This window comes from Hyla sarda, chromosome 8 (assembly GCF_029499605.1).
Source record: "Hyla sarda isolate aHylSar1 chromosome 8, aHylSar1.hap1, whole genome shotgun sequence".
NCBI lineage: Eukaryota > Metazoa > Chordata > Amphibia > Anura > Hylidae > Hyla > Hyla sarda.
In genome coordinates, this window is record NC_079196.1 from 202,285,499 (window position 1) to 202,407,394 (window position 121,896).

At 44.9% G+C, this 121,896-nt stretch overlaps 6 protein-coding genes across 12 annotated transcripts; 4 read left to right on the forward strand and 2 right to left on the reverse strand.

Annotated features, from left to right (window-relative positions):
• Positions 1-12,728: 12,728 nt before the first annotated feature.
• LOC130284843 (E3 ubiquitin-protein ligase RNF126-like) lies at positions 12,729-14,014 on the forward strand. The gene is made up of 2 exons (XM_056535691.1): positions 12,729-13,507; positions 13,609-14,014. The coding sequence occupies exons 1-2, from the start codon at positions 13,438-13,440 to the stop codon at positions 13,908-13,910; spliced, it is 372 nt and encodes a 123-aa protein (XP_056391666.1). The 5' UTR covers positions 12,729-13,437; the 3' UTR covers positions 13,911-14,014.
• A 23,265-nt stretch (positions 14,015-37,279) lies between these two features.
• LOC130284913 (E3 ubiquitin-protein ligase RNF126-like) lies at positions 37,280-38,868 on the forward strand. The gene is made up of 2 exons (XM_056535859.1): positions 37,280-38,398; positions 38,500-38,868. The coding sequence occupies exons 1-2, from the start codon at positions 38,329-38,331 to the stop codon at positions 38,799-38,801; spliced, it is 372 nt and encodes a 123-aa protein (XP_056391834.1). The 5' UTR covers positions 37,280-38,328; the 3' UTR covers positions 38,802-38,868.
• Positions 38,869-45,346: 6,478 nt separating this feature from the next.
• Positions 45,347-55,226, reverse strand: MRPS34 (mitochondrial ribosomal protein S34). 2 transcript variants are annotated; one of them, XR_008847125.1, is made up of 5 exons: positions 55,023-55,226; positions 53,109-53,312; positions 52,049-52,091; positions 48,484-48,926; positions 45,347-48,337 (listed from the first exon to the last, which is right to left on the reverse strand). XR_008847125.1 is itself a non-coding variant. In XM_056535370.1 (4 exons), the coding sequence occupies exons 1-4, from the start codon at positions 55,134-55,136 to the stop codon at positions 48,640-48,642; spliced, it is 648 nt and encodes a 215-aa protein (XP_056391345.1). In that variant the 5' UTR covers positions 55,137-55,226; the 3' UTR covers positions 48,416-48,639. The 2 variants fall into 2 exon arrangements, 1 of the variants encoding a protein (XP_056391345.1); XM_056535370.1 differs by lacking the exon at positions 45,347-48,337 and having other exon boundaries at positions 48,416-48,926.
• Positions 55,227-55,577: 351 nt separating this feature from the next.
• On the forward strand, positions 55,578-74,317 carry EME2 (essential meiotic structure-specific endonuclease subunit 2). Of its 4 annotated transcripts, none has more exons than XM_056533930.1 (10): positions 55,623-55,712; positions 57,842-57,930; positions 61,224-61,800; positions 63,209-63,345; positions 63,462-63,554; positions 67,845-67,957; positions 69,463-69,562; positions 70,412-70,527; positions 72,228-72,417; positions 74,060-74,317. In XM_056533930.1, the coding sequence occupies exons 3-10, from the start codon at positions 61,308-61,310 to the stop codon at positions 74,294-74,296; spliced, it is 1,479 nt and encodes a 492-aa protein (XP_056389905.1). In that variant the 5' UTR covers positions 55,623-55,712; positions 57,842-57,930; positions 61,224-61,307; the 3' UTR covers positions 74,297-74,317. The 4 variants fall into 4 exon arrangements, with proteins under 4 accessions (XP_056389903.1, XP_056389906.1, XP_056389905.1 ...); XM_056533929.1 differs by having other exon boundaries at positions 57,842-57,923; XM_056533928.1 differs by lacking the exon at positions 57,842-57,930 and having other exon boundaries at positions 55,578-55,712.
• An 8,543-nt stretch (positions 74,318-82,860) lies between these two features.
• On the reverse strand, positions 82,861-109,432 carry SPSB3 (splA/ryanodine receptor domain and SOCS box containing 3). Of its 3 annotated transcripts, none has more exons than XM_056535099.1 (7): positions 109,397-109,432; positions 100,638-100,781; positions 88,655-88,829; positions 88,378-88,565; positions 86,680-86,782; positions 85,603-85,728; positions 82,861-84,143 (listed from the first exon to the last, which is right to left on the reverse strand). In XM_056535099.1, the coding sequence occupies exons 2-7, from the start codon at positions 100,773-100,775 to the stop codon at positions 83,782-83,784; spliced, it is 1,092 nt and encodes a 363-aa protein (XP_056391074.1). In that variant the 5' UTR covers positions 100,776-100,781; positions 109,397-109,432; the 3' UTR covers positions 82,861-83,781. The 3 variants fall into 3 exon arrangements, with proteins under 3 accessions (XP_056391074.1, XP_056391073.1, XP_056391071.1); XM_056535098.1 differs by lacking the exon at positions 109,397-109,432 and adding an exon at positions 108,943-109,078; XM_056535096.1 differs by lacking the exon at positions 109,397-109,432 and adding an exon at positions 101,376-101,621.
• On the forward strand, positions 101,736-113,152 carry NUBP2 (NUBP iron-sulfur cluster assembly factor 2, cytosolic). Its single transcript, XM_056535100.1, has 7 exons — positions 101,736-101,822; positions 103,721-103,839; positions 104,551-104,749; positions 109,086-109,240; positions 109,836-109,946; positions 110,242-110,311; positions 112,758-113,152. The coding sequence occupies exons 1-7, from the start codon at positions 101,807-101,809 to the stop codon at positions 112,898-112,900; spliced, it is 813 nt and encodes a 270-aa protein (XP_056391075.1). The 5' UTR covers positions 101,736-101,806; the 3' UTR covers positions 112,901-113,152.
• Positions 113,153-121,896: the final 8,744 nt, after the last annotated feature.

Sequence of the window (121,896 nt, forward strand, 5' to 3'; positions counted from 1 at the left end):
TATATATATATATATATATATATATCATATCTATCTATCTCATATCTATCTATCTCTTATCTATCTATCTATCTCATATCTATCTATCTCATATCTATCTCATATCTATCTATCTATCTATCTCATATCTATCTATCTATCTATCTATCTCATATCTATCTATCTCATATCTATCTATCTCATATCTATCTCACATCTATCTATCTCATATCTATCTATCTCATATCTATCTATCTCATATCTATCTAAATCATATCTATCTATCTATCCATCCATCTCATATCTATCTATCTATTGTATATATATATATATATATCCATCTCATATCTATCTATCTCATATCTATCTATCTATCTATCTATCTATCTCTTATCTATCTATCTATCTCATATCTATCTATCTATCTATCTATCTCATATCTATCTATCTATCTATTTCATATCTATCTATCTATCTATCTCCTATCTATCTATCTCCTATCTATCTATCTATCTATCTATCTATCTATCTAGTAGTCAAGTTTCCAACATTCTCAGGAAACATTGGCATGTCCTGCGTAACGGTACAGACAACATCCCAGAACTACACAATCCCCCTATTATGGCCTATAGACGTCCACCCAATCTGCAGGACAAACTCGTCAAAGCAGACATTGCCCTTTCTAAGAACACACAAAGCTACTTCAGGGGTGCTAACCCAGGCTCCTTCCCATGCAGAACCTGTGTCAACTGCTCATACATGGTAAAAGGCAACCAATTTACACACCCAACCACAGGCAAAACATATGACATAAAACAATATCTAACCTGCACCACCCCCTATGTCGTCTACGTCCTACAATGCCCTTGCCGCCTTCTGTATGTGGGGGAAACTTCGTTGGAAGCAAAAGTAAGAATCACCCAACACAGATACACCATCAGAAAGGGGAAACTTGACTTACCAGTGCCAAAGCACTTTACTGAACACAAACATCATGAAAAAGACTTGAAATTTACCCTGTTAGACCATGTACCCCTTCCTAAACGTGGGGGTAACAGATCCGCCAAACTTAAACGTAGAGAGCTCTGGTGGATTTACGAGCTGAATTCACTGAAACCTGCAGGGCTTAACGTTGAATTCACTGTTACTCACGATATTTGCAATGCATAATTAGCTCTGCTCATCTCCTTTTGTCCTCCCTCTCATTATATGTTTGGTCCTTACATCATTTTACTTTATTTTATTGTATATAAACTTCTTTTATTCACTTTAACTTTTCTTTCTCTTTGCAGAAGTGGACTCGAGGCCCCTCACTCACCCATGACAACCCTCCAGGCAGACCAGGCAGCTTGTCCACACACAACACACCACTAGCACTTGGACCTGAGGCCACCCCCTCCTTCGACAGCCCACCCATTTGTGACTCCAACCAGGTGCTGTCACTTCTCCAGTGACGGGTGGCACACAGGCACTCTGTGCTGACTGCCTATGGTGGCCACCGGAGTTGCCCCACAGGACAACTAGAGAGCTGCGGTTCCCGTGACACTCTGGTCTTTACCTTGTGCAGAAATCACCCACCAGGAGATTGCCGTGAAACACCGGAGCCCACACATACCACTTTCAAGATGGCGCTGTCCTCGCTCCTTCCCAGTGTGCGCATGCGCCGCACAGGACGCTCCGGTCTCCAGGATCCAGTGCACAGAACAGCCCACATGGTGTTTGTTGACATTCGTCACTTCCGCACGCCGCATGAAGCTCCCGTACATGCCGGAAATGCCTTGGTCTTTGCCTTCACGTCATGCTGCCTCGCCGGGTGAGTGACCGCGGCCCCCCGCCCACTTGTGCATCTAGATTGTAGAACTGCCACAGCATTTCATTGTCACATTGTTTGTTCTATGGACTATCTGTGCGTCTTCTCCACGTACACCACGTACACATGTATAATGCACTGTTATTTGATTTTGATCGCTGTTATTGCATACCACATGGATTTGTTTACATGCCAACTCTAATTATGAGGGCGGTCCTGCGTGACCTATAAGTACCCTCCTACTCCACCATTTTGTTGCTTGACAAAGGCAGCGGGAGGCTGCCGAAACGTAGCTCACTTTGGAGTAAATAAAGACATCACTTTATTTCACCAGCTTGGAGTGCCACTGCTTCTACTTGACTACTTCACTTTGGATCTCTGACCCAGATCAACAGCAGTCAGGCACCCGTTCACTTTTATCGCAGAAGTGCTGCTTCCCTCCTCTACTACTATCTATCTATCTATCTATCTATCTATCTCATATCTATCTATCTATCTATCTATCTATCTCATATCTATCTATCTATCTATCTATCTCATATCTATCTATCTATCTCATATCTATCTATCTCATATCTATCTATCTGTCTCATATCTATCTATCTCATATCTATCTTTCTATCTATCTATTGAGCTATATGCCTCTGTATCTATCTATATGTCTCTATATTTATCTATCTTATATTCAGGGGCAGACTGACAGGTTGTGCAGCCGGGCACCCGGGGGACTGTGCCTGAGAGGGGGAAAAGCCTTTTTTTTCTTTTAAAGGGAACCAATCAGCAAATTTTAGCATATATAATGTGTTATATATGCTAAAATCATTATCCTCACCATCCCCGGAAGATGTTTGTGCCCCCAAGGATGGTGAAGATGTTAAGCTATAAAGTCCCCCCCAGCCACCCAGCAAGTTGTCCCCGGGGCGGGAACTTTCACTTACCCGCTCCGTCCGCTGCGGCCATGCCCCGCCCCACAGCTTGAATGACGGCTCACGTCACCGCTCCGTCCGCTTAGGGAGCAGAGCTGTGACACAAGTCGTCATTCAAGCTGTGGGGCGGAGCCACGGCCGCAGCGAACGGAGCTGGTAAGGGGCACAAACGTCCCCCGGGGATGGTGAGGATAACGATTTTATCATATATAATGCATTGACAAGCTTTATATATGCTAAAATCTGCTGATTGGTTACATTTAAATTAAATTTACCTTCAGCCTACTTGAACGGCAGAAAAGTGGCCTGTCGCCAGCCCCTAACCCCAACCTGGGGACACTACCTACTGGGGGCATTACCTACCTAGGGAAACTACCTTTTATGGGCTTTACCTACCTGGGGGCACTACCTACAGAAGGCACTACCTACTAGGGGAATTAACTACCTGGGTGCACTACCTACTGGTTACCTTACCTATTTTGTGCCTTGCCTACTACCTCCTGGGGGCATAACCTACCTGGGGGCACTACCTACTGGGGAAATTACCTACTACCTACCTTTTGGGGACATAAGCTACAACCTACCTGGAGGCATTACCTGATACCTATGGGGGGCATAACCTACCTGGGGGCATTACTAACTGGGGGCATTACCTACAACCTACCTACTGGGGGCATTACCACCCTACTAGGGGCTTCTACCTTATTGGGTAGATTCTCTACCCTGTCTACTGGGGGCATTACCTAGGGCATTGAGGGTAGGGAACCGGTGGGGAATGATCTTAAAAAGTGCAAGCCTAATATGTTTGTTGTCTGGCAGATTCTGCAGTGACGACTCATTGAAAGGTTGGAAGAAGACTTCATGACGGTCTGAGCAAGACAGAGAAGAAAAGAGAAGAGAGCGACTCCAAGAAGACGCCTCCTGTGAGTCAGTAGATGTAACTGCACTGTAATCACTTGTACGGTTTGCAGAGCCTGTATAGAGCAGGGGTCACTACTATGTGGGCTATGTATGGGGGATATTGGTCAATGTTCTGTGGTCTTTATACACTGAACATATGTGGTGGTAATGGTAGTAGTCATGATGTGACAGTGTTATTCTCACTTGTATACTGGTATCGGTGATATTGGTCTCAGTACACAGGATTTGGTTAGTAACAGTATGATGGTAATATGTATGGTGATAATATTCCTCCTTGTATACTGGTATTATTGATAATATTGATCTCAGTATATTGGATTTGGTCAGTAGCAGTATGATGGTAATATGTATGGTTATGATATATCTCCTTGTATACTGGTATTATTGGTAATATTGCTCTCAATTTACAGGATATGGTCAGTAACAGTATCATGGTAATATGTATGGTGATAATATACCTCCTTGTATACTGGTATTATTGGTAATATTGCTCTCACTATACAGGATATGGTCAGTAACAGTATGATGGTAATATGTATGGTGATAATAATCCTCCTTGTATACTGATATTATTGGTAATATTGATCTCAGTATATTGGATTTGGTCAGTAACAGTATGATGGTAATATATATGGTTATGATATATCTCCTTGTATACTGGTATTATTGGTAATATTGCTCTCAATTTACAGGATATGGTCAGTAACAGTATGATGGTAATATGTATGGAGATAATATACGTACTTGTATACTGGTATTATTGGTAATATTGATCTCAGTATATTGGATTTGGTCAGTAACAGTATGGTGGTAATACATATGGTGATATTTTTCCTCCTTATATACCAGTGTTATTTGGTAACTGTGTGATTTGTTTAGAGACATGTGTTTCTATCATGGGAAATTGTCTTATCTTAACAGGCTAGATTCATAAAGTGTATTTCAGGCATATTTCATAAAAAAAAATGTGTCCACAAAATCACAGAAAGGTTGCGTCAGTATTTTTAACATTAATATGCTCTATGTAAGTCTATGAAAAAGTGGTTGTTTTGCACACAATATATTTTTTAAAAAGGACATAATTTTACGATCCGCGACATCACTTTCTCACACGGCTCTAAAAAATTTCCTTTTTTTTTTTTTTTTTTTTTTTACATATCGTGTGCACAGACTACTACTTACGCATACACTTACGGTACATCCCCCCCCCGTCCCCCGTTATGTTCCCTATTATACCTAACTATGATTAACAGATGTCCCTTCCCATTTGTGGCTCAACCTCCACATAGCCACACCCACGGATAAAATGGGCTGCTTATTGTAAAATGCCCGGGCCTATTTTTGGTCCCAGTCCGGCCCTGAATAGTAGTCACAAGGATTTAGTAAACAGAGCTTTAAAACTCATGGTTTAAGTGGCTGCTGGTTCTTTATGCTTTGGCCTAGTCGAGATGAATTGAGATATGCTGAATGTGCTTGCTTTGATAGTCCGGAACTTAGAGCAGGAACGAGAGAGTGAATTTACAGACTACAGCCCCTTATATACTAAGGGGGCGACTAATCCCATTGGCTGCAAAGCCTGTAGGTCCTGAACCCAGAGAACCCAGAGTTCTCTGGGTACATCACATGACCTTATCACATAACCCCGGAAGGTCCTAAATATCTATACAATCATTATAATATATCATGTGACCTAGGTAGGTCCTATACATTTGTACACTATACAGAAATACATTTATAAGAGGCGACCAAGGGGCAAGCCCTGCAGGAGAGCCCTGTGGAATGGAGGGACTCTAGCTGAGGGGACTTTAGACAGGGACAGGACCAGGTCCTGTACCGGGACACCGCACATCCATCCATCTGAGGGCCCAGTTCTTCCAAGCAATTAACAAGGACTCCCGCTAAAATTTAAGGGTATAGTGGGGCCACACTTCCTCATTCAAAATTCCAAATAAGCAGACCAACGGATCTAAGAGAGGTGCCGGATTCGCTATTGTAGCTAGGAGAGCCAAAACCTCCTTCCAATAGGACAACACATATGAGCAAGCCAAGATCAAATGTGGCAGGTGTCAGGGGGCGATCATCTCATTATATGGAGAAGGACAGGCATTATATAACTATAGTGGACAATATATAATTATATCAATTCATTGTTAGCCCCTGGAGAGACAAACAGTGGAGAGGACAACATTTCCTCCCAAGTCTCAGCGGATGTATCAGGGATGTGTGCCCTCCAATGTCTCTCAGTAGAGAGGGGATTTAGAAATTTTGGGCTGGATGAGGTGTGTATAAAGAGTAGAAACAAGACTCCAAGGACCCTGTGAACGTAGCACTCCTATCAATGGATACCCAGAAATGTGCGGGTTATTACTGGAGAATTGGCTATTCTAGGGACACCAAACTCAGACTGTATTTGTGAGAAGGAATGGAGTACACCATTATCGGATACATGGTCAAGTATAATAATCCCAGCTGTAGTCCAGAACCAGAATCGGGAGCCCAACAACGGCGTAAAATGTGAGTTATGCCACAAAGGGAGATCAGACAGCACCGTTGTGAATGCGTGGACCTGTTTGGCGGCCTTCCACACCTGTGTAGCCAATTTATGCAAAGGAAGGAGTCCTCCAGCAGAGTATCCCTCCAGAAGAGTTCTAAGGGAAGGGATATTGTCAAATCTAGCCAAGACTTGCTCAGCTCTTGGCAACGGGTCTGAGCAAAATATAGTTTAATAACTATTTCCTGATATATACAGTATCAGCAGGGCCAACTCTAGCCTAAGGCAGCTGCCTTAGGTTGCTGATGGTGGGAGGGTGGAAAAATCCAAATCCCCAGCCACTAGCAGTGGATTTGGATCACAGATGGCGCTCCCATCCCCTCCAAGAAGATTAAGATGAGTGGCGATGCGTACAATGTACACATCAACACTCATGAACATGAATCCCTGCTTTTCTACTGTACCAGAGCGGCACTCTGCATACCTAGCATGCCGCACGCAAGGTGATGACGTCATCAAAGTGCGGTGTGTAGAGGGGAAGCAGAACGCAAGAGAAGTCCTTCACTGGAAGAAGAGGTGACTGGTGTAAGCTTGGATAAGGTGAGTAGGATATATATATATATATATATATATATATATATACAGTATGTTAGCAATGCACCGGAATTTTGGCTGCCGGTAATTATCTGCCAAAATGCCCCTTTTAGTATTTTTTGGCTGATTGAATTTCCTGCCAAAAATTTCGGGGGGAGTAGGTTAACCCCTTCCCGACCAATGAAATACATGCACGTCATGGGTCAGGTGAGGACATGACGCGGACCCATACACAGGAGATGCTTGCTGCTATCAGCAGTTGACATCTGCCTGTAATGATGGACATTGGAGATTACTCCAATGTCCGTCATCTACCATACCCTGCTGCCCCCTGCTAATTCTTGTAGCGGGGCTGCCGCTAATAGCCCGGAGTGTGGTGATTTCCGCGACCGGCTAATAATCCTTTAAGTCAGCTTTGACAGCCTTGTCTTAAGGGACATGTAAATGCTCCCTGGTGGTCCAGTGGGGCCAATCCACTGTGGAGATAGCCGGAGGGTACCCCCCTCGAGCAGTAGCAGGAGGCACCCACCTGCTAGCCGGGACAGCAGCGGGGGCCGCAACCGCTGGAGGCACAGACGCTAGACATGAAGACCGCCTATAGCCTGGCTAGGAAGGATGGATCAGCCAGCACCCGCTCCCGGTGTGCTTCAAAGAACTGCTGGTTGGCCATGAGGGAAGAGCTCCTGCACGCCGATATGCCAGACCGGCATGAGCAGGGAAAAGAAGGGAGGTTCAATCTAACAGGTGGCATATGCAAGTGTAAAGGGGCCTAACTCTCCCCCTAGCCCTGCCACCAGAACCACCAACCCTTCTAAGGAAAAGGGGAAAGGGAGGTACTCACATTAACCCTATCCTCTCCCTCAGGCCTTTTAATCCCTTATTCCCCTAAAGTCTCCTCCTCTGAGTCTTCCCAGTCAAAGTTACCTAAGCCTAGTCGGCTCCCTGGTGGTCCAGTGGGGCCAATCCACTGTGGAGGTAGACAGATGGCTTACCTCTGCATCATTGGTGTCAGTAGCTCTTTATTTGATTGAGCCTGACTTAGCAGGCTTAACCACATGATCGCAGAGCACTAAGATCAATGGAGTTCTATGGAACTCCTTTGATCTTTATGAGGAATCTAATGATTCCTCCTAAAAGTCCCCTAAGGGGACTAATAAAGTGTAAAGAAAAAGGTAAATAAAAGTGTAAAAATCACCCATTAACTCCCTTCATATTAAAAGTTTAAATCCACCCAATTCATCCCAAATAACATTCCTGAATAATATCTTTTGCAGACTGGAAACATTACTTCCAACAACATTGATAATTGGAGGGGACTTTAACATCCCATTCTCGAGTACAACCGATAGACATTCAGTACTACATAACACACCTTCCTCAGCAGTAATACGACTTTCCACTGCCTTCCAGAAACTTGCGAGAAAATACAATTTTTTGGCCTCTGAAGGATAAGTAACCCCAATAACAGAGAGTTTACTTTCTTCTCACATCCTCATTCCACCCACTCTAGAATAGACACCTTCTTTGGGAATCTTTTAGGCCTTAAATTTGTTGACAATGTTAAAATATTCCCTATAACATGGTCAGACCATGCTCCGGTGATAATGGAGTTAAAATCAACTACAACACCTAGAAAAACCTGCCATTGGAGACTGAATGAATTGTTAATAAAGAAATCAGAATATAGAGATTCCATTGGAGGATGTCTTAAAGATTACTCTGAAAGGAATGAGGGTAGTGTTACAACTAGTCATACCCTATGGGGAGGCACATAAGGCGGTCATAAGGGGACACTGTATTTCACTGTCTTCTCAGCTGAAAAATAATTCTACATCTCTTACGAATGAGCTAAAAAATAAACTAAAAAGACTGGAGGATGGAATGGTCTTATACCCCTCCTTGAGAAGGTTAAAACAGATTGTGCTCATATGAAATCAGTTGAAGGACGGTGAAATCGCCCAGGTGGAGAAAATGCTAACTTACACTAGACACACATATTACAGTAAAGTGAATAAACCTCATACCCTATTAGCCTCACAGCTAAACTCACAAAAACCACAATCAAATCCTTTTGCTATAAAAAATTCCCAGGGACAATTGCACTATGATCCAACACAAATTGCCAATATTTTTCAGGAATATTATTCTAACTTATACAATTTACCTTCCCAACTACTCTCAGATCACACCACCAGAGATTCCATATTAAAAAAGTACCTCCCTAAAATGACTATATCGGATTTGACCAGTCTAAATAGAGAATTTTCTCAGGAAGAAATAATGGATACTATTAAAGAACTACCAAATGGCAAGTCTCCTGGCCCAGATGGCCTTCCATACTCTTATTATAAAACCTTTTCTGAGATCTTACTTCCACATATGATCTCCCTTTTTAACTCCTTCTTAGGTGAAACTCCTATTCCGTCAAGTATATTAGAATCCTACATCACAGTCATTCCAAAATCCGGTAAGGATCCTTCGGAATGTGCTAGTTATAGACCAATTTCACTATTGAATTCGGACTTGAAGTTATTTACAAAAATACTTGCCAACAAACTTAGCCTAATTCTTCCTAAATTAATAGATAAAGACCAAGTAGTTTTCACCTTAAATAGACAAGCTGGAGACAACACAAGACGCACGGTCGATCTCATTGAGGTAATACATAGGACTAAGTCCTCCGGACTTGTGTTAAGTTTAGATGCGGAAAAAGCGTTCGATCGCTTAAGTTGGACTTTTATGGAATCTACCTTGCGAGCTTTTGGAGTCTCGGGACCGTTTATGAAGACTCTCTCACACCTATACTCATCCACAACGGCACAAGTTAGACTCCCTCATGCCACATCTCAAAAAATAAAAATCCACAATGGGACGAGACAGGAATGTCCTCTGTCCCCATTATTATTTGTGCTATGTATAGAACCATTAGGCCCTTGTCCACGCAAATCCTGATATTAAGGGGATAGTGGTAAAACATAGGGAATATAAGATAGCGCTATTTGCTGATGACATATTGCTAACCATCTCTAATCCCCTGACCTCACTACCTTCCCTCCACTCCATTATCCACACTTATAGCCGTATGTCAGGATATAAGATAAATGAAGGTAAAACAGAAGCCTTTCCCATTAACATACCTGAAACCCAACTTTCTCTTCTTAAACTAAATTATCCTTATAGATGGCAAGATAACGCTATTACCTATTTAGGTGTACGCATTACCTCTAAATACTCTACTCTTTACAAACATAATTTTCCCCAATTCTTTAAAGACATCAAATCCCAGATGGAAAAATGGTCTGGTCTCCCGATTTCCCTTATTGGCAGGATTACAGCAGTCAAAATGTCAGTGTTGCCCAGATTCCTTTATTTATTGGAAACTTTGTCAGTATTAATACCTAAGGGAGCATTAAGGGGTTTTAAATCAACCATCCTCAGGTTTGTTTGGAGGAGGGGTCGCCACAGGTTAGTGTTGTCTGTCTTGACGGCCAAAAAGAACTATGGAGAACTAGCACTGCCAGACGTCTTTGACTTATTATTCAGTCCACCTTAAAAATATTCCATCATGGTCACAATTTCGTGCATATAATAAATGGACGGACATAGAGAAGCTGTGGTTGGCCCCGGTCCATTTATGTGCCTTGATTTGGGACTCAAACTATCAGGTCAATCCAAAACACAGGGTTAGGCTCACCTGAAGCTGCTTTCCCTAAACCAACATCCTTTGAGTTGTTGTGTAGGGGTGAGACCACCACGAGAGGTTTGATATCCTCCATTTACAATATTTTACATTCTTTCATATATCAAGATAATTGGAAACACCCCTACATGACAAAATGGGAAGAATATTTAGGCTATGAAATTCCAAGAGCCACATGGCAAACTATATGGGATAGAGCAGCGAAGTCTTCTTCCTGCGTAATACATAAAGAAAATCAATACAAAATTCTCTTTCAGTGGTATCACACACCGGAAGTATTAAACAAACTTTATCCACAAAATAATTCTAGTTGCTGGAGGTGTAATATGGAGTTAGGTACACTACCGCACATATTTTGGGATTGTCCCTCCCTGCGTCATTTCTGGTTGGAAGTACAGTCTTTGGTAGGGAAGATACTGAAACTGAAGATACATATGAAGCCAATCAATTATTATGTGCCTCCCCCTGGTATTAAAAAAAATAAACTCAGATTATTCCATTCCATACTCACGGCCGCAAAGTGTTTGATAGCCAAAGAATGGAAAAAACCTACCCCTCCATCCGTACAAGCCCTAACCAATAGGATTCTGGAAGTTAGGCGGATGGAATATCTATCCGCAATGACAGATAACAGGCTTTCTCATTTCTACGAAACTTGGAAGGATTGGAATGATTATATAGAAGACGATAACCAACACTGAAGGGAGGAGAGTCGGAAGAGGTCGCATAGGCATGGATTTATTCTATATTTCACATCTTGATCAAACAGGTACTTTATTTTAATCATTTTTATCTTTTATTTCTTTTTTTCTTTCTTTTCCTTCTTTTCATTTTCTTTATTCCGTTTCTGGAATCTAACAGAAATAATATAGATTGCTATGTTCCTACCTAATACACACTCACGGATTTAAAGGTATTGTAGACAATCTATAAATCTGCAACTCAATTCCTATAGAAACATGGCAATTGCTTCAAGCTACTTAGATGTAAGCTTCCTGTTACGATATTGTATATACGCTTTGACAATGAACTCTATGCTCTATTCTTGCTGCTGCAAGATTTTTCTTTCTTTGTTGTTTTTATTTTTTCTATTTTACTGAATTGAAAATTGTATTGATAAAATAATAAATAAACAGTTAAAGGGGTACTCTGCCCCTAGACATCTTATCCAAAGGATAGGGTATAAGATGTCAGATCGCTGCTGCAGCACCGCGCTATCATTACTGCGCAGAGCGAGATCGCTCTGCACGTAATCACGGGCCATACAGGGGCCGGAGCATCGTTATGTCACGGCTCCGCCCCTCGTGATGTCACGGCCCGCCCCGTCAATACAAGTCTATGGGAGGGGGCGTGGTGGTCGTCACGCCCCCTGCCATAGACTTGCATTAAGGGGACGGGCCGTGATGTCATGAGGGGTGGAGCCATGACGTCACGCTGCTCTGGCCCCTGTATCGCCTATCATTACGCACAGAGCGAACTCTCTCTGTGCAGTAATGATGGCGGGGTGCCGCAGCGGCGATAGCCGAGGTCCCCAGCTGCGCGACCGCGGCGATCTAACATCTTATCCCCTATCGTTTGGATAGGGGATAAGATGCCAGGGGCGGAGTACCCCTTTAAATAAAAAATAAAAAAGTTTAAATCACCCTCCTTTTCCCATTTTCCATATAAAAACATAGGAAAAAACTATAAAAATGTACATATTTGGCATCGCCACGTGCATAATTGTCCCAACTATTAAATTATTATGTTTCTGATCCTGCACTGTGAATGCAAAAGAATCCCAAACGCAAAAATTGCTGATTTTGGTCACATCTTAACCCCCCAAAAAAGAAACAAAATTTAACAAAAACTATATAAAAAGGGGGGGGCAATGCATTTTCAGTTTTGGTTTCGGTTTTCGGCCAAGCCAAGCCTAAATGAGCAAACCCAAAGACCGAAGCCCAGGGTAAATAAAACCCTAATAATTCTTTCCAGCTCTGGCTCCAGCCCTGCCATAGAGTTGTATTGGGGGGCGTGTCAACTGCCACTTTGTGCGGCAGTCACCATGCCCCCTTCCCACGGGCTGCCGGGGCCCCGTACAGGAGATCGCGGAGGCCCCAGCGGTCGGACCCCCCATGATCTGAAACGTATCCTTAGGATAGGGGATACGTTTTTCAGCACTGGATATCTCCTTTAATCTTAGCAGTGCCCTACATTTAAGGCACGTGTCCTTAAGGGGTTAAAAATGTCCAGAGAGAACCAAGACTGACAAGCCTGATATTCACTTTAATCAGCCTGCTGTTAATAAACATAAAAAAAAAAACAAGAAAATCAATATCAAGAATATTAGAAATCAAGATTTTTTGTGATTATGGGATGTCCTTTACCCAGCGCTTCTCAAACTGTGAGGCGCCCCCTAGCTGTTGGTGAGGTGCAGCTGGGGAGGCAGTTTTCATAAAGGTGACTATACACTGAACAGTTCTTGTGTAACTTTATTGGCTCATTTTACACTTCATTTAATGTCAGACTTTAGGAGGTAAATGAGAGGTGGGCTGAGTAATATTCTTCATTTCTTCATGGACGTCCACCACCGATGCTGCGGCTCAGGTATAAGATATATAGATCTCTGCTCTGTTGGGTGAAGCCCCAGTAGAAAAGACTGAGAACTCTAGAACACTATTCTGACTGATATTACTGAGCACAACTTTCCCCTCCACATTATATTTCTGTCCAATCTGGAAAAGTCCTCTGTCCATTCATGGTATTGGAGATATTGTGCAGCTGGAAGGAAGCAACATGGCCGCCAGGCTGTGGTGATGTCACATTCTATATGACATCACAATGTATCAGAGTCTATGACACCCCTGCGCACAGACATCTCAGCACCATTTCTTTGCTGCGGTGAAGAAGTGACCGGAAGTGTGAGCTAGTTTCTAACAGAATTAGCGATTTCTTCCAGTTTTCTTGATTTATTTTATTGTTAATTGAGGCCAACACCACCAGAGCCTAGAGAGGACACAAGTCTGCCCGAGAACCCATGGGTTCTCGGGAGCTGCGGCTCCTGACCGCCGATAATGAGGCGTGGCTTCGTCGACCTGAGAATGCGGGTAAGTAACAATATTAGGAAGAGACCATTTTTGCTTTGAGACAATAATATACTGGAAATCAATAGTTTAATTTATTCTTCAAATACATTTTTCTCATTTAGGTCAGACTATTCTACGTGAGCGACTGAGATTGCGCACAAGAGGAGCTCCATACCAAACTGGACCACCCCCGAGCAGGCCACGGGACCGGAGGAGGCAGGCCATAGAGGCGCTACCTAGGAGGAAAATACCCCCTGGAGAGACCCAGACCTGCCCCATCTGCCTGGCTGACTATGACAGCGGTGAGGAAGTGACAGTACTCCCATGCAGCCACATGTTCCATCACCTGTGTATCGGCCAATGGCTTCGAACAAACGACAGATGTCCGATGTGCCGGGGGCGTTGTATTCATCTGAGGACTTAAATATCTAAAAGCCTCTGCTCCTCCCCCTCCCCCTTTCCCCACCCCTCCCCCATCTTCCTTCCCAACCCTACCTTTCCTCCTTATCATTATAATAAAATAATGATATTTACCATCATTTTGTCTAGACTGATTACATTTTTTTCTCTAAGGCTCAGTTCACATTACCGTTTGTGCCCATTCCATACAGGCCCTGAAACAGGTCGGAGCACAACGGGCACTACCGGGTCACCATGGAGCCCTTCTCCTTCTGCCATTCAGATAAGGCATTGGACGGGGGAGAAGCGCTCAGCCGCACACTTCCCCCAGCTTGTTGTAGCGATCAGTGGGGGTCTGAACACTAAGGGGGGATTTATCAAAACCTGTCCAGAGGTAAAGTTGCTGAGTTGCCCATAGCAACCAATCAGATGGCTTCTTTTATTTTTGAAAATGCCTCTAGAAAATGAAAGCATAGATCTGATTGGTTGCTATGTGCAACTGGTCAACTTTTCCTCTGCACAGGTTTTAATAAATCTCAATGTAAGAGGGAGATTCACGAAGACCTGTGCTGAGGAAAAGTCCCCCAGTTGCCCATAGCAACCAATCAGATCGCTTCTTTCATTTTGCAGAGGCCTTGTTAAAAATGAAAGACGCAAGCTGATTGGTTGCTATGGGCAACTGGGCAACTTGTCCTCTAAAAATTCTCCCCAATGTGTGTATTTATGTCAAAGAGCAGTGTTTCCCAACCGGTGTGTCTCCAGCTGTTGCAAAACTACAACTTGCAGCATGCCGGGAGGAATGCTGGGAGTTATAGTTTTGCAACAGGGGAAAAGCCCCAACAGGATTTCTCTGTGGCTTCTTGATGTAGAAACATTATCTGCAGCAATTCGGCTACATTTTAATAGACTCCAAGTGCTGGCTCCATGTCTTGTCCACTAGTAGCCTAGAACTGGCCATACCCTATATTAACCCCTTAAAGGGGTACTCCCACCCTAGACATCTTATTTGGATAGGGGATAAGATGTCTAATCGCAGGGGTCCCGACGCTGGGGACCCCCTCATTATTGCATGCGGTACCCACCTGTGTTCTAACCGGAACCGCTGGAGGGTCTGTGTCGCGACTCCGGGAACGGAAGCCCGTGACGTCATGACTCTGCCCCGTGTGACGTCACGCCCGTCCCCTCAATGCACGTCTATGGGGACGGGCAAGTCTATGGGCACGCCCCCTCCCATAGACTTGCATTGAGGGGACGGGCGTGACGTCACACGGGGGCGGAGTCCTGATGTCACGGACTTCCGTTCCCGGAGTCGCAACTCAGACCCTCCAGCAGTTCCGGTTAGAACACAGGTGGCTGCCGCATGCAATAATGAGGGGGTCCCCAGCGGCGGACCCCCGCGATCAGACATCTTATCCCCTATCCTTTGGAAAGAGGATAAGATGTCTAGGGTGGGTGTATCCCAATGGTCATTGCGCGCTGATGTCAGCCATTAACCCCTCAGATGCCGGGATCAATACAGATCACGGCATCTGCAGCAATGTAGCACTTTAAATGGATGATCTGATTGCCCTCGGCACTACCGTGGGGATCCGAAAATCTAAGATGGTGGATGGAGGTCCCCTCACATGCTGCTATCCGTCCTCCCAGCGTCTTCTTCTGTGGTCTAACATCGAGCAGACGAGAGAAGAAGATTGCCTATAATACTGATCAGTGCTATGCCTGTGGGTAGCACTGATCAGTATCTGCAATCTAAAGATTGCAAAAAAAAAAGTCCCCTATGGAGACATAAAAAGTGTAAAAAATAAATAAAAAATATTGTAAAAAAATAAAAAACTATTAACCCCTTAACGATAATGGACGTAAATGTACGTCATGGTGCCGTGGTACTTAACGCACCATGACATACATTTACGCTGTGCCGTGAGCGCGAGCACCAGACCGATGTTTACGTCATGCGCGGCAGGTCCTGACCTGCCGGTAATGGCGGACATCCTCAATCATGTGGATGGCTGCCATTAACCCCTCAGATGCCGTGATCAATACAGATCATGGCATCTGCAGCAGTGTCGTACTTTAAATGGATGATCGATTCACCCCCATTGCTGCCGCAGAGATCCGATCATCCATAATGGCGGACAGAGGTCCCCTCACCTTCCTCCGTCTGTCTCCAGGGGTCTTCTGCTCTGGTCTGAGATCAAGCAGACCAGAAGATAGTCGATAACACTGATCAGTGCTATGCCCTATGCATAGGACTGAACAGTATTAGCAATCAACTGATTGCTATAAATAGTCCCCTAGGGGGACTATTAAAGTAAAAAAAAAAAAGTTTAAAAATGTAAAAAATTTATAGTAAAAAAAATTGAAAAATCCCGTCCCCCAATAAAAACGTGAATACGTTTTTCCCATTTTACCCCCAAAAAGAGTAATAAAAATAATAAACATATTTGGTATCGCCGCGTGCGTAAAAGTCTGAACTATCAGAATTAAATGCACTTTTTACATTGCACGAATCCCTCAACATATGATGGATTCGACAAACGACGGGTCGTTTGGAACGAATTACCGTCGTATGTTGAGGGACCACTGTACTAATTTTGTTAAAATAGTTTGAGATGTTTTTTTTTAAGCGGTTCAATTATAGAAAAGCATATAACACAGGTATCATTTTAAACGTATTAATCCACAGAATAAAGAAAACAAGTCCAAAATTGCTGCTTTTTTGTCCCATCATATTCCCAAAAAATTTTTATAAAAATGAGGTGGCCCAGTACAGAACTGGCCCTTCTGTACGCTATATGGTCCTTTTCAGGTGTATTCAGTCCCAGACCCCTGGCCCCCACACTCCTCAGGACTCTTGTTATATTATTGTTCATACAAATGGTTAATGAATTGTATTTAACCCCTTAAGGACCGGAGGTTTTTCCGTTTTTGCATTTTCGTTTTTTGCTCCTTGCCTTTAAAAAATCATAACTCTTTCAAATTTACACCTAAAAATCCATATGATGGCTTATTTTTTGCGCCACCAATTCTACTTTGTAATGACGTCAGTCATTTTGCCCAAAAATCTATGGTGAAGCGGGAAAAAAAATCATTGTGCGACAAAATTGAAAAAAAAACGCTGTTTTGTAACTTTTGGGGGCTTCCGTTTCTACGTAGTACATTTTTCGGTAAAAATGACACCTGATATGTATTCTGTAGGTCCATACGATTAAAATGATACCCTACTTATATAGGTTTGATTTTGTCGGACTTTTGGAAAAAATCATAACTACATGCAGGAAAATTAATACGTTTAAAATTGTCATCTTCTGACCCCTATAACTTTTTTATTTTTCCGTGTATGGGGCGGTATGAGGGCTCATTTTTTGCGCCGTGATCTGAAGTTTTTAACGGTACCATTTTTGCATTGATAGGACTTATTGATCACTTTTTATTCATTTTTAAATGATATAAAAAGTGACCAAAAATGCACTATTTTGGACTTTGGAATTTTTTTGCGCGCACGCCATTGACCGAGCGGTTTAATTAATGATATATTTTTATAATTCGGACATTTCCGCACGCGGTGATACCACATATGTTTATTTTTATTTTTATTTACACTGTGTTTTTTTTTTTATTGGAAAAGGGGGGTGATTCAAACTTTTAATAGGGGAGGAGTTAAATGATCTTTATTCACTTTTTTTTTTCACTTTTTTTTTGCAGTGTTATAGGTCCCATAGGGACCTATAACACTGCACACACTGATCTTCTATGTTGATCACTGGTTTCTCATAAGAAACCAGTGATCAACGATTCTGCCGCATGACTGCTCATGCCTGGATCTCAGGCACTGAGCAGTCATTCGGCGATCGGACAGCGAGGAGGCAGGAAGGGGCCCTCCCGCTGTCCTGTCAGCTGTTCGGGATGCCGCGATTAGCCGCGGCTATCCCGAACAGCCCGACTGAGCTAGCCGGGAACTTTCACTTTCACTTTTAGCCGCGCGGCTCAGCTTTGAGCGCGCGGCTAAAGGGTTAATAGCGCGCGGCGCCGCGATCGGCGCTGCGCGCTATTAGAGGCGGGTCCCGGCTTCACTATGACGCCGGGCCCGCCATGATATGACGCGGGGTTACTGTGTAACCCCGCGTTATATCAGAAGAGCAGGACCAATGACGTACCGGTACGTCATTGGTCCTTAAGGGGTTAAGTGCCTATGCCTTTAAGTCCTGTTCTTAAGTCATGTAACCAGGGCAGGTGTCAGTGACCAGGTGACTTGTGGGTGACCTATAGGACCCCTCTAAATCACTCCCATATAAACCAAGAGAGGAGCTAGCCTAGTGAGTTGTGAGTTTAGTGCTGAGTACAGAACAGTCTAGTCCTGAGAGTGTCTGGTGTCCTGAAGAGACCCAAGGCCTAGTCACACAGCCACGCTTCCATCACCAAGTGCCCCTTCAGGTAAAAGTCAAAACCTGGTAAGCAACCACAGGGGTGAAGTCTAGTCAGTCATAATCAAGTTTGTCCAGTCTGCTAAAAGTCAGCGCGGGTCTGCAGCATTCAGTCCAAGTCCACTACAAGTCCCAGCGAGTCCTCAAGTCTTCTTGAGTCACTGGTCACCTCCTTGGGCCTAACTGAGCTGTAAAGACTATAACACGTGTCTACCTAAGTAAAGCTGCCATTGTTCAGTAACTTGGCATCAGTCATTATTTACCCGCACCTGGCCCAGGAACCAGCGGCCATACCTCGGGTGGTGTAGAGGATAACCACGCCCTGTCGTCACAAACACAAGGGGTTAATGCCATATGTCCCTAGCGTTAATACCATCTGCCCTTTCCATCACACCCTCACCACACTAATATTATATCACATATTGTGCTACCAATAAGACTACAGATCACGGCACAAAATGAGCCCTCATACAGCCCTGTATAAAAAAAACTAGAACGTTATAGCTGGTCAATATAGGAAAATTTTAAACATACTGATTTTGGAAAAAAAACAAGTAAAACCATGGGTATCATTTTGAATGTATTGACCCACCGAAAAAAGAAAACTTGTCGTTTTTACCGTAAAATGGAAACCCTCCAAAATCTGCAATGTTGCGTTTTTTCTTTTTAATTTTACCACACAACAATGTTTTTTTTTTTGGTTCTGCTATACATTTTATGGTAAAATAAAAGGTGTCATTACAAAGTAGAATTGGTCATGCAGAAAATAAGCCCTCATATGGGTCTGTGGATGAAAATATAAAAGAGTTGTAGTTTTTAGAATGCGAGGAGGAAAAAATGAAAATGCAAAAAAAAAAGTTTTCTGTGTCCTTAAGGCCAAAATGGGCTGTGTCCTTAAGGGGTTAAAGTCTCCTGAACCCACCAAGTTTAGTGAGAGCCTCGTACCATCTAACCTGTATGGATGGCGCCTGACTATTCCCTGATGGCAGACGTCAGAGGAGAGAATGGTCACGTATGTTGGATTGCAACATGGCCATTTCTTATGTTTTCAGGGCGGTAAGCCGATGCACGACTCTGGCAGCGCCTTGTTATCCCTATCACTCTCTTTAAAACACATGCATGCTTCCTTGAGCCAAATGTGCATGTGTGTGTAGGGATTTGGAGGAACTGATGTTGGAAAATAAATGTTCGGCTAGCAGCTATTACAGATGTGACTCTAGCTCAGGTCTGTATCATAAAGAAATGAGAGATGGGCACTTCTACATGAAATCAAACAGGGGTGCACCGACAGTTGCAGGCTAGGAGTGCTTCCTGCGCAGGGCATATCTGCTTCCAAAAGCCTCTGCAACTGCCCAATCTCATGGGACTTGGGGGCGGGTGTAATGGCCCAGAGGCAGTGGCGTCTCCAGCATTCAAATTTAGGGGGGGCACATGGGGGGCCAGTGACAAAAGTGGGGGGGCAATTTTAAAACGTATGTGCGTGTATATATATATATAAACACACAATGATTTTTTTTCCGGTTTTGCCATAGATTTTTGGGTAAATGACTGATGTAATTATAAAGTAGAATTGGTGGCGCAAAAATAAGCATCATATGGACTTTTAGGTGCAAAATTGAAAGGGTTATGATTTTTAAAAGGTGAGGAGGAAAAAACAAAAGTGCAAAAATGGAAAAACGCTCAGACCTTAAGGCGTTAAAACTTTTGGACACTACCATCAACTTTGATAGCGGCATCTAAAGTGTTAATGTCGGACATCAGCCTGATTGGTGATATCTGGCATTAGCTGAGGGTTCTAGCTAATGATTTATACAACACAGTGGGAGCAGGCACTGGACGTACACATACGCCTTGTGTCCTTAGGTCTCATTTACACGGATGGATCTCCAGCATATTTTATGCTGCGGATCCCCGACAATGGACACATAGCGGCTCCTCTCGGCCTAGTTCAGAGAGAAGGAGGAGTGGCCATGATGTGCGCGAGTATACACATCAAAGGATTGCCGTTATGAGCAGGCACAGATGGAGGCAGCACTGTAGGGTCCATTGGCGGTGGATCCGCAGCATAAAATACACTGTGGATCCACCCCTGAATGAGCCCTTAGGATACGCTCACACGTACAGGATCTGCTGCATATTTTCTGCAGCTGATTTTGCTACCTATTGAAGCTAATGGGTTGCAAAATCAGCTGCACAAAATATGCAGCAAAAATATGCAGCAGATCCTGTACATGTGAATGTACCCTTAAGGGGTTAATGAGGGGTTAATGTGTTCACATGTTGTCCTTCCAGAGGGGTCACTTTCCCTCCTCCAGTGTCCACAGGTCACCAACAGGTCACATTACCAGAACAATTTACGAAAAATCGCGGTAAAAGCGCGCAATTTTTGCCGCGATTTTTGCCGCGATTTTTTCCAAAAATTGTTGTGATAATGTGGCCTGTTGGCGACCTGTGGACACTGGAGGAGGGAAAGTGACCCCTCTGGATTGCTACCATACACATTACTCAGCCCCGGGATATACTGCTGATCAGGGGGAGAGAGGGAGGACAGGACATCACTCACCTCACATGAAGCGGCCGCTCTGCTGTGTGACCTGTCAGCTATTTTTCGTCCTATAGGACGCACCGGCGTATAAGACGCACCCAATTTATAGGTGCAAAATCTAAAAAAATAAGGATTTTGAATCCAATAGTGGTCTTCAACCTGCGGACCTCCAGATGTTGCAAAACTACAACTCCCAGCATGCCCGGACAGCCGTTGGCTGTCCGGGCATGCTGGGAGTTGTAGTTTTGCAACATCTGGAGGTCCGCAGATTGAAGACCACTGCATAGGAGGTAATACTCACGTGTCCCCGCCGCTCCGGACCCGTCACCGCTGCCCTGGATGTCGCTCCATCGCTGTCGCCGTGTCCCCGTGGCTCCGGAACGTCTCTGCTGCTGGCCGGGTATCCTCGCTCTCCGTCGCCGCCATCACGTCGTTACGCACGCCGACGCACGTACGCAACGACGTGATGACGAGGAAGGAGAGCGCCGGCCATACAGGGGATCACTGAACAGAGAAGACACCGAGGAGGCAGGTAAGGTCCCTCCCGGTGTCCTGTAAGCACTAACCCGGCTATTCAGTCGGGCTGTTCGGGACCGCCGCGGTGAAATCGCGGCGGTCCCGAACAGCCCGACTGAACAGCCGGGTTAGTGTCACTTTCCCTTCAGATGCGGCGGTCAGCTTTGATCGCCACGTCTGAAGGGTTAATACAGGGCATCACCGCGATCGGTGATGTCCTGTATTAGCCGTGGGTCCCGGCCGTTGATGGCCGCAGGGACCACCGCGATAGGGGTGTATTCGCCGTATAAGACGCACCGACTTTTTCCCCCCAGTTTTGGGGAAGAAAAAGTGCGTCTTATACGGCGAAAAATACGGTATATTGTGATATATTGTGAGCGATAAGTTTATGTATTTTCCTACACTCCAGTGTTTCACAGGTTTGAAGTGTTTTTGTCTGTGTATTAAGTAAAATTGATATTTTCGTTTATTTGTTTGTAGTGCGCCGGGTTTTGTCTTTTTCTTATATTGTATTGTTTATTATTGTGCAATTCCCTGCCCCCTGTTGGGTTTCATGTAGAAGTGCCCATCTCTCATTTCTTTATGATACAGACCTGAGCCACAGTCACATCTGTAATAGCTGCTAGCCGAACATTTATTTTCCGACATCGGTTCCTCCAAATCCCTACATACACATGCACATTTAGCTCAAGGAAGCATGCATGTGTTTTAGAGAGTGATAGGGATAACAAGGCGCTGCCAGACTCTTTTATCGGCTTACCGCCCTGAAACATAAGAAATGGCCATGTTGAAATCCAACATACGTGACCATTCTCTCCTCTGATGTCTCCTATCAGCAAAGGGTCAGACGGCATCCGTACAGGTTAGATGGTACGAGGCTCTCAGTAACCTTGGTGGGTTCAGGAGACTTTAATATAGGGTATGGCCAGTTCTAGGCTACTGGTGGACAAGACATGGAGCCAGCACTCGAAGTCTATTCAAATGTAGCCGAATTGCTGCAGATAATTTCCACAGCAAGAAGCCACAGAGAAATTGGTACCAGGGGTGGACAACACTTAAGGCCCCCGGACCAAATAAAGCAAGGGCCCACTGCGAGACTCTGACCCTGGCCACACCTCTGCCATGCCCCTACCCCACCAAATTCCTCCTCGTACACCACCCCTACACACAAAATAAAATAAACAATTTTCCATGACTAATAATACCAGTGTACAAGGGGGAAATTTATACCACCACACAACAAGCAGTCACCAGTAGTGCAGCAGGGTGGAGCTGCTGCTCCTCCCAGTCTTGTCTCCTCCCCCTACTGCCGCTGCACCACCATTTTGTGGAGCCCATACTCAGCCTGCCCTGGAGGATTGTCTGTAGTGTATCTTAGATGATCCTGAAAAAATCATCTTCTGCCACCAGGCCTGGTAAGTCAGAGCGGGCTGGTGGGACGGGCACACAAACCAATGTTACTCGCTCATTCACACACACAGTGCGCTGTGCTGCGGCCTCGGCCGGGTATGTAAGTGAACTGACTGCACCCATTGGTGATCCTCCCAGCTAAGGCCTCTGTTTGCACTGCTATTCACATTGGGGTAAGTGCACTGCAGAGCATTGCACCCTAGTGTCGTCTACAGACATTGGGGTGCAATGCTCTGCAGTCTGCATATACCACCAATTTTTTTATCAATCCCGCCATCCCGCAGGGTGTTTGCTTCACTCCTGCCCACTCCCAGAACATTTGTGTCCAATCCCGCCCACTCCCTCTAAAATATGTTTGTCCAATCCTGCGAGCTCCCGCTAACATAGTACTACAGACTAGGGTGCAATGCTCTGCACATACCCCCACCTGTACAGAAATGTACACACACACTGCTCTACAATTGGGGAGTATGTGCAGACTGCAGAGCATTGCACACTAGGGTCTGTACATTCCTATGTTAGCGGGAGCTGGCAGGATTGGACAAACATATTAGAGGGAGTGGGTGGGATTGGACGCAAATGTTCTGGGACCAGGCAGGAGTGGAGCAAACACCCTGCAGGATAGGCGGGATTGATCAAAAAATCATTGGGAGCAGACAGGAGCAGGATTGGAAAAACAGTCCCACGCAGAGCTCTAGTGCCGTGCCCTCCTCTACACAATCTACCGAATCATGGGCTCCGAACTGTTATAAGGCCGCTGTGAGGGATTGTTATGCGCCTGGATGATTTTGTGTAAACTTTTTCTTGGCTTTGCCTCCACCCAAAATCGTCTGGGGTACATTGCCTCTGCCTCCCCGCTATGTACTGCATTCTGGACTGTATAAGGGTTTACAAAACAGTATATAGCCAAAGACTGCCCGAGCATGCTGCAAACTGTCGTTTTTCAAAAAGCATGCCTTTGGCTGTCCTTGCATGCTGGGGGTTGTAAATATGCAATAGCTGGTGGTACTTTTTGCCCCTAGCTGTGGCATAACTACAACTCCCAGCATGTAAGGACAACCAAAGGGAATGCTTGGAGTTGTAGTAGTGTGCCCTACAGCTGTTGTATATGTGCAACGTCTTTGTTTGTAAACTGTAGTAATATTTCAGTATAATAGTAACAGCATCAAGATCCCTGTAATAATAAAAATGGGCACTGTCAGAATCAGGAAGTTGTACATCTTGGCCAAACATTAACCTTTTTCATATACTAAATAAAACAAATGTTATCCTACCATCCATTACATAATCCTGTCCGGCTGCAGCATCATCTTTGTCCCAGCTGAAGCACAGAGTGAGACAAGGTCCAGGAAGTGAGGGCAGGACTAGCACTCCTCTGTGCTCTCTTCTGTCCTATCAGATTGCTGCATGAAAACAGAGAGGAGGGGGATAGAGAGCAGACTGCAGTGATTGGATGAAGAGACCCAGTACAGAACAGTAGACTCAGGGAAGAAGTGAATGGATTGCGAGTGAGGGCGGACTCAGTGCCTGCCTCAGACACACCCCTTCATGAGCAGTGGATGTCAGAATGAGTGAGCAGCAGAACAGAGGAATTTTTGAGCTAAATACAGAAGCTTAGACACATAAAAAAATGTAAAGAATCTGCACAACCTAGTGGATAACATATAGAAGCAGTATTCTTTTTTTTACTGTGATATGACAGAAGTAGACTGCATGTTATGTCAAACTGCCCACCGGAAGTTAAGTGAGAGGCGCCACACCCCTTTTTGGGCAAAATATGTTGTGGCCACGCCCTTTTCTGCATAGCCACTCCCCTTTTCACTCACATTTCCTCTCACGTTTCCTAAATGGAAGTGAATGAGTTTAGTGTAGAGCCCTGTGTAATATGTGGCCATGCCCCCACAAGTCTGACCAGCAGATTGTCTTATAGTAAATCAGACCAGTAATGTGTCATTTTCTAAAGCTTTATTAATAGAAGTCATCATAGATTCAAACACATTTCATAGAATAAGTTGTTTTCTTTTGTACCTTTGTAGGGTTAAATACATCTTATACAGTTATTGAAACATATATTGAATCATAGTCATAAAGATTTGAGTACATTTGTAAGGTAAAATATAATAATACCATATATTTATTTACAGGGATAACCAAGAAGCCTGTAATAAAGGCTCAGTCCTATTTTTAGGAAGTAAACTTCCCGTTGTTCTACCAGTCGGAGTAGTCGTTATCGGAAGGATTCTACATTTAGGGGTTACGGTTCCAGAGGTGCCATTCAACTTCATTTCTAAGCCGTCCAGCACTTCTCTAGTAGACAAATTACCAACCCCAGTGGAGGGTGGAGGTCCATCATGGAGCTCAGCCATGACTGGCATAATGTATCCCATCCATGCGGTATTTTGTTTTTTAGCCGACTATGACTTTGCGTTGTCCACCATGTTAGACCCAGGCACGACATTGTCCTTCACCTCTTTCATTCTATCTTGTAATGTCTCTGTTCTGTTGCAGCCTAAATGTCAGCATTATTCTTAAAACGGTGTTGACATGACAATTTCACTGACAGCCTCACCTTTATTAGAGGGAGTATTTAAATTTTGTGATTGACTTGATGGTGTAGATCCCACTCTAAATGGTAGGTTCTGCACGTATTCAGCTGATCATGTGATTGATTGCAAAAAAAGATACATATATTTTTTAATTCGTTTTTTTTGAAGAGTAAAAAGGGAACAATCACATTCACTAGTTTCTTCCACTTGGAACAGGTTAGCTGAAGATATTAAAGGCACACACCCGTAACCTGTTCGGAGGATGCCAAAAGCTATGTGGTGTGCTGGGTGAGGCAATGATGTAGTAGAGACCCTACTACATCATTGCCTCACCCAGCACACCACATAGCTTTTGTTATTAACCCATGATTTGTCGTGACGCCAGGGTGTGGTTGTTTTGTATAGCAGGCCCTGCCGACAACCGGTCCACAAACGGCAGGATAGTAAACAGAATGTCCACAGCAGATTTTATGAGATAACTGGAACTTTACTGAACTTCTTATGCAAACAGTCTTTATAAACATATAATTTCTCTTGAGGTAACCGGGATGCAGGTTCCTCACAGGCTTTATTGGGACTAGTAGTCTTTAGCTTTAAGCAGGCCACTGTGCTACTAATTGTATGAGTTGAGTTGAAGAGTAGGTACAAGAATTTAGTAAACAGAAGAGCTTTATAACTCACGGTTTTAGTGGCTGCTGGTTCTTTAGGCTTTGGCCTAGTCGAGATGAATTGAGATATGCTGAATGTGCTTGTGTCAGGATCCGGACTGGTATGCGGAGAGGACAGGGGTGAATCCTTTGTGTCAGTGAGGTGATGGCGTGGGTCGTACCAGGGGAACGGAATCTAAGGGGTTCCTCCTTTTCACCAGAGCCCGCCGCAAAGTGGGATGGACTTGCAGCGGCAGGTAAGCCCCAGGTCGTTCCACCCGATGACGACTCAACCTCACTGACAGCTGAGACAGGCGCGGTACACAAGGACAAGGCAAGAGTAAGGTCGGACGTAGCAGAAGGTCAGGGCAGGCAGCGAGGTTCGTAGTCAGGGGCAACAGCAGAAGGTCTGGGTGCACAGGCTAGGGAACACACTATAACGCTTTCACAGGGCACAAGGCAACAAGATCCGGCAGGGACAGGAAGGGGAAGCGGGTTTATATAGTGTAGGGAGTGCTTGGAACTAATTGGGCTAGGCACCAATTAATGGTGCACTGGCTCTTTAAATCTGAGAGACCCGGCGCGCACACGCCCTAGATAGCGGGGCCACGCGTGCCGGGATTGAGCAGGAGGACGTGGCAGGTGAGAGACACAGGGCGCAATCCGAGAGCGGGCACGTCCCGTGCCTCGGATGGCGTCCCCTCCGGTGACATGGAAGCAGCACTCGCGGTCAGCGGTGCTGACCGGAGTGCTGCATACAGAGGCACGCCGCGAGCGCTCCGGGGAAGCAGTGGGACCCGGAGTGCTCGGCGTGACAGCTTGCTTTAATAGTCCGGAACTAAGAGCAGGAACGAGAGAGTGAATTTACAGACTACAGCCCCTTATATACTAGGGGGCTGGACTAATCCCATTGGCTGCAAAGCCTGTAGGTCCTGAACCCAGAGAACTCTGGGTACGTCACATGACATTATCACATGACCCCGGAAGATCCTAAATATCTATACAACCATTATAAAATATCATGTGACCTAGGTAGGTCCTATACATTTGTACACTATACAGAAATACATTTATATGAGGCGACCAAGGGGCAAGCCCTGCAGGAGAGCCCTTTGGAATGGAGGGACTCTAGCTGAGGGGACTTTAGCCAGGGACAGGACAAGGTCCTGTACCGGGACACCACACATCAGTCCATCTGAGGGCCCCCATCTTCCTAGCAATAAACAAGGACTCCCGCAAAAATGTACGGGTATAGTGGGGCCACACTTCCTCATTCAAAATTCCAAATAAGCAGACCAATGGATCTAAGGGAGGTGTCGGATTCGCTATTGTAGCTAGGAGAGCCAACACCTCCTTCCAATCATGGGCGGATCCAGAGTCGAGTCTCGGGAGGGGCACTATTAGAGTATTTTGTGTTGGCGGACAGAAAAAAAGACTACAGAACTTACAATATTATTAAATGTATCATACAGTCCTAACCTTGTTTAAGACTTGGCCATGCTCATATGTCAGAATAATAATCAAATATACCAATTGCCACAGAATGGGAAAGTGCTAAAGAAATTTTTGCCATATAAAACTACAGCTCCCAGTATGACCTAAGCAGTGGTAAGGTTATGCTGGGAGTTGTTGTTTCACCCATCATAACTGCAGAACTTACAAGTAACTCCAGCTCTGATGGGACATAGTGAGGAGAATACACAATGATATCAGTGATTACAGATGACCTCTTCTCTATAGTGAGGAGAATACACAATGATATCAGTGATTACAGATGACCTCTTCTCTATAGTGAGGAGAATACACAATGATATCAGTGACTACAGGTGACGTCTTCTCTATAGTGAGGAGAATACACAATGATATCAGTGACTACAGGTGACGTCTTCTCTATAGTGAGGGGAATACACAATTATATCAGTGACTACAGGTGACGTCTTCTCTATAGTGAGGAGAATACACAATGATATCAGTGATTACAGATGACCTCTTCTCTATAGTGAGGAGAATACACAATGATATCAGTGACTACAGGTGACGTCTTCTCTATAGTGAGGAGAATACACAGTGATATCAGTGACTACAGGTGACGTCTTATCATTGTGTATTCTCCTCACTATAGAGAAGACGTCACCTGTAATCACTGATATCATTATGTATTCTCACTATAGAGAAGACGTCACCTGTAGTCACTGATATCATTGTGTATTCTCCTCACTATAGAGAAGACGTCACCTGTAGTCACTGATATCATTGTGTATTCTCACTATAGAGAAGACGTCACCTGTAATCACTGATATCATTGTGTATTCTCCTCACTATAGAGATCAGTGATTACAGGTAACGTCTTCTCTATAGTGAGGAGAATACACAATGATATCAGTGATTACAGATGACCTCTTCTCTATAGTGAGGAGAATACACAATGATATCAGTGATTACAGGTGACGTCTTCTCTATAGTCTTTCCTTATCTAATTCAGATGGTACATACCGCCAGGATTTGTTCCAGCTAAATCTTCTCTCTGCAGAACTTGATGCCCAGACGTCTCCTCACTATGTCAGCACATTCTGATCCTCTATATGAAAACAATAATTATTATAATACTGCCAAACACTGTATTCTTTGAATATAATACTGGCACACACCCCCTGAATATAATTCTGACACACTGTACCCCCTGAATATACAACACACTGTACCCTCTGAATTTAATACCGCCATACACTGTACCCTCTGAATATAATACTATCACACACTGCACCCTCTTAATATAATATTATCACAAACTGTGCCCTCTAAATATACTACCACACACTGCACTCTCTGAATATAATACTACCACACACTGCACCCTCTGAATATAATACTACCACACACTGTGCCCTCTAAATTTAATACTACCAAACACTGCACCCTCTGAATATAATACTATCACACACTGCACCCTCTAAATATAATACTATCACACACTGCACCCTCTAAATATAATACTATCACACACTGTACCCACTGAATATAATACTAACACATACTGTGCCCTCTAAATCTAATACTACCACACACACTGCACTCTCTGAATATAACTTGCTGTGCAGTGCACCCTCTGAGTAAAATACCGTAATGTATTGTGGCCCCTAAAAAATGTACCACCCCAGAAATTCCTCATAATATACACTATACTTCTGAAAGGCAAAACACTCTGTGCCTTCACATATAGTAATAATGCCCCATCTTGTACCGCTACATATAATAATTATGACCCGTCCTGTTCCCCCCACATAATAATGCCCTCTGTGCTGTGCCCCTCACATATAATGCTCCTGTCATGTGCCCCACACATTTAATGCCCCCTGTGCCCTTCACATATAATGCCCCCATTCTTTGCCCCTTACATATAATGCCTCCATCATGTGCCCCTCATACATAAACCCCCCATCATGCGTCCCGCACATATAATGCCCCCATCATGCGTCCCGCACATATAATGCCCCCTGTGCTGTGCCCCTCACATATAATGCCCCCATCATGCGCCCCTCACATATAATGCCCCCTGTGCTGTGCCCTTCACATATAAAGCCCCATGTCCTGTCCCCTCAGGGGGCATTATATGTGAGGGGAACAGCACAGGGGGCATTATATGTTTGGAGCACATGACAGGAACATTATATGTGAGGGGCACAGCACAGGGGGCATTATATGTGAGGGGCGCATGATGGGGGCATTATATGTGAAGGGCACAGCACAGGGGGCATTCTATATGAGGGGCGCATGATGGGGGCATTATATGTGAGGGGCAAAGAATGGGGGCATTATATGTGAGGGGCACAGCACAGGGAGCATTATATGTGAGGGGCGCATGATGGGGGCATTATATATGAGGGGCGCATGATGGAGAATTATATGTGAGGGGCACAGCACAGGGGACATTATATGTGTGGGACACAGCACAGGGGGCAATATATGTGAGGGGAACAGCACAGGGGGCAATATATGTGTGGGGCACAGAACAGGGGCATTATATGATATAATGCCCCCTGTCCTGTGCCCCACACATATAATGCCCCCTGTGCTGTGCCCCACACATATAATGCCCCCTGTGCCCCACACATATAATATATGTGTGGCACAGCACAGGGGGCATTATATGTGAGGGGCACAGCACAGGGGGCATTATATGTGAGGGGCACAGGACAGGGGGGCATTATATCATATAATGCCCCCCTGTGCTGTGCCCCACACATATAATGCCCACTGTGCTGTGCCCCACACATATAATGCCCCCTGTGCCCCACACATATAATATATGTGTGGCACAGCACAGGGGGCATTATGTGAGGGGCACAGCCCAGGGGACATTATATGTGAAGGGCACAGGACAGGGGGGCATTATAAGTGTGGGGCACAGAACAGGGGGCATTATATGATATAATGCCCCCCTGTCCTGTGCCCCACACATATAATGCCCCCTGTGCTGTGCCCCATACATATAATGCCCCCTGTGCTGTGCCCCACACATATAATATATATGTGTGTGGCACAGCACAGGATGCATTATATGTGAGGGGAACAGCACAGGGGGAATTATATGTGAGGGGCACAGGACAGGGGGGCATTATAAGTGTGGGGCACAGAACAGGGGGCATTATATGATATAATGCCCCCCTGTCCTGTGCCCCACACATATAATGCCCCCTGTGCTGTGCCCCACACATATAATGCCCCCTGTGCTGTGCCCCACACATATAATATATATGTATGGCACAGGACAGGGGGAATTATATGTGAGGGGAACAGCACAGGGGGCATTATATGTGAGGGGCACAGGACAGGGGGGCATTATATCATATAATGCCCCCCTGTCCTGTGCCCCACACATATAATGCCCTCTGTGCTGTGTGCCCCACATATATAATTTATATGTGTGGCACAGCACAGGGGGCATTATGTGAGGGGCACAGCACAGGGGGCATTATGTGAAGGGCACAGGACAGGGGGGCATTATAAGTGTGGGGCACAGAACAGGGGGCATTATATGATATAATGCCCCCCTGTCCTGTGCCCCACACATATAATGCCCCCTGTCCTGTGCCCCACACATATAATGCCCCCTGTGCTGTGCCCCACACATATAATATATATGTGTGGCACAGCACAGGGGGCATTATATGTGAGGGAAACAGCACAGGGGGCATTATATGTGAGGGGCACAGGACAGGGGGGCATTATATCATATAATGCCCCCCTGTGTTGTGCCCCACACATATAATGCCCCCTGTGCTGTGTGCTCCACACATATAATTTATATGTGTGGCACAGCACAGGGGGCATTATGTGAGGGGCACAGCACAGGGGGCATTATGTGAGGGGCACAGCACAGGGGACATTATATGTGTAGGGCACAGGACAGGGGGCCCCCCTGTCATGTGCTCTTCACATATAATGCCCCCTATGCTTTGCCCTGCAGACCGTCATGAAATATTCCCTTTTCTCTGACCCCCCCCCCCTCCTAACAATGGCGCATATCCCTAATCCCTGAGCATACCTTTACTTCCAGTATGCAGGCCGCGGGGACGGGTCCTCCAGGCGCCGGCGCGATGATGTGACGTCATCGCGCCGGCCTTTAGTGGATCTCGTCCCCGCAACTCACACGCTGTGTACGCACAGCGTGTGTGTAAGGTTAGTGAATGGTGGAGCCGGAGCTTACAGCTTCGGCTCCACCATGCTAGGGAGCGGGGGGGGGGGGGGCAGCAATCTCGGGGGGGGGCAATTGCCCCGTTGCCCCCCCCTGGATCCGCCACTGCTTCCAATAGGACGACACATATGAGCAAGCCAAGATCAAATGCCAAAAAATCCGCTCGGAGTGCATAGCACCTGTGGCAGGTGTCAGAGGGCAATAGTCTCATTATATGGAGAAGGACAGGCATTATATAACTATAGTGGACAATATATAATTATATCAATTTATTGTTAGCCCCTGGAGAGACAAACAATGGAGAGGACAACATTTCCTCCCAAGTCTCAGCGGATGCATCAGGGATGTGTGCCCTCCAACGTCTCTCAGCAGAGAGGGGATTTAGAAATTTTGGCCTGGATGAGGTGTGTATAAAGAATAGAAGCAAGACTCCAAGGACCCTGTGAACGTAGTACTCCTATAAATGGATACTCAGAAATGTGCGGGTTATTACTGGAGAATTGGTTATTCTAGGGACACCAAACTCAGACTGTATTTGTGAGAAGGAATGGAGTACACCATTATCGGATACATGGTCAAGTATAATAATCCCAGCTGTAGTCCAGAACCAGAATCGGGAGCCCAACAACGGCGTAAAATGTGAGTTATGCCACAAAGGGAGATCAGACAGCAACGAAGTGAATGCGTGGACATGTTTGGCCTGTGTAGCCAATTTGTGCAAAGGAAGGAGTCCTCCAGCAGAGTATCCCTCCAGAAGAGGTCTAAGGGAAGGGATATTGTCAAATCTTGCCAAGACTTGCTCAGCTCTTGGCAACGGGTCGGAGCAAAAAGGAGATTTTTTAACACTTACCGTAAAATCTCTTTCTCGAAGGATCTATTGGGGGACACAGACCGTGGGTATATCTTGCTGTCTCTAGGAGGTGTGACACTATGGTGATAAAAAAAAGTCAGCTCCTCCCAGCAGGATATACCCACCTTCAGGCTCTGAGCTAGTCAATTTAAGTTCTAGAGCAATAGGAGGAGACCAATAGGTCAAGGAAAACCCCAAAACTGTCCGAGAACCAGAAGGAAAAACATAACTGAACACACCCTCGGACAGAGAACCAATGGGAAACAAACCCAAACAAAGGGCAGGAGCTGTGTCTGTCCCCCAATGGATCCTTCGAGAAAGAGATTTCACGGTAAGTGTTAAAAAATCTCCTTTTCTCTATCGGCTCCATTGGGGGACACAGACCGTGGGACATACCAAAGCCGTCCCTTGGGTGGGCAGATAAGTAATCAGGCAGACAGCCGATCCACTGCCGCCTGCAACACTTTACGCCCCAGACTAGCATCAGCCGATGCGAAAGTATGAACTCGGTAGAACCTCGAGAAAGTGTGCAAAGACGACCAGGTAGCCTCCTTGCAAATCTGCGAGGCCGAGGCTCTACTCTGGAGAGCCCAGGATGCCCCGACAGAACGAGTGGAATGAGCCACAACCCTGAAAGGAGGAATCTTCCCCTTGCAGCGATAGGCTTCCGAAATGGCGGACCTAATCCACCTAGAAATGGTGGCCTTGGAAGCATGATGTCCCTTGCGACGACCTTCCGTAAGGACAAAAAAGGAATCACACTGACGAAACGAAGAAGTGATGGAGAGATAAGTCCGAACAGCCCGGACTACATCCAGCTTGTGTAGTAAGCGCTCCCTAGGATGAGAGGGAGTAGGACAAAAGGACGGGAGGACAATGTCCTCATTGAGATGAAAGGCCGAGACCACCTTGGGCAAAAAGGAAGGATCTGGCCGGAAAACGACCTTGTCCTGATGGATCACCAGAAACGGAGAACGGCAGGAAAGAGCTGCCAATTCAGAAACCCTCCGGATGGAGGTGATAGCCACAAGAAACGCCACTTTCCGAGAAAGGAGGCGGAGAGACACCTCTCTAAGGGGTTCAAAGGGTGCACCCTGGAAGGCACTCAGAACCAAATTTAAGTCCCAAGGGGGAGAAGGAGACCGATAAGGAGGAACAGCGTGCGCCACTCCTTGCAGGAAAGTCCGGACATGAGAATAAGAAGCCAGGGGCCGCTGGAAAAGAACAGTAAGGGCCGAAACCTGACCTTTAAGGGAACTGAGAGACAATCCCAGTTCCAGCCCCACTGTAAAAAGGAGAGAAGACGGGGAACTGAGAAGATCACCGGGGAGAAGTCCTGAGCTTCACACCAACTAAAATAAGACCTCCAAGTACGGTGGTAAATTCTTGCAAAAGAGGGCTTACGAGCCTTGAGCATGGTGTGAATGACTTGGGAAGAGAACCCGCGGGCCCTCAAAACCGCAGTCTCAACCGCCACGCCGTCAAATGCAGCAACTGTACACTGGGGTGGCAAAGAGGACCCTAAGAGAGCAGGTCCAGGCGGAGCGGAAGGCGCAGAGGAACGTTGTCCAGGAGCCTGACTACGTCGGCGTACCACGACCTTCGGGGCCAATCTGGAGCTACCAGAATGGCGGGAACGACCTCTGCCTTGAGCTTCCTCAGCACCCTGGGAAGGAGCGGAAGAAGAGGGAACAGATAAGGCAGGGCGAACCCCGTCCAAGGAATCACTAGGCCGTCCACGGCCATGGCCTGAGGGTCCCGGGACTTGGACACAAACGGAAGAATTTTCCGATTGTGTCGGGACACGAAGAGGTCCACGTCCGGAACGCCCCAGAGGTCGCAGAGCTGCGTGAAGACCTCCGGATGAAGAGACCACTCACCGGGGTCGGGAGAGGACCGACTGAGGAAGTCCGCTTCCCAGTTGAGCACTCCCGGAATGTGGATCGCCGAGATGGCCGGAACCTGGCTCTCCGCCCAGGAAAGAATTTTGGTCACCTCGGCCATGGCTGCAGAGCTGCGGATGCCGCCCTGTCGATTTATGTACGTCACGGCCGTGGCGTTGTCTGCCTGAACGCGGACAGGACGGGGCTGAAGACGGGGCTCCCAATGAAGAAGACAAAGAAGAATCGCCCGTAATTCCAAAATGTTTATCGGAAGAAGGGTCTCCTGGGGAGACCAGAGACCCTGAACCGTCCAATCCCTGAACACGCCGCCCCAGCCTGACAGGCTGTCATCCGCAGTAACCACTTGCCAATAAAGGGGAAGGAAGGACCGCCCCTGGATAAGAAGGGGCAACTGGAGTCACCAGAGCAGAGACTGTCGGACCCTGGGACAGGGGCGACCTGTTCCATCGAGAGAGAATCGCCAGTTGGAGAGGGCGGTAATGGAACTGAGCAAAGGGCACGGCCTCCATATCTGCCACCATCCGGACTTCCATACAATTGCGGATGGAGACTGATACCTGAGTCCGCAGGGAGTGGACCCCCTCCCGGAGCGCCAGACGTTTGTCTGGCGGAAGATAAATTCGGGCAGAGGCCATGTCGAATCGAAACCCCAGAAAGGTTAGAGACTGGGTAGGACGGAGGACTGACTTGTCCCGATTGACCAGCCAGCCGAAATGAGTCAGAGTGTGGAGAGTGACGTCCAGATTCTACTGAGTCTGGGCTCTGGTTGGAGCCTTGATGAGAAGGTCGTCCAAATAGGGTATCACCGAGATGCCTCTCGACCGTAACAGGCCCATCAATGGCGCAAGGACCTTCATAAAGACCCGAGGAGCCGTGACTAGACCGAAGGGGAGAGCTACAAATTGAAAGTGCCCCTCCGGAACCGCAAAGCGGAGGTACCGATGATGGCCCGGAAATATTGGCACATGGAGGTAGGCATCCTTGATGTCCACTGAGGAGAGGAACTCCCCCTGTTCTCTGAGCGGAGAGATTCCATCCGGAAGCGGTGGATGAGAAGATGACGGTTGAGATGCTTGAGGTCTAGGATTGCTCTTCAGTGAAGTCTTCAGTCAGCTTATGGTCCCTCCATCACGCCTGGCTGCTATGCGCGAGCGAGGGGAGCAGAGACATAGGGGGACCTGGACCCATGAGGTACCACCCAGGCGCTGACCATTGGCGAGAGGGGGTTAACAGCGCATATACACAATGTCTGTGCCCCCTTACTCGCAATGGGGAAACAGTGAACTGCAGTTCCTGAGTCCCCACCTGAAAACAGAAAAGAAAAAGGAATAAAATACGAACACGTCCCTATACTAGGAAAATAAAAAACAGAAGACCAGGTCTGGGCAACCCAGACCAGTCCACCTCCTTCACACACTAAGCTTAAACTGACTAGCTCATAGCCTGAAAGGCAGGTATATCGTGCTGGGAGGAGCTGACTTTTTTATTACCACAGTGTCACACCTCCTAGAGACAGCAAGATACACCCACGGTCTGTGTCCCCCAATGGAGCCGATAGAGAAATATAGTTTAATAACTATTTCCTGATATATACAGAATCAGCAGGGCCAGCTCTAGCCTAAGGCATCTGCCTTTGGGCGCTGGTGGAGGGAGGGCGGAAAAATTCGAATCCCCAGCCACTAGCAGTGGATTTGGATCACAGACTGCGCTCCCACCCACTCCAAGTAGATTAAGATGAGTGGTGATGCGTACAATGTACACATCAACACTCATGAACATGAATCCCTGCTTCTCTACTGTACCAGAGCGGCACTCTGCATACCTAGCATGCCGTACGCAAGGTAATGACTTCATCAAAGTGTGGTGTGTAGGTGGGAAGCAGAGCACAAGAGAAGTCCTTCACTGAAAGAAGAGGTGATTGGTGTAAGCTTGGATAAGATGAGTGGGATATATATATACAGTATGTTAGGGATGCACCGGAATTTTGGCTGCCGGTAATTATCTGCCAAAATGCCCCTTTAAGTATTTTTTGGCTGATTGAATTTCCTGCCAAAAATTTCGGGGGTCGTGGGTTAACCCCTTACCAACCCATGAAATTCATGCACGTCATGGGTCGGGTGAGGACATGACGCGGACTCATACACAGGAGATGCTTGCTGCTATCAGCAGTTTTCATCTGCCTGTAATGATGGACATTGGAGATTGCTCCAATGTCAGTCATCGACCATACCCTGCTGTCCCCTGCTAATTCTTGTACTTACCTCTGCAACATTGGTGTCAGTGGCTCTTCATTTGATTGAGCCTGGCTAAGCAGGCTCAACCACATGATCGCAGACCACTCAGATCAATGGAGTTCTATGGAACTCCTTTGATCTTTATGAGGAATCTAATGATTCCTCCTAAAAGTCCCCTAAGGGGACTAATAAAGTGTAAATAAAAAGGTAAATAAAAGTGTAAAAATCACCAATTAACTCCCTCCATATTAAAAGTTGAAATCACCCTCCTTTTCCCATTATCCATATGAAAAAATAGGAAAAAATTATAAAAAATATACATATTTGGCATTGTCACATGTATAATTGTCCTAACTATTAAATTATTATGTTTCTGATCCTGCACTGTGAATGGTGTGAATGCAAAAGAATCCCAAACGCAAAAATTGCTGATTTCGGTCACATCTTAACCCCCAAAAAAAGAAATAAAATGTAACAAAGACTATATGAAAAGGGGGGGGGGGGGGGCGCAATGCATTTTTGGTTTTGGTTTCTGTTTTCGGCCAAGCCAAGCCTAAGTGAGCAAACCCAAAGGCCGAAGCCCAGGGAAAAAAAAAACCCTAATAATTCTTTCCAGCTCTGGCTCCGGCTCTGCCATAGAGTTGTATTGAGGGGGCGTGTCAGCTGCCACTTTGTGCGGTAGTCACCATGCCCCCTTCCCAAGGGCTGCCAAGGCCCCGTACAGGAGATCACTGAGGCCCCAGCGGTCGGACCCCCCGCGATCTGAAACTTATCCTTAGGATAGGGGATACGTTTTTCAGCACTGGATATCTCCTTTAATCTTAGCAGTGCCCTACATTTAAGGCATATGTCCTTAAGGGGTTAAAAATGCACTAAAAATGTCCAGAAAACCAAGACTGACAAGCCTGATATTCACCTTTATCAGCCTGCTGTTAATAAACATAAAAAAACAAGAAAATCAATATGAAGAATATTAGAATATTAGAATATAAGATTTTTTGTGATTCTGGGATGTCCTTTACCCAGCGCTTCTCAAACTGTGAGGCGCCCCCTAGCTGTTGGTGAGGTGCAGCTGGGGAGGCAGTTTTCATAAAGGTGACTATACACTGAACAGTTCTTGTGTAACTTTATTGGCTCATTTTACACTTCATTTAATGTCAGACTTTAGGAGGTAAATGAGAGGTGGGCTGAGTAATATTCTTCATTTCTTCATGGACGTCCACCACCGATGCTGCGGCTCAGGTATAAGATATATAGATCTCTGCTCTGTTGGGTGAAACCCCAGTAGAAAAGACTGAGAACTCTAGAACACTATTCTGGCTGATATTACTGAGCACAACTTTCCACTCCACATTATATTTCTGTCCAATGTGGAAAAGTCCTCTGTCCATTCATGGTATTGGAGATATTGTGCAGCTGGAAGGAAGCAACATGGCCGCCAGGCTGTGGTGATGTCACATTCTATATGACATCACAATGTATCAGAGTCTATGACACCCCTGCGCACAGACATCTCAGCACCATTTCTTTGCTGCGGTGAAGAAGTGACCGGAAGTGTGAGCTAGTTTCTAACAGAATTAGCGATTTCTTCCAGTTTTCTTGATTTATTTTATTGTTAATTGAGGCCAACACCACCAGAGCCTAGAGAGGACACAAGTCTGCCCGAGAACCCATGGGTTCTCGGGAGCTGCGGCTCCTGACCGCCGATAATGAGGCGTGGCTTCGTCGACCTGAGAATGCGGGTAAGTAACAATATTAGGAAGAGACCATTTTTGCTTTGAGACAATAATATACTGGAAATCAATAGTTTAATTTATTCTTCAAATACATTTTTCTCATTTAGGTCAGACTATTCTTCGTGAGCGACTGAGATTGCGCACAAGAGGAGCTCCATACCAAACTGGACCACCCCCGAGCAGGCCACGGGACCGGAGGAGGCAGGCCATAGAGGCGCTACCTAGGAGGAAAATACCCCCTGGAGAGACCCAGACCTGCCCCATCTGCCTGGCTGACTATGACAGCGGTGAGGAAGTGACAGTACTCCCATGCAGCCATATGTTCCATCACCTGTGTATCGGCCAATGGCTTCGAACAAACGACAGATGTCCGATGTGCCGGGGGCGTTGTATTCATCTGAGGACTTAAATATCTAAAAGCCTCTGCTCCTCCCCCTCCCCCTTTCCCCACCCCTCCCCCATCTTCCTTCCCAACCCTACCTTTCCTCCTTATCATTATAATAAAATAATGATATTTACCATCATTTTGTCTAGACTGATTACATTTTTTCTCTAAGACTCAGTTCACATTGCCGTTTGCGCCCATCCCATACAGGTCCTTAAACAGGTCGGAGCACAACGGGTCACCATGGAGCCCTTCTCCTTCTGCCATTCAGAGAAGGCATTGGACAGGGGAGAAGCGCTCAGCCGCACACTTCCCCCAGCTTGTTGTAGCGATCAGTGGGGGTCTGAACACTAAGGGGGAGATTTATCAAAACGGTAACTAAAAGGTAAAGTTGCTGAGTTGCCCATAGCAACCAATCAGATGGCTTCTTTTATTTTTGAAAATGCCTCTAGAAAATGAAAGCAGAGATCTGATTGGTTGCTAAGGGCAACTGGCCAACTTTTCCTCTGCACAGGTTTTAATAAATCTCAATGTAAGAGGGAGATTCACGAAGACCTGTGCTGAGGAAAAGTCACCCAGTTGCCCATAGCAACCAATCAGATTGCTTCTTTCATTTTGCAGAGGCCTTGTTAAAAATGAAGGAAGCAAGCTGATTGGTTGCTATGGGCAACTGGGTAACTTGTCCTCTGAACAGGTTTTACAAAATCTCCCCAAAGTGTGTATTTATGTCATAGAGCAGTGTTTCCCAACCAGTGTGTCTCCAGCTGTTGCAAAACTACAACTTGCAGCATGCCGGGAGATATGCTGGGAGTTATAGTTTTGCAACAGGGGAAAAGCACCAACAGGATTTCTCTGTGGCTTCTTGATGTAGAAACATTATCTGCAGAAATTCGGCTACATTTTAATAGACTCCAAGTGCTGGCTCCATGTCTTGTCCACTCGTAGCCTAGAACTGGCCATACCCTATATTAACCCCTTAACCAACACTGCTGCTGAGCGGTGCCTGGTTAAGTCTTTGTGCACTATCCTGTATATACAGCTGTCTATAGATGACTGTATATACAGGATACAGTATGCTGACGTCAACAATTGGAGGCTCCCTATTTAGTAACACTGCATTATGTACCAACCCTTTTTTTTCTTCTCACTTCAGAATCGTGAATGCGGAGGCCTAAGTTTGTTTTGGTGGACTGCAAGAATGACCTTTTTTTTCTTACAATAAAGGGTTAACAAGGGTTGCGGGGGAGTGTTTTTTTTTTTAAATACATTTTTTTCCCAAATGTGTTGTGTTTTTTAATAATTGAGTTTTCAGGCTTAGTAGTGAAAGCCATCTTATAGATGGAGAAGGATATTTATCAAGCTCTGTAGTGGATTATTTATTTATTTATTTTTTTGCATAAAAAAGTTGCATTTACCTGCGCACATGCGAAAAGGCCCGGAGCGTCAAATATGGCGCTCCTGGGCCTAGGCGATAACAGGCCGGCATTATTTATGCTGGGGAGGATCAGTAACAATGGTCCTTGCCCACCCTGGTAATGTCAGGCTGTTGCTGTTTGTTTATTTATTTTTTTCTAAAATAAATAAAATGCATAGGGTTCCCCGTATTTTCAGTATCAGCCAGATAAAAAAAATGTATTAAAAAAAAACACTCCCGCATAGCCCTCATTAACCCTCATAGTCGCAGTCCACCAAATCAAACGTAGGCCTCCGCATTCATGTATCTGAAATGAAAATAAAAATGGGTAAGTATATAATGCAGTGGGTTCCTAAACAGGGAGCCTCCAATTGTTGCTAAACTACAACTCCCATCACGGCAATTCAAAACTATGGGGCGGGCGGGCGCTTTGATTTCAAAATGCATTGGCAATGTGACTCCTACTTATCTGTTAGAATTGGCTGCGCAGACCCGTCCCCCGGACCTCCCTCCCACCTTCATCCTTATCCGCAAGGTCTGGATGAAGTTTAAGACTCTTATGCACTATCCTGTCTTTATAACCTACTCTCCGTTATGGTATAACCCTAATCTTTCTGAATTGTGCTCCTTGCCAGATGTTGGCCTTTGGGTCTCTCATGGGATTCTGTATCTTTCCCAGGTATATGATGGGCCGACATTGAAGTCATTCGCTCAACTACAAGATAACTTTAATTTGCCCCATTCTTTCTTTTATCCTTTTCTACAGCTGCGACATGCTCTGGATGCGCAGTGTAGGGCGTGTGACTTGACTGTCGGCTCATCTGGGGGGGGTAGACGATTTGTTCACTATGGTCTCCACTAAGGGAGTGATATCGGCTCTGTATAAAGATTTGCTGTCCTCGTATCATGAAGCTTATCCTCTGATGGCTAAAGCTAAATGGGAAGTGGACGTGGGTCCCATATCGGATGAGCAATGGACACGGATTTTAGCCATGACCCCGCAGCTTGCCGTATCGGGGTCCCAAATTTTTCCACTGCATCGGGTGTATCGTACTCCTGCTTTCCTACACAAAATCGGGGTGCGGACGGATTCCTGCTGTCCCCGATGCTCTTTACACGATGCCCATTTGCTCCATGTGATGTGGGAGTGCGCTCTACTTGCACGGTTTTGAGTTGATGGCTGCCCGATTGAATTGTCCGCCTTGACATGCATTTTGGGTTACTTAGAGGGGTTAGATGAAGATAGTGGGTTATATCTAGGTATCAGTAGGATTTTGTACCAGGCTCGTAAACTGATTGGCTGAGAGCCTCCCCTCCCACTATTTCTCAGCTGATCCCTAAATTGAATCATATCATTAGATTAGAGAAGGGTGAATATTCTAAATGTAAGACCTTGCGTAAATTTGATCTTATTTGGGGTCCATGGATTGATACTCCTGGTCTGCCGTCCGAGTATTTATGCAGGACTCCTATGGACGTACTGTTGGGGGGTCTGGGAGGGTCTCCACAATAATATAGTCTGCTTTTTCTGTTTCATGTCATTTTTTTGTCAGGGTAAAGGTGTACTGTGGTGAGATTGTTGATCTTTTGTGCTGGATGTCTATGTGGCTAATGCCTGCCTGCCCTATCCATCTGGCTATGTCTCTTCTCTGTTTGTCTCTGTTCATATGTACCTCGACTTCAGAATATGGTGCCTGTCTTTGGCGAGGTTGTATGTTTTGTGCTACATGCGTTCCATATATGTGGGTAGAGGTATGCCGCTGTATTACCGTTTTCTACCTGTTATATTGTTGGAATTGTTCAGGGGCAAAGACACGGGACGGGGGAGGGAGGAGGGAGGGTGGGTGGTTCTGTTTTTGTGTGGGAGGGAAGGGTGGGGGAATGGAGGTCGTTGTTAATTTTTTATGTATGTTTAATTTTATTTTTTTTGCTAAAAAACGTTTAATAAAAACTTTCTGATTTAAAAAAACAACTCCCATCACGGGGGGCTGTAGTTAAGCAACAGTTGGCATCTCCCTGTTTGGGAACACACTACCAGAAAGGTTCTGTTCCCCATATGCAAAACACATGATGAGAACAGGAGCCATACTTATCACGCTGGCTTCAGGCCTGAACATTGTAGCTCCGCCCCCTAATGACATCATTACTAGGGGGCGGAGCAGTGAAGGTCGCAGGGGTCTCAGGAGTGAGACCGCGTGCAATCTGTCCCTCTGCCCTTGGAATACTACTCCCATCATGAGACAGAGTCTGTCACATGATAGAAGTAGTTGTAGTACCGCAGCGCTGAAGGACCTTGCACATCCCCCTGGCTGTGGGACTCTTTTGGGACTTTTAGGACTACTACTCCCATCATGGGCAGACTCTGTCCATGATGGGAGTTGTAGTCCAGGGACTGAGGGGCAGATCGCAGTGGGACATTCTCCTGAGACCCGTATTTATTAACTTAACAAGTGGGTGGCACAGCTGTTCCACTGCGCTCCCTGCCAGCTCCACCGCCGGGAGCTCTGATTGGTGAAAAGCTACCCACCAATCAAAGCTCCCATCTCCCAACGGCAGGGATTATGAAATGTGAGCCATATACAGTATTCCCCGCCTGGAGCCGGCGGGGAGCGTGGTGGAGCGGCTGTGCCACCCGCTTGTTAATTTAATAAATGCGGGTCTCAGGAGAATGACCTGCTGTGATCTGCCCCTCAGCCCCTGGACTACTCCCATCATGGACAGAGTCTGTCTATAATGGGAGTACTAAAAAACTAAAACCAGAAAGAGGAAATATATGGTCCTTCAGCCAATGATATACATGCCCTTGGAGACAATTTTACTAAATAATAACTCAACTGAAATCTACCAATGAGGCCACAGATAAACACATTAAGCTAAAATATATAATTTTTATTAAAGATGATAAGAAAAACAATGCCTCACAATACAGTGCTCAGAAAGGTATCAAATCAGATATAGCACTAAATAATAAACACAAAACCAGGGAAGGGGGTTTAGGGTACAGGTGAATAACCTGACCTGACCAACCCTACCTAGTCTAACCCCTTGCCCTCACTACAATAAGTGTGGACAGGGAATAGGGATACAAATGATATTCATAGTAGAAGTCACATATACATTAAGAATAAACAATGCAATGACTCAATATGTATATACTCTTACTCCTAATGACTCCTAATGGGAGTACTAGTCCTAAAAGTCCCCAAAGAGTCCCGCAACTGGGGCATGTGCAAGTGCTGTCCCTCACCAGCAGAATAGTGAGTACAGCTCTGGAGTATAATACCATATATATATATATATATATATATATATATAAAACTCAATGGGGGAGATTTATCAAAACCTGTGGAAAGGAAAGTTGCCCAGTTGCCCATAGCAACCAATCAGATCGCTTCTTTCATTTTTCAGAGGCCTTGTTAAGAATGTAAGAAGTAAGCTGATTGGTTGCTATGGGCAACTGGGCAACTTTGCCTCTGCACCGGTTTTGAAAAATCTCCCCCAATGTGTGTATATATGTATGTGTATGTGTATGTATGTGTGTATGTATATGTGTATGTATGTGTGTGTATATATGTATGTGTATGTGTGTGTGTGTATGTATGTGTGTATGTTCCAGCATCACATCCAAACGGCTAAAGATATTAACATGTAACTTGGCCACATGTTACTTATATGTCAACAACAAACATAGGATAGGTGATTTAACCCTTACTCGCCCCCATTTGCCAGGGGCGGGGTTTATGTTTAAAGTCCCATACAAGTCAATGGGAAATATATGTTACTGCATAACTTTCAAACGGCTGGAGATATTTCAATACCTGGTACACATATTACTGGTTGGGATAGGAGGACGGGATAGGAGGTCGGGATAGGAGGACGGGATAGGAGGTCGGGATAGGAGGTCGGGATAGGAGGTCGGGATAGGAGGTCGGGATAGGAGGTCGGGATAGGAGGTCGGGATAGGAGGACGGGATAGGAGGTCGGGATAGGAGGTCGGGATAGGAGGTCGGGATAGGAGGTCGGGATAGGAGGTCGGGATAGGAGGTCGGGATAGGAGGTCGGGATAGGAGGTCGGGATAGGAGGTCGGGATAGGAGGTCGGGATAGGAGGTCGGGATAGGAGGTCGGGATAGGAGGTCGGGATAGGAGGTCGGGATAGGAGGACGGGATAGGAGGACGGGATAGGAGGACGGGATAGGAGGACGGGATAGGAGGACGGGATAGGAGGACGGGATATGAAGTCAAAAGCTTCCTCCTTTGTTTATTTTCCTTCCCAACAAGGATTAGGAAGGAAAAATCGGGCAACGCTGGGTACTTAGCTAGTACCCGATATAACTCAGGATCAGTAGACTTATGTAAATAATACATTACAATTAATCCCATAGAGATACATGGAGGGGCTGCCGCGTAATGCGGGGACGGAATGTCCCCTTTCCTATACATTGCCGTAGCCCCGAACAGGAGATCGGGGGGGGCCCCAGCACTCAGAACCCCCGTGATCTAAAACTTATCCCCTATCCTTCGAATAGGGGATAAAGTTCAGAGCGCTACATATCTCCTTTAATAATTCTGATTGTTACCCTTAAAGCAACAGCTCACAGTTTAGCAGAGTAATTCTTTTTATTGGACTTGCCTGGTAAATTGTAATGTAAATCTATAGACCGGCCTCTGTGCAGACACTGAATAAGCAGGAGGTGTCAAGAGACAGAAGCAGATTTTCAGATCAGTCACTTGTTAATGTAGCTCTATTAAAAAAAGGAGTGGTCCAGGCAAAAAAAATATAAAAAAATGTAAGATTGGATAACTTCTTTAACCCCTTAAGGACCAAGCCCATTTTGACCTTAAAGGGGTACTCCGTTACCTTTCTGTCAGAGCTCCGCTTTCCAGCATCCGGAAGTTATTGTTCCGCACGATGTTCGTGCGGGCTCCCGTGTTCAGGGCCGCCCCTCGTGACGTCACAGTCGCCCCCTCGTGACGTCACGACCGCCCCCTCAACGAAAGTCTATGGGAAGAGGGCCTTACGGCCATCGCGTCCCCTTCCCATAGACTTTCATTGAGGGGGCGGTCGTGACGTCACGAGGGGGCGACTGTGACGTCACGAGGGGCGGCCCTGAACACGGAAGCCCGCACACACATCGTTTGGAACATTAACTTCTGGACATTGGAAAGCGGAGCTCCGTCAGCAAGGTAACGGAGTACCCCTTTAAGGCCTGGGCCAATTTTATTTTTGTATTTTCCTCCTCTAAAAATCGTAACTTTTATATTTTCATCCACAGACTAGTATGAGGGCTTGTTTTTTGCACGACCAATTGTCCTGCGTAATGACATCACTCATTTCACCATAAAATGTATGGCGCAACCAAAAAAATACTATTTGTGTGGGGAAATTAAAAAGAAAACTGCAATTTAGCAAATTTTGGAAGGTTTTGTGTTCACGCCGTACAATTTACGGTAAAAATGACGTGTGTTCTTTATTCTGAGGGTCAATACGATTAGAATGATACCCATGGTTATATACTTTTCTATAATTGTTGTACTAAAAAAAAAAAAAAAAAAAAAAAAAAAAAAAACACTTTTTAACCAAATGAGTATGTTTAAAATCCTTCTATTTTGACAACCTATAACTTTTTCATTTTTCCGCATAATTGGCAGTATGAGGGCTCATTTTTTGCGTCATGATCTGTGCTTTTTATTGATACCACATTTTTGTATATAAAAAAACTTTTAGAAATAGTTTTTTTAATAAAATGTGACACGCCGTATCAATAACATTATATTTTAATAGTTCAGACATTCACGGACGAGGTGATAGCAAATAAAATGGGGAAAAAAAAGGACATTTTACTTTTTTATTGGGGGAGGGGATTTTTCAAATTATTTTTATTTTCATTTTTACACTTTTTATGTCCCCATAGGGGACTATCTATAGCAATCCTCTGATTGCTAATACTGTTCAGCACTATGTATAGGACATAGCACTGATCAGTGTTATCGGTGATCTTTTGCTCTGGTCTGCTCAATCTCAGACCAGAGCATAAGACCCCGGGAGATGGCCGGAGCAAGGTGGGGGGACCTCCGGCAGCCATGCTGAATGATCGGATCGCCGCAGCAGCGACGCGGGCGATCCGAACATCCACTTAAAGTACCGCACTGCAGCAGATGCCGTGATCTGTATTGATCATGGCATATGAGGGGTTAATGGTGGACATCTGCGCAATCGCGGATGTCTGCCATTACCGGCGGGTCCCTGGCTGCTGATAGCAGCCGGGACCTACCGCGTATGACACAAGCACCGGTCCGGTGTCCGCGGTCATGGCGGAGCGTAAATGTACGCCATGGTGTGTTAAGTACCACATCACCATGACGTACATTTACATTAATTGTCATTAAGGGGTTAAGGACCAGGGGTTTTTCTGTTTTTGCACTTTGGTTTTTTCCTCATCACCTTCTAAAAATCATAACACTTTCAATTTTGCACCTACAGACTCATATGAAGGCTTATTTTTTGCGCCACCAATTGTACTTTGTAATGACATCAATCATTTCACCACTTTACGGCAAATTCAGAAAAAAAAACACAATATTTGTGGGGCAAAATTGGGGGAAAAAAAGTTGTTTTGTAAATTTTGGGGTCTTCCGAATCTATGCAGTGAACTTCTCAGTAAAAATGGCACCATATATTTATTCTGTAGGTCCATACTGTTCCAATGATACCCAATTTATATAGGTTTTTCTTTATTTCACTACTTAAAATTATAACTACATGCACCAAAATAAATACGTTTATTTAATTGGCCTCTTCTGACCCCTATAACTTTTTTTTTTTCCGTATACAAGGTGGTAAGAGGGCTAATTTTTTGCGCTATGGTCTGAAGTTTTCATTGGTACCATTTTTGTTTTGATGGGACTTTGATCGTTTTCATACATTTTTTTTTTAGAGTATACAAAGTGACCAAAAATACGCAATTTTGGACTTTGGTATTTTTTTTATGTATACCCCATTGACTGTGCGGTTTAATTAATTATTAATTATATTTTTATAGTTCGGACATTTACGCACACGGCGATACCACATATGTTTATTTTTTATTATGTTTTTATATGGAATTTGGAAAAAGGGGGGTGATTTGAACCTTTAATAAGGAAGGGGTTAATGTGTGTTTTTTATTTTTATTTTTTTTACACTTTTAGTCCCCTTAGGAGGAATCATTACATTCCTCATACAGATCAATGTGGTTCATAGAACCACATTGATCTGTGTGATCTGCACTCCATTGATAAAGCCTTGTCCTGCCAGGCTTTATCAGTGGGAGAGCTGGGACAGCCGCAGAAGCAGAGGTAAGCCCTCCGGCTACCTCCATAGTGGATTGACCCCCTGCGATCGTGCTGCTTGGGGACGATCCACCCCACTGGACCACCAGGGAGTGTTCACAGCTTCCTTTAGACGCCGCTGTCATGTTTGCTGGCAGCGGCATGACGGCTATTAACGCTGGGCCCCAGCTACAACAAGAATCAGCTGAGGGCTGGCCGGTATGACGCGGGCTCGAGTTGGGAGCCCGTGTCATACAACGGATAACAGCACATAGACAAGTATAAACGTCCATGGTCGTTAACTAGTTAAGTACATTTTAATGATGACTTACCCTTAGGATAAGTCATCAAATCGGAGGGGTGCAGACTACCAGCACCCCAGCTGATCAGATATTTGTCAGGGATGTGGTACCTACATTACAGGGCACACAGCGTAAATAAAAGCAGATAGCGCCATACATTGTGTAGTGGCCGTGCTTGGATACTGCAGCTCAGCTCCCATTCACTTCAATCAGAGCTGAGCGACAATATACAGAGCTCTCTGCTTACTGTGCTGATCCATGTTGTGTTGGACTCCACATGAACAGATATTGATGATCCTGAGCAGTGTTTCCCAAACAGTCTGCACCCAGCTATTGCAAAACTACAACTCCCAGCATGCCTGGACCTGATCCTAAGAATAGGTCCAGTGCACAGAACATACTGGAGTGAAACAATTGATAAACATTGATTCCTGTATATGATATAAATGAAGTTTATTACAGGTCAGTGAATTTAGAATAGTCCTGGGGTGAGAAGCGCCTAGGATTCATTTACCTAGGACAGTGGTCTTCAACCTGCGGACCTCCAGATGTTGGAAAACTACAACTCCCAGCATGCCCGGACAGCCGTTGGCTGTCCGGGCATGCTGGGAATTGTAGTTTTGCAACATCTGGAGGTCCGCAGGTAGAAGACCACTGTCCTAGGGCATAGTAGCCCCAACCAGTACACATGAAGATAAGGGGTACAGGATCATATCCTGTGGGGGTATTTCCGCTTGCGATCCAGACATACGATGCCAGGCATCTGCCACGGTGCTAGGCCCAGGGCACCATGAATGTTCAATGCTATAGGCCAAGGTCACATGACCAAGTCCTCATCATACAGGTGTCCCCAGCTTGGCCTTTCTCTCCTCTTCAAACTTCACCCTGGAGTAGATGCGTTTCCTCTGAAGATCCAGCAGAGGTTCACTTATGGGTTTCCCTTCCTTCTGCATCTGTGCCAAAATCATAGCTCTTAACAGAGGTGGGTACGGCACACAGGGCAGGGCTTCTGGCTCTGGCAGGGGCGTAAACATCTTAAAGTTTTCCTCTTGGTGCCGGGGTACGAGACGCCAGTCGTGGTACATGGTTTTGCTTATCTCGGTCTCCTCAGACTCTTGTTTACCTGGTTGTAGAAATGAAGAGTGAAGTCAGCGCCAGTGATAGTGATCCTTCAAACCTGTGGCCCTCCAGCTGGTAACAGACCAGAACTCTGCAGTCTGCAGGTAGCAGGGCATTCTGGGACTTGTAGTTCTGTAAAAGCCGGTGGTTCACAGGTTGGAGGTGGGGTAGAATCACCAATTTAACCAATTTTTGTGTTACGTGCTTCCTTTTGTTTTTTTTTATTCCGCTATTTGTACCAAAATTGACGAATTTTGCGCTTTTTTTTTTTATGCCGTTCACCGTGCGGGATAATTTACATTATAGTTTTATAGTAGACGTCATCACGGACGTGGCAATACCTATTATGTATATGATTTGTGTTTTTGATCTTTTTGGTGATAATACAGAGCTTTTTTTGGGAAAGGGGCATTTAAATTTTTTTTTATTTTTTTACACACTTCATACTTTTATTGAAGAACTTTTTATTTTATTTTTTCGACTTTTCACAGGTTATACTATGCGGCAATACATGTGTACTCCAGCACAGTATGACCTGATCAGCTGCACACACTACAGCCTGTGCGATCAAGCCCCTGGCTGGATCTCACAGGCTTCCATAGCAGGTATACAGGAGGTCATGATCTGACCTCCTGCCGATATAGCAACCAACGGCGACCCGTGATCGTATCGCAGTGCCGCTGTCTGTGAACAGGGGAAGAGCGCTCCCCCTGTCAACACCATAGATGCCGGGATCAGGATTGTATACCACAAAATGAGTCCCCTAGGGATCTCTGGGCCAAATTAATGTAACACAAAACCTACTTGGGGAAATAAATCCCCTCAGGATAAACCCTGACTAAAGATCCCCTAAAATATAACTTTTATTAGATTTCTTTAAAATTGGTGAATTTTTTGTGCATTTTCCATTTATTGCCACTAGATGGCAGTGGTGTTTAAAACTTTCAACACTGCTCAGCTAATTCCTCTCTATTAGGATCGTGGAATGTTTGTTATACAGACCATCAATCATTCATATCTATCTAGTGTACTCTAGTGCCCTGCTGCAGCTCGGACACACGAGGTACTGACTAGAAAAGGTCACTGGCACAGTGTGCTATTAAAACATTAAACCTCTCCTCCAGCACAGTATGACCCGATCAGCTGCACACACTACAGCCTGTGCGATCAAGCCCCTGGCTGGATCTCACAGGCTTCCGTAGCAGGTATACGGGAGGTCATGATCTGACCTCCTGCCGCCATAGCAACCAACGGCGACCCGTGATCGTATCGCTGCCATCGGTGAACAGGGGAAGAGCGATCCCCCTGTCAACACCATAGATGCCGTGATCAGAATTGATCACAGCATCTAGGGGGTTAATGCTGCAGGGATCGGCGCGATCGCGGCTCTGGCAGCTGCGGCGGGACTCCGGGTGCGATTAGCAGCCGGGTCCCGTCGCTGATCTCCTGCACTGCCCGCGGCAGTGCCGGAGATCACTAGTATGTATGCATGCATATGTCCCATAGCGGGAAGGGGTTAAAGAGAAATTGTAACATGAAATTGGCATATATAACAGTCCACACTGATGAGAACCTGTTTCCATGTACAGTGTTCCCTCAAGTTACAATATTAATTAATTCCAGGACGACCGTTGTATGTTGGGACCATTGTATGTTGAGACCATAACTCTATGAGAACCTGGTAATTTGTTCCGAAGCCCAAAATGTCATCCAAAAATAGGAAAATAAGTAGATAACTAATATAGATAAAGCAAATCCTTACATATAAAAGTAATAAAGATCTGCTGGGAGCTGTAATCACTGTCTATGTAGAGGACAGGAGCTTCTTCGGGGTCCTGTACAGAACAAAGTGTCCTAAAAAAGTAACATGGAGTCGCCTTCACCTGGTGTCCAAAGGAGCAGCTAACCCTGGTACAGGTAAAGAGTACAGAACATGTAATACCTCCCTGTACTGTAGGGGGTGCTACCAGACACCAGTCAGTGCATGCACTTCAGTAATACAGGGGTTTTACCAGTGAATGTCCATTCTGATTGGTCGGTTCTTCCAGCCATTGACAGGTATCACAGATCTGGACTGTCTGTACATTGTATGTTGAGTCTGGTTTATAGTTACAATGGTCCAGAAAAGACCATTATATGTTGAAACTATTGTATGTTGAGGCCATTGTATGTTGAGGGATCACTGTATAATGCGTCTATACCTTTGGCTGTTTATTCCGTGGCATTATCTCCATATAAAAGACTTTCTTCAGCAGGCATGAACAGTGGTGCGCACTGCCCTGGGGCCCCCATGCCTCCCCCCCCCTTATTTCACTTCATTGCCACTATGTGATTGACACACAGGTCAGTCGCACATGCGCCATCACTCAATATACCTGGCTCCCTGCCTCTAGTGTCGGGACTTGTCTACCCAGCAGACCTGTGCACCTCCAGGGGGAATACATTAGCTAGCGGCATGGAGAAAAGTCCAACTCCAGAGGCAGAGGTGGAGCATCATAATTCTGAGCAACAATCATAAACAGCATTGGGAACCCCAATTACACAACGGCAATGAAGCAAAATAGGGGGACCTTTGGCTGTTTATTCCATGGCTTTATCACACAGGGACAATGGAGTGACATTGGGGCATGGTGACTAGAGATGAGCAAACTTACAGTAAACTTCGATTTGTCACGAACTTCTCGGCTCGGCAGTTGATGACTTTTCCTGCATAAATTAGTTCAGCTTTCCGGTGCTCCCGTGGGCTGGAAAAGGTGGATACAGTCCTAGGAGATTCTTTCCTAGGACTGTATCCACCTTTTCCAGCCCACCGGAGCACCGGAAAGCTGAAGTAATTTATGCAGGAAAAGTCAGCAACCGCCGAGCCGAAAAGTTCGCGACGAATCAAATTTACTGTAAGTTCGCTCATCTCAAATGGCGACCCCTGGACATTGCCAACCCCTGTTTATGACTGCAAAATAAAGTTTATGGAGATAAAGCCACTGAATAAAGCACCAAATGTAAGGCTGCATTATATATGGAAGCAGCTTTTAAGCAATGTGGACTGTTATTTATGCCGGATTTATGAGACGGGTGAACTTTAACCTTGTACTGTGTAATTGTAATGTGTTATGTGCATAGACTTACCCCTGAAGGTCAAGTAACCCCAAGCTTGACCATAGTCCATATTCTATAGGAAAATAAAAAGAATTATATTCTATAAGAAAAAAATTTGACATAAGCGTAATTACATTTTAACTTTAAAACTTTAATGCAAAAATGTGCAGGTGCATGCAAAATACAAAAAATAAAATAAAAAAAACACATGAAATTTTAAGCAATTGATGAAAAGTAAGATAAGCCGGAAATAATGACTGAAATTTAAAGTACGGCCACTAAAAAAGAAAAAACATTCGTAAAACGGGCGTGATCTCTGACGTCCAGCATTAGCATTAAAGGGGTACTCCGTTTTTTTTTTTTTCTATGAACTAATGCCAGAAAGTTAAACAGATTTGTAAACTACTTCTATTAAAAAATCTTTACCCTTTCAGTACTTTTTAGCAGCTGTATGCTACAGAGGAAATTATTTTTTGTCTTGACCACAGTGCTCTCTGCTGACACCTCTGTCCATGTCAGGAACTGTCCATAGCAACATAGGTTTGCTATAGGGATCTTTTCCTGCTCTAGACAGTTCCTGATACGGGCATCAGGTGTCAGCTGAGAGCACTGTGGACAAGACAAAAAAGAAATTCAAAAATAATTTCCTCTGTAGCATACAGCTTCTAAAAAGTACTGGAAGGGTAAAGATTTTTTAATAGAAGTAATTTACAAATCTGTTTAACTTTCTGGCACCAGTTGATTTAAAAAAAAAAAAAATATATATATATATATATATATATATATATATATATAAAAAAAAAAACAGTAGAAGAGGTTTGCTGTGGGGATTTGCTTCTACTCTGGACAGTTCCCGAGACAGGTGTCATCAGAGAGCACTTAGACAGAAAAGAACAACTCAACTTCAGCAGCTCATAAGTACTGAAAGGATTAAGATTTTTTTATAGAAGTAATTTACAAATCTGTTTAACTTTCTGGAGCCAATTGATATATATATATATATATATATATATATATATATATATATATATATATAAAAAAGTTTTTTCCTGGATAACCCCTTTAAGATGTTAAATGCCACAGTCCTCACCTCGGCCGTGTAGTCCACTTTGACCTTTGTTATAGTCCAGTAACAGGGCTCACTATATTCCTCCAGCCACGATTTCCTCGTCACTACTCGTCCCACTCCAAACGCTCTCAAGCCAGAAAGCAGAGTGAAAAGCCTTTTCTCGTACTTTACATCCTCCCAGGCGAGAACTGGCAGACGTTTGCCAGTGAAGGGTCGAGTCATGGTCTGTTATAAGAAAAGGTGAAGTACAAGTGTAAGACTATGGAGCAAATCAGAACACAAATTACTAATACACAGATATAGGAAGGAGCTAATATACAGGGACAGTCTCAGCTTTTAGGCTACATACAGGTGGGCATACAAATTAGATGAATGGTGCTGGTAGGGGGGGGGGGGGGGTGCAATCCAGTGCTCCTCAACTTGTGGCTCTCCAGCTGCTGCAAAACTGCAACTTCCAACATGCCCTGTCAGAACACGATGGGAGGTGTGGAGTGCCACTGATTTAAAGGAAATATATATATATATATATATATCTCAACTGGCTCCGGAAAGTTAAACAGATTTGTAAATTACTTCTATTAAAAAAATCTTAATCTTTCAGTACTTACGAGCTTCTGAAGTTAAGTTGTTCTTTTCTGTCTAAGTGTTCTCTGATGACACGTGTCTCGGGAACCGCCCAGTTTAGAAGCAAATCTCCATAGCAAACCTCTTCTAAACTGGGCGGGTTCCCGAGACACGTGTCGTCAGAGAGGATTTAGACAGAAAAGAACAACTCAACTTCAGAAGCTCATAAGTACTGAAAGGATTAAGATTTTTTTTAATAGAAGTAATTTACAAATCTGTTTAACTTTCTGGAGCCAGTTGATATTTAAAAATAATTTTTTCCTGGATAACCCCTTTAAGACCACTGACACCCATGCAGCTGTCAGGGTATGCTGGAAGTTGTAGTACTGCAACAGTTGGAGAGCCACAGATTGGACAACAATGATCTAATGTGTATGGCAGTGTTTCCCAACCAGAGTGTCTCCAGTTGCTGCAAAACTACAACTCCCAGCATGTCCAGACAGCCAAAGGCTGTCTGGACATGCTGGGAGTTGTAGTTTTGGAACAGCTGGAGACACTCTGGTTGGAAAATAGGGTCTTCTTTCATTCCATGCCTGCTTTTACACCTGTTGACGGGTATTGTGCCATTTTCGGAATCCTGTACAACCTCCATCTCCATAGCAATGTTGTGGCTAGCCTAGCGGGGCAGTGTTTCCCAACCAGTGTGCCAACAGCTGTCCTGGTATGCTGGAAGTTGTAGTTTTGCAACAGCTGGAGGCACACTGGTTGGGAACCACTAGTGGTTTATAGGGGTATCCCAACTCTCCTATGACAACTGATGCTCACACTTGTTCATGTCCATGACTGGTCTGTCAGTCACACAGGCAATAGGCTAAGAGAGAAGTCTGGAAAAAGACAGGTGTCTGCCAGCAGCTCCCCATTAACAATACATGCACGCATGCCCAAACTGAGCATACATATATTTGACGTGAATGCAAGTTAGCTGCAATTCAAAGCATGGCCTTTGGACAATTGCAGCACCGGTTCAGGAAAAAAAACCTTATGTAGCTATACGAGAATCAATGCAATGCAATGTGTCAGTGGTCTCCACACTGTGGACCTACAGCTGTTGCAAACTATAACTCCCAGCATGCCCGAACAGCTGTTGGCTGTGCAGACATGCTGGAAGTTTAAGTTTTGAAACATCTGGAAGGCCACAGTTTGGGGACCACTGCCCTATAGGCATAACTCTCTATATAGGCCCGTGTTCTCCAGCAGCTGCAAAACTACAACTCCCAGCATTCCCTGACACCCTCCCATGATGGGTGTTGTAGTTTAGCAACAGCTACAGGTTGAAGGGTGACAACCGTAGGGCAAGGGAGATGCAGCCACCTCATAGTTCAGCGCATAACGCTGGGAGTCCCGCGGCCGGTTCTTCAATTCCCGGTAAGCCCGGACCTTCCGGGCCATCTCAGCGATGAGCCCCAGCTTCTTCTTCCTCGCCATGATCACAACAACACAAAACACGTGAGGGTGACCCCCAAGAATCTCCGGCCAAATGTCGCGGCCTGATGACGTAAGCGAGCTGTCAATTGAGTCACGTGATTCGCAGCGTCGCGCATACTAATCTTTTTTTTTTTTTTTTTTTTGTAAATTGACCGAGCTTTATTTAAAATCATGCCAAAAAAAAACAGCAGCAATGTTCATTTGGAATTTTCGCGATAGACGCCCATACATTTTGTCTGTTTATTCCATTGTGTCACGACAATGTGATTTGGTAACAATTCTAGTGCGAAAAAACTGGAAAAAAAAAGGGATATCCGAACAAGCACGTGACGTGTTAGGACTTGTCACGTGATACAGCTGGCTGGTCATGTGATACACACAAGTCTAATTAAACTTTTTTTTTGTAGGAGGAGAATGATTGAAGGTGTCTTTTGTGAAGGAGCCATCTTTATGGAGCCCTTCAGGGCTTTGGGCTAAAAGGAGCCTTTCCTCGCACATTGGAAGGTTTACATGAGGATGATGGGGGTTGTGCATGAAGAAGTGTGTCTGGTGCTTGGTTGTAGCCGGTGACGTGGTGTAAGTTTCTGCTAATTCTATTTATTTATTTTTTCCCTCTGGATTGTGTTTTGGTTAAAAAGTGGGTTATGGTGAGTCACAATTGCATGCTGGGTGGTTGGGTTACCGAGGTAACCATCTGACGCCAGACAGCCGACACTATAAACAGATAATGTTATTACGTATGCTCCTACTTAGCGGGTGTACGTGTACATATATAGGGTTTAGACCCATGCTCATTCATACGAAAATACTGGGCCTGTCAGATCACGCGCTAAATGCCAGCAGCACCCGATGGACTCCATTGATGTCAACGGACTCCGTCAGGTCTATGGCATTTTACCAGAGAAAACATTGTTGTTTTGTTCACAATTTTTTGGCGGAATTAACGGTGGAGGTTTCCTATATGTAGGGACTAAACAGTGGTTTCCAAACTGTGGCCCTCCAGATGTTGCAAAACTTCAACTCCCAGCATGCCCGGACAGCCGTTGGCTGTCCGGGCATGCTGGGAGTTGTAGTTTTGCAACAACGGTCAGGGTCCCAGCACTGAGACCCCCATCGATTGTTCGTAATAGCCACAGGGTTCGTTCACACTGAGGGAATTTGGCAAGGAATCTGAATTACTGAGAGGATTTACGATTTTGGTGTCCCAGTACCGTATTGCATACCGTACCTTGTATGGTGGTCCCCAAAGTCAGAGTAACTACGCTCTGGGTACGTTCACCCATGCATATTTTCTGCTGCAGATCTGCTTTTGCAGATTTTGCATCCCACTGAAGTCAATGGGTAGCAAAATCTGCAGCAGCTAATCTGCTGCAGATCTGCAGCAAAAATACGGACGTGTGAACGCACCCTCTGGTAGGGTTCCCAAGGTGGGACAGCCCCTAGTCACCTCTCCTCTATTCTAATTCTGTAGTGTTTACATGTACATATTTAATAATAATGATTATTTAATATAATGTATAGTATGCTTACCTTGTTAGCGTCGCAGGACCTTCGGTCATGTGGCCATATTAAATCCTCTATGGCATGTTGGAGGACCTTTGGAGGTCCTTGGGTCACATGCTACCCATAATGCTATGTAAAGGTGATTGACAGCAGTATTGGACCAATTAGCTCTAGTCCAGCCCCTGCCCATATAAGGGAGCTGTAGCCAATTATCTCTCTCTTGGGTTGCTGCTCTTGTGGATGCCGGACTAGCAGGACTGATCTGCGCAACTTTCAAAGACAAGCTAGGCCAGAAAACCTACCGGCCTCAGCTGGAGTTCTAAACCAATCCCCGCTAGCGTAACTACTGGACCGCAACTAATTCCCCTAAATCCAGTGGAACAGCGCATATCTGTTTAAAGACTCAAAATTGCTTAAGGTCCCAACCTTTGTTAATCTCCAAGAGAATTTGCATTTGTAGAGACTGTTCCTGTTGTGAAGTTTGCATAAAATCTTCAGTAAAAGTTCCAACTGTTTTCAGCAAACTCTCCGGTTGTGGACATTCAATTATTCTATACATCCCTATCGCTCTTGGGAAGAGTGGCGGTAGGACAAGCATTACAGAGGAGCCCTCACCCTGGCGTCACGAATAGCAAAGGTTAACCAAACACCCTTTAGTCACTGCACAGCTACACCCCATATACCCTACTCTCCCAGGCTATCACACAATGTTCTGCATGGTGCAGAAATGATCCAGAATCTGCGCCTGTGTGTACGGAAATTTGCCGCAGACATGAGAGCCATTTCATTGACAAACTGGATTTCTGGCGGATTTCGGCGGGAGATGGAACACGTTCAGTCTTCCGCTGGAATCCAAATGCTCGTCAGAAATTCCGTCGTGGAACCTCTGATGTGTGAACTGAGCAGTGGGATTCCCATTGAGCTCAATGAGCGTGCGATGCAAGACGGAATCCATGTGCAATATACTAATGTACTAATCAGTTCAAATGAGTGCCAAACTGGAGTGAAGTGTGCTGCAGTGCGCTTCACCCGGCTATAACTGACGAGTATTGAGACCCCAAAATGCTTCAAACTTGCAACATTTCAAAAGTTTGAATCAAGGGAAATAATTGTTTGTGATATTTTCTCTAATTCTCAAGAAATTTTTTAATCTATATTCTAAATTAATCCGTAAATCTTGCAGTTTTCATTCTCACCACTAGGCCTGAAACTAAGCCAAGACTTCCTGTTCTGTCTGTGATCATAAGGAGGAGGCTTCTGGAAAGTGATCTGTACAGCATTACAGTAAGAGGTGATAGATAGATAGGACCAATAGATGAAGCTCCCAGATCAGCCTCCCCTTCCCTTTGGAATGACCTCTGTAACGGTCACAGAGCATGTCCAGAAGCCTTTCCAAATGGATAAATGGGACAGGTCATGTCTATTGTTGCCTATGTCCCTAGGACCTGCTGTAAAGACAGGTCCGGGCCCAGTCACCAGGAAGAAGGCCATCCCGGGCTCAATACATCACACTGGTGCTCAGCCTATTACTGGCGAGACAGCAATAAGCTGAGTGCTGTGTGATGTGTCAGGCCCCAAAAGCAAGAGGAAGACTAGTGCCAGAGCACAGAAATGAGCGTAAAGATATGAGTTATTCCCGCATGCGTAAATGTCCTAACTATTTAAATAAAACCTCAGTCAATGGCGTAAACATAAAAAAAATAAAAAAAATAAAAAAATACTTAAATCCAGGATTGCATATATACTAGAAAAAAAATTAATAAAGTGATCGATACAAAAATTGTACTGATAAAAACTACAGGTCACGGCGCAAAAAAATAATCTTTGAGCCATGATCTGTAGTTTTTATCAGTGCCATTTTTGTGCCGTAAATAAACCCTATATAAATCGGTTATGGTTGTGATGGTATGGCCCTCATTTACTATTGCAAGCCTGACATGTTTTGTCGGGTTGTGCGCCAGATTCTGTCGCATTGATCTGTCTGCGCCAGATTTTGTGCCAGAATTGAAAAAACCCTGACTAACTCTCCATTTTGATAAGAAAACCCAAAAAAGGGGCGTGGCCATCGGGGAAAGGAGCATGGTCTCTAAAAAGGGGCGTGTTCTCGACATTTTCACAAAAAAACTACATATTTACTAAGGTTTAAAACCCACAAAGAAACCTACACAACACTCTTAGTAAATAAGGGCCAATGTGTCATGTTTACCAAAAATGGCACTGCGTAGAAACGGAAGCCCCCAACATTTACAAGAATGGCTTTTAAAAAAAGAAAATATTTCGCACCACAAATAATTTTTTTGGTTTCACTGTAGATTTGGTGGTAAAAGAAGTAATGTCATTACAAAGTACAATTGGTGGCGCAAAAAAAGATCCCCTCGTATCAGTCAGTAGGTGGAAAATTGAAAGGTGAAGAGGAAATAATAAAAGTGAAAAAAAGAAAAATCCCTGCAGGGTTATAGTCTCTTCCTCAAGCTTAGATATTCAGGGGATGATGGTGTCAGAGAGTTCAAGGCCTCGCTGTTTGGGGATGATGATTTGTTGACACTTTGTAATCCTCTAATTTCCTTTCAAATCTTCACGCTGCCCTGGAGATCTATGGATAGGTGTCTGGATACAAACTGAAGCACTCCCGATTAAGTTAAAGGGGTACTCCACTGCTCAGCATTTGGAACAAACTGTCCTGAACGCTGGAGCCGGCGCCGGGAGCTTGTGACGTCGTAGCCCCGCCCCTCATGACATCATGCCCCGCCCACTCAATGCAAGTCTATGGGAAGGGGCGTAACACAACTGCCAATCTATATATGTCTCCCCAATTGCCTACCACTATTATAATCTCCTGATTAACCGTATTTTGCAATTAGTTATACGAGGAAACGCATCGGGACATTTAGGGTTTCCATTAGGAGAATCTAGTTACTAGTTCTCTAATAAAGCCAACCCAAGTGACGATTCTTTCATATTTATGGATTTTGCTTTTTGATATGTGCCTTTTGTAATAGGGTTTAAACTTATGATCATAATAAAGAATTGGATTTTTAGCTATATTTGATTGACTTCTTGATGTTGAACTAGCTATATTGGACATTTTAGTCAGTTTTGTCAGTGATAGTTCTATCTATCTCATATCTATCTATCTATCTCATATCTATCTATCTCATATCTATCTATCTATCTCATATCTATCTCATATCTATCTATCTATCTATCTCATATATATCTATCTATCTCATATCTATCTATCTCATATATATCTATCTATCTATCTATCTATATCATATCTATCTATCTCATATCTATCTATCTCCTATCTATCTATCTATCTCATATCTATCTATCTCATATCTATCTATCTCATATCTATCTATCTCATATCTACCTATCTCATATCTATCTATCTATCTCATATCTATCTATCTATCTAGACAAAGATCACCTCTATCAGGTGTATATAAGGTGTCTTGGATGTTCCAGATCCTGCCATGCTTACTGAACTGTTCACACAGAGGCATATTCACAGTGTAGGGTCCGTCCCAATGAGGCCACCTTATCGCGGTGGGACGGTCCAAGCTATTTGACCGCCGGCGGAGACAAATTTGCGAGCTAAGTGCCTCACTATTTCATAGTTTCACATTTGCATCTATTACACCATAGCTGTATAGCTCTCCATGTTTTATCTGCATATTCATGTTTCACCTATATCCTTGTGCTGGCAGTGTGCTGCTGCATTCTTCTGTTACTGTATATCTGTCTATGTCATATCTATCTATCTCATATCTATCTATCTCTCTCATATCTATCTCTCTCATATCTATCTCTCTCATATCTATCTCTCTCATATCTATCTATCTCATATCTATCTATCTCATATCTATCTATCTCATATCTATCTATCTATCTCATATCTATCTATCTATCTCATATCTATCTATCTATCGCATATCTATCTATCTATCGCATATCTATCTATCTATCTCATATCTATCTATCTATCTATCTCATATCTATCTATCTATCTCATATCTATCTATCTATCTCATATCTATCTATCTCATATCTATCTATCTCATATCTATCTATCTCATATCTATCTATCTATCTCCTATCTATCTATCTATCTATCTATCTATCTATCTCATATCTATCTCGTATCTATCTATCTATCTATCTCATATCTATCTATCTCATATCTATCTCCTATCTATCTATCTATCTATCTATCTCATATCTATCTATCTATCTCATATCTATCTATCTATCTCCTATCTATCTATCTATCTCCTATCTATCTATCTATCTCATATCTATCTATCTATCTCCTATCTATCTATCTCCTATCTATCTATCTATCTATCTATCTATCTCCTATCTATCTATCTATCTCCTATCTATCTATCTATCTATCTCATATCTATCTATCTATCTATCTATCTATCTCATATCTATCTATCTATCTATCTATCTCATATCTATCTCATATCTATCTATCTCATATCTATCTATCTATCTCATATCTATCTCTCTTCTTTGCAGACATTACATTTTTAATTTTCTTACTCTTCCTATCTTCTAACCATCCCATTTCAGGAATAACCGAGTCCCCCTTATAAGAAGAACAGCACAACTAATGGAAACCATACTAAATCCGATTCATCATAACCGAGATTTACCATGGAATCTGAACAGGACAAAGTATCTATTTCTGGCTCCCCAAGGAAACTAATAAAAAGGGCCAAAACCTGGGAGATATCCGACTCCGAGACTGAAGAAGAGTCTCCTAGTGCTGAGAAGGATGAAGCCAAAGCTGCACCAGTGCCCAGACGCCATCAAACGAGCCTTCACCAAGGACCAGACGCCTATCAGTCGTCCAAGGCTGAACCTTCTGCTGAGGTCCTTACCTCCATGTTACCTGTGCCACCACCTGGGTCCACAACCCCCAGTCCAAATAAGAGAACAAGGAGGAGAAAGAACCCTGAAGAACTGGAGGCGGATAGAATACGGGCAGAGGAACGGAGGAAGGAAAAAGAGGCCAAGAAACAGGAGAACGAGAGGAGGAGGAATCAAGAGAAGGAGGAGATGAAGAAGCGAAAAGAGTCTGCCATGGCACTGAAGCTCCTGAGACCAGATCAGTGCGGGAAGTACATGACGGTCCAGCTGGATGCAGGTAGGATATACTTGGACACTTTGACCCCATAGATCAGTGTTTTCCAAACGGGTGGCCTCCAGCTGTTACAAAATTACAACTCCCAGCATGCCCAGACAGCCTTCGGTGTAGTTTTGCAACAGCTGGAGGCATCCTGGGACACTTTGACCCCATAGATCAGTGTTTTCCAACCAGGGTGCCTCCAGCTGTTACAAAATTACAACTCCCAGCATGCCCAGACAGCCTTTGGTGTAGTTTTGCAACAGCTGGAGGCATCCTGGGACACTTTGACCCCATAGATCAGTGTTTTCCAACCAGAGTGCCTCCAGCTGTTGCAAAACTACAACCCAGACAGCCTTCGGTGTAGTTTTGCAACAGCTGGAGGCATCCTGGGACACTTTGACCCCATAGATCAGTGTTTTCCAACCAGGGTGCCTCCAGCGGTTGCAAAACTACAACTCCCAGTATGCCCAGACAGCCTTCGGTGTAGTTTTGCAACAGCTGGAGGCATCCTGGGACACTTTGACCCCATAGATCAGTGTTTTCCAACCAGGGTGCCTCCAGCTGTTACAAAATTACAACTCCCAGCATGCCCAGACAGCCTTTGGTGTAGTTTTGCAACAGCTGGAGGCATCCTGGGACACTTTGACCCCATAGATCAGTGTTTTCCAACCAGAGTGCCTCCAGCTGTTGCAAAACTACAACCCAGACAGCCTTCGGTGTAGTTTTGCAACAGCTGGAGGCATCCTGGGACACTTTGACCCCATAGATCAGTGTTTTCCAACCAGGGTGCCTCCAGCGGTTGCAAAACTACAACTCCCAGTATGCCCAGACAGCCTTCGGTGTAGTTTTGCAACAGCTGGAGGCATCCTGGGACACTTTGACCCCATAGATCAGTGTTTTCCAACCAGGGTGCCTCCAGCTGTTACAAAATTACAACTCCCAGCATGCCCAGACAGCCTTTGGTGTAGTTTTGCAACAGCTGGAGGCATCCTGGGACACTTTGACCCCATAGATCAGTGTTTTCCAACCAGAGTGCCTCCAGCTGTTGCAAAACTACAACCCAGACAGCCTTCGGTGTAGTTTTGCAACAGCTGGAGGCATCCTGGGACACTTTGACCCCATAGATCAGTGTTTTACAACCAGGGTGCCTCCAGCGGTTGCAAAACTACAATTCCCAGTATGCCCAGACAGCCTTCGGTGTTGTTTTGCAACAGCTGGAGGCATCCTGGGACACTTTGACCCCATAGATCTGTGTTCTCCAACCAGGGTGCCTCCAGCTGTTGCAAAACTACAACTCTCAGCATGCCCGGACAGCCTTTGGCTGTCCGGGCATACTGGGAGTTGTAGTTTTGCAATAGCTGGAGGCACCCTGGTTGGAGAACACTGCCATAGCTATAAACGATTCTTTGTTTCATGTTTTGCACAGGTCTTCTTCAGGACGCTGGATGTGAAGATCTGCTGGAGTCCTTGAGATTGTCCGGTTACAACCACTCTATACAGCCGCACTTGGTTCCCTATAGTGTAACATGGAAGAGGGAGATGCCAGGAGACTGGACGTGTGTGGTAAGATGAGCTCAGCCCGTTTGGGGGAGACTTATGAAAACTGGTGCAGTTGCCCATAGCAACTACTCCTCTTCTCTGTTGCATGGGTTTTGATAGACCTCTGCCGTGTTTTTCAGGAGGGTCTGGAGCTTTGCGAAGGAGAAGAGGATGTCATGCTGATACTGGTGGAGCCGAAAGATTTTCTCACAAGTGTCCATTGCCATGTTCAGGTAACTTGGAGTAACTAGAGAGGGGGTCATTGCTGTCAGTGAACGGCAATGTTCTTATTCGTAAAAAGAGATGTCCAACATCAAAGGTGCGGTTGGAACAGGAACTTCTTTATTAAATCATCCACAGGAACATATCAGTCGTGAAACAAACTCTGACGCGTTTCGGACCTTAATCACGGCATGCAATGATTAAAGGGAACCAATCAGCAGATTTGAGCAAATATAACACTTGACAACGTGTTATATATGCTAAAATCTGTATCTTTACCATCCCCGGGGGACGTTTTTGCCCCAGGGATGTTGAAGATATAAAGTTATAAAGTAGCCCCCGGTAAGTAGTCCCCTGGGTGGGGACTTAGACCTACCAGGGGCCCGTCACTCCGGCAGGTCCTGCCCCCTGGTCTTGATGCACGCTCGTGCCATCACACTGCTCCCTAAGCAGATGGAGCAGAGCTGTGATGTGAGCCATCAATCAAGACGACGGGGCGGGACCATGGCCGGAGCAGCGTTGCTGGTAGGTATAAATCCCTGCCCAGGGGACTACTTGCGGGGTGGCCGGGGGGGTTACTTTATATGTTCAACATCCCTGGGGCAAAAACGTCCCCCGGGGATGGTGAGGATATAGATTTTAGCATATATAACGCGTTTTCAAGCATTATATATGCTACAATCTGCTGATTGGTTCCCAAAAAAACTAAACTATTATATGTTGCTCAGTACCTCATCCTAATCATGTACATGTAATTTGTATGTGTCTACAACCTATATTTCCCTTCATTTACTTGCAGTGATTGCTCAGTGAGAATTTTGTCCACCAAAGGCAGGGGGCGTGTCCCTCTCTTCTCCTCACTGTGATAACCACTCCCTCTCCCTCTACTCTGCTCTGAGTCAGCAGAGTGAGCATGGCAGTCAGCCAATTACAGCACTCTGATCTGTACCCCTTTCCTCTCTGGTTTTATGCTATACACACACACACACACAAGCTGTGTGCCTACAGCTTTTTCAAAACTACAGCTCCAAGCATGCCCACACATCCTTTGACTGTCCTGGCATGCATGGAGTTGTAGTTTTGCAACAGCTGGAGGCATATGATTGCTATAACTCTAATTTACAGCAGTAGTCCTTCAATCTGTGTTCCTCAGCCTGTTCCAAAAATTCAACTCCCAGCATGCCCACACATCATTTGGCTGTCCCGGCATGCTGGGAGTTGTGATTTTGCAGTAGCTGGAGGCACATGATTGCTAACACTCTCATTTACAGCTGTGTTGCTGCAAGCTGTGTTCTCCTGCCTGTTGCAAAACAACAACTTCCAGCATATCCACACATCATATGTCTGTCCAGGCATGCTGGGAGTGGTAGTTTTGCAAAAGCTGGAGGCATATGATTGATAAAACTCTGATTTACAGTAGTGTTGCTGCAGGCTGTGTTCCTCCACATGTTGCAAAACTACAACTCTCAGCATGCCCACACATCATTTAGCTGTGCAGGCATGCTGGGAATTGTAGTTTTGCGTGAGCTGTCAATTTCTTACCTGTGTAATACTACTACTCAACATTCTTATTGCTATTCACAGGCTGAAAATCATTCAAGTCCAAGTTCTGCTCACAGCTGAGTGTTTGTTACAATTGTATCAAGTCTTGGCAATCTTCTAAAAAAAAAAAAAAGTAAGGGCCTGTTTACACAGCGGAATTTCTGAGCGAAATCTAGTAGAAAAATTCAGCTTGGACATTCCAAGGCAGCAGCGGCCTCCCATGGGATTCTGCTGCATCGTGCACACAGCAGAATTTTGGGGGCGGATGATTGAGCCGGTTCATTCTTTCCTTAGAATGCGCTCAGATATGCATTTCCATCAATGGAGCTGACGCATATCTGAGCGGTCCTAGAGCCGACAGGTTGCGCAAGGAATGTCCGCCTAGTACTTTTTCGTTAGATATTCTGCTGTCTGACTGGGCCCTAAGTGCGCTAGCATAAGCACCAATCTCTCACTTAACGTATAAGTTTGTGACAGTGTATCAGTGCAGGTAAAATGTATCCACATGGCGGTCAGGCTGTTCATGTTGCTGCCTAAACTCAGGATAGTATTAGGTCTGTAAAGGATGTAAATAAGTTAATGAATGAAATAAACAAATAGTTAACATTAATTGACAGCAATAGAAATATTGAAAATAATTAACATTTTATTATAACTTTCACACATACAAAACTGACAACCTATTAAGGGGTATTCCATAAAGTGATGGCATATCGCTTTTTGATCAGTGGGGGTCTAACCTATGGGTCCCTCAATAATTGTAAGAATAATGTTATGTTTAGACAGCGAAATGTCCACAATATCACATAATTGCTTAATGGTATTGCGGAATTGCAGCGGAATTCTGTGTTCTCAAAACACAGAATTCTGCTGAAATTCAAAGCTCCATTGACTTTAAAGGGGGATAGGGGTTAAGATGTCTGATCATGGGGGGGGGGCCCGCCGCTGGGGACCCTAGCGATCTCCCTGCTGCACCCAATGTTCGTTTAGAGTGTCGGGTGCAGCGCAGGAGGCTCATAATGTCATGGCCACGCCTCCTCACATACACTTGCATTGAGGGGGCATGGCCATGACATGACAGACCCTGAAGCGACCTGTACCTTCTGGATCACGCCCTAAGATTCGGGTAGAGTGAATGCCGAGGTGCAAAAGTGCCCTGGGAGTGGTGACCCCCAGGGTGCTGGAACTCACTTGGGATTGGCAACCCCACTTGACTGATGGCACGCAGCACGCACTTTATATCTCACTCTTCTGAGCACTCACCTCTAGCGTTCGGCCTTCTGGCTGTTGATCTGCAGAGGAATTTTTATAGATCCGGCCGGATGTCCGGGCAGTATCACACTGTGCACATCCACTTATTTATATATTTTTGTCACTGTGCTCATGTTTGTGTTCTTTTATGTTCACTATGATTTGGTCAGGATGTGTTAACCCTTCTGGGTGTCCCTCCTGCCGGTCTAGGGGGAGGTGTGTGTGGCCATCAGGTTCCTCGCCTCCCTGCCATACCTTGTGGCTTTCCTGCTCCGGCAGGGAAGCCAAACCTGTTTTACTGGCTCCTCGGTGGCAACCTGGTTTACGCCTAGTTGTCCGCCGGGAACACTTTCGGTCCCTGAGTAGCTTCGGCGAAAGGGGATATCGTACCTGGAACCTTGCAGGTGCCTTTTGGCCCGGAGGCGAAGGGTTTGGTTTGTTGGGGAGCCTCTCTCCTTTTGGGGAAGGGCTTGCGATAGTCTGATTCCTGAATCTTCTCAGGCTGGGTTCACACTACGGTTCCCGTATGCAGCTGGGAGGAGAGGGGGCGGGGCTTAATCGTGGCGCACTCAGCCGTATAGGGGAACCATATTTAATGCATGTCTATGAGCCGACCAGAGTGAACCGCAGCCTCCGGTCGGCTGACTTTTGGGCCGTATGCGGTTTCCCGACCGCAGGCAAAAACGTGATCGACCATGTTTTTGGCTGCGGTCGGGAAACCGCATACGCCCGAAAAAGCAGCCGACCGGAGGCTGCGGTTCACTCGGGTCGGCTCATAGACATGCATTAAATACGGTTTCCTTATACGGCTGAGTGCGGGCGCCGAGATTAAGCCCCGCCCACCCCTCCTCCCAGCCGTATACGGGAACCGTAGTTACAAATTGTAGTGTGAACCCAGCCTCACTTAGATTTGTTCGCTTCCAAGAAAAATCAATCTGGGGTAACCCCAAGACGCTGACTATTGAGGAGAATGAGGAGTCCATTCCCCCAGATCTATGAAGTGGCGGCTTAGAAAATCTTCTCTGATGTTCCATATCCCCCTGAGATGTACAGCAGTGGAGTAATCCTTTAAGGCTAGGGCTTAACAGCAACATAATGGGACCTAGCATTCTTTGTAAAGTAGTGTCTGGGATTACTACAACTTGTTTCCCTATGAAAACGTTGTGGACATCTTGCATATAGGGGAACACTGAAGTTAAAATAATGCTGTGGACAAAAGGTTAACATGTAATAGAAGTAATACCGGATCACCTATGTGTGCAGGGCTCTAGGACAGCTGGGTGGCTTCCCGTGAGTAGCTATAATTGCAGATACATTGTCACCCAGCTTTCCCAAAAACAAATATGTATATCTGGGTTTGCTGAAACCTTTCACATATACGCCAGCATCCTGCCAAAGTGCCCTGGTATACGTTAGTGTACAGACACTGCCCCATCGACTTCAATGGCCTCATGAAGACTGAAGGATTTTGGTGATGTTTAGTATTGTGATGTCTCTGTACATTGCAGGCACCGGTACCCTCCAGCAATATTGAGACCCCGGGGTCTGTGTTTGGATTTTCCAAGAAATACCCCGATAAGAAGATCACATTGGTTATTTTGGGATTGAGAGACTTTCGTAGGCAAGTAGTGTTAATTTTATAGTTTTATATGTCCCTGTCTAGTCCTTTTTGGCTTCCTGTGTGACTTTTCCCAGCTACTATATAGCAGGTGGAAGGATACACTATGTCCCCTCCATGTGGCACTTACCACCTTCATCTCCCTGCACCTGTCAGAAAGCAGAACAGACATTATGTCAGGGTTTCTCAACCAAGGTGCCTCCAGCTGCTGCAAAACTACAACTCCCAATTGCTGGGATTTGTAGTTTTGCAACAGCTGGAGGCACCTTGGTTGAGAAACACTGACATAATGTCTGTTCTGTGCATGCATGTTTCTCAACCAAGATGCCTCCTCCTGTTGCAAAACTACAACTCCCAGCATGCCCGGACAGCCTCTGGCACACTGGTTGGGAAACAATGCATTATGCCATCTCAGTGCTGCTTTAGGCCTTGAACTTTAAGCAATAATTTCATGTGCAATTAATTAAATTAAAGGGGTACTCCGGTGGAAAACTTTTATTTTTTATTTTTTATTTGAAATCAACTGTGCCAGAAAGTTAAACAGATTTGTAAATTACTTCTATTTAAAAAAAATCTTAATCCTTCCAGTACTTATTAGCTGCTGAATACTACAGAGGAAATTCTTTTCTTTTTGGAACACGGAGCTCTCTGCTGATATCTCGAGCACAGTGCTCTCTGCTGACATCTCTGTCCATTTTAAGAACTGTCCAGAGTAGGAGAAAATCCCCATAGAAAATATATGCTGCTCTGGACAGTTCTTAAAATGGACAGAGATGTCAGCAGAGAGCACTGTGGTCATGATGTCAGCAGAGAGCTCTGTGTTCCAAAAAGAAAAGAATTTCCTCTGTAATATTCAGCAGCTAATAAGTACTGGAAGGATTAAGATTTTTTTAATAGAAGAAATTTACAATACTTTCTGCCACCAGTTGATTTAAAAAAAAAAGAAGTTTTCCACCGGAGTATCCCTTTAAAGGGGTACTCCGGCATATAAAAATGTATCCCCCTATACTAAGGATAGGGCGATAAGTTTCAGATCGTGGGGGGTCCCAGCAGTTGGACCCCAAACCCCACGCAATCTCCCATATGGGGTCCCGACTCTCCGTCCAAATAGTGCGCGTCAACCACCGCACAAAGTGGCGCCCAACACGCCCCATAAATGCAGCTCTATAGCAGTGCCAGAAATTGCCGAATGCAGCGCTCTGCTCTCCCATAGAGATGTATTATTATTATTATTATCCTTAGGATAGGGGATACGTTTTTATATACCGGAATACTCCTTTAATATATAATAAATTAAATACAAATAAAAGAGTTTTCTTCCAGAAACCGCGCCAAACCTGTCCATAGGTTGCGTCTGGTATTGCAGCTCAGCTCCATTGAAGTAAATCAGGCTGAGCTGCAATGCCACATGCAGCCTGTGGACGGATGTGGCGCTGTTCTTTAAAAAGAGCGCCATCTTTTTTTTTTTTTTTTTTCTTTAATGTTTAGATGTTTATTTGCCCACATAGATGTCAAAGATTGTCTCGCAAAATGGAGAGACATTCGCTGGAGGCAAAAGCTAGACGTGACCCGGAAGATGGTTGGGTGACATGGAGGCAGATAGATGAGGTGAGATGGTCGGGTTTTCTTATCTTTTTATTATACATCTAGTGATAACCCCATAATTGGCAGAAACAGCGATATAGCCTACAATGGAGAAAATTGTACAAAATTAGAAAAACATGGCTCCTTTTCTTCAGAAATAGCGCCACACTTGGGTTGTATCTGGTATTGCAGCTTAGTTCTATCGAAGTGAATAGGGCTAAACTACAGTACTATACACCTGTCGATGGGTAAAGTGATGTTTTTGAAAGAAAAGCAGCAGTGATTTTTTTTTTTTTTTTTTAATCCTGCATCTCCATAGAAATGTTGTTGCTATCCTATAGGGCAGTGTTTTCTACACCAGTGTGCCTCCAGCTGTTGCAAAACTACAACTCCCAACATGCCCAGTGTTATATATTTCCATTCATATTCAATAGAGATTGTTTATTTTGAGGTTCGGTTCCAATATTTTTTTTTCACTTCAGTAGGCGCTATGGCTGCAGTACCCCCGTGCCACCACTATGCGGAGTACAGAGCCATCTGCTTCCTATGTAATGCGCGATGCCAGGTTTCGGCACCATTCTGATAATCTATTGATGCATAGGCCATTAATATATGTTGGTTTTGTTCCCAGAAAATCTGTAACTATAGATCATTGTTTCACAACCGGTGTGCCTCCAGCTGTTGCAAAACTACAACTCCCAGCATGCCCGGACAGCCAAAGGCTGTCCGGGCATGCTGGGTGTTGTAGTTTTGCAACAGCTGGAGGCACCCTGGTTGGGAAAACACTGCTTTTATTCCATGCCTGCTTATGTTTTAATGTGATAATCATTTATTCACTTTTTATTCTGCACAATGCTGTACATGGGAGGCCAGGCCCTGGTGTTTCTACAGTTGTATTACAACACGGAGGTACTAAACCTGGACACGTGGAAGCAGCTGGGGCATCATGTATGTGCCGTGACCAAGAGCGTGGCCCAGCGCCCATTTCGGTGAGTTTGGCTTTATGTGTGGTGCTGTTTTTGTTTTGTTTTTTTCTTGTTTTTTGTAAGAAAGCAGCAATGCTTGCTTTTTTTATTTTGTTTTATGTAATTTTTTTTATTTTTTATTCCTGGATAACCCCTTTTAAACAAATAGTTAATTACATCACATTACGTAAATTTCCCAAGTCCAACAGGTGGTCCCCACAAATCCAAGAAACAGATTAGTCTTTCCGAATTTTATCATTCCAAACTATGCAGGGGATTGGAAGCTCTGTATGAATAAAATAAAGCACTGATCGCTATAAAGTAGTGTTTCCCAACCAGCGTGCCTCCAGCTGTTGCAAAACTACAACCCCCAGCAGGCCCGGACTGCCGGAGGCTGTCCGGGCATGCTGGGAGTTGTAGTTTTGTAACAGCTGGATGCATCTTTGTTGAGAAACACTGCATACACAGGACAGACATTATGGCAGTGTTTCTCAAGCAAGGTGCCTCCAGCTGTTGCAAAACTACAACTCCCAGCATGGCCGGACTGGCTTTCACTGTCAGGGCATGCTGGGAACACTGGTTGGAAACACTGTTATTATATAATAATGATAAATAAGATAGAAGTAGATTTATTTTTTATTTTTTTATGCTTACCGTAAAATCTCGTTCTTGGAGGTTCCATTGGGAACACAGAGACCGTGGTATATCTTGCTGCCACTAGGAGGCTGATTCTAGGCATACAAAAGTAATCTGGCCCCTCCTGGCAGGATATACCCCGCCTACTGACCAGCAGGTGTCCGAGGGAACTAGACAAAAAGAACTGAACACAACCCCTCGGACTGAAAACTGAACCAAAACCACAAACAAATGGGTGGGTGCTGGGACAGAGACTGTGGGATGTACCAAAGCAGTCCCCGGGGTGGGAAAAATGCCCAAAACAGAATCAGGCAGAAGACTGAGCCACTCCCGCCTGCAACACCTTGCGACCCAAACCGGCGTCCGCTGACGCAAAAGTGTGCACTTGGTAGAACTTATGTGAAATCCACCCTAATCCACCATACTCGCCTAAGATGTCTTCAGCCAGCTATGGTCAGCTGCATCATGTCAGGCTGAGACAGCGGGAGAAGGAGGGAAGGTAGGGGGACCCAGACCAAAGGTATAACCTCAGGCGCTGGCCGTTGGTGGGAAGGGGTTAATGGTACATACTCTATGCTCCGTGCCCCTTAGCCACATATGGGGGAACAGTTAGTGCCATGCTCCTGAACCCCCACATAAAAATGAGAAAAAAAAACTACAAACAGGACCTAGCTAAAAAAATAAAGACCAGGTCTGGAAAACTCCTGACCTGTGTCTGCCTCCTACTGACACTAAGCTAAAACTGATCAGGGTCAGTAAGCGGGGTATATCTTGCCAGGAGGGGCCGACTTTCTTTTTGTATGCCAAGTGTCAGCCGCCTAGTGGCAGCAAGATATACCCACGGTCTCTGTGTCCCCCAATGGAGATGACCGAGAAATATAATTTTAATCAGCACACTGGCATTGGGTATCACTAATCTATTGGGTGGGTGGGCATTGGGTATCACTAATCTATTGGGTGGGTGGGCATTGGGTATCACTAATCTATTGGGTGGGTGGGCATTGGGTATCACTAATCTATTGGGTGGGTGGGCATTGGGTATCACTAATCTATTTACTTATGTCTCTTAATGATTTCTCTCTGAGCAGGTTACACTGGGAAGCTCAGTCGCACTCATTCTGCACCTCTGTGGGGAGCTGGCGAGGGTGGGGACCTCGAGGATCACTTACAGGCTTACCTCTGGTTTGGAGAAGGCAAATTCAACAGCTGAACAGAGTTAGTCCGGCAATGGCTGCGGCCATAACTGAGGCCTATCCATCACCACAGCTTCTTATGCAGGCAAGAACCTCCAGCTGTTGTGCAACTGTAACTCCCAGCATGCCCAGACAATTTATATTAATGGTGGGGGGGGGGGGCACACAGACACTTTACAGTAACTCTCGCATCACATTTGCTGCTTATATAAATATACAGTTAAATCTCCCTTAGCGGACATCTCCCAATAGTGGACAGTTTTTAATTCCCTGGCAGAGTCCCATAAGACTTAATGTATTTGCTTCCTCCGAATAGGGGACATTCCCAATAGCAGATGCGGACACACCTAATAGGGGACAAAACACTCCCAATAGGGGACAAAACACTCCCAATAGGGGACAAAACACTCCCAATAGGGGACAAAACACTCCCAATAGGGGACAAAACACTCCCAATAGAGGGGACAAAACACTCCCAATAGGGGACAACCAAGCTTATGTGCCGGCCCTACCTTGTACACAGGGCTTCCTTCAGGGGGTACAGCCAATACCCCAGTAAGAGGCCCAGGCCCCGCTCCACCCTCCTGCAGAAGCCCCAGCACAGAAGACCAATGTTTAAATAGTGGTCTCCTGCTTCTGTAGATTTGGAGGGCACTTCATTCACCCTCCCCCCATGCCAAATCATTTCCCCCTTATTACCCCCTGTGCCACATAATTTCCTCTTGATCTCCCCCCCCCCCCCCCGTGCTATTTCATCCCCCCCTTTATCCCCCTGTGCCACTTCATAAAGAGGGGGGGGGTGATGAATTTACAGAGATTAATGAAGGGGAAATGATGTGGCACAGGGGGTAAGAGAGGGGGATAATATTGCACAAAGGGGAATAAGGTGGCACAGGGTAAAAAGGGGGATGAAAGGATACATGGGAGGGATAAGGGGAGATTATCCTGTAATATTGATTTTTTATCATGTTTTATAGGATATTACACTCTATAGGGGGAGATTTATCAAAACCTGTCCAGAGGAAAATTTGCCCATAGCAACCAATCAGATCGATTCTTTGATTTTTGAAAAGGCCTCTGGAAAATGAAAGCAGCGATCTGATTGGTTGCTATGGGCAACTCAGCAACTTTCCCTCTGGACAGGTTTTGATCTCCCCCTATAGTGAGTACAGGACAGTATTCTGTCATTTAGAAATGTTTTTGAGCCTTTTTCCCCAATAGGGGACATCTCTATATAGTGGACACTTTTTAATTCCCCGTGAGTGTCCGCTATTAGGAGATTGTACTGTATGGGGGACATGTATCAAAGATTTTACCCCTGTTTTGTGTGTAATTTTTTTCCGCAAAATTTTGCGCAAGCCCTTTTGTTTTCCTTTACACCAAAAATTTTGCCGCAAGAGCTGTTTTTTTTTGCGCAAATATAAGCCATCTTGGACTTAACGTAGCAATATTCTCTAAATCATCAATTCTATTTTCCAAAGAGTGGATTGAGGAGATTACTGTATTTGCCCCCAATTTATGAAGCTCATTGCGCTTGATTGATAAATTTAGCGCTTCTGCACATAATTTAGAATTCGGGAAAAGGGGTAAACAGCTTCTACCATACACAAATAATGATACATGTCCCCCTATGTGTGTATATAGCCTCAGGTTGATAGCGTATAGCCGTATTCTTATTCCTTATATATCAGTATGTGCTGACATTGTCCCCTCCTATTCCTCTCTAGGCTTATGCAGCATGTAATACTGAAAAGGAGAGACTCTCTCTACTCTCTGATCTGCGGGTGCCACGTAACACAGGTGCCACAGAGGAGGGAGATGATCCGGATGACTATGTCGGCAGCAAACAAGGTGATGACCAGGCCGGGGGAAGAGCGAGACGAATCGGCCCAGACTTATCACGACGGATCTATATGCTCATGACTGCTCCAAATCCTGAACTAGTGATGGATCTCAATTCGTAGCAAAAGGTGCTGGCACTTACATATTCAGAATGGATAAAAAAAAATAAAAAAAAATGGATAAAAAAAAACATGTCCATCAAGGACGACCGAGGAGGAGAGGATATAGATGAGGGGGAGGGGATGCAATACTATATTTCTAACTACTTGATCCATAATGACATGGAGGTGATCTCTATAGTAAAACGCTACAAAATATTTTACATGGTGCTAATAGAAATTAAATATTTATATAATTTATGGAATTATTGATTCACTCTGCGTCTGCCAAGTCAATGTTGGGATGACAGGGGAGGGAAACGACGCGTCCTATTGGGGTCTTTGCTTTACCTTCATGTTTGTTTCGTAAAGTGTACATACATCCAGCCATGGCGGCAGGATATCCTTTCAGAATTCCCAAATTCAGAGCCCATGACTATGGCGATGTGGATTCAGATTTGCCAGTAGTGCTATTCAAGTATGCGGGACCCCAAATCCTCTAAAGTTAACAGGGAATTGTGAAAAAATATCCTGCTGCTGAAGCATTACTGGATGTACACTTTAAAGGGGTACTCCGGTGGAAAACTTTTTTTTTTTTTTTTATCAAGTGGTGCCAGAAAGTTAAACAGATTTGTAAATTACTTCTATTAAAAAAAATCGTAATCCTTCCAGTACTTATCAGCTACTGAATACTACAGAGGAAATTATTTTCTTTTTGGAACACAGAGCTCTCTGCTGACATCACGAGCACAGTGCTCTCTGTTGACATCTCTGTCCATTTTAGGAATTGTCCAGAGCAGCATATATTTTCTATGGGGATTTTCTCCTACTCTGGACAGTTCTTAAAATGGACAGAGATGTCAGCAGAGAGCACTGTGCTCGTGATGTCAGCAGAGAGCTCTGTGTTCCAAAAAGAAAACAATTTCCTCTGTAGTGTTCAGCAGCTAATAAGTACTGGAAGGATTAAGATTTTTTTTAATAGAAGTAATTTACAAATCTGTTTAACTTTCTGGCACCAGTTGATTTAAAAAAAAAAAAAAAAGTTTTCCACCAGAGTGGCCCTGGTAGTGTCAATTTTTTTTTTTATTTTTTTTTTTTAAAACCTCTTCACATGTCAAGTTTTCTTTGGTCAGGGTCTCTGTGCTGAGACCTCCAATCAGGAGAGCGAGAAGCGATAAACACAGATACCTCGACCAATACAGACAGTAAAATGCTGCCATGTGAATGAATCCTAAAAGGTTGACACATACAGTCATGGCCGTAAATGTTGGCACCCCTGACATTTTTCTAGAAAATTAAGTATTTCTCCCAGAAAAGGATTGCAGTAACACATGTTTTGCTATACACATGTTTATTCCCTTTTTGTGTATTGGAACTAAACCAAAAAAGGGAGGAAAAAAAGCAAATTGGACATAATGTCACCAAACTCCAAAAATGGTCTGGACAAAATTATTATCTCCCTTTCAAAATTGTGAAAAAATAAGATAGTTTCAAGCATGTGATGCTCCTTTTAAACTCACCTGGGGCAAGTAACAGGTGTGGGCAATATAAAAAGAAGGGATCGACCGATATTGATTTTTTTTTTAGGGCCGATACCAATAATCTGTGAACGTTAAGGCTGATAACTTATACCGGAATATCGGTATAAGTTATGGGCTATTTCTCTCCATCCGCCCCCCCCCCCCTCGCAGATCAATGATTTTAAGTGGGCACTTTAAATCAATGAACTGCAGAGGCTTTTGCGGGGCCAGAGACCGCCGCCGCCCGCTTCTCTCCCCCCTGTCCTGAGTTCAACCACCGCCGCTGCCCCATTGCCTCCCCCCATCCCCGGTTTTATAATTACCTGTTCCCAGGGTCCGCGCTACTTCTGGCTCCGGCGGCGTCCTGAGCTGTCACTGTGCGCACTGAGGGTGACATCGCACAGCAATTGCTGAGGGTGGCAGCGCACAGCAATAGCACAGGACGCCGCAGGAGCCAGAAGTAGCGCGGACCCGGGAACAGGTAATTATGAAACCGAGGATGGGGAAGGCAATGGGGCAGCGGCAGTGGCGGTCTCTGGCTGGGGCGTGGGGGTGGTGTTTAGCGGGGCATTATCGGCAAGGCAATTGCCGATAACTCCCAAAATCGTGAATATCGGCCGATATCAGCCAAACCGGTAATCGGTCGATCCCTAATAAAAAGCACACCTTAAATAAGATAAAAAGGAGAGAAGTTCACTTAGTCTTTGCATTGTGTGTCTGTGTGTGCCACACTAAGCATGGACAACAGAAAGAGGAGAAGAGAACTGTATGAGGACTTGAGAACCAAAATTGTGGAAAAATATCAACAATCTCAAGGTTACAAGTCCATCTCTAGAGATCTAGATTTGCCTTTGTCCACAGTGCACAACATTATCAAGAAGTTTACAACCCATGGCACTGTAGCTAATCTCCCTGGGTGTGGACGGAAGAGAAAAATTGATGAAAGGTGTCAACGCAGGATAGTCCGGATGGTGGATAAGCAGCCCCAAACAAGTTCCAAAGATATTCAAGCTGTGCTGCAGGCTCAGGGAGCATCAGTGTCAGCGCGAACTCTCAGTCGACATTTAAATGAAATGAAACGCTATGGCAGGAGACCCAGGAGGACCCCACTATGGCAGGATACCCAGGAGGACCCCACTATGGCAGGATACCCAGGAGGACCCCACTGCTGACACAGAGACATAAAAAAGCAAGACTACATTTTGCCAAAATGAACTTGAGTAAGCCAAAATCCTTCTGGGAAAACATCTTGTGGACAGATGAGACCAAGATAGTTTTTTGGTAAAGCACATCATTCTACTGTTTACTGAAAATGGAATGAGGCCTACAAAGAAAAGAACACAGTACCTACAGTGACATATGGTGGATGTTCAATGATGCTTTGGGGTTGTTTTGCTGCCTCTGGCACTGGGTGCTTTGAATGTGTACAAGACATCATGAAATCTGAGGATTACCAATGGATTTTGTGTCGCACTGTACAGCCCAGTGTCAGAAAGCTGGGTTTGCGTCCGAGATCTTGGGTCTTCCAGCAGAACAATGACCCCAAACATAAGTCAAAAAGCACCCAGAAATGGATGGCAACAAAGCGCTGGAGAGTTCTGAAGTGGCAGCAATGAGTCCAGATCTAAATCCCATTGAACCCCTGTGGAGAGATCTTAAAATTGCTGTTGGGAAAAGGCGCCTTCCAATAAGGCTGAGAGGTGTAAGAAGCTTATTGATGGTTCTAGGAAGCGACTGATTTCAGTTTTTTTTTTTCCAAAGGTTGTGCAACCAAATATTAAGTTAAGGGTGGCAATAATTTTGTGTAGACCATTTTTGGAGTTTGGTGACATTATGTCAAATTTGCTTTTTTCCCTCCCTCTTTTTTTTTTTTTGGTTTAGTTCCAATACACACAAAGGGAATAAACATGTGTATAGCAAAACATGTGTTACTGCAATTCTTTCCTGTGAGAAATACTTCATTTTCTTGAATAATTTCAGGGGTGCCAACATTTACGGCCATGACTGTACATTAGATGATTTATCCGGATTGGCTGAACATCTAATATAAATAAGGGATGTTCTTACTTCCCCGATAAACGAGGATCAGGAAATGTTGGATTTTTACCATCCTTGACCCTTTCTCAGCAATTGACAGGAATCTAAACATTGCTATATAAATAAGATCAGCATTTCTCAACAAATGTGCCTCCAGCTGTTGCAAAACTTCAACTCCCAGCATGCCCGGACAGCCGAAGGATGGGAGCTGTAGTTTTTGCAACAGCTGAATACACACTGGTTGGAAAACGCTGGATTAGATTCAGGCCAGCCAAATCTGCAGATTTTATCTAATGCCTATGGGGGCCTCCTGGTTATCCCAAAACAGCAGATGTTGAGGGTGAGAAGGATCCATTTTTCTCCAGGCCTGATCCTTTTTGTACTTGGTATACCCCTTCTCCATTTAGAACACGTATACTTAACCTGGCAGAGGCATTAAATGAGCACTCATGCAATTGATAAAGAGGGAAGTTTACCCTCGAAACGCGTCTTGCACAACTGATCCATGTATGAATAAAATACATGTTTCACCCACTCATCTGAGTCCGATCTTCTTGCACACCCACCTGGGCAGCGCCACCGCAGGTCTTTTTTCTTTCTGCCGTCGTCTGGACCTTCACCGACTCCTGAAAAGAGCCTGGTTACCCCTGCAGGCTACAGCCTAGGACCGCTTCTACTACCCCAGTACTCAGGGGCATGAAACCAAGTGTCACCCAAGGTGAGCATTACTCTTTGTTGGGCATTTTGGGATATTTAGCCCACTGAATTATACGAAGCGCTGTCCTCCTTTTTTCTCTTATCTTCGTCTTAAAGGGAACCAATCATCAGATTTTACCCTATATAAGGCTTGGCAAAGCGTTATATAGGGTAAAATTGTTGTCCTCACCATCCCCGGGGGACGCTCCTGCCCCCAGGGATGGTGAAGATATGAAGTTATAAGCTAGTCACCGCCGCCGCTGTAAGTAGTCACCTGGGCGGGGAGCTCTTCTCATCTACTCCCGTTCTTTGGCCGGCAGCGACGCCCCCTCCGCTTGATTGATGGGCCGCGTCATTGTTCCGCTCACTGGACAGACGAAGCAGAGCGATGACGCTGCCCATCAATCAAGCGGAGGGGGCGTCGCTGCCTGCAGAAGAACGGGAGTAGATGAGAAGAGCTCCCCGCCCAGGGGACTACTTACAGCGGCGGCGGTGACTAGTTTATAAGTTCATATCTTCACCATCCCTGGGGGCAGGAGCGTCCCCCGGGAATGGTGAAAATAAAGATTTTACCCTATATAACGCTTTGCCAAGTGTTATATAGGGTAAAATCTGATGATTGGTTCCCTTTAAATGAGCACTGTCACTTTAAAAAAAAAAAAAAAAAAAAAAAACTTCTGACATGTTCTAGAAACATTTCAAACATTTTGATCAGTCAGGGTCGGAGTGTTCACACCGTAACCCAGAAGCTTTAGCTTGGAGAAGAGCGTGCTAAGCGAGACAAACCTACAATATATCTTAGGGGGTCGGGGCATGAATACTAATACTCTGACTGATCCAAAAAGGTTTTTGTTTTTAAAGTGTCAAGTACTCTATGTATGTAGGGTGAACCCACCGATGTTTGACGGGACTAGTCAACCATCTAAATGCACTGATCCCCAACTTGTGCCTCTTCAGCGGCTGCAAAACAAAAATTCCCAGCAGTCATAGTTTTGCAAAAGTTGGGAAACACTGATATGTGTGTGTAGGAAGGTTGATCAGTTACCCTCCCATTTCCCCCACCCACCCCACTTGCCCGTTCTAAATACACGTATGTTCAGCCGGGCTTTTTTTTTTCATAGTATTTTTTTATTATTTTTTTGCGTGTGGCCAGCATAACAAATAGCCCAAATTTCATCATTTAAAGGGGTACGCCGCTGCTCAGCGTTTGGAACAAACTGTTCCGAATGCTGGAGCCGGGAGCTAGTGATGTCATAGCCCCGCCCCCTCAATGCAAGTCTATGGCAGGGGGCGTGACTGTCGTCACGCCCCCTGCCATAGACTTGCATTGAGGGGGCGGGGCTATGACATCATGAGCTCCCGGCGCCGACTCCAGCGTTCCAAATGCTGAGCAGCGGAGTACCCCTTTAATCCAGGAAGATGAATTTCCTAGGTTTAACTGGTTGTCAGGTTTTCCCCCACAAATCTGCAATGAGATGTTGAGGAAGAGAAGGATCGGGCAGTGGGTTAACATGCCTGATCCTTTTGTACATAGGCGAGATAAGCACCCCCGGCTGACCGGACCTTAGATGTGTACAGGCAGGGGGCAAAAGGAATAGTTGTCAGCTAAACCAGTTATGGTCGACCATCTTATGTTATGGCAAGTTTTACATACATGGCCACTTTTGTATTCACATAAACGTGATAAAAATGACTGTATCCAGCCATTGGAATGCAGAGAAGTTATTGTTGGGCAAAGCTTTACTGCTTTCCTTTCATGGGGTCCAGTGCTGCCTTTGGTGATATATATATATATATATATATATATATATATATATATATATATATATAACTGCATATGTATATGTATGTGTGCATGTATGCATGTGTATGTGTGTGTGTATGCATGTGTATATATATGTGTGTGTGTATGCATGTGTATATGTGTGTGTATGTATGCATGTGTATGTGTGTGTGTGTATGTATGTATGCGTGCGTGTGTATATGTATGTGTGTATGTATGTGTGCATGTGTATATGTGTGTGTGTGTGTGTATGTATATATGAGTGTATGTTCCAGGATCACATCCAAACAGCTAAAGATATTAACATGAAACTTGGCCACATGTTACTTATATGTCAGCAACAAACATAGGATAGGTGATTTAACCCTTACTCACCCCCATTTGCCAGGGGCGGGGTTTATGTTTAAATCCCATACAAGTCAATGGCAAATATATGTTACTGCATAACTTCCAAACGGCTGGAGGTATTTCAATACCTGGTACACATATTACAAAAGCTTATTCCTTTATTTTCCTCCCCAACAAATATTAGGAAGGAAAAATCGGGCAACGCCGGGTATTACGCCAAAATATGTGTGTGTGTGTATGTATGTATATATATATATATATATATATATATATAATATATGTAATCAGTTTTACGCCATATTGTTTTTGCAGACAACAACACACAACATAGGGAACCATATCTGCTTCATTGATAATATAAAGTAATCCAAGCTATATTTCATACTGTGACTTTCATTGATTGATATATAGGTGTTAAATAGGAAGCCTACATGAGGTTCTAGCCGTAACATATGAAGCAGACTGCACCACAACCCAAACCCATCCAACTCATAGTGTCCAAATGTAGCAGAAGATTGGGGAAACATCTGGGAGTATGATATTGGTATGGAGGGGATGAGCGCTCCGCAGTGAAGTTATTCCAATACAGTATATGGATGTGGTCAGTACAGTTCCTGGATGAGACTCCTTTTGTAGCCGCACTTGTCTCTTTATGATGTAGGCTGTTCCTATAACAAACCATTAACGGAGTCAACACGTCAACCGACAGTCTTATGAGCAGTAGATCTGTGGCCCTAGGAAAGTTTTACTCAGCCCAAGTATTGCAGGTCATTAAAATGTCCATTCAACGGCTGAATGATGAGTCCAAGTAGTAGCCATTTAATGATCAATGGGAACAGTCTTGATACAGTCTGTATTTATAGTAAACACACAGGTTGCCTTAGAGATCCTGATAAAGTGCTGGTACAATCCCTAGAACAAATGATGAAATCCTCCATATTTTTTCCTCTATCTGGAAAAACATATATTCCATATATTCCTTTAATAATTTCCTTTTTTTGCGTTTCATTAATCCAAAATGTTCTTCTTCTATTTAAAAATGGTTTAGTGTCATAGCTCTGACTTGTGAGTGATGGCTTTGGAATTTTTTTTCCCAGGGGTTGTCTATAAAGGATGTCCAGGTTTATAAGAATACAGATCTTCATGTGGTTGTACATGATTAGAATAAGGGCTCAGTGTCCATGGGTTGAGTCATATATTGCATTATTCACCTGAACTTAAAGGGGTTGTTCGCTGCCCTGACTTTCGGAGCTCCGCTCACAGCGTCCGGAAGTTCATTACTCCGAACGCTGTGTGGGGGCTTCCGTGTTCGCGCTCGCCGGGCGTGACGTCACGCCCGCCCCCTCTACCAAAGTCTATGGGAAGGGGGCGTGACAGCGGTCGCGCCCCCTTCCCATAGACTTTCATTGAGGGGGTGGGCGAGACGTCACGAGGGGGCGGGCGAGATGTCGCGAGGGGCCGGGCGTGACGTCACGCCCGGCGACCGCGAACACGGAAGCCCGCACACAGCATTCGGAGTAATGAACTTACGGACGCTGTGAGCGCAGCTCCGAAAGTCAGGACAGCGCACAATCCCTTTAAAGGGGTACTCCGCTGGAAAACTTTTTTTTTTTTTAAATCAACTGGTGCCAGAAAATTAAAGAGATTTGTAAATTACTTCTATTAAAAAAATCTTAATCCTTCCAGTACTTATAAGCTGCTGAATACTACAGAGGAAATTATTTTCTTTTTGGAACACAGAGCTCTCTGCTGACATGACCACAGTGCTCTCTGCTGACATCTCTGCCCATTTTAGGAACTGTCCAGAGCAGCATATGTTTTCTATGGGGATTTTCTTCTACTCTGGACAGTTCCTAAATTGGACAGAGGTGTCAGCAGAGAGCATTGTGGTCATGATGTCAGCAGAGAGCTCTGTGTTCCAAAAAGAAAATAATTTCCTCTGTAGTATTCAGCAGCTAATACGTACTGGAAGGATTAAGATTTTTTAATAGAAGTAATTTACAAATTTGTTTAACTTTCTGGCACCAGTTGATAAAATAAAAAAATTTCCACCGGAGTACCCCTACTTCACTGCTTGACATCTTATCCCCAAGCCCAGTGGTCTCGAACCTGCGGACCTCCAGATGTTGCAAAACTACAACTCCCAGCATGCCCGGACAGCCGTTGGCTGTCCGGGCATGCTGGGAGTTGTAGTTTTGCAACATCTGGAGGTCCGCAGGTTGGAAACCACTGCCCTGTCCAAAGGCTAGGGGATAAGATGTCTGATCGCTGGGGTCCCCGCAATCTCCTGCAGCACCTGGTGTTCTAAACAAACACCGGGTTCCTGCGATAGTGTTCGTGATGTCACGGCCACACCCCATCCATTCATGTCTATGGGAGGGGGCGTGTCTAACAGGTATGTACACGGTAGGCTGCTGCTGTATGTTTTATGCTTTCTCCCACCTTCTCCGTAGAGAACTCCTCCTTCTGACATACTGAGAGTATGAATATTCATGAAGAGGGGGGAGGTGCTGACAGAAGGAGGCGAGGTTATCGGCCAGAGTGGGCGGGAGAAAGCATTGCACATACAGCAGCAGCCGTAGCTTCCGGTGCACATAAGAAGGAATTACAAGATGGCGCTTCATCCAGTAAAAAGGGTTAGAAACAGGAACAACTGCATCATCTACCTTTTATATTCAGATTAGTAAGGGTGACCCTGCTGTCAGTTTCCCTTTAAAAAGCACTAAGCTGCAGTACCAGACACAACCAATAAAGAAGAGTGGTGCTGTTTTTTGGTGGACAAAAGAGAGCCCCATTTCTAATCTTTGGCAACCTCTTGAAACTGCGTAACTTATATTCACTTTTAAGACCAATGTTTCAACTTGTGCCTCACCTAAGGCAGAAAAAACAGCCATGCCAAACCGGAAACCAGGCTTCGGCTGTCTTAGTCTAGCACCATCTTATAGTCCAAGACCACCCAATGACATGGTGTGAGCAGAGCTCCTGCGTCCACTGTCTCTTTATGATTTATGTTCATCTAGGGGGTCCGTAAATTTTTAGATTTTCTGTCCTTGAAAAAAAGTTCACAGTGGGATGTTATGGCAGACGGTGGGCACCGTGACTGCACCTCTTGTCTCTAGCTACTGTTAAATCCTGCGGCACCGCTTCCGGTGACAGTCCTCTGCTCCTGACGGGCAGCTGCTGTCTGAGTCGCTACAGCAGGAGGCGGCGGCTGCTGTGTCACTTTTGCGCTGTCTAGAAGGGTTGATTCCCATCTGTAATACCCAGCCCAGCTTGTTGCTCAGCACTTGTTTGAGACCTGGCGGGAGAGGTAAGGCCTCCAGAGAGTCTACACAGTCAGGAAGCAGCTGGCGTAAGCGGGCACAACACAGGTACTGGAGGGAGGTGCGGCAGCAACAGGACCGGATTACTTTCATGCTGCTCTTTGCAGCTGTCGAACAGACCATGGGGAAGAACTTCTTGTTCCGCAGCTGAGTGGCTGCTACACCTGAAAGGTAAGAGAAACATTTGTTGCAACCATTCTGTTCTAAGTAATGACCACAAAGATTTGGTAAACTTAACCCCACCCTAAATGTTGTTACATAATTTTTTTGCCTTTTTACATTAGCCCTCACAAAATCTAAAAACATTTTACTAGCAGCAGGTTTCCTTGCTGTGAGTTGCGCCATCATTCATTTTAGCCTCTCTGCTGGCAATCTGCAAATTGGCCACTATTGCGGACAGTCCAAAGACCCATACAAGTGAATGGCAACGTAACTTGCGGTGAATTTCCCGCGTGGGAACCTACCCTTAAGGGGGTACTCCGGTGGAAAACATTTTTTTTTTTTTTTTTTTTTTAAATCAACTGGTGCCAGAAAGTTTAACAGACTTGTAAATGACTTCTATTAAAAAATCTTAATCCGTCCAGTACTTTTTAGCAGCTGTATACTACAGAGGAAATTATTTTCTTTTTGAATTTCTTTTTTGTCTTGTCCACAGTGCTCTCTGCTGACACCTGATGCCCGTATCAGGAACTGTCCAGAGCAGGAGAAAATCACCATAGCAAACTGATCCTGCTCTGGACATTTCCTGACCCGGACAGAGGTGTCAGCAGAGAGCACTGTGGACAAGACAAAAAAGAAATTCAATGAGAAAAGAATTTCCTCTGTAGCATACAGCTGCTAAAAAGTACTGGAAGGGTAAAGAGTTTTTTAATAGATGTAATTTACAAATCTGTTTTAACTTTCTGGTATCAGTTAATTAAAAAAAAATAAAAAATAACGTTTTTCCCACTGGAGTACTCCTTTAAGATGCTCATAAATATATGAGCAAAGTTAACCAAACCTACTGACTTTGGCGGGACAGCCAGCCATCTCATGTACAGGGGGCGCCCTGACAGATGTAGGAGGAATCAAGCATGTTTAATTTTAACACTGGATCCTTATGTTTTTGAGGGAGATCGGCCACCTTCCTAGTTGTCTGGCATCTGGGAATGTGCCGAATGAAGCCTGTATGGAAACGGCTGTCAATCGAACAACTGTTTAGCAGCTATTGAAGGTGTGTGGCCACACGTCTACCCCCTCAACAGTAACCAGCATAGTATCCACCCCTCCCCCCTTACAGTGACAGACATAATGAAGGACAGCATTTTTTTACACTTCAAAGCACTCCAAGGGTGCTCTGCATTCAGCGTTACTCTGTTACATATGAATGGCTTCAGCTTTCCCTGCAATAGCAATCTAAACAAATCCCAGAGACAGGGACACTGTGGGGGCTGATCGGTGCTTTATGGCCTTGAAAGCGTACATCACAATTATAGTGTTAATCCAGTAGTACTGTATCATGGCCATATGGGTCGACCCTTTAGTATTACCCACAAATGGGATATCAATGCTTGCCATTGGGTCACATTCTGTTGGAAATCTGTTTGGGGGGGGATGTACGATGACTGTTAAAACCCTACTTACCAATACACTTTCTGTTCTTGTAGAACGTCAGCACTCCATGCCAGGTATCTAGGTGCACTCCAATGATTGAGCCTTGGCCAAAGCGGGTGGAGAAGCTGCTTTTGTCACCTTTGTGTTGGAGTAAGCCTAAAAGATGAAAAAAAAAAACCATCAGGCGTATTAAACTGTGTAGCCTTCCAAATAAATGCCAATCCATGTAAAACACCAGTGTTTCCAGAGTGTGCATCCAGGTGTTGCAAAACTACAACTCCCAGCATGCCCGGACAGCCTTTGGCTGTCCGGGCATGCTGGGAGTTGTAGTTTTGCAACAGCTTGAGACACACTGGTTGGGAAACAGTATAATAGACAGAAGAGCTCCTGATTTAGTGGCTCTCTTCCTGGGCACATAGAGAGGTCCCCTCTAAGGGTGCATTCACACCACGTTTTTGCAATACAGTTCCCGTATCAGGTTTTTGATGAAAAACCTGATTCCTCAGAACCGGACTAAACTGTATCAAAACGTGTGTACAAATTTTAACCTGTATATGGTTCTAAAAATGATGTCCGGTTGCATCAGTTTTTTAAGAACAAAATCGTATACGTTTTTAACTTTTTCATTCCATTATGAATAAAGTTTCACTTGTTTGAAATTCCATGAAAAAAAAATATGTGCAAAGTCAAAAACCGTATGGTGCAAACCGTATGGAACCGTACGTACATACGGTTCCCATTGACTCCTATGGTAAAAAAAATATAATAAAATTTTAAAAAGAAGATACGGTTTAATACAGTTTTTCACCTAGACCAAAAACCATGGTAAGCTACAGTTTTGGGTACGGGAAAAAAAAATTAAAAAAAAGGCCAAAACCGTACAAGACGCAAAACGGATGCATCGCTTGGCATACAGTTTTCAGTGGAGCGTCAATGCATACGGTTTTCAATGGAGTGTGAATGCATATGATTTTCAATACCGTTCCGTACGGTTTTCACATTGACAACGTATATGGGAAATGTATTGCAAAAACGTGGTGGGAATGCAGCCTAATACTTCCTCCTCAGGACAACCTCCTACCCATAGAACTATAACATCACTATTACCTGTGTAGGAAAGACCCCAACTCTCAGCATCTTTCCCTAACAGACTGCAGAAGGTGTGTCGGTACTTGTCCAGGTTCACATCCGATGTTCCAATACCAACCATCTGAGAAAAGAAAGAGATTAAGTGACATGATGAACATTAATATAAGCAGGGCAGGTAGGGGAACAATGCTACAGGAGCTGACCAGGACATTTATATGACCCTAAGCCATGATGGGAGTTGTAGGTTTTCATCCACTGTAAAACAATAAATTAAAGACTGCTGTTCTTACCACAACTATAGGTATGTATAGGTGTAGCTATAACACAAATGTTTACATGGCCGAAAATGTGTGGAATGTCCACCTGGAAAACAGGGGCAGACATTCAGCACATTTGAATGTACGGGCAGGCACTAAGACCTCTTGGAAATGCGCAGTTTAATAGACAGCAATGCATTTCTAAATACTGGAATCGGGATTCCTGCTGCTGAAATTCTGCTGAGTGCAGAAGAATCCCATTGAAATCAATGGGACTCTGCTGCAGCGGAATATTCCTGTGGAATTCAGCTCGGAAGTTCCGCCGTGTGAACATGGCTTTATAGGAAACTTATAGGGGGAGATTTATTAAAGACTCTGTAGAGAAAGAGTGGTAAAGTTGCCCATAGTAAACAATCAGATTGCTTCTTTAATTTTTAAAGAAGCCTCTGTAAAATGAAAGGAGTAGTGCAGTGAAATATAACATCCCCTATCCTATGGGATACATAGAGGGGGCGTGTGGGCCATCGCTCAGTGTTGTCGGGACCCCCCCCCCCCCGCGATCTATAACTTATCCCCTATCCAAAGGATGGGGCATAAGTTATATTTTACTACAGAACTCCTTGCTATGGGCAACTGCACCACTTTTTCCCTACACAGGTTTTGATAAATCGCCCCCATGGAGATGAATAACTAGGGTCACATTTGTTGTAATTGCTGTGGATTTTCAGTGCATAATTCTGCAACCATGTATACAATGTGTGCTATGGATTTTCAAAACTACACTCTCTCTATACGTGGCATAGAGCAATGGAAAAGGTGAGATCTGCATGTAACAACTTTCGAAACTTAATCTGAGGGGAGCAGAGGATCCCCTGTTATAGCATTCCGTAGGGGTCCCAGTAGTGGCACATTTATCATCTAAACTATGGATAAGTAGGAGAGCCACATTAAAGGGTTCCGAACGCTGGAGTCGGGAGCTCGTGACGTCATAGCCCCATGTCCTCATGATGTCACGCCCCCTCAATGCAAGCCTATGGGAGGGGGCGTGACGGCTGTCACGCCCCCTCCCATAGACTTGCATTGAGGGGGCGGGGCCATGATGTCACGAGCTCCCAGCTCCAGCGTTGGAACTGTTTGTTCCAAACGCTGAGCAGCGGAGTACCCGTTTAATGTGGCTCTCCTACCTATCCATACCTATCACGAGCTCCCGGCGCCGGCTCCAGCGTTCGGAACAGTTTGTTCCAAACACTGAGCAGCGGAGTACCCCTTTAAGTACAGACTGTTTTGCTCATAAGAAGGGAAATGCCCCCATCTTTCCTCCTTGCTACTAAGTAAATGCAACTACTCTATTAAGGTTTATTTGGTGACTGCTAACACAGAAGTCCAGAGTTTCCAAACCAGTGTGCCTCCAGCTGTTGCAAAGCTACAACTTCTAGCATGATGGGAGCAGAGTACACACCATATCTGTGCCATAGACAGGCGAGGTCATCTTGATCTCCCAGAAGTGCTGCCCTTCACCGAGCACCTTGTTGCCTCGAATGGCAGCTGTGCCGCAGCTGTACTCCATGTGGAAGCTGACTTTCCGGTTGTCGCAGCTCAGCAACGTAGCAGTGGATTTACTGCAGTCGTCCCAAACCCAGTCAAAATCTGCAAGGAAAGAAGAAGAAAAAAAAAAAAAAAAAAGTGTAAGAAGGAGTCTGAGTGCCCCATTGCAGAGCTGCGGGCTAATGTCTTACAGTCATCTTCCTCCCCACACTGGCAGCTCTTGATCTGGTGGAAGGTGTGCAGGCTGGAGCAGAAGGCATCGTTCTGGCTGTCGCAGCTACAGTATGATTCGCCCGTCACAGGCACCGCGCTGGGGATGGATGGAGGCAAGTGGAGGAGCTCGATCTCAGAGTCGCTGTTACTGTGCTGTGAGAGACAAGAAATTGGAAGGTAAGAAGCGATCCTAATGCATATATTACTTAAAGGGGTACTCCACTAGAAAATATTTTTTTTTCTAAATCAACTGGTGCCAGAAAGTTAATAGAAGTAATTTACAAATCTGTTTAAGTCTTAATCCTTCCAGTACTTAGCTATTACATGCTCCACAGGAAGTTCTTTTCTTTTTTTAATTTCCTTTCTGTCTGACCACAGTGCTCTCTGCTGACACCTCTGTACAATTTAGGAACTGTCCAGGGTAGAAGCAAATCCCCATAGCGAACCTCTCCTGTTCTGGACCGTTCCTGACATGGACAGAGGTGTCAGCAGAGAGCACTGTGGTCAGACAGAAAGGAAATTCGAAAAGAAAAGAACTTCCTGTGGATCATACAGTAGCTGATAAGTACTGGAAAGATTACGTTTTTTTTTTTTTTTTTTAATAGAAGTTATTTACAAATCTGTTTAACTTTCTGGCGCCAGTTGATTAAAAAAAAGAAAAAGTTTTACCACCGGAGTACCCCTTAAGTCCTGGCTACTGAAAGCAGCCACTACTCCCAGACTTTATAGATCTCAGCTCCTGAGTCCCCTAGTGGGTACAGGGCATAAATGCATGTCCTGCATCTTTAGGCTTTATACAGTCCTAATATGAAGTCTAGAGGTGCTAGGGATAACCAAGGACAACCATCAGCAAATGGCTTAGAAAGATAATAAACAGTATCCTGCACTCGCCGCTAGAATTGCGACTCAAAGCTCCTACATGGAGTAACCGGCGGACCTGGCTTTCAGACATGCGTCGCCTCTGAGCGCCCCACACGCATCTGAAAGCCAGGTCCGCTGGTTACACCATGTAGGAGCTGGAGTAACAAGCCTGTACCAGCAAGTTTGTGCGGGTGACACTGATGACAGATTCCCTTTAACCCCTTAACGACGCAGGACGTAAATGTACGTCCTGGTGAGCTGGTACTTAACGCACCAGGACGTACATTTACGTCCTATGCATAACCGCGAGCATCGGAACGATGCTCGCGGTTATGCATTGGATGTAAGTGTACGTCCTGGTGCGTTAAGTACCAGCTCACCAGGACGTACATTTAGCAGCCAGGGACCCACCCGTAATGGCGGACATCCGCGATCGCGTGGATGTCCGCCATTAACCCCTCAGATGCCGTGATCAATACAGATCACGGCATCTGCAGCTTTGCGGTACTTTGAATGGATGATCGGATCGCCCGCAGCGCTGCCGCAGCAATCCGATCGTCCAGCATGGCAGCCGGAGGTCTCCTCCCCTGCCTCCGCTGCCTTCCACGGGTCTTCTGCTCTGGTCTGCAATCGAGCAGACCAGAGCAGAAGATGACCGATAATACTGATCAGTGCTATGTCCTATACATAGCACTGAACAGTATTAGTAATCGAATGATTGATATAAATAGTCCCCTATGAGGACTATTAAAAGTGTAAAAATAAGTTAAAAAAAAGTTAATAAAAGTAAAAATGTGAAAAACACCCTCCCCCAATAAAAACATAAATTGTCCCATTTTCCCTATTTCACCCCCAAAAAGTGTAAACATTTTATTCAAAAAAAAATAAAAGTATTAAAAGTTTTATATAAGCAAATATGGTATCAATAAGAAGTACAGATCACGGCGCAAAAAATGAGCCCTCATACCGCCGCTTATACGGAAAAATTGAAAAGTTATAGGTCTTCAAAATAGGGGGATTTTAAACGTAGTAATTTGGTTAAAAAGTTTGTAAATTTTTTTTTTTTTTTTTAAGCACAACAGTAATAGAAAAGTATCATGGGTATCATTTTATTCGTATTGACCCAAAGAATAAAGAACACATGTCATTTTGACCATAAATTGTACGGCGTGAGAACAAAACCTTCCAAAATTTGCAAAATTGCGGTTTTCTTTTTAATTTCCCCACACAAATAGTATTTTTTTGGTTGCGCTATACACTTTATACAACGGACAACTGGTTGCGCAAAAAAGCCCTCATACTAGTCTGTGGATAAAAATATAAAAGTTATGATTTTTTGAAGGCAAGGAGTAAAAAACGAAAACTTAGAAATAAAACTTTCTGAGTCCTTAAGGCCCAAATGGGCTGAGTCCTTAAGGGGTTAAGGGTGCGTTCACACTGAGGAATTCAACAGGAATAATTTTGGTCAGAAAATTCTTCCATTCTGTCATTTTATCCATCAACTGGAACTGGAGCGGAATTTCCACGTCAAAATAAAGAGGAATAAAGGAAGAGGCTATTCAATGATACTTTTCTGGATTCTGCTTGAATTCTGCGTGAAAACGATGTCGGGCGGAAACATTTTTTACCATTGACTTCTATTTGATTCTGCTGGCGGATTCCGTTTGAAGAATGAAAAAGGAGATTTTTTAAGAATTACCGTAAAATCTCTTTCTCAGAGGATCCATTGGGGGACACAGACAGTGGGTGTATCTTGCTGTCTCTAGGAGGTGACACTGGCAACAAAAACAGTTGGCTCCTCCCAGCAGGATATACCCGCCTTCAGGCTCTGAGGTAGTCAGTTTAAGTTCCAGAGCAATAGGAGACCAATAGGTCAAAGAAAGACCCAAAAACTGTCCGAGAACCAGAAGAAAAAACATAACTGAACACACCCTCGGACAGAGAACCAAAGGAAAAAAAAAACCAAAAAGGGCGGGAGCTGTGTCACCGTAAAATCTCTTTCTTGAAGGATCCATTGAGGGACACAGCTCCCGCCCTTTTTGGGGTTTTTTCCTTTGGTTCTCTGTCCGAGGGTGTGTTCAGTTATGTTTTTTCTTCTGGTTCTCGGACAGTTTTTGGGTCTTTCTTTGACCTATTGGTCTCCTCCTATTGCTCTGGAACTTAAACTGACTACCTCAGAGCCTGAAGGCGGATATATCCTGCTGGGAGGAGCCAACTGTTTTTGTTGCCATAGTGTCACCTCCTAGAGACAGCAAGATACACCCACTGTCTGTGTCCCCCAATGGATCCTTTGAGAAAGAGAGAAAAGGAGATTTTTTAACACTTACCGTAAAATCTATCGGCTCCATTGGGGGACACAGACAGTGGGACGTACCAAAGCCGTCCCTTGGGTGGGCAGATAAGTAATCAGGCAGACGGCCGATCCACTGCCGCCTGCAACACCTTACGCCCCTGGGAAGCATCAGCCGATGCGAAAGTATGAACCCGATAAAACCTCGAGAATGTGTGCAAAGACGACCAAGTAGCCGCCTTGCAAATCTGCGAGGCCGAGGCTCTATTTTGGAGAGCCCAGGATCCCCCAACAGAACGAGTGGAATGAGCCACAACCCTGAAAGGAGGAATCTTCCCCTTACAGCGATAGGCTTCCGAAATGGCAGACCGAATCCACCTAGAAATGGTGGCCTTGGAAGCAGGTTGTCCCTTGCGACGACCTTCCGTCAGGACGAAAAAGGAATCACACTGACGAAAGGAAGATGTGACTGAGAGATAAGACCGAACAGCCCGAACCACGTCCAGCTTGTGCAGTAAGCGCTCCCTAGGATGAGAAGGAGCCGGGCAAAATGACAGGAGGACAATATCCTCATTGAGATGAAAAGCCGAGACCACCTTAGGTAAAAAGGAAGGGTCTGGCCGGAAAACAAACCTTGTCCTGGTGAATCATCAGAAACTGAGAACGGCAGGAAAGGGCTGCCAATTCAGACACCCTCCGGATGGAGGTGATAGCCACCGGAAACGCCACTTTCCAAAAAAGGAGGCGGAGAGACACTTCTCTAAGGGACTCAAAGGGTGCACCCTGGAGGGCACTCAGGGCCAAATTCAAGTCCCAAGGGGGAGAAGGTGACCGATAAGGAGGAACAGCGTGCGCCACTCCTTGTAGGAAGGTCCGGACATGAGGAATAGAAGCCAGGGGCCGCTGGAAAAGAACAGTAAGGGCCGAAACCTGACCCTTAAGAGAACTGAGAGACAACCCCAGTTCCAACCCCGACTGCAAAAAGGAGAGAAGACGGGGGACCGAGAAGGTCACCGGGGAGAAGTCCTGTGCTTCACACCAACTAAAATAAGACCGCCAAGTACGGTGGTAAATCCTTGCAGAGGAGGGCTTACGAGCCTTGAGCATGGTGCGAATGACATGGGAAGAGAACCCGCGGGCCCTCAAAACCGCGGTCTCAACCGCCATGCCGTCAAATGCAGTGACTGTAAATTGGGGGAAGCAAAGGGGACTCTGGGAGAGCAGGTCCGGACGGAGCAGAAGGCGCAGTGGAGAGTCGTCCAGGAGCCTGACTACATCGGCGTACCACGACCTTCGGGGCCAATCTGGAGCTACCAGAATGGCGGGGACGCCCTCTGCCTTGAGCTTCCTTAGCACCCTGGGAAGAAGGGGAAGAGGAGGGAACAGATAGGGTAGGGTAAACCCCACCCAAGGAATCACTAGGGCATCCACGGCCAGAGCCTGAGGGTCCCAGGACTTGGACACAAACGGAAGGATCTTCCGATTGTGCCGGGACGCGAAGAGGTCCATGTCCGGAATGCCCCAGAGGTCGCAGAGGTGCGCGAAGACCTCTGGATGTAGAGACCACTCGCTGGGGTCGGGAGAGGACCGACTGAGGAAGTCTGCTTCCCAGTTGAGCACCCCCGGGATGTGAATCGCCGAGATGGCCGGAACCTTGCTCTCCGCCCAGGAGAGAATCTTGGTCACCTCGGCCATGGCTGCCGAGCTGTGAGTGCCGTCCTGACTATTTATGTACGCCACGGCTGTGGCATTGTCCGACTGAATGCGGACAGGACGGAACTGAAGATGGGACTCCCAATAAAGTAGACAAAGAAGAATCACCCGTAATTCCAATATGTTTATCGGAAGAAGGGTCTCTCGGGGAGACCAGAGTCCCTGAACCGTCCAATCCCTGAAAATGCCGCCCCAGCCCAACAGGCTGGCATCCGTTGTAACAACCTGCTAGTGATGGGGAAGAAACTACCACCCTTGGAGAAGAAGGGGGAGCGGAGCCACCAGAGCAGAGACTGACTGACCCTGCGGGGGAGAACAATCTGACGATCGAGGGACAGAGGAGACCTGTTCCACCGAGAAAGAATCGCCAGTTGGAGGGGACGGTAATGAAACTGGGCAAAAGGTACGGCCTCCATAGTTGCCACCATCCGAACCAGGACTTCCATACAAGTGCGAATGGAGACTGATACCTGGGTCCGAAGGGAGCGGATCCCCGACTGGAGCGCCAGACGTTTGTCCGGCGGAAGGCGAATTCGGGCAGAGGCCGTGTCGAAGAGAAGTCCCAGAAAGGTTTGAGACTGGGTAGGACGGAGGACTGACTTGTCCTGGTTGATCATCCACCCAAAGCGAGCCAGAGTGTGGAAAGTGATGTCCAGATTCTCCAGAGTCTGGGCCCTGGTTGGAGCCTTGATGAGAAGGTCGTCCAGGTAGGGTATCACAGAAATTCCCCTCGACCGTAACAGGCCCATCACCGGCGCAAGGACCTTTGTAAAGACCCGAGGAGCCGTGGCTAGACCGAAGGGGGAGAGGTACAAATTGAAAGTGCCCCTCCGGAACCGCAAAGCGGAGGTACCGATGATGGCCCGGAAATATTGGCACATGGAGGTAGGCATCCTTGATGTCCACCAATGAGAGGAACTCCCCTTGTTCCAGGGACGCCACTACCGAACGGAGGGATTCCATTCGGAAGTGGTGGATGAGAAGATGAAGATTGAGACGCTTGAGGTCCAAAATTGGATGCACAGAACAGTCCTTCTTGGGGACCACAAAAAGATTTGAATAGAAACCTTGAAAACGTTCCCCTGAAGGAACAGGAACAATAACCCCCTGGAGAAGCAGAGACTGGAGAGCCGCTCGAAACTGCTTCGCCAGAGGAGGAGACCGGGGGGCCCGGGATCGAAAAAAAGCGATCCCTCGGAAGGGATGCAAATTCGATCCGGTAACCGTTGGACACTACGTCCCTGACCCAAGAGTCTTGAATGTGAGGTCCAAATGTCTCGAAAAAGTAAGAGACAACCTCCCATCCGAGAAGAAACCACGGGTGGGAGCCTCACTTCATGCAGAAGTGGGCTTGCGGTTGCCTGATTTGGGCACAAAACAGCCGGACCGGTTGGAGTCCGACTTCCAAGACGGGCGAGCCTTCTTGTCCCACGAGGGCGTCTGCCCGGATCCCTTGTTGGAGCTGGAGGTCCGAAAGGACCGAAAGGAAAAGGCCTTCCTTTGGGAAGTAGAGCGAACCTTATTCTGAGGTAACAAGGAACTCTTACCTCCCGTTACCTCGGAGATAATCTCATCAAGGCGTTTGCCAAAAAGACGGCCACCCGTAAAGGGAAGCTCAGTGAGTGATCTTTGGAAGCGGCATCCACCTTTCAAGCTTTAAGCCACATAGAGCGGCGGAGGGCCACTAGATGACCCACAGCATAGGCAGAACAAGGGGCTGCCTGCATGGAAGCTGCACACAGAAAATCCCCGGCTTTAGAGCATTGGAGAGCCAAAGCAGATAGATCCTCCGGGGGGGATCCAGCTAAGATATCCTGACGGACCTTTTGGCACCACTCTGACAGGCCCTTGGACACCCATGTGGAGGCGAAGATGGGAAGAAGAGAAGAGCCCGTAGCTTCTGTGGCAAACTTCGCTAAGGATTCTACCTTCTTGGCCGTGGGGTCTTTGAAGGCAGCGGCATCTGCCAGAGGCAGTGTAGTCGCCTTATTGATCCGGGAAACTGGCGGGTGGTAGGAGAAACCACCACTGAGGGAGGAGAAAGCACCTAAGTGACAAAGACCTTCTCAAATGGATGACGATTATGAATTGTCTTGATTCCCGGGAACCTCTTGTCTGGATGTTTCCATGCGGTCTCCAGAATGTCGTCAAAGTCAGCGTGAGAGCTGAACTTCTGAGGTGCTGGCTTAGCACGGTGAAAGGATACTCCTGGATTGACATACGAAGATCCTGGGTCCTCTAAGTGAAAGGTGTCTCTCAGGGCTGTAACCAAAGAGTTAACCGTTGCAACTGAGTCCGGGCGGTCCTCAGAGTCAGATGCCGGCTCGGAAGCCTTATCCACTAATTCGCCAGGGGAATGAGAATGGGTAGAGGCAGTCGTGGAGGGGGGCAACTCTGACCAAGAACGCGGCTCTGGCATGGCAGAGCGGCGACTCTGAGAACGTCCTCTGGAGGAATGACGTTTGTGCCCGGATGACCGGGGGGGCGGGACCCACGAGGGGAACGCTCACGTTTACTTGAAGACTCATTGGAAGAGTCAGACGAGCCACCCCTAGGACGCTTGTGAGAGCGTGAGAAATGTGGAGACGAGAAGCGAGCCCTTCCAGAGGTCCTGCGCAGGGAAGACCCGTTCAAGGCGGACACCACTTCCCGGGAGGCCTCAGCCACCGAGCGGGTGACTTTGTTCAAGTCTGCCATATACTGGGTCAGGGAAGAAACCCAGGCTGGGGAAGCGGCTGGATCCACCGGGACCGAAGGGGCATCCGGGGGTACCAGGGGGCCTGGGGGAGCAGTGGAGCAGGCAGGACAAGTGGGCTCAGCAGAGCCAGACATCTTGGTATTACAGTGCTTACAGATATAGTAAGTCACTGAAGTTCCAGGTGTCTGTTTAGAAGGAGGAACAACTCTGGGTATGGACATAATGAGGGAAAAGAATGGAGATAGGAACTTTCTCACCCTAGTCTGTGTCCCCTGTCAGCTGCAGTGAGGAGACTCGCTCTGTGCAGCTAGAGAGAGAGAAAAAGGCCAGCCAATAGGAAGAGAGGGGCGTGCCTGAAGCAAGGCACTAAGTAAATGGCCCTTTCCTACTGAAATTCGCGCCCACGGCGCTGATTGGAGGCAACTTCACGCCTCTGAGCTCTCCCAGCCCCGTGGGCGGAGCCACAGACCGGCCGGGAGAACTGTCATGGCGCCCGCTCCTTGCCCCGAGCGCACCTGCCGGCTAATAGCAGTGCCGCGGCAGTGAGCCGCTTATAAGGCTCTGCTGGCAAGAGAAACTAACCCGGGCTGAAAAGCGCCCGGCCCGGGACAGCGCCGCAGCTGACAGCCGCTGTGAGACAAGGTTAACACGCACATGCACACAAGTGAAGCGCCGGAATAAGGCACTATGGACGTGCACCCACACAAGTGCCCCCTATATGAAGCCCCTTTAGGTGCCACTGCTCCCCCAAAAATAAAGTGCAGCCTGTAATAAAGTGTAGCCCCTGTAAGTTAGCCCCAAAAAGAAAACTAAAGGGTGGGCCAAAACAGGGGGTCTCCAGCTGCTGCGAGTCCGTACCTGTGGAGAAAAAAGGGGAAGTACTTACCTCAGTCAGAAGAACTTACCTACTGGAGTCTTCAGTGAAGTCTTCAGTCAGCATTAGTTAACTGAATCACGCCTGGCTGCTATGCGCAAGCGAGGCGAGCAGAGAAATAGGGGGACCCGGACCCGTGATGTACCACCCAAGCGCTGACCGTTGGCGAGAGAGGGTTAACAGCGCATATACGCAATGTCTGTGCCCCCTCACTCGCAGTCCCTGAGTCCCCACCCGAAAACACAAAAGAAAAGGAATACAAAAACTTACACGTCCCTAACTAGGAAAACAAAAAAATTAGAAGACCTGGTCTGGAGCAATCCAGACAATGTCCACCTCCTTCAGACACTAAGCTTAAACTGATTGGCTCAGAGCCTGAAGGCGGGTATATCGTGCTGGGAGGAGCCAACTGTTTTTGTTACCATAGTGTCACCTCCTAGAGACAGCAAGATACACCCACTGTCTGTGTCCCCCAATGGAGCCGATAGAGAAATCTTCTTTCTTCAAGCGGAAAGGAATTCTGCGTTGGAATTCTGCAAGCGGAATTTCCGCAGTGTAAACAGGACAGCGGAAAAAATATTAAAGTCAATGGGCAGAGAAGATGTGCATTAATTTGAAGCGGAGTATTAAAGAGGAATTAGTGTGAACGCACCCTAAATGCATATGGACAAGGAGACCTGACTTCACACTGACGTTAAGGAGTGGGAACGGAATCTCCGCTCGCTGAATTCAACGAGCGGAGATTCAGACTGGCAGCCGGCGGCGGCATAAGGACCGCGTGGCACTGCGCCGTCACCACTGACTGCTATGCAGTGCTCGCGGACTTCCGTGCAAACAATGAACATATTCTTTCTTTGCGCAGAACAATTTCAGTGGCGGAATTTTCCACCGCTGAAATTCCACAGTGTGAACGGGTCTCGTGGAGACTCATTCGCACTAATGTTAAGTTCACACTGTGGAATTCCACACTCCGTAGTGTAAACATACTCTAAAGGGTTACGCCGCTGAACTCACCAGTCGCATCTTCTCATCTGAGCGCTCCGGCCCCCACCTTTGGAGGGGTGCTCGTGGTAAACAGGAGTGACAGCTTGCTCAACCATTGACTGGCTCAGACAGGACCCCATTGGCGGAGTGTGCCGTCACTCCTGTTTACTGGGAGCGTATCTACCACTGCAAAAGCGAAAACCTCTTCAACCACACTAATTATTGAAAAATGTACATGCAAAATATTTGCACAATTCATCCTGGAGAAAAAATTTGCAACAAATTAACACAAAAAAAAAACAGGGTCAAACTAATGATAATGTTTTGATTCCTCCCCATTTTCAAGGTCTCTGCTTGCTGTCAGTGAATGTAAACACTCAGAGGTTAAAAACGTGTACAGACCTAATAGGAAGATTTACTTTCAATTGTATCTCTCTCGTCCGGGTCATTAAACTGTATGTATTCAGGGTAAATCAATTGTATCTAGCCCGGGTAATCTTTTGTAAACCAAACTGCTTGGACTTCAGAATGAAACATTTGACCTATTTATCTTGTTTATTGTCTAAACATGATGCAATTGTAACACGGTATCAGCATCTGGGCATTATCGTTACAATACTATAACATTATCCTGCAGGTCCCACTACAGAGAGACCATCTTCTCTATTCTGACCCTATATTTTTATTTGTCCCCCCCCCAAAAAAAAGTGTGTTTTAAAAGATGCATTTTTGTCATTACAAATCGCATGATTTAAGGATATCTATTGAAGAATGTAAGGCCATATTCACATGTCAGAATTTCCGTGCCATATTCCGCATTGGAATCCAGCATGGAGCTTCCCCTGCACCAGAGTCCCGTTGAATTTAACAGGATTCTGTGCACACTGCGAAATTTCCATGCCAGATGTTTCCGGCATTGAAATTGCGATTTCCATGTCCGCACAAAGAATGAACACATTCAATTTTTGTGCTGAGTCCGCACGGAATGCATAGCCGTCTATGAGACGATTCATTCCTGTGCGGACCAAGGGCTGTCATATTATGCCGGCACCCACACTACCTGGACTGTACGCACAGAAAGTCTCAGTGCACACATTTCAGCCTGTGAATAGAGCTTATGCCTGACAAAGATGTTTTTTCATTTATTTTACATATAAGGCCATATTTACACAGTGAAATTTCAGAGCAGAATCCAGTGGAAAAATTCAGCATGGAAATCATGTTGCAGCAAAGTCCCATTGTTTTCAATAGGATTCTGCTGCACAGTGCACAAAACGGAATTTCCGCTGAAAACATCTGGCACGGAAACACAAATTCCGGCCTCCATAGAAAGTATTGACACATCAAGCGGTCGTCGCACACTATGAAATTTATGCAAAAAGAAATTCCAAGTGGAGATTCTGATATAGTAGTCTCCCATTGCGTTTTATATTTCTGTTTAAAGGGGTACTCCGGTGAAAAACATTTTTTAAATCAAATCAACTGGTGCCAGAAAGTTAAACAGATTTCTAAATGACTTCTATTAAGAATCTTAATCCTTTCAGTACTTATCAGCTGTTATATGCTCCACAGGAAGTTCTTTTCTTTTTGAATTTCTTTTCTGCCTGACCACAGTGCTCTCTGCTGACACCTCTGTCCATTTTAGGAACTGTCCAGAGCAGGAGGTTTGCTATGGGGATTTGCTTCTACTCTGGACAGTTCCTAAAATGGACAGAGGTGTCAGCAGAGAGCACTGTGGTCAGACAGAAAGGAAATTCAAAAAGAAAGGAACTTCCTGTGCAGCATACAGCAGCTGATAAGTACTGGAAGGATTAAGATTTTTTAATAGAAGTAATTTACAAATCAGTTTAACTTTCTGGCACCAGTTGATGTAGAAAGAAATGTTTTCCGGTGGAGTACCCCTTTAACATCTGTGTGTCGCTGGGAAGGAGCCAGGAAGTCAGCAGATTGCCACAGGGGGCCTCATACTAATTAGCAACCAATCAGATGGCTTCTTTCATGTTTCAAAATCTTCCCCATAGAACTTAGTTCACTGTTCCTTAAAGGGGTACTCCCCTGGAAAACTTTTTTTTTATTATTATTATTTTTTTTTAATCAACTGGTGCCAGAAAGTTAAACAGATTTGTAAATTACTTCTGTTAAAAAAATCTTTACCCTTCCAGTAATTATTAGCAGCTGTATGCTACAGAGGAAATTCTTTTCTTTTCAAATTTCTTTTTTGTCTCTGCTGACACCTGTAGGAAAAAATCCCCATTGCAAACCTATGCTACTCTGGACAGTTCCTGACACGGACAGATGTGTCAGCCGAGAGCACTGTGGACAAGACAAAAAAGAAGAGTACTGGAAGGGTAAAGATTTAATAGAAGTTATTTACAAATCTGTTTAACTTTCTGGCTCCAGTTGATTTAATGGAAAAAAATATATATATTTTTTTCCACCAGAGTACCCCTTTAACCTGCGGCTCCCCAGATGTTGCTAAACTACATCATCATGATAGCTGGAGAGCGACAGGTTGGAGAGTACTGGGTTAATGGATTTTACCTGTCCGTCAGAATCATAGCCCCAGGCTTCATCTCCTGCTGGCAGCGACGGCGCCCGGGTGTCTTGGTCCCTGCGCACTCCACTCAATACAAATCGCCAGGCGCGGCTATTGCGGGGTCGGCGTGCCATATTACGCATTGACGTCTGTAAAAATAAAATAAAAAATACAGAAATTAGTCAAATCGAATCCATATTTTTTAATATATTTTTTGTATAAATTTCACACATTACAGCTCAAAATGGACAAAAAAAATGACTTTTTTCCCCCTAAATTTAAGAAGATCCGACCCCGAAGAAGGGTAAAGCAGTGGTCTCCAAAAGGTAGACTGTCAGCTGTTGCAAAACTACAACTCCCAGCATTCCTGGACAGCCAACGGATGTCCGGGAATGCTGGGAGTTTTAGTTTTGCAACAGCTGGAGGTCCTCAGTTTGGAGACCACTGTAACTGGAGTATGCTAGGTGGTGTAGTCCACCTCCATAACTTTTTCCTACACGACGACATCCATAGGAAGGTGTGTGACCCCCTAATGCGCCCCAATTCAGGGCAAGGGACTGTGTACACCCTACAGAAGCCCCATATCCCTATGACAACACCTCTTGGTTATTTATATCCCTATGTTCAACAGCTGTGACCAAATGCCCTTCCCCCTTAGCCCTACCTGTCCCCCCCACACAAGTCCACCCCTTTGTACCCCAGAAACCATTTTTTGACCCCCACACCCAGCCCAGCACACCTACCTGCCTTCCTGTCCGGACTCACAGCCCTACAGACGTCAACAATAACCCCCTAGAACTACCTCTGGCCCCATCGACGAGCACCCAGCCTCGGATTGGGCAGTCCACAACGTCAATCAAACAAACTCGTCCCGCTATTGGCTAAAGCCGCTGCCCGTCAACTTGAAGAGGCGGGACTTGCCGTCCGGTTCCTGGAGACGATTGGACGGCTTTTTCAAGTCCTTTTACAGCAAGAGACCGCCCACTCTTTCGCGTTTACAGTATTGAGGCCACGTGACTGTCACTACGGACGTTGATTGGTCGGCACAGTCACCGCCTTTCGAACGCTGCGTTCCTTCGGAATAAGCCAATGAGGGAAGAGTAGAATTGCATACTTGTTGCTGATTGGGTAAACTTCACGCCAATCTCAATCTATGCGGAAGTGAGTGTCCAGCATGGATACAGCACCTGGTGAGCCCTTCTTGTAGAATTGGTGGGGTATTGCGGTGAACCCTAACCTGTGGCTACCTAGCTGAGTGCTGTCAGGGCATGCTGGGAGTTGTAGTTCTGGATCACTGGTGTATAGTTTAATGCAGTATTTTCCAACAGAGTGCCTCCAGCTGTTGCAAAACTACAACTCCCAGCATGCCCGGACAGCCAAAGGCTGTCCGGGCATGCTGGGAGTTGTAGTTTTGCAGCAGCTGGAGTCACCCTAGTTGGAAAACACTGCTGTGGAAATTAGCAGTCAATAAGGATGCGTTCACACTGCGCTTTTTGTCTCTGTTTTACTGTTTCCATTACTAAATGTTTAATTTTGCCCTGTGCGAAAACGTAGTCCGCTACGCAACTGCGTACATGTTTTTTTCTAATGTAAGTTAAAGGGAAATGGATGGTATACCGCAGCATCCGTTAGCGTCCGTAAAACCCATTTCCATGTATTTCGCGTTTTTGCTTTTTCCTCCTTGTTGCGCAGCAAATTATTAACACCTTTTATTTTACCATAAAATGTACTGCTCAGCAATAACAATATTATTATTTTTTTTTTTTTTTGTGGGGGAATTTAGAAAAAAATAAAATTTGCAACGTTTTGTTATTAAGCAGTGCATGTTACGGTAAAACTGACACGTTCTGTTTATTCTTTAGGTCAATACGATTAAAATGATCCCAGGGTTTACATAGTTTTTCTCGTATTGTACTGCTTATTAAAAAAATATATGCTTAAAATTGCCCTTTTCTGACCCCTATCACTTTTTTTATTTAACGTATACGTGGCGATATGACAGATAATTTTTTTTGCGCTATGATCTGCAGTTTTTATCGGTACCATTTTTATGAAACGTTTTGATTACATTGTTTTTTCTTTTTTTTTTCTTCCCCTAACAAAACATGTAAACAAAAATCAACAAATCTGCCGTGTGGTATATACATATATATATAATTTTTTTTTTTTTTTTTTTGTGTGTACGCTGTTCACTTTGCGGGATCACAAACATATTTTAATAGTTCTGACATTTTGGCACGTAGTGATACCAAACATGTTGTTTGCATTTGTTTCATAATTCATTGTTTATTAAATTTTTTTTTTTTTTTTTTTTTAAAGGAGATATCCAGTAGATTTGAATATTTATTTATTTATTTTTTTTTTTTAATCCATTGTTCCCGGGCTGCAAAAAAATAAAATGACAAACTTTAACTCACCTTCTTTCACTCCCTGGATGTGCCAATATCCGTCTATTATCTTCTGGGCCCAGTCCTCTCCCACATCTTGAAAAGTTGCTGAGTTGCCCATAGCAACCAATCAGATCGCTTCTTTCATTTTTCAGAAATGAAAGACGCAATCTGATTGGTTGCTATCAGCAGTTTTTGATAAATCTCCCCCACGCCGAGGTGGGACCGGCGATAAGCTGATCGCAGTGTGACATGTTGGGCTCCAAGATGTGGACGAAGACCTGGTCCAGGTATTGGCACAGTGGGGGATTGTTAAAAGGTGAGTTAGTTTGTTATTAAATTTTTTGCAGCCCGGGCACAATGGGTAAAAAAAAAAAAAAATCCTCCGGATATCTCCTTTAATGGAAAAGGGGGGTGTTTGGTATTTTTTATGAGAAAGGGAGCTTTTATTTATATATATTTTTTTTAAACTTTAATTCCTTTTATTGACCCTTTTCCCCTTGGATCCTCCTAACCCCCTTTATGTCACCTGTCAGTGACGGTTGTGCATGCGCAGCTGCAGCCACACGCAATATGAAGTGGCATCTCTCTGCTTGTGAGATTTCAGCACAGGGGAGGATGGTCAGCACAGGGGAAGGGGTTTTTAGGGTATACAGCCTAGAATAGAGCAATATATATAGATCTCTATTGTCTTCTTACAGACAGCAGTAACCTTGCTGGTGTGCGGCATATCATCCTGGTGTTATCAGGGAAAGGAGGTGTTGGCAAAAGTACCATCTCCACTCAGATTGCCCTGGCATTGCGCCATGCTGGTAAGAAGGTGAGTACCTAAGGTTTATTCACACTTGCAGTGGCCATTTACTATATGCATCAAGGTGGGTCCAATAATCAGATTTTACCCTATATAATGCTTGGCGAAGTGTTATATAGGGTAAATTCTTTATCCTCCCCATCCTTGGGGGTCGCACCTGCCCCCAGGGATGGTGAGGATATCAACTTATAATCTAGTCTCCACCAGCCCCACAAATAGACCCCTGGGCAGGAGCTCCTCTTACCAGGTCCCGTTACTTCGGCCGGCAGCGACGCCCCCTCCGCTTGATTGACTGGTCGCGTCATCGCTCTGCTCACTGAACAGACGGAGCAGAGTGATGATGCAGCCCGTCAATCAAGCCGTGGGGGCGTCGCTGCCGACCGAAGTAACGGACTAGGTAAGAGGAGCTCCCCGCCCAGGGGACTACTTGCATGGCCCGTGGAGAGCAGTTTATAAGTTCATATCCTCACCATCCCTGGGGGCAGGAGCGTCCCCCGGGGATTGTGAGGATAAAGATTTTACTCTATATAACGCTTTGCCAAGTGTTATATAGGGTAAAATCTGATGATTGGTTCCCTTTTAATCATAGACCCCCCCCCATTACCTAACAGAAAGCTAGAGAGTGTCTTTTAGGCCTCTGGGTGGTATCCATCAGGATTTACTCATCTTTGTGTCTACTTATCTTTGTACTGTGATGTAATGCGATGGGTTTCTCTGTAGGTGGGTATACTGGACGTAGATCTGTGTGGGCCCAGTATACCCCGCATGCTGAATGCTCATGGTAAGGATGTCCATCAGTGTGACAGCGGCTGGGTACCAGTGTACGTGGACCAGGAGAAGAGCATCTCACTCATGTCTATTGGTTTTCTGCTGGAGCGCCCTGATGATGCTGTAGTATGGAGGGGACCGAAGAAAAACGGTATGGAGGGTCCTCATCATGAGAAGAGCTCACAATCTTAAAGGAGAAGTATCATGTAAAAAATAAAAAAATAAAAGTATCCCCTATCCAAAGACCCCAGTGCTCTGATCCTCTGTGACCTAAAACTTATCCCCTATCCTTTGGATAGGGGATAAGTTTTTTTTACATGATACTTCTTATTTAAAGGGGTACTTCGGTGGAATTTTTATTTATTTATTTTTTAATCAACTGGTGCCCGAAAGTTAAACAGATTTGTAAATGACTTCTATTAAAAAATCTTTACCCTTCCAGTACTTTTTAGCAGCTGTGTGCTACAGAGGAAATTATTTTCTTTTCAAATTTCTTTCTTGTCTTGTCCACAGTGCTCTCTGCTGACACCTGATGCCGTATCAGGAACTGTCCAGAGCAGGAGAAAATCCCCATAGCAAACCTATGCTACTCTGGACAGCTCCTGAGACGGACAGAGGTGTCAGCAGAGAGCACTGTGGACAACACAAAAAAGAAATTCAAAAAGGAAAGAATTTCCTCACTAGCATACAGTTGCTTAAATGTACTGGAAGGGTAAATATTTTTCAATAGAAGTTCTGTTTAACTTTCTGGCACCAGTAGTTGATTTAAAAAAGATTTAAATTTAATTTAAATAGAAGTAAATTACAAATCTAACTTTCTGGCACCAGTTTATTTGAAAATGTTTTATTTCCTCCAGAGAGCCCCTTTAAATAATAACTTGCAGTAGGAGCATTGTCCTGGTTTAATAAACTTTCACCTTAACCATTTGTCCAGTGGTAATGTGTTAGCGTTTACAGAATTTGTTCTGCACCTTATGTTAGTAATAAATGGCATTAAAGGGGAACTCTTCACAGGATAGTAGCTGATGGTGGGGCAACAACCACTGATCACAAGAACTTTTCTCAATCCCATAATTAGTAAATGGTGTCGTTACCAAGCATGCCCTCTGACACTCCATTCAATCTGGGCTCACAGGACCCCAATCTCATAATCAGTGGGTGAGTTCTTGGTGGGGCATTCGGTCCCCCACCTTTCAGATACTGAGCACCTATCCTCTGTATAAGTGATACATTTTATAGTATCACTGTCATTAACAAAAAAGTGTGACATATTGCCTATCCATCTCACTCCAGAGACCTGCAATCGCTAGTTATAAGCTGGGGAATAATGCGCTGCATGCCACTTCCTGGCTGTCAATCAAATCCGACCTGTTTGCTATAAAAGTCTGTGAAGCGAAAAGGGTGGATCTGCCAGCCGTGCACTTTACAGCTAGCAATCTGTCTTGGCGTGAGACCCAGAGCAATCACAACTTTTGACGTGTGTGCAAGTTTTTTTTTTATTTTTTATGATTCCTTTGGAATTTCCTTAGTGTGCATGATCTCTAAAAGTGTTAAAGATTTACTTTGGAATCTCCTCAGTAGAAAAGCTTAATCCTTTACTTTTCCATGAAGAAACATGTGGGAGATTCCAGCAGAATTTCCATGTGTATTCTGCCTAAAAGGCTGGGTTCACACTGCAGAATTTCTGCCTGAGATCGAGTCGGCGGGGCTAGGACCGTGCGGAATGCATTGTTGCCCCCATATAATGCAATGTATTTCTGGGTGGATCTTTTGGGAGATCTACTCAGAAATGCATTGCCATTTATGGGGACGGCAATGTAGTCCGCGCGGTCCTAGTGTCGCCGGCTGGATCTGCAGCAGAAATTCCACAATGTGAACCTAGACAAATTCTGCCTAAAATATGCTTGTGGAATTAAAGCTCCATTGAAATCAATAAAAGGTCCTGATGAGGAGTATTTTCTGCTTAAAGAATGAATATGCCAAATTCCAAGCAAAATTTAAAGGGAAAACTGTCAGCCTGTTCACCCACACTAAACCCAATACACAGGTCACTTATTTAAATATGTCCAGTAGGTCCTGTTTCAGGGGATCCGCCCACTCAATTTACATATTCATTGTCTGTGACGCCACATTCTAGTGAAGTAGAGTCACAGACAATTAATAAGTAAATTGAGTGGACGGAACCCCTCCCCCCCTATATCCTAGTGAAGTGGAGTCACAGACAATGAATATGTAAATTGAGCTGGCAGAGCCCCTCCCCCTATATCCTAGTGAAGTGGAGCCACAGACAATAAATATGTAAATTGAGCCGGCAGAGCCCCGCCCCTTGTGCGCGATTCACTGAATTTAGCAAAGTATCTTCTGGGGGACATATCTCAGGACCTACTGGACATATTTTAGTAAGTGACCCCTTGTTGGACTCCTGTTCACCCAAGCTATATCCCAGTGTATTGTGTTTCAGTGTTTTTCTTTAAGGCAAAATCCACATGGAAATTATGCTGGAATCTGCCACAATGGGGTTTATTTATTAACATGATCCCGACTCTTTTTTTTTTTTTTTTTCTCGGGTTTTGTCCCCAAATAGTGTCCACGGAACGTGCAACACAATTTGCGACCAAAAAAACCAAAACCCTGCCGTGGCCATGTGAGAAAAAGGGGACGTGGCCCCAACAATAGGGACGTGTCTCCGACCGTTTTGAAAAATCCCAACATATTTGCTAAGGTTTCCACTCAAATTACTCAAATTTACTCACAAGGAAGATTGATCCCTTTTGATGTGTTTACGGATCACCAAGTTTTGGAGGCAAGCAAAGAATTTTGGTTTGTACAAATAAGACGCGCAGATAGGGCAACACTAAATAGAGATTGCTTTAATATAGAATGACATAAATTAATAGAATATATTACTGAACACAGGGGAAGTATATATATATGCTTGTTAGAAGAACTCCCGGGAGATAACCAAGAAAGGGCTAAAAAGAAATGGGAGAGAGTGGTGGGGAGAATAGAGGAGAAGAGCTGGGATAGAATGTGCCAAAATGCGGTGGACTGTTCATCAAACAAAAGATTTCAATTGTTGCAATCCCGGGTAATACTTAGTAAAACAAAGAAAAAACAGGCGCTCCCTTGTGAAGAGTCAACGGGACCACAGATGTGTGGGAGGGGAGGGAAAAATTAAAGGCTCACCCTGCCAAGTTGTGTGCACTCCCACACAACCAGGATATGCATTTAATATGATGATCCCGGTCTGCAGCCTTCCTAGAAATAGTAGGGAGATGTATAGCAAACTTCGAGGAGGATAGGAATTCCGGCGCTGACCAAGGAGAAGACAATAGAGCCAGGTGTGTAGCGAACAGATTTAATCCAATGCGACGCGTTTCACCGCGCTTGCGCGGTTTCATCAGGCATTATGCTATACATCATACTACTCCCCGGTCTATTTGTGGTAAATGAACTGTAGGAATAGCTCAGCTTGCCCAAAATGCAATATGAATGAGGCTAATTTGGAACATCTACTGTGGGATTGCCCAAAAATAAAGATATTCTGCAATGATATTGCAGGGTATCTGACACAAAAATTCAAAACTCAGCAAAATCTCCCAGGATTGCAGACCTGATTGATAGAAGAATCTGAGTTGTGACCACTTAATGAAATACTTATGAAACTTTGCATTTTGGGCAAACATCTGATTATGCCCAAATGGTTTGCCGAGGACGTGCTGAACATAAAACAATGGATGGCGCTGATGGAAAAAGTAAAAAAATATGAAAAATTTTGAGTTCGAAGATCTAAAAAAAAGAGGAAACTTTTTCAAAAAACACTGATGGGAACTGATGTAAGGAATGTAAGAAGATCTGATTACCTACTTTCTTTAGCAGCAATGTTAACATGACAAAAAGTTTTTTTGTATTTTTTTTTTTTCTTCCCTCGGCTCAGGGTGGCTGCGGGGGGGGGGGGGGGGGAATAAGCCTATTTTTTGTTGTTCTATGAATGGTCTATGATATTTTTTTGTAAAAGGGAATTGAAAATAAATAAATTAATAATAAAAATAAATAAATAAATAAAAAACAGCGTTTCCGGCCCAGTGTGCCTCCAGCTGTTGCAAAGCTACAGCTTCCGGCCTTAGGCTGTTTGGCAATGCTGGGAGTTGTAGTTTTGCAAAAGCTGGAGGTGCGCTGGTTGAGGGAGACACTGCTCTAAAAAAAAAAAAAAAAGGTTCCACAGAAAATGTGGTGAATTTGAGCTGGGACAAACCCAACAGATCAGAGCAGTGATAAAAACAGCAAAACCTAGGGAAAAGTGCAAAATGTAGGGAAACATTAGTAAATACCATGGGAACGTACCTGTCGGAATCAAAACCCACAAAGAAAACTTCACTCCACTCTTAGTAAATAATCCCCAATGTGTGCAAAAGTAGAAGAACTTTAGCAAACAAAATCTGCCAGGAATAAGCCCTTAATAGTCTTTGTCTCCATTTCTCTTCTAGCGATGATAAAGCAGTTCGTGGCTGATGTGGCCTGGGGACATTTGGATTTCCTTATTATTGATACTCCTCCGGGAACCTCCGATGAGCACATATCTACCGTGGACGCTCTGAGGCCATTCAACCCCACGGGAGCTGTATTGGTCACCACTCCTCAGGTGCTTCATAAAACATAGCATCTCATTGATTCAGTTGTTAAAGGGGTACTCCGGCCCTAAGACATCTCATCCCTGAACCAAAGGATAGGGGATAAGATGTCTGACCGCAGGGGTCCCACCGCTGGGGACCCCCGCAATCTTGCATTCGTCACCCACCTCTTTGAGCTGCACGCCACGCTGCCAGCTCACAAACTGCCGGGTGTCGACCAACGGTCGGCACCCGGCAGTTTGTGAGCTGGCAGCGTGGCGTGCAGCTCAAAGAGGTGGGTGCTGAATGCAGGATTGCGGGGGTCCCCAGCAGCAGGACCCCTGCGGTCAGACATCTTATCCCCTATCCTTTGGATAGGGGATAAGATGTCTTAGGGCCGGAGTACCCGTTTTAAAACTGGTTTCAGCAATTAACACAATAGGGTGGTCTGGACGGCAGGCAAAATGGCTGCTTCCAAAACTCCCTCCAGCATCTTAGATAAACCTGGATGGTAGTGATACCTTACTATGCACTAATTCCCCGCACTATTGTCTTTGACACTCCGTATATACTCTGTCAGGAATATCAATATGTTTGAGCCTTCTTTGACTATATGTGTATTTGCAGGCTGTATCTATTGGAGACGTAAGACGGGAGTTGACGTTCTGCAAAAAGATGGGGCTACGGGTGCTTGGAATTGTGGAGAATATGAGCGGCTTTGTTTGCCCCCATTGCACAGTGAGTTAAAGAACAAGTAGATGGGGATGGGGATGGCGGTCGGGGGACCTGCATCTATCAGACATTTATACCTTATCCTCAGGGGTCAAGTCCTGGAATAACAAAAGTAAGCTGGTCCTGCAGGACTTCTGCTAATGGGAACAGTGTTCCTGCTGTGGAAAAAGTGCAGGAACTCAGTTCCCACACATTCCTGCAGGACTTGACCCCTGCTTATCCTGCCATAAATGTGATGGGGATAACTCTATAAGTGATTTTTGGGAAATAACTTACACGTGGTGTCTTTGTTTAACCCTAGGAATGCACTAACATTTTTTCCAAAGGAGGTGGCGAGGAGCTAGCAAGACACGCCGGAGTCCCATTTCTGGGTAACTAACATTAATTGAAAAAACGCTGTAAATATTTAAAGGGGTATTCGAGTGGAAAAAAAATATTTTTTCATATCAACTGGCTCCAGAAAGTTAAACAGATTTGTATATTTCTTCTATTAAAAAAATCTTAATCCTTCCAGTACTTATCAGCTGCTGAAGTTGACTTGTTCTTTTCAGTCTGACCACAGTGCTCTCTGCTGACACCTCTGTCTGTCTCAGGAACTGTCCAGAGTAGGAGCAAATCCCTTTTAGCAAACCTCTCCTGCTCTGGACAGTTCCTGACATGGACAGAGGTGTCAGCAGAGAGCACTGTGGTCAGACTGAAAAGAACAAGTCAACTTCAGCAGCTGATAAGTACTGGAAGGATTAAGATTTTTTAATAGAAGTCATTTACAAATCTGTTTAACTTTCTGGAGCCAGATGATATGAAAAATGTTGTTTACTTTAATTCGGTGTTGGGGAAGGTTGTATAACCTGGAGCTCAGGGAAATGTCAAAGATGACCGACCACCAGTTTACAGTAAGAAGATGGCAGTAGCAAGGGTCCTGACTGGTTCTTCAGGTATATCCAGCTCACAAAGGGTGGGAATACAATAGCTGCTTTATATGCAAGATCCTAATTTGAATAAGAGGAGTTAATTCCTTATTTCACTCTGCAGGGACTGGAGCATCTCTGTTCTTGGCCTTATGGTAGATACAGAGCACAAAATTCACAACAGCCATTTTTGCATCTTTTTTTCCCCTCCTCATTTTCTAATAGCCATTAGCCTTTACATTTTCCACCTACAGACCCATATAGGGGCTTGTTTTATGTGGGACTAATTGTACTTTGTAATGACATTACATTATTATTATTACTTATTATAGCACAAAATGTATGGCAAAACAAAAAATTATTTGTGGGGTGAAATTAAAAAGAAACCCACAATTATTATTTTTCTGTTTACTGGGCTAAATGAGGACCCACCGTATTTTTCGTCCTATAGGACGCACCGGCTTATAAGACGCACCCTATTTTTATGTACAAAATCTAAAAAATTAAAGATTTTGAACCCAATAGTGGTCTTCAATCTGCGGACCTCCAGATGTTGCAAAACTACAACTCCCAGCATGCCCGGACAGCCGTTGGCTGTCCGGGCATGCTGGGAGTTGTAGTTTTGTAACATCTGGAGGTCCGCAGATTGAAGACCACTGGTATAGGAGGTAATACTCACGTGTCCCCGCCGCTCCGGACCCGTCACCGCTGCCCTGGATGTCGCTCCATCGCTGTCGCCGTGTCCCCGTCGCTCTGCTGCCGGCCGGGTATCCTCGCTCTCCGTCACCGTCATCACGTCGTTACGCACGCCGACGCACGTACGCGACGACGAGGAAGGAGAGCGACGGCCATACAGGGGATCCCTGAACAGAGAAGACACCGAGGAGGCAGGTAAGGTCCCTCCCGGTGTCCTGTAAGCACTAACCCGGCTATTCAGTCGGGCTGTTCGGGACCGCCACGGTGAAATCACGGCGATCCCGAACAGCCCAACTGAACAGCCGGGTTAGTGTCACTTTCCCTTCAGACGCGGCGGTCAGCTTTGATCGCCGCGTCTGAAGGGTTAATAAAGGGCATCACCGCGATCCTGATGTCCTGTATTAGCCGCGGGTCCCGGCCGTTGATCGCCGCAGGGACCGCCGCGATAGGGGTGTATTCGCCGTATAAGACGCACCGACTTTTTCCCCCCAGTTTTGGGGAAGAAAAAGTGCGTCTTATACGGTGAAAAATACGGTATTTTATGCGCTGTCATCCGTAGTAATTTTCAGTAACATTTCTTTTTAGACATAACTTTTTCATTGCTTTTTATCAGCAATCAACAATTCTGACGTCTTTTTTTTTATTTATTTATTTATTTTTTGTGTGTTTTTTTTTTTTTTTTAACGTTTACATTGTTCATCCTGCAAGAATATACATGTTATATCTTAAAGTTTAGACAATTCTTTTTGGTTTGATTAAAATGTTATTAGGGGAGGGGCTTATTTATGTTGAGAAATATATTTTTATTATTTATTTCACATTTGTTTAGTCCCCATAGGAGACTATTATTAGCATTCATTCGATTGCTGGAATTGTCCAGTGCTATGCTATGGCACTTAGCACCGATCATTACTATCAGCAATCTACTTGTACAGGCTGCCAAGGCAGGTGAACCATTGCAGATCAAGTAGCATATGCGCTTTAGATAGATTGATAAATCTGGGCTATTATGTCCTTGTATACGGTGTTTATTATGAATAAATTGTAATTATTCAATTTTAGAAAAAAAATTAACTGTGTACAGGGCATGTAAAGCTCGGGTAAAAATAATGTTGTTTCAGGGTGGATATTCACTTAAAGAATGTATTGTAAACAGCCTATTATGTACACCTTACCAAAAATATAAGTGACTATACAATTTATTTTGTTCCAGGTTGTGTTCCCCTTGATCCTACCCTGGCCCAAAGTCTAGAACAAGGGAAGGATTTTATCCAGGAGTTCCCCAAGAGTGCGGCCTACTCGTCCATCACAAACATTGTGCAGCAGATCCTGGACAGCGTCTCACAAGGATCTTGATCCTGAATGTTTCTGAGATCAGAGGACTTTGGTCAAATAGTAGCTTAGGCTGGGTTCACACCACGTTTTCTTAAATACGGCTCCCGTATACGGTTGGGAGGAGGGGGGCTTAATCGCGGCGCCCGCACTCAGCCGTATTCGGGAACCGTATTTAATGCAAGTCTATGAGCCGACCGGAGTGAACCGCAGCCTCCGGTCGGCTTCGTTTTCGGCCGTATGCGGTTTCCCGACCGCAGGCAAAAACGGGGTCGACCACGTTTTTGCCTGCGGTCGGGAAACCGCTTACGGACGAAAACGAAGCCGACCGGAGGCTGCGGTTCACTCCGGTCGGCTCATAGACTTGCATTAAATACGGTTCCCGAATACGGCTGAGTGCGATTAAGCCCCGCCCCCTCCTCCCAACCGTATACGGGAACCGTATTTAAGAAAACGTGGTGTGAACCCAGCCTTAGATCAGTGTTTCCTAACCAGTCTGCCTCCAGCTGTTGCAAAACTACAAGTCCCAGCAGACAGCCTTTTCTACTGGGAATTGTAGTTTTGCAACAGCAGGAGGCACACTGGTTGGAAAACAATGGCCTAGATCAGTGGTCTCCAACCTGCGGACCTCCAGAGGTTGCAAAACTACAACTCCCAGCATGCCCGGACAGCCGTTGGCTGTCCGGGCATGCTGAGAGTTGTAGTTTTGCAACATCTGGAGGTCCGCAGGTTGGAGACCACTGGCCTAGATGATATAGGAAGGACAATTGATACTTCATTTCCGGGGACCTCACACTGCTGGTGCCGTTGGTGCAAGATCTTGTTACATAAGATATTTTGGGCCTGGCATCAGATAAACCTACTCCGAATATATCTTCAGAGTGTTTGCATTGGACTATATAATTTGTGATTTCATATGATAGAGATGATGTAACCTTATTTGTGCCTTTACTATATCAAACTCTGCTTAAAGTGTAAATACAATGTTGTTGCTGTGGCAGAATTAAAGGGGTTCTCCACCATAAGGTGATTTTAGTACGTACCTGGCAGGCAGTAATGGACATGCTTAGGAAGGATCTGCGCTTATCTTGGTGCTAAATGGCTATGTTGTGAGATTACCATAACACTGTGTCTAGCTTTTTGTGAACTTGTATTTCCTGTTTGACTTATGTTTTTTTTACTACAAATCCCACAATGCTATTTTATCCCTCTCACACATCAGCCACCCCATCCATTGAAACAAATGACCTGTGGTTTTCAATCAGGGTGCCTACAGCTGTTGCATTAGTTGCAGATTGATCTCTCTCCACAAAGAAGCAGACACCCATAGAAGCAGACAGGCTCCCTGTCATAAGCTGACTAGTGAGTCAGGTCTCGGCCGCATTGCAACCTGGAAAAAAATCTGAGACAACAGTCATTTTGTATGCTGGTAAAAATAAATATTGGGTTGAAAATCACAGAAGAATTGTGAGAAGACCGCCACACACAGGTACAGACACTATATTATGATCTACACTAACTTTACAGCCCCTGTAGCATAGTCAAATAAAAAAAAAATTCCTGGAATACCCCTTTAACTTTCAAAAGTTCCTGGCATCTTGCAGCCCGCTGCTAAAGCAAACAGAATTGCCATATGTCCCATGCACATCAATGGGACTACAGACCATTTCATAGACCGCTTGCTTTAGCAGCGGGCTACCGAGTTGGCGGGAGTTTTTAGAAGTGTTTCTACATTGTAGTTACACTTTGAAGAGTATGTAGCTTATCACCATAAAACTATATTCATAAAGAATTTCTGCTAGTCCAGATGAAAATTGCAGTAATAAAGGATTAGTAGGAAATAGTTCACTGTTCTAGCACTTTCTGGGCGAGATTGAAACTAATGTATATCTGTATTACCTTATGTCTCATCAGCAGCACAATAATGGGGGCTAATTCTGCCCCTGTGTACTGGCAGGACAGATGGAGTTTTTAATGAAATTTACCTATAGAAGGACATTTAACCCCTCCCACCTTGTGTTTATTATAAAGTAACCTAACTAGGGAGGGAAGCTTGTGCTTCTGATGGGACTAAGGGAAAACCAGATAATGTTAACGTCTTCCTTGCATCCCACAGCAGCACAATAATAGGGATTTAGCAAGTAGTAATCTAATAGGAAGGGAAACTCAAAATTCAGAACTTGAAAGCGGTCTTCTCTAAGAATCTTCATTTCAACCTATAATGGTTGGTAAACCTAATGCGAGCTAAAAGCTGCATGGCAAATCTGATCCATTAGGATCGGAGTTCATGAAGTGAACCCGCTGAATGTCTGATGATTACGGCCAGCTCCTGCAACATGTTACACTCCTGCTTGCTCCTGCAACGTGTGTCCAATCCAGTTCAGTCATGGCACATTCTGTCACAACATTTAGAGATTGCGAAGAATTTACGCAAATGTTAAGGTTCAGCCAAATGTTCAGAATAATATAAAACATTGTGTTCCATTACATGGACCATAATATAAACTTTTTTGTGTCAAGATAAAGTAAAGCGCCACACCCATGACATAACGTGGACCTATTAATTATTATTTACTGTTTCACCATCACCTTCTGAACCATTTCTAAACTTCTATTGCTAAAACCTGCCAAAGACAACTAAGCAAGTACATTGACCAGTTGCCGTCTAAGGACGACCCGGCTCGTCCTACAACGGGAAGCATTGTATTGCGCGGGCTTCTGACTCGAGCCCGTGTCATACTGGCCGGCCCCCAGCTGATTCTTGTAGCTGAGGGCTGCCGTGAATAGCCAACTTGCGGTGATCGCCGTGGCCGGCTATTAATCCTTTAGACACCGCTGTCAACATTAACCAGTCCCTGGTGGTCCAGTGGGGTGAATTGCCCCCCCCCCCCCGCAGCGTGATTGCGGAGGTGGGGGGGCTATCCACTGCTGAGGTAGCCGGAGGGCTTACCTCTCCTGTAGTGGGGTCTGTTGCCCTGTGATTGCTAGAGTTTGGCTGAACCAGGCTTTATCAATTAAGCGCAGAGCACACAGATCAGTGTACAGTAGTTCTATGGAACTACATTGATCTGTATGAGGAATCTGCTGATTCCTCCTATAAAATCCTCTAAGGGGACTAAAAGTGTTAAAAAATATATATATAAATTTTGAATAAAAAGTAAAAAAAAAAAACCACCCATTAACCCCTTCCATATAAAAAGTTTGAATCACCCCCCTTTTCCCAAATTCCATCTAAAAAAATATTTAAACATAATAAAAATAAACATATGTGGTATCGTCGCATGTGCAAATGTCCTAACTATAAAAAGATAATGTTAATTAAACCGCACTGTCAATGGCGTTTATGTTAAAAAAAATACCAAAGTCCAAAATTGGTCACTCTTGTATTCTTTAAAAAGATGTATAAAAAGCGATCAAAAAGTTCAATCAAAACAAAAATGGTACAGATGACTGCGCAAAAAATTAGCCCTCACACAAAAATAAAAAGCTATAGGGGTTAGAAGATGATAATTTTAAACATACAAATTTTGGTGCATGTAGGTATAATTTTTTTTTATAGGTAAAATCTACATAATAGATATAATAGGAGCACGCGCTGGGAAATAGCTAGGAGAAATGACAATATATGGACAACAGAAATTATGTCCTACCTTATGTGTTGTAATGCTTCATCATAATGGGACAATGTACAAAGGTTTCTGAAATATGGATGAGGAATGAAAAAATGAATGGAGGACAATAGTATAGTTCAATAAGTAGATGGAATGGTATATATTAGTTGAATACCTGGAAAAACTAATTGGATAGTATGGCAGCCAAGAAAAAAATATGTATAAATCCTTCCGTGGTGGGCCCATAGGTAGGTTGCTCCAGCGCTGCAAAATGTAGTGTAATGGTATCAGCACTTCCTTAACAAAGTTGTGATGTAATGTCCTGATATGATTATGTACCTGGAGTCTGTAGATGGTCGGAACAGTCACCTTCCAGGATAGAGGTTTTTAGAACAGGTGTAGCGGGAGAACGCTCCGGCCGGTAGTGTCTCAACCGGCTTCCAACCTCGTGGCAAAGAGCTCGATGGTGTGAGCGGCTAATAGTGACGTCACTAAGGGGGCACAGAGAGTCCACAAAGATATCGACGCGTTTCGAAAACACTCGGGTTTTCTTCGTCGGGATACACGATGTGGGTAAGTGGCCGTGATTTATAGGAGGAAGCGAACCTGACGTGTTAACCCTCTGTGTGCTCTCCTGGATGCATGATTGACTTGACTTAGTTTATAGTCCAGCGCTGGGATGAAAATGTTGCCGTATCTATATATATGTATATATATATTTTTAAGATAAAAACATTCAGCGGGGTTTTGACGGACACCCATTATCATTTCATTACAAAAGATTCCACCAACAATCAGTCACAGGATCCCACTTTTTTGGTTTGGAGAAGATTGCCCCACACTGGCGAGGAGGGAACTTCATTGCGCAACTATCACGATCAGAAAGCAAATGGATTTTTAATTTAAATTCAATGGCCCCATTTGGATTAAATGAAGAAATGGAAATGTTTGGGTTTTTATCTTAAAAATATATATACATATAGATACGGCAACATTTTCATCCCAGCGCTGGACTATAAACTAAGTCAATCACGCATCCAGGAGAGCACACAGAGGGTTAACACGTCAGGTTCGCTTCCTCCTATAAATCACGGCCACTTACCCACATCGTGTATCCCGATGAAGGAAACCCGAGTGTTTTCGAAACGCGTCGATATCTTTATGGACTCTCTGTGCCCCCTTAGTGACGTCACTATTAGCCGCTCACACCATCGAGCTCTTTGCCACGAGGTTGGAAGCCGGTTGAGACACTACCGGCCGGAGCGTTCTCCCGCTACACCTGTTCTAACGACCTCTATCCTGGAAGGTGACTGTTCCGACCATCTACAGACTCCAGGTACATAATCATATCAGGACAACATTACATCACAACTTTGTTAAGGAAGTGCTGATACCATTACACTACATTTTGCAGCGCTGGAGCAACCTACCTACGGGCCCACCACGGAAGGATTTATACATATTTTTTTCTTGGCTGCCATACTATCCAATTAGTTTTTCCAGGTATTCAACTAATATATACCATTCCATCTACTTATTGAACTATACTATTGTCCTCCATTCATTCATTTTTTCATTCCTCGTCCATATTTCAGAAACCTTTGTACATTGTCCCATTATGATGAAGCATTACAACACATAAGGTAGGACATAATTTCTGTTGTCCATATATTGTCATTTCTCCTAGCTATTTCCCGGCGCGTGCTCCTATTATATCTTTATTGTATTACTCTTTTTTTGTATGTCATTCAGGAATACGTACTGGAGCTAACGCAGCAGGGTTTAGTAGCCCACAATCTCCACCAGCGTGAGTGATATATTTGTTATAAAATCTACATAAATTGGGTATCCTTGTAACCATATGGACCTACAGAATAAAGATAATGTGTCATTTTTACCGAAAAGTGCACTGCGTAGAATCGGAAGCCCCCAAAAGTTACAAAAAATGTTTTTCAATTTTGCCCCACAAATATTTTTTTTTCTGCTTTTGCCGTAGATTTTGTGGTGAAATGATTGATGTTGTCATTACAAAGTAAAATTGGTGGCGCAAAGAAAAAGTCCTCATATGGGTCTGTTGGTGCAAAATTGAAAGCGTTATGATTTTTAGAAGGTGAGGAGGAAATAACGAAAGTGCAAAAATGTTAAATGAACCAGGCCTTAAAAAGTACCTGTCACTAAATACATTTTTCTAAACTAACTCAGGCTGTGTTCCCAAACTACTCCTAATACCCCTCCTAAGAAAAAAAAAATCAGAGCTTTAAAAAGCTGTGTATCATACCTTTCTTCTTGCTCACATAGGGCAATCTCCCAGCAGGAGAAAGTGGGTGTTTCCCAGCAGGCATGACATCACTGAAGCCTGCTGGGGGACAACTTCTACCCTAAGACGTCAAGCTCTGTGCAGCTCTCAGTGAGGCTCTGTGCATATATTAATCAAGCTCTGTGCAGAGTTTGGACTCCTGCCAGGCTGGGAGGAGACCAAATTCACTGTACTAATTGTGGCAGGGAACACAACAGAGCCACCTAGTGGCCGTTTTTTTTATTTTTATTTTTTTACATTTTAAACATATCTCTTGATTATTTTTAAAAGCAAGTGAATGGGAAAGTGTCTGCTAATTACACAAGGAACACTATATTAAAAGTTTTATTTGGTGACAGGTACTCTTTAAAGGGAACCAATCAGTAGCGTTATACATGCTAAAATCATTATCCTCACCATCCCCGGGGGATGTTTTTGCCCCCAGGGATGGTGAAGATATTAAGTTATATTGTCCCCTCGGGCCGCTCGTCAAGTAGTCCTCGGGGCGGGGACTTCCATTTATCAGCTCCGTTAGCTGCAGCCATGGCCCCGCCCGACAGCTTGAATGACGGGTCACGTCACTGCTCTGCTCTGTCTGCATAGGGAGCAGAGCGATGATGTAAGCGTAAGCTGTCGGGGCGGGGCCATGGCTGCAACTAACGAAGCTGGTAAGTGGAAGTGAGGATAATGATTTTAGCATATATAATGCATTGGCAAGAGTTATATATGCTAAAATCTACTGATTGGTTCCCTTTAAAGGGGTAGTCCAGTGGTAAAAAACTTATCCCCTATCCTAAGGATAGGGGATAAGTTTGAGATCGCGGGGGGTCCGACCGCTGGGGCCCCCTGCGATCTCTCTGTACGGGGCCCCGGCTCTCCGCCCAGATAGCGGGTGTCGACCCCCGCACGAAGCGGCGGCCGACACGCCCCCTCAATACATCTCTATGGCAGAGCCGGAGATTGCTGAAGGCAGCGCTTCGGCTCTGCCATAGAGTTGTATTGAGGGGGCGTGTCGGCCGCCGCCTCCTGCGGAGGTCGACACGCCCCCTTCCCACGGGCTGTCGGGGCTCCGTACAGGAGATCGCAGGGGGCCCCAGCGGTCGGACCCCCCGCGATCTGCAACTTATCCCCTATCCTTAGGATAGGGGATAAGTTGCTCACCACTGAGTCACCACTGGACTACTCCTTTAAAGGGTTAAAGGGGTATTATTGGGAAGTCAACTTATCCCCTATCCACAATTTTTTTCTGGGATGTGATGTGACCAATGATCAGCCATTTTGGTGTGTGGCATTTCTTTGTGTTTACACCATTGATCGTGCAGGATCAGGAATGTGAGATTTAAGGCTAGGTTCACACTATGGACGGGAAAATCCACTCAAAAATTCTGCCATAACATGTTCAATATTCTGGCGAATTTCCACTCCACAGACATTGCCATCTAAGGGGGCGGAAATTTCCGTGCGGTCCTAGTGCAGATTCAGTCGGTACTGGCTGCACTCGGAATCTCCAGCCAGATTTTATCCCAGATTTTTTAACCTGGCCTAATAGTTCATAGATGAAGAGGATTGGGTGTGGCTAGTGGCATGGCTTACATTTTTATTATGTGCGCTGCCATGTATATTCCTCTTTGCTCTCAGCAAAAGCTGTAAGGTTGTCCATGGGAAAGCCGGAGATGCCTAAACGTGCCAAAACACCACTCAATGCAGTGGGGGGAAACAGAGGGTTGTTCTGGAGACCATGAGGGGATCGGGGTCCGAGAGGTCAGACCCTCCTGCTATCAGACACTTTTCCCCTATCCTGTGGATACATTTTTAAGGGCTGGAATACCCCTTTAAGAAAGATGTGTGGTACGACATGCCCTATACAGTGGTGTCCAAACTGTGGACCTCCAGATGTTGCAAAACTACAACTCCCAGCATGCTGGACATTGTATTTTTGCAAAATCTGAAGGTCCACAGTTTGGACACCAGTGGATTGGACCAGCGGGTATCATGTGTGCGTCCAGTCCTCGTTCATGTCCGTGCTCAGCGTGCACATACATATTCAGTCACACCTGGAGCTTGTAGTTCTACATCAGCTGCCTATACAGTAGAATACATTATTCAAAAAAGAAAATGGGCCCTCACCCTGATAAAACGGAGCTTATTTTATTGTGATTAAAATGCTCTTGTGAACATCAACCAAAGACAGACCAGGCGGCTGCCGCGGTCCTTCAGGAAACAGACTGTTTCGGGGTCAAAACCTGCTTCCTCTGGCTAGATACAGTGGTGTCCAAACTGTTACCCTCCATATAGAAACATAGAAGGTGTCGGCAGAGAAGAACCATTTAGCCCATCTAGTCTGCCCAATATTCTGAATACTATCAATAGTCTCTGTCACTATCTTATATGAAGGATAGTCTGATACCTATCCCTATCTTATATGAAGGATAGCCTTATATTTAGCCCTATCTTATATGAAGGATAGCCTTATGTCTATCCCTATATTATATGAAGGATAGTCTTATGTCTATCCCTATATTATATGAAGGATAGCCTTATGCTTACCCCTATCTTATATGAAGGATAGCCTTATGTCTATCCCTATCTTATATAAAGAATAACCTTATACTTAGCCCTATCTTATATGAAGGATAGCCTTATGTCTATCCCTATATTATATGAAGGATAGCCTTATGTCTATCCCTATCTTATATGAAGGATAGTCTTATGCCTATCCCTTATCTTATATGAAGGATAGCCTTATACCTATCCCTATCTTATATGAAGGATAGCCTTATACCTATCCCTATCTTATATGAAGGATAGCCTTATACCTATCCCTATCTTATATGAAGGATAGCCTTATACCTATCACTATCTTATATGAAGGATAGCCTTATGCCTATCCCTATCTTATATGAAGGATAGCCTTATACCTATCACTATCTTATATGAAGGATAGCCTTATACCTATCCCTATCTTATATGAAGGATAGCCTTATGCCTATCCCTATCTTATATGAAGGATAGCCTTATGCCTATCCCTATCTTATATGAAGGATAGCCTTATGTATATCCCTATCTTATATAAAGAATAACCTTATACTTAGCCCTATCTTATATGAAGGATA

Excerpts from the sequence above, each read along its gene's own strand:
- LOC130284843 (XM_056535691.1), top strand. The coding sequence starts at position 13,438 with ATGGGTTCTCGGGAGCTGCGGCTCCTGACCGCCGATAATGAGGCGTGG. Across the intron at positions 13,508-13,608 it reads TCGTCGACCTGAGAATGCGG|GTCAGACTATTCTACGTGAG; the intron begins GTAAGTAACAAT and ends TTTCTCATTTAG.
- LOC130284913 (XM_056535859.1), top strand. The coding sequence starts at position 38,329 with ATGGGTTCTCGGGAGCTGCGGCTCCTGACCGCCGATAATGAGGCGTGG. Across the intron at positions 38,399-38,499 it reads TCGTCGACCTGAGAATGCGG|GTCAGACTATTCTTCGTGAG; the intron begins GTAAGTAACAAT and ends TTTCTCATTTAG.
- MRPS34 (XM_056535370.1), bottom strand. The coding sequence starts at position 55,136 with ATGGCGAGGAAGAAGAAGCTGGGGCTCATCGCTGAGATGGCCCGGAAG. Across the intron at positions 52,092-53,108 it reads AAGTGGACTACACGGCCGAG|AATATGGACTATGGTCAAGC; the intron begins GTGAGGACTGTG and ends ATTTTCCTATAG. Across the intron at positions 48,927-52,048 it reads GGGTTACTTGACCTTCAGGG|GTAAACAAGAGTCTGAGGAG; the intron begins GTAAGTCTATGC and ends TTCTACAACCAG.
- EME2 (XM_056533928.1), top strand. The coding sequence starts at position 61,308 with ATGGAATCTGAACAGGACAAAGTATCTATTTCTGGCTCCCCAAGGAAA. Across the intron at positions 61,801-63,208 it reads GACGGTCCAGCTGGATGCAG|GTCTTCTTCAGGACGCTGGA; the intron begins GTAGGATATACT and ends TGTTTTGCACAG. Across the intron at positions 70,528-72,227 it reads GTGGCCCAGCGCCCATTTCG|GTTACACTGGGAAGCTCAGT; the intron begins GTGAGTTTGGCT and ends CTCTCTGAGCAG.
- SPSB3 (XM_056535099.1), bottom strand. The coding sequence starts at position 100,775 with ATGCGTAATATGGCACGCCGACCCCGCAATAGCCGCGCCTGGCGATTT. Across the intron at positions 88,830-100,637 it reads GCTATGATTCTGACGGACAG|CACAGTAACAGCGACTCTGA; the intron begins GTAAAATCCATT and ends TGTCTCTCACAG. Across the intron at positions 85,729-86,679 it reads TTGGGGTCTTTCCTACACAG|GCTTACTCCAACACAAAGGT; the intron begins GTAATAGTGATG and ends TTCATCTTTTAG.
- NUBP2 (XM_056535100.1), top strand. Across the intron at positions 109,241-109,835 it reads TATTGGTCACCACTCCTCAG|GCTGTATCTATTGGAGACGT; the intron begins GTGCTTCATAAA and ends GTGTATTTGCAG. Across the intron at positions 110,312-112,757 it reads CGCCGGAGTCCCATTTCTGG|GTTGTGTTCCCCTTGATCCT; the intron begins GTAACTAACATT and ends ATTTTGTTCCAG.